This window comes from Mesoplodon mirus, assembly GCF_964341445.2.
Source record: "Mesoplodon mirus genome assembly, chromosome: 16".
NCBI classification, from domain to species: Eukaryota; Metazoa; Chordata; class Mammalia; order Artiodactyla; family Ziphiidae; genus Mesoplodon; species Mesoplodon mirus.
Genome location: NC_138992.1, coordinates 48,709,134 through 48,853,312, shown reverse-complemented (window position 1 = coordinate 48,853,312; position 144,179 = coordinate 48,709,134).

Below are 144,179 nucleotides of genomic sequence, written 5' to 3'. Positions count from 1 at the left end.
ATAAGTGGTGCAGGGAACACTGGACAGCTACATGAAAAGGATGAAATTAGACCACTCCCTAACACCATACCAAAAATAAACTCAAAATAGAATAAAGACCTACAGTAAGGCCAGACACTATAAAACTCTTAGAGGAAAACATAGGCAGAGCACTCAATGACATAAATCACAGCAAGATCCTTTTTGACCCACCTCCTAGAGAAATGGAAATAAAAACATAAATAAACAAATGAGACCGAATGAAACTTAAAAGCTTTTGCACAGCAAAGAAAAATGTAAACAAGACGAAAAGACAACCCTCAGAATGGGAGAAAATATTTGCAAATCAAGCAACTGACAAAGGATTAATCTCAAACATTTACAAGCAGCTCATGCATCTCAATATTAAAAAATCAAGCAACCTAATACAAAAATGGGCTGAAGAACTAAGTAGACATTTCTCCATAGAAGATATACAGAGTGCCAACAAATACATGAAAGAATGCCCAACATCACTAATCATTAGAGAAATGCAAATCAAAACTACAATGACGTATCACTTCACACCAGTCATAATGGCCACCATCAAATCTACAAACAATAAATGCTGGAGAGGGTGTGGAGAAAAGGGAACACTCTTGCACTGTTGATGGGTATGTAAATTGGTACAGCCACTATGGAGAACAGTATGGAGGTTCCTTAAAAATACTAAAAAGAGAACTACCATATGACCCAGAATTCCCACTACTGGGAATATACCCTGAGAAAACCGTCATTCAAAAAGTATCATGTACCACAATGTTCATTGCAGCTCTATTTGCAATAGCCAGGACATGGAAACAACCTAAGTGTCCATTGACAGATAAATGGATAAAGAAGATGTGGCACATATATACAATCGAATATTACTCAGCCATATAAAGAAACGAAGTTGAGTTATTTGTAGTGAGGTGGATGGACCTAGAGTCTGTCATACAGAGTGAAGTAAGTCAGAAAGAGAAAAACAAATACCATATGCTAATACGTATTTATGGAATCTGAAAAAAAATTGCTTCTGAAGAACATAGCGGCAGGATAGGAATAAAGACGCAGACATAGGGAATGGACTTGAGGACACGGGGAGGGGGAAGGGAAAGCTGAAACGAAGTGAGAGAGTGGCATGGACATATATACACTACCAAATGTAAAATACATAGCTAGGGGGAAGCAGCCACATAGCACAGGGAGATCAGCTCGGTGCTTTTTCATGACCTAGAGGGGTGGGATAGGGAGGGTGGGAGGGAGAGACGAGAGGGAGGAGATATGGGGATATATGTATATGTATATCTGATTCACTTTGTTATAAAGCAGAAACTAACACACCATTGTATAGCAATTATACTCCAATAATGATGTTAAAAAAAAAACACTACAATGAGATACCACCTCACATCAGTCAGAATGAACATCATCAAAAAATCTGCCAAGCATAAATGCTGGAGAGGGTGTCGAGGAAAGGGATCTATCCTACACTGTTGTTGGGAATGTAAATTGGTACAACCACTATGGAGAACAGTATGGACTTTCCTTAAAAAGCTGAAAATAGAGCTACCATACAACCCAGCAATCTCATTATTGGACATATATCATGAAAAAAGCATGTTTCAAAAGGATAAGTGCACTCCAATGGTCATTGCAATACTCTTTCTAATAGCCAAGACATGGAAGCAACTTAAATGTTCATCAACAGATGAAGGGATAAAGAAAATGTGGTACATATATAGAGACAATGGAATACTCCTCAGCCATTAAAAATATTGAAATAATTCCATCTGCAGCAACATATATGGACCTGGAGATTATCATACTTAGTGTAGTAAGTCAGGCAGAGAGAGAAAGACAAATATGATCTCACTTGTATGCAAAACAGACTCACAGACAGAGAACCAACTTATTGTTACCAGCAGGGACAGGTGGGGAGGAGGGATAGATTGGAAATTTGGGATTGACATATGTGTATATATATATATATATATATATATATATATATATATATATATATATATATATATATATATATATATATATATATATATATACTGCTATGTTTAAAATGGATAACCTAAAAGCACCTACTGTATAGTGGCAGGGAACTCTGCTCCATATTCTGTAATAACATAAATGGGAAAAGAATGTCAAAAAGAATAGATACATGTATATATATAACTGAATCACTCTGCTGTACACCTGAAACTAACACAACACTGTAAATCAACTCTTCTCCAATATAAAATAAAATTAAAAAAAAAAAACAAATCACTTGGGGACAGTACTTTCAATATTCTTATAGACCAGGTGCTCTGTAATGAGGCAGTTAGATATGGATAGTGACTGCCTCAGAGAAGGATTTTTTTTCTTGTCCTTTGAACATCACTTGGTTGCACTAGAGGAAAGTCTGGCTTTTTTACCTCAAGTAATCAGGTCTTGCCTGGGCAACATGGCAATACTTTCTGTTAGGAAAAATTGAGAAGGTCTTGGAAATGGGCAAAGATATTATTAGATGCCCTTTCAATGGCATACTGGACATTATCTCTGTACTGGTATCTTCTGTTGTCATATAGTTCTATGGAAATATGGGTCTTTGTCTTTGAACAGGCTACTACAATCCTATAGAGACAGAAGTTAATGTGTAAAAAGCTGATGATACTACACGTGTACTGCTCAAATAATGGAAATAAGTTCTGTTCATGACTATGCAAATACATTTTTGTCCAGTAGAGAAGAGGAGTCTAAGTCAAATCCCCGTTTGAGCTGGTTTTAACATCTTACTAGTTCCCTCATTAATTAATAACTTTGTATGGGCATCATGATTTTAGCTTTTTGAAAATTATCATTTAACCTTTCTATGCTTGCCAAATAGCCCTGTAGACACACGTGCAGACCTAAATAAGAGGAATAACCTAGACTTTGGCATCTTACCTACAGTAGAACAGCAAAGCTAGCCCAGTGTGCTGCTGCTTACCTAATCCATCTTCCTGGATACAGCCAACAAAATAAAATTAAAACACTGTTTTCCCAGTTAGGGACAGAGTCAGATCATGAACTTTCATCTTTAACATACTTTACTCCCTTTCTCCACTTTTCCTCCGAGCTACAAATCTTTGATTTTTTAGTCTTTTGCTAAATTGAATTTAATAAATGTTTCCATTAAAAATATCAGCTTGTTATACCCACAAAAGGAACTGCTGACATTTGAAATCCAATTTTATTGAAATTAAATTTTATTAAATTTGGGGGAAATTAACATTTTAACAATACTGAAACTCTTGATCAGATATATAACATATGCTTTTATTTATTAAGGTTTTTAACTGCTCTCAAAAGAGTTTTATAGGTTTCAGTGTTTAATTTACCCCTAGTATTACATAATTTTGAATGTTATTGTAAATGTTATTGCTTTATTAATATCAATATCCAGCTTGATTTTGGTATATAAAAATGTAAGTAAAGTTTTATTGGCTTTGTAACAAATGAATCTGGTGATTTACTTATTAGTTTTAATTGCTCTATTTGTAGATTGCTTATTTTTTATGTACCCAATCATGTCACCCATGAATAAAATTTTTCTTTTTCCTTTCAAATATACTTAGATTTTTCTTTAGGCTTATTTCAGTGGCTAGGCCTTCCTATATGATATTAAATAAAAATGGTAAGAATAAGTATCATTGTCTTGCTTGCAATCCTAGGTGACAAAGTCTCAGTCTTTCCGCATTAAGTATGACTTTACCTGTAAGCTTATTGTGATGATTGAAAGGATGAGAAAAGTGTCTTCTATTTCTACTTCACTGAATGATATTACCATGATTGGTATTGAAGTTTCCAAGTTAATTTTATTTTTAGTTGAACATAGTTTTTCTGTTTGTTTGTTTTTGTTTTTTCTCTTCTACTTTGACCAAATGGCAAATTATAATGATTTACTTCCCAATGTAAATCTAATCTTTCATTCCTGGGAAGTGGGAGAACTCATCTGTTCATGTTCTGTTGTATGTTGCTGCATTTGATTTGTGTATATTTTAAACTTTTTGCAGATCTGTTCATGAGGAATAATAATCTATAATTTTATTTTATTATACTGTTCTCATCTGATTAAGATAAACATTATACTTGTCTCATAAAATGGAAAGGGAAGTATTTTATTCTCTTCTATTTTCTAAAATATTTTATGTAATTTTGGTATTTTTTTGGTTAAATATTTTATAGTATTCACCAGTAGAATCATTTTGGTCTGGGGTTTTCTTTAGTGATAAGCCTTCAATATGAACTAATTCCTTAAACTGCTCTAGGACTATAAGATTGCTTTTCTTCTTGATTCAGTTTTAGTAAATTCTATCAACAAATTTCTCTCTTTCATCTAGGTATTACAATGTATTGATATAAAGTTATTCATATGATTCCCTTATTGTTTTTTTAATATCTATAGATTTTATAGCATCATCCTCCTTTCATTCCTGATACTGGTAATCTGTTTCCTCTGCTTTTTTTTTTTTTTTTTTTTTTTTTGATCAGTCAGACTGATGGATTCTCAAAGAACCAGTTTTTGGCTTCAAAGATTTTTTAAGAATTATTTGTATGTTTTCTCTTGCACTGAATTCTGCCCTTAGCATTATCGTTCCTTCTTTCTGCTTACTTTGAGTTTAATTTGGTCTTCTTTAACAAAGTTATTATTGTGTTTCTTTATTTATTTTAGGCCTTTATTGATTTTTAAAATAAGCATTACAACTATAAATTTCCTACTAAGAACTGCTTAAGTTGCATTCCACAATTTTCATGTATGGCTATTGCATTGCATTTTTTCACTATTTTCAAAATATTTTGTAATTCCCCTTATTATTGTTTTTATTTTTACCAAAGGTTTATTTTGAATTGTTCTGTTTAATTTCTAAAAAAAAACTGTGGATTTTTTCAGCTATTTTTTGTTATTGGTTTCAATGTGATCAAAGAATACACTCTATATTATTTAATTCTAATAAATTATTGACAATATGTACCAGTTTGCATCAGATGGCATTCCAGGGTACTTGAAAAAATGACATTTATTTTGCTGCTGTTAAGCAGATATCCTGATATTCTGCTCACATGTTTATTAGTAACTAAGAGATGAGTGTCTAAACCACCAACCATAATTGTGGATTATTTCTTCGCTCAGTTCTGTCAGTTTTACTTAATGTATTTTAAGCTCTATTTTTGGTGGCATTCTCATTTAAGATTTTTATAACTTCTTAATAAATTCAGCTCTTTATAATTACAAAGTATGCTGGTCTTTTTCTGATGTCTTTTTAATTTGACTTCTCCAGCTTTATTATTATTAGTGGTTGCATAGTATATATTTTTCTGATCCTTTTATTTTCGATCTATCTGTACATTTATATACTGTCGACCCTTGAACAGTGAGGAGGTTAGGGATTTCAATCCCTCACACAGTTGAAAATTCACATATAACTTTTCACTCTCCCCAAACTTAACTACTTATAGCTTACTGCTGAATGGAAATCTTAACAATAACAAGAGTTGATTAATACGTATTTTGTATGTTATATATACATACATATTATATACTGTATTCTTACAATAAAATAAGTTACAGAAAAGAAAATGTTATTAAGAAAATCATAAGGAAGAAAAATACATTTAAAATACTGTACTATATTTATCAATACCCTAAGTTTATGGTGTCTGTTTACAAGATGAATCATTTGTCTGTCAGTACCCTACATCAATATTGTCTTTTATGATAAAAAACAGTGTAGATGTTATACATATTACTAACACTAGACATACAAAATGGAAAGATAATGTGAAAAATAAATTTATGTTTATGTACAGGTATAACAATTCATGCACTGATGAAGAAGAAACAACAATATGGTTGCTTTATAGTAATCTAGTGTAATCAGTATGATTGTTTCACAGTAACCCAGTCTATACACCAATGAATAAATTATTATAAAAATTTTATGGCATACAGCATTATAGTCATATTTATAATACACTATTTGAAACACAGTTACATTAAAAATATAGTAGAAAAAAAATTTTAGATTTCTATCTGTGGCTGATACTGCATTTTTTGACGTTGGAGTATCTTTGGTCAGCGTAATGGATGTAGTGGTTCTGCTTCAATGTATCAATGAATGTATAGCCTTTGTCTCATAATACTGTATTACATGGGAATATTTATTTCTTAGTGCTGGTACAACATATCACCAGTCCACTAGAGATTGTTGCTACATGGAAATGGATAAGATATTTATTGAGGACTAACTATGTATAAACATACATAAGCCTGATTTTACCATTCCTCTGCTTCAGATGCTCATCATCTTGAGAATGATAAAAAAAAAAAGCTTTAAAATTCCGCATAATTTGACCCTTATCTCACTTTCCAACTTCAACTTTTATCACAGTACATTTGTTCTCTGTGTTATAGGACCTTCTGTCAGTTGTATGACCATATCATTCTTTCTGCTCCCATGGAGCTTTTGCACATGCTGTTCTTTCTTCTTCAAATCTGCCCTTGATGAACACACACAACTGGTGAACATTTTTCATCTTTCTAACATCAAGTTATTTCTTCAAGGAAACATTAGATGATTCTTTAATTATGTCAAATTTCTTTGCTCTACATTCTTTTTAGATATCATGTGTTGCTCTTTCTAGGATTAATCACAGTTGTAATATTTGTGTGATTATATGATTATTGTCTTTCTCTGCTACTAGCCTTTAAGCTCCATGACAGCATGGACCATGTATACTTTTACTCACCATTTCATTTCCAACATTTGGGATTATTATTCAATCAATATCTGTCAGTGAATGAATGAATGAATCAGTCCAAGAATAAACAATAAGTCTGCAAGGCAGAATAATTCTTATTTTACAATTGGAAAAAAAAAACTAATAGCTTAGAGAAGTGCATTATTATCCCTAATATCATATAATTAGTAATGACACAATTGACTCCAAATGTGATTATCTGACTCCAAATCTGCACCTTTACACACGAAAAGAGATAAGCAGTAACGACAGCCATAGAAATGTATGCAGGACAGAACAAACATCAACTCAGCCTTCTAGAATCCTTAGAAAAGACGTCTGGGCTCTTCTTTACATATAGGTAACATTTCTTAGAGGACTGACACAACTAATCTACAAGTCAACAAAGTGAAAATTACCATCAAGACATTGTCAACTTTGGAGTACAAATAATAGGACAAATACAATAATACATTTTTCAAAATAGACCTTTAAACAACAAGTTCAATTCTTCTGCATTACTCCTAATTAAACTTTTAGGAATTATGAATTGACTGATCAATGGAAATCAGTTGTTCTCACTTATCAATGTAAATTCTTTGACACATCACTTAATTTAATTCTTTACCAGAATAGTTTTGTTTCATGTCTGGCAGTATGGCTAAGCCAGCCATTTTTTCTCCTGGATATTCCTTTGGCTCTCCATTGTCATTATAATCTAATTTAAAATAGTTTTAATGTGTTTCAATGTCTTCTACATTTCTGACTTTATTTTAATATTCTAATGTTTAAAATTCTCAGAGCTTATGCTCATAGAACATGAAAACTTATTGTCATATATGTTACTTGTCACCCTTCAAGGAGAAAAAAATGGAAACATATAATATATTTTTTTCCTACTGAATTTAGTATATTTATGTTTGCATAACCTAAGGCTCATCCTCTTCTTCATTCATGGATTGCCTACTTTATGTTAAGCTCTTTCCTCAACTGAACTTACTCTTCTTGGTATCTATTCATCTAAGCCTAAACACAATGTTCCGCATATCTAACAAATCCCTTTTCCCACTGACACTGTGACTTACATTGTTCACACACAATGCTGTTACTAAAAATACCACTTCCTTTACCTTATTTCAGTCAATTATTAGTTGAAATAGTTTCCACTACAGCTATACCACCAAAGATAGGATAAAATAAGAATAGTGTAGTACTTTAAAACATATCAATGCACCTAATATACTGTAACTGTTGATTATTTCCAGGGAGTTATTTTCTCAGTAAAACTTGATAAATTAAGTGCAGACTTACACTCTGTGTCTCTGCTCTAAGACTACAAGTATCTTTGAATTACTGAACTAAGCAGAATATAATTAGAAAGTCAGACTTCTCTTCAGATGTCCAAAAGATATTTCAGCTTCAATTATAGGCATCTCTGACTGGTTTATTTTTTTACAATTTTTGTTGAAATATAGTTGATTTACAATGTTTCAGGTGTACAGCAAAGTGATTCAATACTATATATATATATATATATATATATATATATATATACACTTTTTCAGATTATTTTCCATTTTTTTTTCCATTATAGGGTATTACAAGATATTGAACGTAGTTCTCTGAGCTGTAAATTAGGTCCTTGTTGTTTATCTATTTTATATATAGTAGTGTGTACCTGCTAATCCTAAACTCCTAATTTATCCCTCCCCACTTTTCCCCTTTGGTAACCTTAAGATTTTTTTTCTATGTTGTGAGCTTATTTATATTTTATAAATAAGCTCATTTGTATATATTTTTTTTTAGATTCCACCTATAAGTGATAGCATATGATACTTGTCTTTGTCTGACTTACTTAACTTAGTATAATAATCTCTAGGTCCATCCATGTTACTGCAAATGGCATTATTTCATTATTTTTTATGGCCAGTTTCTTAATGTCTACATCTGTCAATCTTCATATTCCAAAAAGAGTGATCTTTTTGAAACACAAATCTGAATTCTCCTGACCCCTGCATTCTTCCCATATTCAGAACATTTGAATAATTTATCATTACTCTGAGGTGAAGCCCCAAATACTTAATATCTCACACAATGCAGTCCACTCTGGGGTCTGTCACATGATCCTTCTTCAGTTACTGAATATCTTACTTTCTGCCACAGGACCTTTACATATGATGTGTCCTCTTCTTGAAAAGTTTTTCCTTCATTGCCACCACTTGTGCAAGATCACCTTCTTTCTTCAGATCTAGATCAAACTTTACAATTATATATGAAGATGTATATAAATAGCTTTATTATCCCATTACATGTTCTTACTTGCTCTCAGAACACCATGCAGTGCCACAGTTAATATCTAGTCCTTCCACAGGAACCATTGTCCACCATTAATTCTCCAACACCAAGAATAATGTGTGACTAATGAATAAATTAATTAGAAAATGAATGACTAAATTTCATTGAGATGTCATTTCTATCTAGAGAGGAAACAATCTGTAACACTCACAAATCACAAATAGATAATTGATAACTAGTATAATAAAAAGAAAAAGCTAGGACAATGGAACCTTTCATAATCTAATTTTATTCAACTCTAACACTTGGCTAGCTTTTCTTGGTAAATAAGCTATGTTCTCAACAGCCAGAGCATGACAAATGGAATTCAATCTATACCAGGTTTTATGGTCATGATTGAGAGTATTAATTGCATGTTTTTAAATTTGCTTTTGAGGACTTCCTTGGTGGTCCAGTTGTTAAGACTCCACACTCCCAATGCAGGCAGCACAGGTTCAATCCCTTGTCAGGGAACTAAGATCTCACATGCCACAAGGTGTGGCCAAAAAAAAAAAATTGCTTTTGTTCCTGTAATGTACAGTGAGAACTTAGCTTTTAGCAAGTATCTGATAAGACGCAGGAAGAAAAATTACGTAGGCTTCACAGTGTAGTATAAAGAATAAATAAAGTGCAATCCAAATTTATCTTTGACTTCTGGGTTGAAAATATATGAAGTTTCAGATGGGGGACTAGGAACGAACAGTGTTACCTGAGTCCATTTCTATAAAATGAATATATCATCTATCTGACAAAGTTATTATAACAAAATATAAAAATATTGAGGTGACAGTAAACTTTCCATTAATGGCATTTGCTACTGTTTCCGTTGTTGACTACTGATGTTATAATGATGATGATATGCTCCTGCTGCTGTTGATATTAGAACTGGGTGAAACCATATTATCTTATCTATAGAATAAGAATATTTCAAATGTACCTGTTACCAAAAATAAACTATTTAAGATATTATCATTTTTGTATACAATTGATTGTTTTTTAATATATTTTCTACATGGATTTATTTCTTTATGGCTGACACAATTAATCATTCTTTTAAATGAAGATTTCCTTTCCTTTTTTTCCACCAAAGACATTTTCTCTGGATTATGCAACTACTGAAACCTCACCAGTTTTCTGACTATTCAGGAAAAACAAGTGATCAACACTGAGTAGCTTAAAGAAAACCAATGATGGTCATTTAAATCAATGTTTTTAATTTGCAATCATTTACACTGCATGTTTGCAGAAACACAAAGCTTAGTTCACTGAAGGTTCATTTGGAGTCAGCAAAAATTATGTACAGGAATTCTATAGTTGTATTTCATTTTAAATGTGGAAATAGAAAAAAAATAATATTTTCAATGAATAATTTGTTCTACCCTAAATTTTAAATGTGTTAAAATACTTCTCTTAACTTGTGAGTATTAGAATAGATGTTTCCTTGAAGGTAATATGCCAATTGTGTATTCTTCATTTTTATTTCATAATTTGGAAGTAGGTAAATAACATCATACATATAAGTGTTAAGAGTTTTTATTTTTTTTTAAGATCAGAGAAAACCCTGTTTGATGGGGAAAAAAGTGGTAGTTAAACTGTCAAAACCAAAGTAATAATATAAAATATAATGGATAAAAACAATATTTATGAAATTTGATTCAAGAATGTATCCTGAAGTCAAGGGAAGATTAGGTAAGTTTTTGAAAAATTTACCCAAATTAGCTATGATATGAGGCAAAAATAATGTCTGGTGACCCTTTTATTAGTAATAATACTCCCTTACATTTAAAAAATACTTCAGATACTCAAGATGCTTTTACATACATTATCAAGCATGATCTCTATATCAATCCTATGAGGTAAGCAAAAGAAGCCAATATTACCTCAAAGAGGTTAAGTAGGACTTTGTAATTGGATGATAAGTGGCAGAAAACCCTCTGTTTTCACTGCCAATCTAGACCTCATTCCATGCTACTCCAAAGCCTCTAATATTTATTACTAATATTATACAAATTTATATATATATATTATATAAATATATTTTAATTATATATTTTATAAGTAAATAATATATAATGTCTATATAAATTTAATTAATTTTTAATAAATATGTAAAAATATATATTTAAGCTGGTGGAGAAAAAAGATAAGCACAGTATTTTTGGTATATTATTTTGAGGGAGGGAATGTGAAAAGTGATTTCAAATTTATCGTTAAGCAAATATAGTAACATTCACTGAAAAATGCAAATGTAATTTAAGGACCTGGATCCAAAACAGCTTTAAACTTGTAATTTAATATATTTAACTTGAACTGCTCTCCACTAGCATGGAGGCTGCCATTGCCAAGGAGAGTTCACACAGTTAGAGGGAGTGGAACCAGCTGAGACCCAAACCTCAGGGCTTCTGCTCCAGCCCCTTGAGCCCAACCCCACACATGATAAGTCAATAACTGTCACTGAGCACAGGAGAAACCCCAGTTCACACATGGCTCTAGCTCTAACCCTTCCATCTCTAGCCTTACCTCCTATCAGCATGGTACCTTCCAGCACACCTCAGAGAAATATGTGATCTGTGCTCACTTCAGAGCCAGCTCTCCCACAAGAGCCACTGGATATGTGCAGACTGCATAGGGATGCATCTACACATGGACACCACTTCAAGACTGTGATAGGTAATGCTTTCACTTAATTACTAAACTGATCTTTCAAGAAGTATTAGAGTCTTCTTTAAGTGAAAGAGAAAAGAAGTGAGAATTTATAGGAAAGGAAAAAGCCTACTAGTAAAGGCAAATGTATAGTAAAGGCTGTGGATCAACTATTTAAGCTAGTACAAAGATTAAAAGATAAAAACTGTAGGGACTTCCCTGGTGGTCCAGTGGTTAAGACTTCACCTTACAGTGCAGGGGGTGCAGGTTCGATTCCTGGTCAAGGAGCTAAGATCCCACATGTCTTGTGGCCAAAAAACAAAAACAGAAGCAATATTTTAACAGATTCAATAAAGACTTAAAACAAAGGAGGGTAAAAATGTGTAAAATCAACTATAACTACTATAAACTGTTAAGGGATAGACAGAAGATGTAAAATATGACATCAGACACACAAAGTATGGGGAAAGAGAATTTTAAAATGTAGATCTATTAGAATGTGTTTGAATTTAAATGCCTATCTGTTTAAAACATGTGGATACAGTTATAGGTCAAAAATGCAAACTCTATGGTAATCACAAATAAAAGCCTATAATAAATACACAAAAAATAGAGAGAAAGGAAATATAAGCATAGCACTCAGAAAATCATCAGACCACAAGGGAAGAGACTAAAGGAAAAAATGAAAACAGAAAAACTGCAAAAACAACCAGAAAACAAATAACAAAATGGCAACAAGTAATACCTATCAATAATCACTTTAAAAGTCAGTGGACTAAATGGTATAATCAAAAGACATTGGGTGACTGAATGAATTAAAAATAAGCCAATCTATATGCTGAGTACAAGAGACACACACAGACTTAAAGTTACAGAATGGAAAAAGATATTCCACACAAAAGGAAACCAAAGGAAAGCTGGGGTAGCAATACTCATATCAGTTAAAGTACAACTTAAAACTAAGTCTATAACAAAAGACAGTTAAAAAAATGATAACAGGATCCATATAAGAGGATATAACATTTCTTAACATATATGCAACTAACATAAGAGCACCTAAATATCAAAGCAAATATTAACAGAAAAAATGAAGAAATAGTTAATAATAAAATAATGGTTGGGGACTTTAGCACCCCACTACATCAATGGACAGACCATCCACAAAAATAATCAATAAGGAAACAGTGGCCTTAAAAGACACATTAGAGCAGTTGGACTTAATAGATATCTACAGTACATTGCATCCCAAAAGAGCAAACATTCTTTCCAAGTGCATTTGGAATGTTCTCCAGGATAGATCACATTGTAGGCCAACAAACAAGTCTCAACAAATTTAAGAGGATAGAAATTATATTAAATATTTTTTCCAACCACAACAGTATAGAACTAGAAATCAAGTACAGGAAGAAAAATGGGAAAAGCACCAACACATGGAGACTACACAACATGCTATCTAGAAACAAGTGTATCGATAAAGAAATCAAAGAGATATCAGAAAATACCTCTAGACAAATAAAAATACAACTCCCAAAAATCTATGAGCTACAACAAAAGTAGTTATAAGAGGAAACTGTATTCAGGCCTACCTCAAGCAAAAGAAATTCCCTAAACAACGTAACTTACTATCTAAATGAATTTAAAAAAAAAAGAACAGACAAAACCCAAAGTCAGCAAAGGAAAGGAATAATAAAAATCAGAGCAGAAATAAATTAGAGACAAAAATGCAATAGAAAATTTCAATGAAATCAAGAACTGGTTCTTTAAAAAAATAACAAAATTGGTAAGGCTTTAGCCATCCTCATTAAGAAAGAAAGAGGACCCAAATTAAAAAAAAATAGGAAATGAAAGAGGAGAAATTACAACCAATATCACAGAGATAAAAAAAAAAATCATAAGAGAATACCCCAGAGAGTTATATGGCAACAAATTGGACAACATAGAAGAAATGGATAAATTCCTAGAAACATACAGTCTTACAAAACTCAATCAGAAAGAAATAGGCAATCTGAACAGACTAGGAGTGAAATTAAATCAGTAATCAAAAAGCTCCCAGCAAACAAAAGTCCAGGAGCAGATGGCTTCACAGGGGAATTCTAACAAAAATATAAAGAACAGATTATATCTATCCTTCTCAAACTATTTCAGAAATCGAAGATGATGGAACACTCCCAAATTCATTCTACAATGCCACAATTACCCTAATACCAAAACCAAAGAAACCAGAAAAAAAAAAAAATAATAATACAGACCAATATTTCTAAAAAAAATATGGATAGAAAAATCCTCAACAAAATATTAACACACCTAATTCAACAATATATAAAAATGATGATATACTATGATCAAGTGGGATTCATTGCAGTGATAGAAAGATGGTTCAGTATCCTCAAATCAGTCAGTGTGATACAACACATTAACAGAACAAAGAAATCATATGATCATCTCAACAGATGCAGAAAAAGCAATTGACATAATTCAACATCTATTCATGATGAAAACACTCATCAAAGTTGATAAAGTTGTAGCATATCTCAACGTAGTAAAGACCATTTAAGACAAACCACAGCTAACATCATGCTCAATGGTTGAAAGCTTTTCCTAAAATTAGGAATAAGATAAGGATGCCCACTCCTGTCACCTTTATTTAACATAGTATTGGAAGTCTTAGCCACAGCAGTCAGACAAGAAAAATAAATAAATAAAGGCATCCAAATAAGAAGGGAAGAAGTAAACTGTCACTGTTTGCAGATGACATGATACTATATATAGAAAACCCTAAAGTCTCCACGCAGAAACTATTAGAAATAATAAAGAATTCAGTAAAGTCGTGGAATACAAGATTAATATGCAGAAATATGTTGTTTCTCTATACATTAATAATGAATTATCAGAAAGAGAAAACAATCCTTTTAAAAATTGCATAAAAGGAATAAAATACCTAGGAATAAACTTAACTCAGAAGGAGAAATACTTATAATTTGAAATTGAAGATGATATATAGAAATGGAAAGATATCCCATGTTCATGGATTGGAAGAATTAATATTGTTAAAATGCCCAGAATACCTAAAGCAATCTACAGATTTAAGGCAATCCCTATCAAAATATCCATAACATTTTTCACAGAACTAGAACAATTAATCCTAAAATTTATATGCAACAACAAAAGACCATGAATAGCCAAAGCAATCTTGAGAAAGAAGAGCAAAGCTGAAGGAATCACATGTACTGGTTTCAAACTGTATTACAAAGTGATCAGAACAGTATGTTATTGGCTTAAAAACAGACACATAGATAAATGGAACAGAATATAGGGCCCAGAAATAAATCCACACACATATGGTCAATTAATCTATGATAAAAGAGGCAAAAATATACAATGGGGAAAAGACAATGTCTTCAGTAAGTGGTGCTGGGAAAACTGGATAGTTATATGTAGAAGAATAAAATTATAATAATTTTGTGCACTGTAAACAAAAATAAACTCAAAAATATTAAAAATCTAAATGTAAGATGAGAAACTTAAAATTCCTAGGAGATAACATAAGAAGAACACCTTTAGACATGAGTTGTAGCAACATTTTTTTGATATGCCTCTTCAGGTAATGGAAGCAAAAGCAAAAATAAACAAATGGGACCTAATCCATAGGTGAAATAAGTGAAATAAGTCAGACTGAGAAAGACAAAAATTTTGTAATCACTTATATGTGCAATCTAAAAAATAAAACTAATGAATATAACAAAACAGAAACAGACTCACAGATATAGAGAACAAACTCGTGGTTACCAATGGGGGGAGGGACAAAATGGGGGTATGGGATCAAGAGGTAACAAGTATTATGTGTAAAATAAATAAGGGCGTAAATAATGGAGTATAATCTATAAAAATATTGAATCACTATGTTGTACTTCTGAAACTAATATAATATTGCAAATCAACATACTTTAATATATATGTTATATTTATGTGTGTATATATATGCATGTATAGAGAGAGAGAGAGAAAGAGAGCTTGAATATCACAGTTAACAATGGGTCCCTTAAGTAGCCCATGTTTCTAATTCTCCCTATCAAACAGAAAAAATAAAGTACAGTAGACACAGCCTGTCTCAGAGCCATTGTACTTGATTTTCCTGCTACTCAGAATATGCTTCCTCTTCACATGGTCACCTCACCCCAAATGCCACCTCCTTAAATAGGTCTTTCCTGACCAGGCTAACCACAGCATAGAAGACTCAGTATTGGTGAAGGTATAGCATTCACTTAGTTTTTATATTCCGCATATTTGGGTTGGTTGACATCAAGCAGTCATTTGAGTCGATCAATGAGTCAGTGTGAGACACTGTTTTATTTATCTGGTAGTGCCTACTCCTGCCATGAGATACCTGTGTATAGCAATAACTGGAGAGGTGCTTTCATTCCTGACTTTATGAAGATAACAAACCAGTTTGCTGAAAATGACTGATTCTATGGAATTATTGCTGTCAAAATTTGAGGTTAGGACTTCTCTTTTCCTGAGTTGCTGTAGACCAGCTCTTAATCTTCATTGTGCCCCCCAATCTCTTATTCCCTGACATTCTGTAATGACATATCATTTCTTTGTTTTAGTGCCCTTATTTTAGTTTGCAGATAATAACCTTCAAATGCTCATTTTTTTTTTCTGAAAAATGACTTCATTAAAAGTTTACTTCCCTGAAATTCACTCCTCAAAATGCTGGCAATTTGCTTAACCAATTAACGTGGTGATGATTTGTGTTAGTCTAATTAGGCATACATATCCATTTTTCTATCCCTTAGCACATTGCCCTGCTATTTGCTCTCTCTCCTAACTGCATCTTTTTTCTTACTTGGTACTCATAATGGGAAGCTGGTAGAGTATATCCCCTTTGTCAGCAAGATTCATTTTCTGATTGGAATCCAAGTAAAAATGGGTACTAAGTATCCACCTACCCAATAATTTACCCCTGTAGCAGTTGTATATCAGGGGAATTACTGTTTCCCTCTTAACGCCCATTTTCACATGGGCTAAAGAGGACTAGCATTTTAGTGTTACTTGTGCTGCTATCATAAGTCAAGAACTGTATAGTCAAGAACAATAAAATGTTTATTATTTCACTCTGTTTTAAGGCAAATAAGTTATCCTGCCACCAGGTTATGGGTACTTACGGATACACAAGAGTCTTGGTCCAGAGACAAAGAACTTTAAGTACACATACCATTAGAAATAGCAAGATAATCAGTATCTCCTTATGCCAGGTCCTCAAGCCCCAATTCCCACAGGGTCACATGAAGAGGGCAATGTGACACATATTACAAGAGAGGAACCCTGAGCTCAGGGAAACTAAGTATTTTATAACAGGCAACAAACAAGTTGTTCTTTTGTGCAGAACTAGACTATCTATGTCTTTTAGGGCTGTCAGCACACCAGCACTTTGCTCTAGAGGGAATCTTTATCTCTATCTTCTAAAGTTGTTCACTATACAAACATCTTTGAAAAAACAGTCAGGAATAATAGCTGTCAGTACCTCTGCTCACAAACATGAGTGGAAATGTAAAAGGCCTGTGTGCAAGACCTACATCTCCTAACAATATGCACCCTTCATTTTTATACCTTATTTTATACTATCTTGGTTTCTGTTGAATTTTCCTACTCCATCAGCCACTTTGACAAATATAAGTGATAAAATAATATGATTAATATAAAACCAAATTGTGTAATTTTTATTACATAATTATAAATTCTATCTATAGGACACCAAGCAACAGAGTGAGAGCAACCTACAACACTGACGTCAAGCATGATCCTAGGATCCTGAACACTTCCAGCTGAACAAATCCAATAAACCATCACAAGCTATCTTCAATATCCAGGTGGCTTTCTCCTTACATTCCTATATCAACCTTTTCATTTTCTCTGAGGGAAATAATCCAACAACAGAAGTATATATTAGTAATTACACTGACTCTGCCTTGGCATGCAAGAATGCCTAGGGCAATTTTATCATCTATAAAGAATCCTAGGGCAGTGAGTTGTTACTGATGTAAATGTCTTTCAAGGACAAGGTCTTGTCACTTCAGCTAAACTCAAACAAAAATTTCATATCGTTATTTCAAATTGTATGACTCTCAACATAGGGATGATTATCTGTATATAGATATCAAGTCAGTTATACATCTGGAAGTTCTCCTGAGTCATCAAGAGTAGTCTTACTTCAAGAGACCTTTCAGATGTAACTCTCATCTGAGAGTTACATAATCTACTGGTATTTCCTTAATAGTTGAAGTTTCTTATAATCTCTACTAAACTATAAATTACCATGATTTGGGGACAAAGGCAAGTTAATGACAAGAAGTATAGTATTGGGGGTGTACATGGTGTGGGGTCATTGGGAGAAGAGGGGCTTTTCCACTTATTGAGACTCCAAGTGGGACCTACATCAACAGGAGACCAGGTTGACAGAGCTTTCATTGTGGCCTCCCAGTAACCTGGTAGATTTTAGAGTTCCTATTTCAGTTTGAATAATTATGACTAAACCTTATTTTCAAGTAAACTTCCTGAAGGGAGCCTATTCTTTTCTGTTTGTTCATACCACCAGGCAGGAGACATTTGTCTACTCAGAAAATGAATGAACAACAACTGTGGAAATGGAGGTTGGGAAGGTATTTCAAGGTACTGACAGTTGTTTTTACATGGAAAGTACAAGATTTAAGGCCATGTTCTGCAGTTTTGATAGGCTTCTTGTAAGATTAAACAGAGTAGTAATCAAATCATGATCAGAGTTGCCTGACAAATTATAGCAGTCAACTAATTTTAGGTGCTTGATGCTGCAGTTTGTGGGAACCACATCAGAATGTTTTTCTTAATGAGTGATGTTCAGAAGAGGTCCTTCAATAAAAAGATCATTAATGTCATCCACATCCTCATGTTTTCTAGAGTCTGAGGTTTTCCCTCCCATGTACCACCATGATTGCTTTCTCCCTATATGGACCACCACCCAAATTTCATATGTACCATTCTGGCAACTACAAGCTCAATTTTTCTTCAGTTATCTCTTGCTTGAATGCAGACCTTTTGTCCAAAATGGTCAGGTGCAAGAAGGACAGGGTTTATATACAACTTAAAGAGACATATTTTGTCCACCACTTCATGGCCACCCATGAATGCCACTATTGGGAGACTTATGATCCAATGTAGTCAACCGAGTTCTGTTGTAGTTATGATCTAGAACTATGTCAATTCAAAAAGAGAATCCATGTGCTTGTACCAGAATTATTTTGAATATCCTAGGCCTTCTTTGGCTGTACTCGGTGTACCAACCCACCAGATTGGTCTGGAGTTGTTGTTAGGGACAAGAAAGAACTATTATGCTCAGGAATGGATTAAATCTCAAATTTTAAAAAACAGGTCTATATAACTCTCCACCCATTTTGTCATGAGAATTAGCCAGGAATTAGACTAGAGGAGATGACCCATTTCTGGAGACAACTGTATTCAACAAACAAAAATTGCCTTATTGAAGTGTGCGGACCAGGAAGATGTGAGAAAAGTAACTTTAGAAGTCTTTTGTTACTTTATTTTTAAGTAAGCTTTTTTAACACAAGACAAAATCAGCTACCTGTGTATGACAGGGGGTATGAAAGGTTGATCAAATATCCTGAGTCAAATATCAATTCCCTGTGAGTGGCTTTTGCAAAAACAGAAGGAGGGGGGTGAGTGGAAAAGAAGAAGAAGAAGAGAAAGAAGAAGAAGAAGGAGAAGGAGAAGGAAGGGAAGAAGAAGGAGGAGGGGGAAGAGGAGGAGAAAAAGGTGGGAGGAGGGGGCAGGGGGAAGAAGGAGAGAAAGAAAAAGAAGAAGAAGAAGAAGAAGAAGGGTGTTTGTCTTTAATCTGCCAGTGTTTTGTTTTCCAAGTGGCAGACCAAAGAGCTACACCATTGGCAAGACTTAAAAGCTCATTAAAAATGTAATAAGGTTCATCAAAGAAAGTATTGCCCAGAGCTATAAGAATAGTAGATTTCTACCCATGAGTGGAATAACCAGATCCAACATTATTTCTGTATAGCTGACAGTAAGTTGAAATTGTATGTCAACCTAGTTTACACCTTCTAGTTTTAGCTTAGTCAAACAATCAGCAAACCAAGCTTAAGCATTAGGTAAATCTTTATGAATCAAGGACTCCATTGAGCCAGAGGCTATGCATCAGGTGACAGAGTGGAACACAAATTTTTTCTGAAGGGATAGCTGTTATTTTTTTTCAGATAAAGTCAAGATACAACTAAGACCAGGTTTACTGTATTGCAAAATATTGAGTTTCCATCTCACCAGTGCAACTTGTGGAGCCCTTTTAACTTGTTAGTCATTGAGTTTAAATTGACTCACCTCAAAATGAGAATATTATACCAGAGAGTCACAAAGCCTCCAGGGAGCAGGTATTTTGTTTTGATAACAGCCCAGTAGCAAGTTTCATAACAACACACCTTTTCAGATGGTATGTATCTAATAGCTGTGTCAGGGAGGCAATGAGTACAACATCCTAAGAGGTTTCTCTAGGTGGAGGCTACCTTCCTTTACCAAAGGCTCTGATCTGCAAAACCATTAGTCAAAGAGTTATAGGTCAAAATGTTGATTATGGCTAAAGAGTTCCAAAGTTAAAGATCATGTCAGGGCTTGCTGAACCTCTTCCAATGCAACCTACTTATGTGAACCTTAGACAACAGATGTCAAATTATGAGATAGCCAGTATAAAGAACCAAGTAGAATTCCCAAGTCAAGCACATTGTATCTTCAATATGCAACATGGCCAATAATGTGCTGACTTTCCTTTTTTGTGGTGATGGTGATGCAGGAAGGAAGAGATATCAGTCTTTCCTTGACTGCCAGAGATACTGGGTGTTGTGAATCTGCACCTGGTCTCAGTAAGTGTGTCTGCCTCCTGATCTAGAAAGAGGCAAAATCTTTATATACTCAGGCTGTGAGCAAATCTGCAATTTGCTCTCGAAAGAGATACCATGTCTATCTTCCAAGATTGTTTGTTATACAAACAAGAGGTCTAGGGAGAAATATTTCCCAACAGAAGAGTATTAGAGAAGTCAAATAACTGGCATAGTTTTAATAAAATTGACTGAAGTAGCTGTCAACAACCACTGCCACCAATTATTGTAATGTATTATGGTTCAGGAGATTTCTTTATTGTTCCATTATTAAATTGTTGATTTATAGTAAAAAAGTTATATATTGGTTTGTTCACTCAAATGTATATATTATTCATTAACTACCAGTAAATTAAAAACATAGGTTTAAAAATAATAATATAAAATTATGATATCGCTTATGTGTGGAATCTAAAAAAGGGGTACAAATGAACTTATCTACAAAACAGAAATAGAGTTACAGATGTAGAATATAAACTTATGGTTACCAGGGGATGGCAGGGAGGAATAAATTGTAAGATTGGAAATGTTATATAGACAATGCTATATGTAGAATAGATAACTAATAAAGACCTACTGTATAGCACAAGTATTGAATTCTACTCAATACTCCGTAATGGCCTATATGGGTAAAGAATCTAAAAGAGAGTGGATATATGTATATGTATAACTGATTCACTTTGCTTTATACCTGAAACTAACACAACATTGTAAATCAACTGTACTTCAATAAAAAATTTTTAAAATTAAATTAAATTAAAAAATAAGAAATAAAAGTACTAATATAAAAAATGCTCTCTCTTCAGATTTTTATTTTGACAACTTTAAAATCCTATCAAGCTTCTTTTTTTAACTCTGAAAATAAATCTAGATAAACATACAATTAAAAACAACTAGTTTTAAACATAAAATGTTATTGATGGAAGTCACATTATTGATGGAGGCAGTTTAATGAAGTAGAAAGGACACCAATTTTACAAATTCACGTCAAGTCTCTACAATTTAGAAAATAGGAAGTTTTGGGAATATTATACACCTCATTTCCTAACCTTAAAATTTGGTCTACCGCTTATTTAGTTTATTGCAATTGATAAGGATACTGAAATAATATATGTAATAGATCTAACAGAGGCCTAGAAGACTGTGAGAACATGTTAATTTCTTCTCCATACTCTGTTGATGTCATGGTAACCAAAATATCTTATCCATCTTTATAATTAGAGTAACATTCTTCTTCTTCCAAGTAATTTCCCTAGAAGCCTGTGTGTGTTCCCAGAGGCTCAATATCTCCTCAGCAGCTATGGGCCTCAAAATATTTCTTAGAACAACAGTGAAATCACTCAGTAAAGGTACTTATAAAGTCTGCTATCAAAGGAACAAAAGAGTATTTCTTAGAGCTGAACCTGAGTTTGACTCCAAGAACAAATAATTACAATGCATTGTGACACCTTGCTTTTTTTTTTTTTTTTTTTTTTTTTTTTGCCGTACACAGGCCTCTCACTTTTGTGGCCTCTCCCTTTGCAGAGCACAAGCTCCGGACGTGCAGGCCCCGCAGCCATGGCTCATGGGCCCAGCCGCTCCACGGCATGTGGGATCCTCCTGGACCGGGGCACGAACCCGTGTCCCCTCCATCGGCAGGCACACTCTCAACCACTGCGCCACCAGGGAAGCCCCATCTTGTATTTTTATAAATCTTCATAAATCACTTCTCATGCTCTATATCCACAGAAATCCTTTGAGAGTATAATATAGGAGAGACAGTAGATTTGAAGTAGAAAATTTGTTTAGTTTTCTGACAGGGACCATTATTAAGTTTCACTATGTTTAGTTTTCAGTGAAAGTATATTCAACTTTCAAACTTGTGAATAGGCAAATAACTAAACTCTGTAAGTCTCTGATAGTTTCTGAGTTGATTCATGTCTATTAGCTGTGAAGAAATAAACTTTACTCAAAAAATATGAATGAAACTACTAATTCTTAAATCTAATTTTTGAACTGAAGTAAATTGATTTATTTTCTGGATCTATGAAAGTATATTCAGTATCTAGATATCTAACCAAAGAAGAAATAAGGCATCTCCTTCTCTCAAGACACAAGCCTGATTGAAAATGCAGTCAGTATTCTTAAATATTTCAAATGACATATGTCTCTTTGAGAGAGACTTCTGCATAGGGGTCAAGGAGAGACTCACTTTGTCAGCTAATAGGTTACACTGAAAAAACTGTTCTACAGGTACATGGTGTACTTGAGAACCAAATTAAGGAGTTGGTTCACATGTAATAGCTGAAGTAGCATTTTATATCTGTTTTAGATATGAGTTTGTGTAGATTTATTTCCACAATAGTTTCATAGATTCTAGAACTGCTTTCTTGGTTAGATGGTCCAATGAATTGATTCAATTTACCCCAACAATGGGTTTAAAGGTATTTTATTTTCCCCTGAATGACTGGTTGATTTGTTTTCATAGAAATCTCAGTCCAAAAATATTTCTGCTGAATCAGTATCACCACTTCCCTCAGCTATTCATGAAGCTAATTTCAGCAGAGGTCTGAGATTAGGCAAGATAGTGAAGTGTACTGACAATCTGGTCCAGACCTTAATTTATAGTCTTGTTTAAAATTAAGGTTGGCTTTGCCTTTGGCCCCGAGACCAGAGAAATACTTCATGCTAGACCTATCATTAGGTCAACCAAAAGAATGTAGTTAAATTGCAACTATATTTGTCTTTGGAATCATTCTTTTTCTTTACTTCTCCTTATTGTTCCTGCCTTGATACATAGGTAGTTTAGGGTTTCCTTGTTCATGTGTCAAATCCACAATGGAGGGTACCTCTCCAGGCTTCTCTGCTCTAACAAACACTGCCTCTAAACTAGAACATTCCTTCTTCTACTTTTCACTAAAATATATTTGCCCAAAGAAAAGTATCTCAAATAATTTTAAAAAATATGTTGCATTTCAACCTATAGACGTTTTCAAGAAGCAAATGCTGAGATAGAATTTGGAATGCAAGATATGGGATTAACACTTGAAAGAAGAAGGGGAGGAGGTAGGATTAGGCAGAAAAAGAAGTTGAATTGAAATGAAGGCTGGATAACTTCCGCCAACCCAGCAGGGAGTTCTGAAACAAACACTGTCCATCAGAGCAGTGTTACATTGGGCATAAATGACCAAAACTGTGTACCCCTACTTTGTTCAGTCACCACATGCCTACTCCCCTAGGAGCTGTAAACATGTGCATAGCACTGTCTAGAGCTGTCAACTAGAGGCAGTGTGCTGACTGCACTATCTACAACTGTGTAGAAGTGTTTCTTTCAAAGGGGATCCAGAGAGAGAATTTCTGTGTCATTCTGACTCACATGATTAAGTAATTCATATTAACGTCTTGAGTACTAATGGCGTACTTAACACTTTCTCAAATGTATTACTTGGAATAGATGTTAAAAGGTGTTCTAGAGTAAAAATATTCTCCGTTTATGTAGTTCTATGAAACTTTTCATCACACAAAATTAAAGAGGTTCTTTTGCTGCAGAATTTATTGTCCTTATTAATATTAATGTATTATCTAGTATACAATGAGACATCAAGAGGAAATGAATATTTCTCAGATATATGTATAGAGACTTTAATTTTCTTCCAATAATGTATTTAATATCTTTCAGAACACTAATAATTTGGAATATCATATTAAATAACTGGTTAGTAAGTATTTGGTGAACACTTAGTGAAATTTTTCCACAAATTAATCAAGACAAAATAACTTAATTTTATTTTTTAAATTGTCACTTAATTGGGAAATTCATTTTATAAAGTAAATATTGCTAAATGTTTGCCAAATATAAACTAAATTAAGTAATTTTCTGGTGGGTTATATGATAAAATATTGGTCAATATTAATATTATTCTGTAGGTTCCTCTGAGTGAAGAGTTTCCTAAAAAAATTGATTAATTTGTTGAAGCTTCGTTGGAGAAAATATTATATTTACATGCCACTGAACTCTGTATTTGATCATACTTTTATAAAATTTATCCTAACCTACTTGGCATTTCTATCAGCAACTCTAATGAAAACATTGACAGCATGCCTATCAAATTCTCAAGCAATGAAAAATTAGAAGATTAATCTTATGTACTGAAACTCAAAATTCAAATTAGAAATAAGCACTATAACTAAATGTATAGCCTCAAACTGAGATTGATTTAACAGGAACATACAATAATCTGTATATTGTTTCCCAAATCTTGCTCAAGTGTATGCTGGATATGACCAGAATTTATAAAGTTCATAAGAAAAAGATTTATAAAACTTAGCAGATTACACACTTAATATGTTTCAACACTGTAATGACTGTATAAAGGACTCACATTATTATTACATGGGAATAATTGAACTGTTCTCTTCAGGGATTAAATTCAGACATATTTTACTTTCCCTTGGATATCCCACATCTGGAATATGTTTAGTCTTGGTTGTGAAATTTTAAAAAGGGGTTGACAAACTGTGAGTCTTTGAGGAACAGAAACCAACATGTACTTAAAATACATCAAAAATGTTGAAAGGAACTTGTTGATTTTAGCGTAGAGAAGGCGAAACTAAAAGTTGAAGGTAGTCATTGGATGCACTGCCATATTAAGAGGGAATAAGCTCATCATGTGATATTCTGCAGAAAAAAATTTAAATAAATAGGTTTTTGTATGCCTGCATATTAATTTTCTTGGACTATTGTAATGCATTTTCACAAACTCGGTACCCTGAAAACAATAGAGACCATAGGGCAGACAGCAGAAGCAAGAAGAACTACAATCCTGCAACCTGTGGAACAAGAACCACATTCACAGAAAGATAGACAAGACGAAAAGGCAGAAGGCTATGTACCAGATGAAGGAACAAGATAAAACCCCAGAAAAACAGCTAAATCAAGTGGAGATAGGTAACCTTCCATAAAAAGAATTCAGAATAATGATAGTGAAGATGATCCAGGACCTTAGAAAAAGAATGGAGGCAAAGATTGAGTAGATGCAAGAAATGTTTAACAAAGACCTAGAAGAATTAAAGAACAAACAAACAGAGATGAACAATACAATAACTGAAATGAAAACTACACTAGAAGGAATCAATAGCAGAATAACTGAGGCAGAAGAACGGATAAGTGACCTGGAAGACGGAATGGTGGAATTCACTGCTGTGGAATAGAATAAAGAATAAAGAATGAAAAGAAGTGAAGACAGCTTAAGAGACCTCTGGGACAACATTAAACACAACAAAATTTGCATTATAGGGGCCCCAGAAGGAGAAGAGAGAGACAAACGATGAGAGAAAATATTTGAAAAGATTATAGTTGAAAACGTCCTTAACATGGGAAAGGAAATAGCCACCCAAGTCCAGGAAGAGCAGAGAGTCCCATACAGGATAAACCCAAGGAGACACATAGTAATCAGATCAGCAAAAATTAAAGACAAAGAACAATTATTGAAAGCAAGAAGGGAAAAAAATGACAAATAACATTCAAGGGAATTCCCATAAAGTTAACAGTTGATTTATCAGCAGAAATTATACAAATCAGAAGCGAGTGACCTGATATACTTAAAGTGATGAAAGGGAAGAACCTACAACCAAGTTTACTTGACCTGGCAAAGATCTCCTTCAGTTTTGATGGAGAAATCAAAAGCTTTACAGACAAGCAACAGCTAAGAGAATTCAGCACCACCAAACTAGCTCTATAAAAAATGCTAAGGGAACTTCTCAAAGTGGGAAACACAAGAGAAGAAAAAGACCTACACAAACAAAAACAAACCCAAAACAATTAAGAAAAAGGTAATAGGAACATACATATTGATAATTACCTTAAAAGTGAATAGATTAAATGGTCCAACCAAAAGACACAGGCTTGCTGAATGGATACAAATACAAGACCCATATATATGCTGTCTACAAGAGATCCACTTCAGACCTAGGGAGACATACAGACTGAAAGTGAGGGGATGGAAAATGATATTCCATTCAAATGGAAATCAAAAGAAAACTTGAGTAGCAATACTCATTTAAAATAAAATAGACTTTAAAATAAAGAATGCTGTAAGAGACAAGGAAGGACATTACAACACTACATAATGGTCAAGGGATCAATCCAAGAAGAAGATATAACAATTATAAATATATATGCACCCAACATAGGAGCACCTCAGTACATAAGGCAACTGCTAACAGCTCTAAAACAGAAAATTGACCGTAACACAATAATAGTGGGGAATTTTAACAATGCACTTACACCAATGGATAGATGATCCAAAATGAAAAAATAATAATAATAATAATAAAGAAATAAATAAATAGAAGCTTTAAATGACAACATAGACCAGGTAGATTTAAATGATATTTATAGGACATTCCATCCAAAAACAGCAGATTACACTTTCTTCTCAAGTGCTCAGGGAACATACTACAGGATAGATCACATCTTTGGTCACAAATCAAGCCTCAGTAAATTTCAGAAAATTGAAATCACATCAAGCATCTTTTCTGACCACAACACTATGAGATTAGAAATGAATTACAGGGAAAAAATGTAAAAAAACTCAAACACATGGAGGCTAAACAATACGTTACTAAATAACCAAGAGATCACTGAAGAAATCAAAGAGGAAATCAAAATATACCTACAGAGAAATGACAATGAAAACACGATGATCCAAAATCTATGGGATGCAGCAAAAGCAGTTCTAAGAGGGAGGTTTACAGCTATACAAGCCTACATCAAGAAACAAGAAAAATCTCAAATAAACAATCTAACCTTACACCAAAAGGAACTAGAGAAAGAAAAACAAACAAAACCCAAAATTAGCAGAAGGAAACAAATCATAAAGATCAGAGGAGAAATAAATGAAATAGAAAGAAAGAAAACAATAACAGGGATCGATAAAACTAAAAGCTGGTTCTTTGAGAAGATAAACAAAATTGATAAACCATTAGCCAGACTCATCAAGAAAAACAGGGAGAGGACTCAAACTAATAAAATTAGAAAAGAAAAAAGAAGTTACAACAGACACCACAGAAATACAATACATCCTAAGAGACTATTAAAAGCAACTCTATGCCAATAAAATGGACAACCTGGAAGAAATGGACAAATTCTTAAGAAAGGTATAATGTTCCAAGACTGAACCAGGAAGAGATAGAAAATATGAAGAGAAAAATCACAAATAATGAAATTGAAACTGGATTAAAAATCTTCCATCAAACAAAAGTCCAGGAGCAGATGGCTTCTATCAAACATTTAGAGAAGAGCTAACACTCATCCTTCTCAAACTCTTCCAAAAATTTGTGGAGGAAGGAACACTGCCAAACTCATTCTATGAGGCCACCATCACCCTGATACCAAAACCAGACAAAGATACTACAAAAAGAAAATTACAGACCAATATCACTGAGGAATATAGATGCAAAATCCTGAATAAAATACAAGCAAACAGAATCCAACAACACATTAAAGGATCATACAAGATGATCAAGTGGGATTTATCCCAGGGGTGCAAGGATTTTTCTATATAAGCAAATCAAACAATGTGATACACCATATTAACAAATTGACAAATAAAAACCATATGATCATCTCAATAGATGCAGACAAAGATTTTGACAAAATTCAACAACCATTTATTATAAAAAGTCTCCAAAAAGTAGGCATAGAGGGAACCTACCTCAATATAATAAAGGTCATATAAAACAAACCCAAAGCAAACATCATTCTCAATGGTGAAACACTGAAAGCATTTCCTCTAAGATCAGGAACAAGACAAGGATGTCCACTCTCACCACTGTTATTCAACATAGTTTTTGAAGTCTTAGCCACAGCAATCAGAGAAGAAAAGGAAATAAAAGGAATACATATTGGAAAAGAAGAAGTAAAACTGTCACTGTTTGCAGATGACATGATAATATACATACAGAATCCTAAAGATACCACCAGAAAACAGCTAGATGTAATCAATGAATTTGGTAACATTGCAGGATACAAAATTAATGCACAGACATCTGTTGCATTCCTATACACTACTGATGAAAAATCTGAAAGAGAAATTAATGAAACACCCCCATTTACCTTTGCAACAAAACAAATAAAATACCTAGGAATAAGCCTGCCTGGGGAGACAAAAGACCTGTATGCAGAAAATTATAAGACACTGATGAAAGAAATTAAAGATGATACCAACAGATAGACAGATATACCATGTTCTTGGATTGGAAGAATCAATATTGTGAAAATGACTCTACTACCCAAAGCCATCTACAGATTCACTGAAATACCTATCAAATTACCAAAGGCATTTTTTATGGAACTAGAAAAAAAAATCTTAAAATTTGTATCGAGACACAAAGGACCCCTATTAGCCAAAGCAGTCTTGAGGGAAAAAAAAAAATGGAGCTGGAGGAATCAGACTCCCTGACTTCAGACTGTACTATAAAGCTACAGTAATCAAGACAATATGGTACTGGCAGAAAATCATTAACATAGATCAACGGAACAAGATAGAAAGGCCAGAGATAAACATATGCACCTGTGGTCAACTCATCTATGACAAAGGAGGCAAGGATATACAATGGAGAGAAGATAACCTCTTCAATAATTGGTGCTGGGAAAACTGGACAGCTACATGTAAAAGAATGAAATTAGAACACTCCCTAACACCATACTCAAGAATAAACTCAAAATGTCTTAGAGACCTAAATGTAAGACCAGACACTATGAAACTCTTACAGGAAAACATAGGAAGAACACTCTTTGACATCAATCACAGCAAGATCTTTTTTGATTCACCTCCTAGAGTAATGGAAATAAAAACAAAAATAAACAAATGGGACCTAATGAAACTTAAAAGCTTTCTCACAGCAAAGGAAACCATAAACAAGATTAAAAGACAACCTTCAGAGTGGGAGAAAATATTTGCTAATGAATCAATGGACAAAGGATCAATCTCTAAAATATATAAACAACTCATGCAGCTCAATATTAAAAAAACAAACTAATCCAAAATGGACAGAAGACCTAAATAGACACTTCTCCAAAGAATACATACAGATGGCCAAGAAGCACATGAAAAGCTGCTCAACATCACTAATTATTAGAGAAATGCAAGTCAAAACTACAATGAGGTATCACCTCACACCAGTTAGAATGGGCATCATTAGAAAATCTACAGACAATAAATTCTGGAGAGGGTGTGGGGAAAAGGGGACCCTCTTGCACTGTTTGTGGGAATGTAAATTGATGCAGCCACTATGGAGAACAGTATAGAAGTCCTTAAAAAACTAAAAATGGAATTACCATATGATCCAGCAATCCTGCTACTGGGCATATACCTAGAGAAAACCATAATTCAAAAAGACACATGCACCCCAATGTTCATTGCAACACTATTTACAATAGCCAGGTCATGGAAACAACCTAAATGCCCAGTGACAGGGAATGGATAAGGAAGTTTTGGTACATATATACAATGGAATATTACTCATCCATAGAAAGGAACAAAATTGGGTCATTTTTTGAGACATGGATGGATCTAGAGACTGTCATACAGAGTGAAGTAAGTCAGAAAGAGAAAAACAAATATCATATATTAATGCATATATGTGGAACCTAGAAAAATGGTACAGATGAACCAGTTGGCAGGGCAGAAATAGAGACACAGATGTAGAGAAGAAACGTATGGACACCAAACAAGGAAACGGGTGGTGTGGTGTGGGTGTTTGTGTGATGAATTGGGTGATTGGGATTGACATGTATACACTGATGTGTATAAAATTGATGACTAATAAGAACCTACTGTGTAACAAAAATAAATAAAATTAAATTTAAAAAAAATATATATATATATATATATATGTATATATATTTTCTCTCACAGTTCTGGAGGCTAGAAATCCAAAATCAAGGTGTCAACAATGACATGCTCATTCTGAAGACTCTAGGGAAAAATGTTTCCTTTCTTCTTCTTAGCTTTTGGTTGTTAACAGCAATACTTTGGATTCCTTGGCTTGTGGCTGTATATTTACTGTCTCTGTCTTCATTACATGGCATCATCCTCTCCTGTGTCTTCACACAGGCTTTCTAAAAGGCCATCAATCAATATCTTAACTAATTACATCTGCAAACACCCGATTTCCAAATAATGTCACATTCTGAGTTTTCAGGTAGACATACATTTGAGAGAACACTATTCAACCCAGTATAGTCTGACCCCCCAATTCACATCTGTCCCTTGTGCCCAATATGTTCACTCTATTCCAGTAGCTCTGAAAGTCTTCAACCATTTCATCACCTCAAAAATTTCTTATCTCACCATCAAAATCACCTAAATCAGATGTAGGTGAGACTCTGGAAATGATCCATCCTGGAGCAAAACTCCTCTTCATCTTCGGACCTGTGAAACTAGAAAGCAAGTTATCTGTTCCAAAATGTAGTGGTTAGACAGGGAAGAATAGATATTCCCCGTGGGATAGGGAAATAATGGAGCTATATCATTCTAGTCTCTGTCTTCGGTAGCCACATGGCCATCTTCACTCTGTGTTTTCACATGTCCTTCACATAAAGATACCAGTCATTGGATTCAGAATTCTCCTTGGTAGCAGAATTGGCAGTTTCAAAAATAAAGGGATGAAAAAATTTGATACATATAAATGTATTTATATGTATTTAATACATATGTCCTTTTATACATATATTTTTTAATGTGTTGATCTCAGATCTTTTAGAGAAACTTTGGTCAACATGTTTCTGTATTTTCTGGCCTCAAACACACCTGTAGTTCTCATTCCAAGGTGACTTTCACTTTGTGTGTGAGGAGAACATGCATTTCTGACACTTGAATCATGCCCTTCTGAAGGGCATGGGTTAAGCTAAAGATGAGTGATGATTTCCAAATAAATTGATGTCACTGACAGAAAAGTGTTCCTGACACAATGGATGTTAAGGATTTATTCCTCAAAGGTCCTGTCTCCCTTTCATCAACTATCAAGACTATTCAGTGTGGAAAAATGATAGAACAAACCTGGACAGAGTATATAGTTCTTGTTCATTCATTGTTCCCTTGTAGATGTGTTTGTGCATGCAAATCTATTGCAAGGAATCAACTGATACTTAGAAAATAATTATTTTACCTAGAATAGTTGGATAGTTTTCTGGGGAAAAGCTCATGGGTAAAAGGAAAAGATGAATATGAACTAATTATGAATAACCTCCACTCAGGATTTATTTTTATAAAAAAACTCAAGTTTTATAAAAATAAGAGAGACATGTGCTAGCTAAGAAATGTTACCTAATCCTATAACTCACCAAATTCATCAGTCCTTAAATCTAGTACATTTATATAAGTAAACGTCCAAAACTCAAACAGCTCATTTTGTTTATGGATTATCTGGATTAAGCATATCAATATTCTATTTTACTTTGACATTACGATATTCTCCTTTTGTGCCACTCTGAGGAATACTTAGCTTCCAGATGAGTGTAAATGATAAGGCTTTAAAATATGTTCCACTTATATCCCTTTAACAGAGAGTATTTTATTTAGGGAAAAGAAGATTAAAGATGTACAAAAGACCTACCATTTAACGCCTGAAAGATGAACATGACAAAAATAATGTAAATATTCTTATTATGGCCTAACTGAGAAGAAAGTAGAAGCTCTGCAAATTCTGGGATCATTGTTGTTTTTTTCTTTTTTTTTCCCCCTGATGTATCCTTAGGACCTAAACTGTGATTAACATATGATAATCACTCAATATTTGTTTGACAAATGAATGAAGCCATAAGGTCACATTTCACTTTAATATGAAGATTTGTTTTAATAGCCATGCTCAAAGTTAGAAGTAAGCTACCTATTACTGGAAGATTTAACTATCAAAATGGTTGAGCACTTGGATAACAAATATTTAAATATTAGATAAGTAGTTCCACAAAATACACCAGAAGTTAATTTCAAGCAAATGTGAAAGTCTGTAAGTTTCAAATGTTATTCCCCATAGTTGACTTAGATTATATGACAGGTATTATTGTACAGTATAGGACAGATTGTGAGTAGTTGCTAATTTCTCTGGGTGGAGAACAGGTAAGAGGAAAGAAACAGATAGTCAATGTTCTCTAAGATGGCATTGAGTCTAAAATTTCAGATAGAAAGAGTCACAGAAGGAGAAAGAAAGAGAGAGAGAATAAAGGAGGGAAGGAAGAAGGGAAGAAGAGAGAAAATGAAAAGAAAGGAAGAAAGGGAGAAGAAGGAAAGAGGGAAGGAGGAAAGATGATATAAGAGAAAGCCTGCAGTGTTGATCCATGTAGGTCTGAGTTGATTCAGATAGTTCCCCTGTTTTCTGGAGCCTACAGAAAGTTTTATTTCTCCCAGTTTCCTTAACCATATAATAAGGATAATAATACTAAATACTTCAGAAGGTGGTTTCATGCATTAAATGAGATAATCTATGAAAAGAATTTAGTAGAGTTTCAGGTACAGAATAAATGTTCTGTAAATATTAGTGCTCAGCATCAGAGTTATAATGTACCTATTTTTAGGAAAGTAACTGAATATGTACATTGTTTTCTGCTTTCATACCATAACAACAGAAGGCTAAGAGGTTTTTGTGATCATCTTTGAGGAATTCCTGCACTCCTGGTTTTGGGAAAGCCTTGTCTTTATGGATTGATGGAACAAATATTTCTTAAATTTTACATGTTATTGATTGTAGTACATCGATCATAATTCCAGTTCAATGTTTCAATAACTTGTTTTGTTGAGTTGAAATAATAATAATGGCATTGTAGAAACTACAAACTATAAAGATTGGAGCTTTGGTCAGAGTCAGACTTTAAATGAATAATTTGACTTTCTTCTTTCTCATAATACCCTTCCAGTGGCTTAATTTTCTTTTGTGCTACAGTGTACATTGAGAGATAAGCAAGACTTTCTGTGTTTTGCACCATCCAGGCAAATAAAAAAAATTTCCCCCAAACATTTGAGGTTGCACAAAATACACACTGGCATTTTACAAGTACCTTTCTTTTCATTAAAAACCCAAGTGTATGCTATGGGAAATGTATTTCACATCTAATGACTGGTTTGTACTCAAATTGTCATTTGGTAAAGCTGTTCGTTTTTTTTTTTTTGTATAATTTTATGGAGACTTAAAAAAAATGAATTGCATTTTGCTACTCAGAAATTAATCTGAACCCTCAAGGCTCAATTTCAGATTTGAATTTCACGTCTCCAGGTTTGATGTCAGCCTTGCAAATTTCTTCCTTCAATGTCTATCTACATAAAACATTTATACTACACTATATCAGAGCAAGTCCAGTATAAAGCAAGATTATGGTTCTTAAGTGGTCAAAAAATTGTACTCTCAACAGAGGCTGCTTAAGATTCTAGACTATTACCCCATAATAGAAGTCATGGTATTTATTTTTTCTTTTTTACTATGATCCTCAGGCATAAACACATTTCATATTGTCATCCTCTCTCTCTCTCTCTCTCTCTCTCTCACACACACACACACACACACACACACACACACACTTACAAGTAACGAAAACAAAACTATAATGAAACAATACCTAAACTTACATAGGTAAATGTGCCTTGATTTTTTTTCTATTTTTATTTTGTTCTATATATTCTATTGTATTCCATTCTATTCTATTTTATTTAAAATAAAATACTTATTAATGCTCACCAAATTGGATTTATGACCTACTTATGGTTAAAATAGGAAATGAAATGTGAGACCAACACCAAACAATTGTTCAGAAACTACTGCTAAGCAACAGCCAGTCAGTCCATCCCATGCAGATAGACAGATTGTGTCCAGAAAGAGGAAAGTCTCAATATGAATAATACTGAGTGACAAATGTCAGAATGTCTGTTGTTAAAGCCACTGGTGGCAGATTTCTATCTTGGAGACCAGACTCCTTTAGAGGTCTGCACTCTTCCAGTTATAAGGAGGAGACAGTTCTGGCTTATTCCTGTTGACACAGAGTCCCAACCAGTTTGTTCCATATTCTTCACTTTAAGGAAGCATTATAATTAATGCACATAGTTGCAATAAAATCATCTGAAATGGTATGATAACAAAGGATTGCATTTTCCAAGAAGACTGACATAAATCTAAGATTTTACTTAGCATAAAATTTACTAATAATTTTAAGGACATAAGCAATTGCAAGGCACTGGCACAACAGGAATGGTTTAGGTTCTCTAATGTAGTTCCTCAGGTTCTTTCTTGTTGCAACAGAATGCACTGTGGTGCAAAATATACAATATCTTACACAGAAGGAGACATTTTGGCTGGGAAACATCTCCATTCATCTTCATGTGATTACATACATTCTATGACATTTCTCAGGGAACCATACCCTATAAAACTGTAGATTTCAGATTTGTTTACCATAAGCAATCCTAGATAAATGAGACACATCCAGTTAAAAGCATTCCAAAAATAAAGACTCTCCAACAAACCATTATTGTGTTTGCCAGTAGGACTACATTGCATGTTTACAAGGAGATTTGACAGGGTCATCCTCACTTGAGGATGCTCCCCCCAACTACAAAGAAAATATAGATCACAGACCAGCATGCTAATCATTTACTTCTCAAATGTTTTTGATGAGCCTCCATTTTGTGTCTCCAGATTCTGCCATGGATGTGAGATATATGTGCAGTAACAGTCCTCAATTTCACACAGGGAAAACCTGCAGGAGGAAACTGGACTCACTTTCTTGATCTGATCTAGATTTAGCATCATAACTAACAAATATCCCCTTTTCAAGAATAGCTGATAAAGTGCTCTTCAAACTAAAAAGCTAGGAAAAGCTAGTACCTTCTGGTCTTTGGTGAGAGTTGAAGTTGTTTGATGCTGCTACTCCTTCTGGCTACTTTTTGTGCCAACCAGTTATACCGTGGATCATGTCAACCCTGTCAGATGAACAGACTGCCATCTCCCTTGTCTGTGGGGTCAGTAGAAAATGTGGCAAGTATATAGGAAATAAATGCTGGGCAGCCCTGTCTTAGATTGTATCTACATATCTTGCTATGGATACTTTGTCAGACATTCCATGGTTAAATTCTAAAATGTCTACTATTTTCATTAACATTTTTACTTTATAAACTTTTTATACAAGAATGAGCCTTAAAAAGGTCATTTTAATTTTCTAAAGAAAATTGGTAATGAATATGTGATTTGCCTAAACTGTTTGTTATCATTAACACATTTAACATAAACTAAAATGGGAGGGAGGAGTATTATGTATCACCTGAAGGACAAAATTTACAGAAGAAGCATTAGTGTCTATTTGGAAAGTTAGTAAATATTTTAAGAAGATTATTAAATGAGAGAAAGTACAGCCATAGAATTCATGTTTCATAATATTCTGTGAAGTAAGTATTTTATTTAGCTCAAATGATGGTTTTAAAATTAACTTTGTTCATTTATTTACACATGTACAAAATTACCAAGCAATTGATACTAATATGATTCTTCATTAACAGAAAAATTTAGATGATACAAATTTTATGTTTGTGTCATTATCTAATGATTCAAATAGAAAATCAATTTATTTAACTCTAAAATTGTTCATTTTTCATCAAATTTTAAATCAAATAAATCTTCTGGAATTTCATTCTATTTAAGTTAAATATCTAATATTACTGCAAATATGCTTCTATAGTAGAAAGTTCAACATAGAAGATAAGATTGTTTTGTAATAATAAATAAAATTTTTGGTGAATCCCGCCTAATAGGATAAATAATGTTATTAATAAATTAAATGTATATAAGCTACCAATTATATGTCAAAAATCTGCAAATGTTCATTAATTGAAAGAAGAGCCACTCTGTCAAAAATTACATATGTTTTATATATATTCACTACAGTAAATATATACTATAAGAAGAAGCTGATGCTGAAAACAAAACAAAACAAAATTCAGGAAGAGCATACTGCTATGATTTTTCTCTCTTTGCTACTATTCATCAGTTAAAACATAGACATGTTTGAGCCTTTGAGAAGTTACTTTGTAAGTCAAAATGTCTTATGTGTCTTCCAAATTTTTATGTCTTGTTTACGTCTTCTAAATTTTATATATCTTCTAAATTTTAGTCACATTTTTAGATGAATTGGAAATTTACAATTAAAGTAATCCAGAAAAATAGTGGAAAAGAATAAACCAACCTGCAGTTTTTGAAGCTTTCAGCAAATTCAATATCAAAAAACTATTTGAAAATTGCAAAACGTTCAAATTTATCAAGGAAAAGGCAGGGAACTGAACAAATTATGAATTCTGAAATGGAATACACATTTAATTTTGAAATTCTATAGTTGTACTCCAGAATATCTTGATTTTTTAGGAAAAAATATGATGGAACACTTATTTTTAAGTGTATAAATTGATCATTGATACTGGAAATGAATAAAATTGAGAAAGTCTATGATTTTTCAGCATCTACAACATTCAAAATAGTTACAAATAAAGAAAATATTTAATAAGATTGATTTTTTTAAAAATTGTCAAGAACAGTTACTCAAAATGGTGACAAAAGGGTACCTGGGAAAACATTTGACCTAAGGTATTTACACATTAACTACAAAATAAAATTACAAGAATAAATTACTTTTGGAAGAATTTGCTCTGAGATTACAAGGCACCTAAAAAATATAATTTTTGCTGTTAGAAATATAGTTTTCAGAAAATAATCAAAGATTTCAACAATTTCAAATATATTACTCATAAAATGTAATTATGAAAATTTTGCAATTTCATAAAAGATTTAAAAATAATGAGACCATATTAAAATACATTCATGAAAAAATGACATTAGAAAAAATACAGCCAATAAACTAATCAAAATAATATGAATATGTATGAAGAATAATTATTCTATTGCATTATTTTTTAAAGTTCAAATAATGAGTAAAATGAGAATTTTTTTCCTATAATGTGTGAATATGCATTCTTTTTATATTATTAATAATTTTATTTTAAAAATCATTATTGATAGAATAATATTATAGGTCCACAAATAAAAACAAATTTGTTGCTTAACCAATTAATATTTCAAAATAATATTTTAAAATTATTTTAATGTCTTCATTCATTCTTAAGATATTCCATTTGGAACATATATACAAGAACGTTTCATATAGTGTGCTCCTGTAGGATATTCTGTGGAAAATGTACTTCAAAGGCAAAAAGGGAAAACAACACCTTCCCTTGAAGATTCACAATCAGAATAATACAGTAATTATTCTGAGAAACTCCTCAACAATTTGTTAAATTTGATTTAGCCAAGACATCCCAGAATACATTTTTTTGAACACATATAATTGTGTCTATCTAATATCTATGTAAAATTTCTGGAATCCATGTTTTGCAGAACACATTTTGGAAGCTAGAAGGGCATGATCTTTACCCACTCTGGCTAGTTAACTCACTGATATAATTCATTTGCATCTTTGAACTTTGGCTGAGAATTTACCCAATAATTACATTCGTGAACTAAAAACTATTCTCCATATTGAAAAGTTCCCAGAGAATGAAGAGCCATGAAAGATGAATTATGTGGAATATGTGGAAGGATATATCTATTCACAAATAGTACCATAGATTCAAAAATGTTGAATAAGATTCTGGAGTCTAAAGAAATCCTAATAGTCTTTAAAGTAAGACAAATAGATATGAATTCCTCAAATTGTCAGCAAGAGGTATCATATCTGGCTATTTTGTTGTAGTTTAAGTATTTTTTAAATGAACACTAACAATTCCACACTAGGATTTCCAGAAGAAAGAAAACCTATTTCACTACAATTAAAAATTACTTATTGTACATATTTTTCTCTACTCTCATTTCTTTCATCCGTTTTAGCTATGGTCTCTCAGGGTAATAACTGAATCATTACAAAAAAAGGCTAAATGTCTGAGAAAGAACCAAACTGTCTAGCAAATTCATAAATGGTAGTTAAATATTCAGTCAATCAGTATTATAGTGAGAATTCCTATGAAGGCATTATGAGAAAGAATGTGTGCTCTTATGCACTATTCAGACAGAGTACTTTGTTTTTCTTTTTTTAGCCCACTTAATTGAGTTTTGACTGACATACAAAAAGCTGTACATGTTTAATGTATAAAATGATGAATTTGGAGTTTAGTATATGCTGGTGAAATCATCACCATTCTCTATGCCGTAAATATATCCATCACTTCCAAAATTTCCCTCCCACCTCTTTAGTAATTATTATTTTTTTATTTAATGCTAACAAACTATAAGCTTTCTCCTAAGAAGAGAAAAAAGTATAAGTATAAATTCAATTTATGAATTTTTCTAACTTGTAACTATCATGTAATATTTCCTAATACTCTACAGCCAGTTCAACTTTACAAAATATAAGTTCACTATTAAGTTCCATTACGTTCTATGCAGAACAGATTATCCTCATTTTGGTTTTATTTTTAGAATGTAAATGCTCCAAAATCATAAAATATTAATTTATACTTGTTATTCATTAATTTAGCAGATAAGGCAAAGTAGATACAAAGGGAACAATGAAGTCCTGGATTACTATTTGATGAGGCAGATAAACATTTTCACACACAAATTCAATATTATCTGTTGTATTTGAGATATGTAACAAGTGCCTTGGGACCACAGTAAAAGGTACATTTTCTTTCTTTATAACTGAGAACTAATTAAATTTGTCAGATTTAATGAAGGATCACAGTCCAAAGGAGAAAAAAAAAATCATGAAAATGGTTGGCTCTTGTACCTGAGAAAACTTTACCTACACCAATTCTACCAGTGAATCATTTAGGACAAATGATAGATCAGAGATTCTCAAACTTTTTTTTTTTTTTAATCTTTGGGCCTCTTTACACTTTTAAAAAATGATTGACTCTGGAGCATTTTTGCTTATCTGGGTTATATCCAGTGATGCAATGGAGCCAGCTCACACTGACTCACAAGAACTGACTGTGTGTGATTATTCCTTACTCTGTGTTCAATGACATCACCTTGCTAGCTTGAAGTCAACCATCATGGGAGTATTACATCATAGAAAATCAGCAAATACTATAAATCAGGGTTTGGTGTTTTGGGGTCCAAATATTCTGCTTTTAAACAGTTAACAGAATAGCACTATTTTTATCTATCAATATGTAATGTGTTGGAAAACAAAATTGAGACATCTAAGCACAAGAATACAAAACCATTCATCTGTTAATGGACGTTTTGAACCTGCTGTATAGCACAGGGAGCTCAGCTTTGTGCTGTGTGGTGACCTAGATGGGTGAGATGGGGGGTAAGAGGGAGGTCTAAGAGGGAGGGGATATATTTATACATATAGCTCATTCACTGTGTTGTATAGCAGAAATTAATACAACAGGGTAAAGCAATTATACTCCAATAAAAAAAAAGCATCAGTATGAAAAAATAAAAATAAAAGAATACAAAGCCATCAGAGAAGTGGTATCATTATATTTTATGTAGCTTCTGAAAAATTTCACTATACACTCAGATAAAGAGGTAGTGTAAAAGGTCTATAACATCTTAACATTTTAATGAAATTAGTTTTGACATGGCAGACCGCTGAAATGGTCTTAGAAACCCCCAAGCATCATCAGAGTATGCCTTGAGAACCACTGCTCTACAATAATGAAGGAACAAATCTTAACTTTATTGAGACATTTTATCATATCCCATTTTTGTCCTTCACTCTATACTTTTATCATTTAGTACTCCATGGGAAGCAAGAATCATGAATGATGAATGCTATAGTGTATTACTTTGAAAATGATATATTTCAAGTTTACTCACATGATTGCAAACTCTCATTATAAATAGTCAATACTTTCTGGGATATTTGTGACATGATAGTTGAGGCAAGGTGTCATTTTCTAATCCTACAACCACAGAATTATTAATGTTGGACAAATACAAGTAAGACCATGAAAGATAAAATCTAGCTAGAAAGAATGATCTGAAATAAAACTTGAAATAAGTAATGATGTTAAGTGTGTGTGTGTGTGTGTGTGTGTGTGTGTGTATGTATGGTGAGGGGATCCTCAACATAATTTTAGCAGTATGGATTGGATATGATCAAAAGATAGCACATGAAAGCACTGAATCTTCAAAGATAAAGTAATTTAAAATAAACACTTAGCATATTCTGTGAATTAGTCATCTTACTCTGCAAGACTAAAATTTTGTCTTGTAAACCGTTAAACTAGTAAGTGATCTATAACTCAAGTTTTATTTTTCCATAGAGAAAAAGTTTAATGGTAATCGTGGTAAGAGAACCCTAAAGTGACCCCCAATAATCCCCACCTCCCAGTATTCATGTCCTTGGGTATTCCTTCCCACTGAATGTGAGTGACTATAAATATATACTTTAATGGAAGTATAGGCCATATCACAGCTCTTTAATATTTCAAAGCCTGACCTACTTCATTCTCCTTCCAAATTGCCTTCCAAAAAGTAAACGGGGTTGTAATTTTATTAAACACTACCTACAAAGTGTTACTTAATTTTCCTAGGACCCATCGGTCTGGGAGCATTTAATAAAGAAATTTACCTGAACAGATATAAATAAAGTCCAACCACATTACTGCTGAACATTACCCTAGTATTTAGAAAGAATACTTAAGGGAGTCTCACATATAGTCACAAAAGAGATTCTCTTCCTTCCTCCTATCCCTTTGTTAGTGTCCACTTTTTGTGAATCCATGTTTCCTAGTGGTGCTGATGCCTTTTTGAGAACTCTGGGTTTGAACAGGAAATTCTATATGTTCTCACTTTCAAAAACTGTTTTACGGAGAGCCTGGGGGAAAATGGCGGAAAAGTAAGATGCGGACATCACCTTCCTCCCCACAGATACATCAGAAATTAATCTACATGTGGAACAACTCCTACAGAACACCGACTGAACGCTGACAGAAGACCTCAGACACCCCAAAAGACAAGACACTCCCCACATACCTGGGTAGGGCAAAAGAAAAAAAGAATAAACAGAGACAAAAGGATAGGGACGTGACCTGCCCCAGTGGGAGGGAGCCATGAAGGAGGAATGGTTTCCACAAACTAGGAAGCCCCTTCGCGGGCAGAGACTGCAGCTGGCCGAGGGGGTGAGATTCGGAGTAGCAGAGGAGAGCACAGCAACAGGGGTGCAGAGGGCAAAGTGGAGAGATTCCCGCACAGAGGATCGGTGCCCTCAGGCACTCACCAGCCCGAGAGGCTTGTCTGCTAGGCCACGGGGGTGGGCGGGGCTGGGAACTGAGGCTCGGGTATCGGGTTTCAGTCGGAGCCCAGGGAGAGGACTGCGGCTGGCGGCAGGAAGAGAGCCTGAAGGGGTTAGTGCACCACGGCTAGCCCAGAGGGTGTCCGGGAAAAAGTCTGGAGCTGCCAAAGAGGCAAGCGACTTATTCTTCCCTCTTTGTTTCCTGGTGCGTGAGGAGAGGGGATTAAGAGCGCTGCTTAAAGGAGCTGCAGAGATGGGCGCAAACCACGGCTAAAGGCATGGACCCCAGAGATGGGCGTGGGACACTGTGGCTGCTGCGGCCACCACCAAGAGGCCGGTGTGCGAGTGCAGGTCACTGTCCATGCCCCCTTTCCAGGGAGCCTGTGCAGCCCGCCACTGCCGGGGTCCCGGGATCCAGGGACGGCTTCCCCAGGAAAGCGCACGGAACGCCTTGGTCTGGTGCAACGTCACGCTGGCCTCTGCCGCCGCAGGCTCGCCACACACTCTGTGCCCCTCCCTCCCCTCGGCCTGAGCGAGCCAGAGCCCCCTAATCAGCAGCTCCCTTAAACCCATCCTGTCTGAGAGAAGAACAGATGCCCTCTGGCGACCTACACGGAGAGGTGGAGCCAAATCCAAAGCTGAGACCCAGGAGCTGTGAGAAGAAAGAAGAGACAGGGAAATCTCTCCCAGCAGCCTCAGAAGCAGCGGATTAAAGCTCCACAATCAACTTGATGTACCCTGCATCTGAGGAATACATGAATAGACAACAAATCATCCCAAATTGAGGAGGTGGACTTTGAGAACAAGATTTAAGATTTTTTGCCCTTTTCCTCTTTTTACAACTAATTATCCCAAATTGAGGAGGTGGACTTAGAGAGCAAGATTTAAGACTTTTTCCCCCTTTCCTCTTTTTACAACGAATTATCCCAAATTGAGGAGGCGGACTTTGAGAGCAAGATTTAGGATTTTTTTTCCCCTTGTTCTCTATTTGTGAATGTGTATGAGTATGTGTATGCTTCTGTGTGAGATTTTCTCTGTATAGCTTTGCTTCCACCATTTGTCCCAGGGTTCTATTCTTCCGTTTTTTGTTTTTGTTTTTTTTTGAATTTTTTGTAATAATTACTTTTTTATTTTAATAACACTACTATATTTTATCATACTTTATTCTATTTAACTTTATCTTCTCTCTTTTTCTTTTTCCTACCTCCCCTTCCTCCCTCCCTCCCTTCTCCCTCCTTTCTTTCTTTCATTCTTTCCTTCCTCCCTCCCTCCCTCCTGTCTTTCTTTCTTTCTTTCTTTCCTTCCTCCCTCCCTCCCTCCTGTCGTTCTTTCTTTCTTTCTTTCTTTCCTTCCTCCCTACCTCCCTCCCTTTTTTCTTCCTTTCACTCTTTCTTTCCTTCCTCGCTCCCTCATTTCTTTCTTTCTTTCTTTCTTTCTTTCTTTCTTTCTTTCCTCCCTCCCTCCCTCCCTCCCTTCTTTCTTTCTTTCTTTCTTTCTTTCTTTCTTTCTCTCTTTACTTCTTCTACTAATTCTTTCTTTCTACTTTTCCTCCCTTTTATTCTGAGCCGGGTAGTTGAAAGGCTCTTGGTGCTGCAGCCAGGAGTCAGTGCTGTGCCTCTGAAGTGGGAGAGCCAACTTCAGGACACGGGTCTACAAGAGACCTCCCAGCTCCAAATAATATCAACCGGGGAAAATCTCCCAGAGATCTCCATCTCAACACTAGCACCAAGCTTCACTCAACAACCAGCAAGCTACAGTGTTGGTCACCCTATGCCAAGCAACTAGCAAGACAAGAACACAATCCCACCCATTAGCAGAGAGGCTGCCTAAAAACATAAAAGGCCACAGGCACACCAAAACACACCATCAGACGTGGACCTGTCCACCAGAAAGACAAGATCGAGCCTCAACCACCAGAACACAGGCACAAGTCCCCTCCAAAGGAAGCCTACAAAACCCACTGAAACAACCTTAGACACTGGGAACAGACACCAAAAACAACAGGAACTATGAATCTGCAGCCTGCAAAAAGGAGACCCCAAACATAGTAAGATAAGCAAAATGAGAAGACAGAAAAACACACAGCAGGTGAAAGAGCAAGATAAAAACCCACCAGACCTAACAAATGAAGAGGTAATAGGCAGTCTACCTGAAAAAGAACTCAGAATAATGATAGTAAAGATGATCCAAAATCTTGGAAACAGAATAGACAAAATGCAAGAAACAGTTAACAAGGACCTAGAAGAGCTAAAGATGAATCAAGCATCAATTAAAAACACAATAAATGAAATGAAAAATACTCTAGATGGGATCAAAAGCAGAATAACTGAGGCAAAAGAACGGATAAGTGACGTGGAAGATAAAATACAGGAAATAACTGCTGCAGAGCAGAATAAAGAAAAAAGAATGAAGAGAACAGAGGACAGTCTCAGAGACCTCTGGGACAACATTAAATGCACCAACATTCGAACTATAGGGGTTCCAGAAGAAGAGAAAAAGAAAGGAACTGAGAAAATATTTGAAGAGATTATAGTTGAACACTTCCCTAATATGGGAAAGGAAATAGTTAATCATGTCAAGGAGACACAGCGAGTCCCATACAGAATAAATCCAAGGAGAAATATGCCAAGACACATATTAATCAAACTGTCAAAAATTAAACACAAAGAAATCATATTAAAAGCAACAAGGGAAAAACAACAAATAACATACAAGGGAATCCCCATCAGGTTAACAGTTGATCTCTCAGCAGAAACTCTACAAGCCAGAAGGGAGTGGCAAGACATATTTAAAGTGATGAAGGAGAAAAACCTGCAACCAAGATTTCTCTACCCAGCAAGGAACTCATTGAGATTTGATGGAGAAATTAAAAAGTTTACAGACAAGCAAAAGCTAAGAGAGTTCAGCACCACAAAACCAACTTTAAAACAAATTCTAAAGGAACTTCTCTAGGCAAGAAACACAACAGAAGGAAAATACCTACAATAACAAAGCCAAAACAATTAAGGAAATGGGAATAGGAACATACATATCAATAATTACCTTAAATGTAAATGGACTAAATGCTCCCACCAAAAGACACAGATTGGCTGAATGGATACAAAAACAAGACCCATATATATGCTGTCTACAAGAGACCCACTTCAGACCTAGAGACACATACAGATTGAAAGTAAGGGGATGGAAAAAGATATTCCATGCAAATGGAAATTGAAAGAAAGCTTGAGTAGCAATTCTTTTATCAGACAAAATAGACTTTAAAATAAAGACTATTAGAAGAGACAAAGAAGGACACTACATAATGATAAAGGGATCGATTCAAGAAGAAGATATAACAATTGTAAATATTTATGCACCCAACATAGGAGCACCTCAATACATAAGGCAAATACTAACAGCCATAAAAGGGGAAATTGACAGTAACAAACTCATAGTAGGGGACTTCAACACCCCACTTTCACCAATGGACAGGTCATCCAAAATGAAAATAAATAAGGAAACACAAACTTTAAATGATACATTAAACAACATGGACTTAATTGATATTTATAGGACATTCCATCCAAAAACAACAGAATACACATTTTTCTCAAGTGCTCATGGAACATTCTCGAGGATAGATCATATATTGGGTCAGAAATAAAGCCTTGGTAAATTTAAGAAAATTGAAATCATATCAAGTATCTCTTCTGACCACAATACTAGGACACTAGACATCAATTACAGGAAAAGATCTGTAAACAATACAAACAAATGGAGGCTAAACAATACACTACTTAATAACGAAGTGATCACTGAAGAAATCAAAGAGGAAATCAAAAAAATACCTAGAAACAAATGACAATGGAGACATGACGACCCAAACCCTATGGGATGCAGCAAAAGCAGTTCTAAGGGAGAAGTTTATAGCAATACAATCCCAACTTAAGAAACAGGAAACATCTCGAGTAAACAACCTGACCCTGCACCTAAAGCAATTAGAGAAAGAAGAACAAAAACATCCCAAAGTTAGCAGAAGGAAAGAAATCATAAAGATCAGATCAGAAATAAATGAAAAAGAAATGAAGGAGATGATAGCAAAGATCAATAAAACTAAAAGCAGCTTCTTTGAGAAGATAAACAAAATTGATAAACCATTAGCCAGACTCATCAAGAAAAAAAGGGAGAAGACTCAAATCAATAGAATGAGAAATGAAAAAGGAGAAGTAACAACTGACACTGCTGAAATAAAAAAGATCATGAGAGATTACTACAAGCACCTCTATGCCAATAAAATGGACAACCTGGAAGAAATGGACAAATTCTTAGAAATGCACAACCTGCCAAGACTGAATCAGGAAGAAATAGAAAATATGAATAGACCAATCACAAGCACTGAAATTGAAACTGTGATTATGAATCTTCCAACAAACAAAAGCCCAGGACAAGATGGCTTCACAGGTGAATTCTATAAAACATTTAGAGAAAAGTTAACACCTATCCTTCTCAAACTCTTCCAAAATATAGGAGAGGGAGGAACACTCCCAAACTCATTCTACGAGGCCACCATCACCTTGATACCAAAACCAGACAAGGATGTCACAAAGAAAGAAAACTACAGGCCAATATCACTGATGAACATAGATGCAAAAATTCTCAACAAGTACTAGCAAACAGAATCCAACAACACATTAAAAGGATCATACACCATGATCAAGTGGGGTTTATTCCAGGAATGCAAGGATTCTTCAATATATGCAAATCAATCAATGTGATACACCATATGAACTAATTGAAGGAGAAAAACCATATGATCATCTCAATAGATGCAGGTAAAGCTTTTGACAAAATTCAACACCCATTTATGATAAAAAAAACCTGCAGAAAGTAGGCATAAAGGGAATTTTCCTCAACATAATAAAGGCCATATATGACAAACCCACAGCCAACATTGTCCTCAATGGTGAAAAACTGAAACCATTTCCACTAAGATCAGGAACAAGACAAGGTTGCCCACTCTCACCACTCTTATTCAACATAGTTTTGGAAGTTTTAGCCACAGCAATCAGAGAAGAAAAGGAAATAAAAGGAATCCAAATTGGAAAAGAAGAAGTAAAGCTGTCACTGTTTGTAGATGACATACTATACATAGAGAATCCTAAAGATGCTACCAGAAAACTACTAGAGCTAATTAATGAATTCGGTAAAATAGCAGGATACAAAATGAATGCACAGAAATCTCTGGCATTCCTGTACACTAATGATGAAAAATCTGAAAGTGAAATCAAGAAAACACTCCCATTTACCACTGCAACAAAAAGAATAAAATATCTAGGAATAAACCTACCTAAGGAGACAAAAGATCTGTATGCAGAAAAGTATAAGACACTGATGAAATAAATTAAAGATGATACAAATAGATGGAGAGATATACCATGCTCCTGGATTGGAAGAATCAAGATTGTGAAAATGACTCTACTACACAAAGCAATCTACAGATTCAATGCAATCCCTATCAAACTACCACTGGCATTTTTCACAGAACTAGAACAAAACATTTCAAAATTTGTTTGGAAAAACAAAAGACCCCGAATAGCCAAAGCAATCTTGAGAACGAAAAATGGAGCTGGAGGAATCAGGCTCCCTGACTTCAGACTCTACTACAAAGCTACAGTAATTAAGACAGTGTGGTACTGGCACAAAAACAGAAAGATAGATCAATGGAACAGGATAGAAAGCCCAGAGATGAAACCACGCACATATGGTCAACTTATCTTTGATAAAGGAGGCAGGAATGTACAGTGGAGAAAGGACAGCCTCTTCAATAAGTGGTGCTGGGAAAACTGGACAGGGACATGTAAAAGTATGAGATTAGATCATTCCCTAACACCATACAGAAAAATAAGCTCAAAATGGATTAAAGACCTCAATGTAAGGCCAGAAACTCTCAAACTCTTAGAGGAAAACATAGGCAGAACACTCTATGACATAAATCACAGCAAGGTCCTTTTGGACCCACCTCCTAGAGAAATGGAAATAAAAACAAAGATAAACAAATGGGACCTAATGAAACTTCAAAGCTTTTGCACAATAAAGGAAACCATGAACAAGACCAAAAGACAACCCTCAGAATGGGAGGAAATATTTACAAATGAAGCAACTGACAAAGGATTAATCTCCAAAATTTATAAGCAGCTCATGCAGCTCAATAGCAAAAAAACAAACAACCCAATCCAAAAATGGGCAGAAGACTTAAATAGGCATTTCTCCAAAGAAGATATACAGACTGCCAACAAACCCATGAAAGAATGCTCAACATCATTAATCATTAGAGAAATGCAAATCAAAACTACAATGAGATATCATCTCACACCAGTCAGAATGGCCATGATCAAAAAATCTAGACACAATAAATGCTGGAGAGGGTGTGGAGAAAAGGGAACACTTTTGCACTGCTGGTGGGAATGTGAATTGGTACAGCCACTATGGAGATCAGTAGGGAGGTTCCTTAAAAAACTACAAATAGAACTACCATATGACCCATCAATCCCACTACTAGGCATATACCCTGAGAATACCATAATTCAAAAAGAGACATGTACCAAAATGTTCATTGCAGCTCTATTCACAATAGCCTGGAGCTGGAAACAACCTAAGTGTCCATCATCGGATGAATGGATTAAGAAGATGTGGCACATATATACAATGGAATATTACTCAGCCATAAAAAGAAATGAAACTGAGCTATTTGTAATGAGGTGGATAGACCTAGAGTCTGTCATACAGAGTGAAGTAAGTCAGAAAGAGAAAGACAAATACTGTATGCTAACACATATATATGGAATTTAAGAAAAAAAATGTCATGAAGAACCTAGGGGTAAAACAGGAATAAAGACACAGACCTACTTGAGAATAGACTTGAGAATATGGGCAGGGGGAAGGGTAAGCTGTGACATGGACATGGACATATATACACTACCAAACGTAAGGTAGATAGATAGTGGGAAGCAGCCGTATAGCACAAGGAGATCAGCTCGGTGCTTTGTGACCACCTGGAGGGGTGGGATAGGGAGGGTGGGAGGGAGGGAGACGCAAGAGGGAAGGGATGTGGGAACAGATGTATATGTATGACTGATTCACTTTGTTATAAAGCAGAAACTAATAAAAAAAACTGTTTTACTATGCTAGAGTCATGCTGTGTATTTCACAGAACAGGGAAAATGTCATTCTTTTAGAAGTCTAGGTCTTTGTTACTAAGACCCTCAAATTTCACTTTATGTGACCCGAGTTTCTGTATAGTCTCTTGTGTAAACAGCTCCTTCTGTTTCTATGACAGTGTTCCCTGCAGTGCCCAGGGCTTGTTCCAATTTTATAGGTCTCAACTGGGTGTCATTTATTCTCACCCTTATCAATAGTCCTGGGTCTCTACACTTCCTTCTCTTCCCTGTGAAGACATCTTCTCCATGCATGTCAATTAACAAAAATAAAATTTGTAAGTACTGTTCTGCCATTTCATCATCTGGACATGGACATTTATGAATTCATTTCATGATAATCTAGGATCCATGTAAAATTACTTATAGCTCCTTCACAATCAATTAATTATAAACATTAAATGAAATAATATGTGTGAAAAAGCCTCCCACCAATGCCTTAAACAGAATAGGAACCCAGAAAATTAACTTTTTCAATCATCAAACAATTTTTGACCAAATACAATTTCCCAAGCTCAAATTGGGGTGACATAAGTATGACTTGGGATGACATAAATTAGATAGAGTTATTGCTTTCAAGAAAGTAGAAAGTAGAGACAGATATCTAACTAAATAATATAGCGACTTGTTGCAAGTTCTTTCTGATGAGTTTTTCTGATTACTTGCATTCCAAAGCATCAAATTCAATCTTCTTTAAGAATAACATAATATTGGTTCACATAACTAAAAGTCTAGAGGCACAGTGACATTTGTACTTCTGTCCTGTTTCTTTGTTTTCCTTTTAGTTCTGCCCTCTCTCTTGTGTGGCTTTGTCCTCAGCTTGTTACCAGCAGCATACTTCCTCTTTCACATTCATTAAAATAGGGAACCCAGATTTCCATGTCTCTATCTTAAAAGTAAGAAAATTTACTTCCCAGAAGTCCCCATGGAAACATCTTCTTAATTTCAAAATCTCAAAATATCTTAGGCCAGTCTTTCTCTGGCAAAAAGAAAAAATACATTTCATTGGAAGCCTAGACCAATCAAGAGCCTCCCATTAATCTAGTAAATACCCCTAATCACCTTGCTGCTACACAAAGAGGAGACAACGGTCCACTCATTGGTACCTAGATGGAAGACTCAACTACGTACAGGAGGAACACAAAAAGGAAATGCTAATGACAAAGTGTTCCTTGCCAATGAAAAGAATTAATAATGACATTCTTCAAGGAAGACAAGTCCAAGGTAGATTTGGAGGGAGTAGGGGTGATTGGTAAGTGTTTGTCAAACAGGCACCGCAGGAAAAAGGAGTTAAAGAATTATGACAAGGAATGGAAGCATAAAGCAGTGTTTGTGGACTTGCAAGCTGTCTGGCATACAGTATATGGTGGCACATTAACAGCCACCATAGCAAATGAGGAGCCAGGAGAAATTGACATAAATCATAAGGAGCCAGAGTTTAACTTTATACTCTGTAGAACCACTGCAAATTTTCAGGAGAGTGATTAGCACATTCATATTTTTAACTCATCTGTGACAGCTGTATGGAGAATGCTCTTGAGCGTGTCTTTATAAGATCAGGGATACAGATAGGTATCAAGTGCAATAGCACAGGTAAGAGATGATAAAGTCCTGATTCAAAGCAACAGCAGTGGGGGTAAAAATGTTTATGTTATGGAACTTCAAGCCTTTGTAGCCTATATGATGTATCAAATAAGAGAAGAAAATATCAAATGAAATTTCCAAATGAAGAATGACATCATTCAATGGTGTATTGGAATGTAGAGACAAAAGAAGTTTTAGAGAATCTTAATTAATATTAAAACAGGTTATGTTTGGAGTTGCTGCTGTACATCTGGTGGACCTAACTAGAAAGCAACTGGATCTAAGCATCTAAAAGTGAGAGGAAAGGTCTGAGTTTACAGTACATACCTAAGCCACTGATCTGTAGATGTTAGTTGAAAGTATTAAGAACACATGTTTGAAAATGCTAACACATAAGGTTAGAGAAGGGAAGAGGAAACCACAATGAAATCTGGGAAGAATTTCCAGAGATATAAATACATAAATCAACTAATAAAAATAACAATGGCCGACTGTCATTAGGTATCTAATTTAGCTGGGTACTCTACTAAACAATGACATTTATTATCTTACTTAATCCATAGGAAACACTTGAAATTTGTAACACTATTTTCTTCATTGTACAGATTAAAGAATGCAGGTTCAGAGGAAAATTAGAAAAGTTCTTCCACATTGTTAAGTAGTTAAGAGAGCTTGTTTTAAAAATAATTTAAATGTGTTAAATCTGCCTTAGCAAACTGTGTGAATCAAAGTGACTAGGAATTGTTATTGTATCCTATACAACAATGAAGGGCACAAAACTAGTTTTGAAATGAGTTTTTCTATGTCCACTTGCCTCCTATAAATATAGTCCAGAATGAAGAACAGTAACAAGGGAAATAGGAAGTAATTTTAAAAACCTAAGAAAATAGTTATAAGGGCATATTTTCAGAAAATTACCTCAGAGGGAAGGAGGGTTAGGTTTGTAGTTTACTTTCCATCATCCTTCCTCTTTGTCTAGCTTTCAAGAAATACTGTTTAGGGCAATTCCCTGGCAGACTTACATAGATTATGTGTGAGGCAGTTTGCTGAAGGTAGGTTTCCTTCGCTCCCACATCATATGAGATGGGTCAAATTTATTTGCTTTCTTGAATGGTACTAAAGAGTGAAAAGATATAGTTGACTAGTATGAAGATATTACTATGTCAAATAATGACACCTAGGTTGTACCCAGATTTACAAATTAACAGTATTCTGGACAAGTACTCATAAGTTATGGTGAGAAATCATTGTCCTAAGGGAGATTTAGTATGTGTTCCATATAGCTCTCCAATAGGCATAAGTGTAGCAAGTAGTCCCCACCATCCTCTTCTATCACAGCCACCAGTCTACTTGCCATTTAGGCCCCCACTCTTTTTTGCATTTGCAGGAGACATTATCCATTGGGAGTAAGAAAGACAGGGGCTAGGGAAAGTCTCAGGTTATTCAAGAGGCCAGCTGTTCATTTGTGACCAGATAAAATAATGACTGTGTACAACTCTATCTCTCTAAGGCCCCACTTATCTCTATGTTTTTCTCATCACCTTTTCTCTCCATCTCTCCTCCCCATTCTGCCTTGGGGACTTTTTCAAGTCTTTTTGAGGTATGGATGGGGTAGGAAGGTCTCTCATTTCTGCTCTTTCATATTATTCATCTTTATCAAGGAATACAAAATGGCTAGTTGCTTGAATAAGGAGTGACTATGGGAAAATGTAGAGGGAAGGCAGAGGAGAGTGAAGAAAAAGTGCAGTACCAGGTTAAAAACCACACATGATTTGATACATTTAAAATATTATCTTGGGCTTAAGAAAAGGAAGCAAGTATATTCCAGATAGACAAAAACATGTGTAAAAGTCACTTTGGAATGGAATACATGTTCTGTTCAGAGTTCCACAAATTTCAGATTATTTTGACTATTTTACTTCATGGCAAGACACTTAGATTTTATTCTAAAAATATTGGGATATTAGTGAAGTGTTTCAAGCAGAAAAATCATTTTTGTTCTAGAAAGATCACTCTGGCTGCTGAGTTGAGAATGGACCATAGGGGGGTAAGAATTGAGATATAATATCAATTATAGGCTACTGCAGCATCCTATGTGACAGATAATGCTACTTAGCACTGTAGCTGTGAATATGAATACATGTGGTCAGATTTGGGATATATATTGATGGCTAAAAGGACTTGCCTGGTGAATTGGATGTGAGATGTGAGAAAGAGGTAGGAATGAATAATAATTTCTACTTTGATACCTTTCCTGAGGAACTAGATAGAAATGGAAATGGAGATACTTTGGAGACAGCAGATTTGGATGTTGGAAATTAAGTATTTCATTTAGAAACGTAGTATTTGCCATGTAACTGAACATCAAAATGAAGATATTGAGAAAAAATGTTTGATATTCATTCAGAAGATACAAATATAAGCGACTTCATCATACAGATACTATTTGAAGTAACACAACAGAGTTAGCTCACTTAAGCAGAGAACATAAAAAGAAAATAGATGAAACAAGGACAAAGCTCTAATAGTTAGTGAAAAAGCCAGCAAAATAGAAAGAAAACCAGGGGAGTCTGGAAATGAAATTATGTATTTCAAGAAGTAAGGAATAGTTAAACTATCAAAGTTGCAATGATACGTAAGAAAAGAGCAAGAAATTGGTCATTCATTTTGGCAAGATGTAGGTCATTGTTGAAAATTTTCAGAGGGAAGGGAGGGAAGAATAGCCAGATTTAAATAGGTTGAGGAGTAAATAGGGTATGAAGAAGTGTGTAAAAGAAATACCACTAAGGAGTTTCTTTGAAGGGGAACTGAGAAATTCAGAGTAACTGCAAAGAAATGTAAGAAAAACATAAGGTGGATAATATTAATGCAGAATATTATGGCAATAAGAATGTTTTGGTATGTGGAGAAATCACTGAGGCAAATAGCAAAGAGGTTTGCTGCTCTGTGAAAATGAATTTAATTCAGATATTAGCAAAGGAAAAAAAAAGGACTGATGAATGAAGCTTTTTGATGTCCCTTAATGAACTTTTGTGGTGTTTAATAATGGTCTTCATTACATCCTAAATCTTAAATCATGGGATATTTTGTAACATTTTACAACTAAAGAGATAAAGATGGAAAAACATGAGAAGACTTAACAGACACTTGTCACTCTAAATATTGCTCAAATTATTTTTAATCAAATCTTTTAAAAAGCCTCAAAGCTAAAAATAAATTACAACCACTTCTGAAATGTGAGGTGAATTTAATTCCTCTTGCCTCAAAAGAAAAGTGGCCAATGAAAGTATTTGAAAATCCCAGAAGATGATTATCATAAAATTGGATGGCAAAGTATAAAAATCTTGCTATAAACTAACAAAAAATCAAGCCTCGGGAAGTTAGAAAAACTTTCTTTAGTTGTGGATTATTAGCGTGTGGAATTGGCTACTGAAGAAAGCAATAAAATCTTTAACTATGAACACACTGAAAATGATTTAAACATTCGAGTGTACAGTTTATGGCCCTTAAACATTAATTGTGTAAGTGGAGAGATCATTAAGCACCATATGGGCTCTTTCTTTGAAAAAGCATTATTTCAGAAGAGTGAAGGATGGAAAGGAAACAGATTTCTATTTTTAAGCACAAATTATTTTCTTTGTTTTAAGAAAAGGAAAATATTTAATGAGTAGAATTTATTTTTATAATAATCAAGATAATAGTAGAAACAAGTCAGCCAAGTCATAATATTCTGGATTAGTGAAATGTAACTTGCCTGAGGTAATCCAAGGCCAAGGAAGAAAAGAATAGTCAGAATTATTCAGGGGCCTGAAGCATTATGGAGCAGTAGCATTTTACAATGAAGATGATAATATAGATAAGCTGAGTTTAACTTAGTATTCAGCAATTTTATTATCATGCAATTCTGGTTCCTTTGGACACATAAGCATGACAACACAGAATGCTGACAATACCTTCTCATACACTTGCAGGTTGAAGAAGACCATGATGGAAAAAATTTTAATACTTAAGACCACCAAAAATCTATTATCTCCCAAAATATCCAGGTCATTGAGTTAAACTGTGCTTTATTTAACTCTCGTGATCTTTGGGCTAATAGTTACTATGTTGCTTAATACTCCTCAATATTAACCATCCATGAACTACCACCAGCTTCCAGTTCCAGTTCCTTTTTTTTTTTTTTAATAAAAAGTTAGGCACAGGGCAATCAGTACACCAGAACAATAACATATTATATTCAACTAGTGGCAAATATCTATTCCAATATCAGGAGGTTTTCTAACAAATTAAATGCTAAAGGCACAATGTATAGTTTTGATGCCTCTGAGAACTTGTAAATACTCTGATTTTTATGCTATAGAAATATTTTAAAATCTGACTTCTTTGCAGGGGAGAAAAGGAAAGAAACCTCCCCTTGCTTTCCTTTAAATTAAATAGAATTATCAAAATTAAGAAAGGACTTAAAACCATATTTCTAAAGAATTCATCTGATTTATACACATACAACTTCACTTACAAAAGTTGAACCATCCATAAGGGCGTTGTCAAGAACCAGGCGGGATCAGATTGCTAAGAAGTACTCAAGATCTAATCAAACCTGTAAAAAAGCAAAGTGAAAAAGGTCAGTGTAACTTAAGTGTCCAGGCAAGAGGACTAGTGAAAAATAGACCTTCTGGTAAAATAGGTTTTGATTTACAAATCAACCCATACACCATAATAAATTTAGGTGTGATGTCAAAGTAAAGTGGAAATTGCCTAGTTCCACATGCATTTGTTTTTCTAGTTAGGATTTTGTCCCATTAAATAACTGCAGTTGAACAGGAAGAATTCACGCTGAGCTAAACCTAATAGGCCATGAAGGAGAAATATGTCCACAGATGCCCATTCACCTCCAGTTTTCTTGGCTTGATTCAGGCATGTGCTCTGTCCAGAAATGCTTCATTCTGTGCTGCTCTCCAATCTTTGGGCATTTTTCCTTTGTTTCCATAACTCAACTACCTCAACCCTTCCTTATACTCCTTTCCAATGAGCTACTATCATCTTTTTATAAAAAAAGATAAATTCCTAAACTTGTTATATTTATTTATTAGAAATTTGTCTTTTTAACTGTGCTAGTATTTTCATCAAAGTATTATGTCAGGTGGGGCTCTGGTTAGAACATCACACAGGTTCTGAATGGTCTTTCCTTAACTTTATTTCTCCCATAAGTTCTATTAATTTCAGTGTATGATTTTACAGAATACATGTTTATTCAAAAATATCTATTTATTACAATATAACAAAGTGTCTGTAATAATATTCAGGTTCATAAGCTGGAACACTGGAAAGAGAGAAAAAAAATCACTTGCTACCCTTAGAAACTCCCTTCTATCTGAGTCTTATTTACAAGGCATGGGCAAGAATATCAGGGTTTCCACATTCCTCTGATAAGTCTTTGATATTTTTAATGTGTGTGTGTGTGTGTGCAAGTGTGTGTGTGTGTATGAAACAGAGATAAAGACAGAGATAGAGAGAGATGGAAAACCAGAGAGACAGAGACAGAGATAGAAATATAGTTAGAGAGAAAGAGAGACAATGAGTAAAAACTGTTCCAGAGACCCAGGGTCTAAAATACATGGTGGGGCTAAAATAGAGCTTGCTATGTTAACTAAATAGGTCACACTCAGTTTAATAAATATTCAAAGGTTATAAACATTGAAAAAGCAGCCAAGGTTTTGAAGATTGGGAAGTAAGGCCACATTTAGGCATTAAAATGTGGTCTAATATTCAATCAAGTTTTTAAAGAAACAGGTGAGAAATGTCAATTTACTTTTTTTAAAAACATCTTTATTGGAGTATAATTGTTTTACAATGGTGTGTTAGTTTCTGCTTTATAGTAAAGTGAATCAGCTATACATATACATATATCCCCATATCTCCTCCCTCTTGGTGTCTCCTGCCCACCCTCCATATCCCACCCCTCTAGGTGCACAGAAAGCACTGAGCTGATCTCCCTCTGCTTTGTGGCTTCTTTCCACTAGCTATCTATTTATCATTTGGTAGTATATATAAGTTCATGTCACTCTCTCACTTTGTCCCAGCTTGCCCTTCCCCCTCCACGTGTCCTCAGGTCCATTCTCTACTTCTGCATCTTTATTCCTGTCCTACCCCTAGGTACTTCAGAACCATATTTTTTGTTTTGTTTTTGATTCCATATATATGTGTTAGCATACATTATTCACTTTTCTCTTTCTGATTTACTTCGCTCTGTATAACGGATTCTAGGTCCATCCATATCACTACAAATAACTCCATTTCATTTCTTTTTATGGCTGAGTAATATTCCACTGTATATATGTGCCACATCTTCTTTATCCATTCACCTGTCGATGGAAACTTAAGTTGCTTCCATGTCCTAGCTAATGTAAATAGAGCTGCAATTAACATTGTGGTACATGACTCTTTTTGAATTATAGTTTTCTCAGAGTATAGTCCCAGTAGTGGGATTGCTGGGTCATATGGTAATTCTATTTTTAGTTTTTTAAGGAACCTCCATACTGTTCTCCACAGTGGTTGTATCAATTTACATTCCCACGAAGAGTGCAAGAGGATTCCCTTTTCTTCACAGCCTCTCTAGAATTTATTGTTTGTCAAATTTTTGATGATGCCCATACTGACTGGTGGGAGGTGATACCACATTGAAGTTTTGATTTGCATTTCTCTAATGATTAATGATGTTGAGCATCCTTTCATATGTGTGTTGACTATCTGTGTAACTTCTTGGAGAAATGTTTATTTAGATCTTCTGCCCATGTTTTGATTGGGTGGTTTGTTTCTTTGATATTGAGCTGCATGAGCTGCTTATAAATTTTGGAGATTAATCCTTTGTCAGTTGCTTCATTTGCAAATATTTCCTCCCACCTTGAGGGCTGTCTTTTCATCTTGTTTATGGTTTCCTTTGCTGTGCAAAAGCTTTTAAGTTTCATTAGGTCCCATTTGCTTATTTTTGTTTTTATTTTCATTTCTCTAGGAGGTGGGTCAAAAAGGATCTTGCTGTGATTTATGTCATAGAGTGTTCTGCCTATGTTTTCCCCTAAGAGTTTTATAGTGTCTGACCTTACATTTAGAGCTTTAGTCCATTTTGAGTTTATTTTTGTGTATGGTATTAGGGCATGTTCTAATTTCATTCATTTACATGTAGCTGTCGAGTATTCCCACCACAAATTATTGAAGAGGCTGCCATTTCTCCATTGTATATGCTTGCCTCCTTAATCAAAACTAAGGTGGCCATATGTGTGTAGGTTTATCTCTGGGTTTTCTATCCTGTTACATTGATCTATATTTCTGATTTTGTGCCAGCACCATACTGTCTTGATTACTGTAGCTTTGTAGTAGAGTCTGAGGTCAGGGATCCTGATTCCTCCAGCTCTGTTTTTCTTTCTCAAGATTGCTTTCACTATTTGGGGTCTTTTGTGTTTCCATACAAATTGTGAAATTTTTTGTTCTAGTTGTCTGAAAAATGCCATTGGTAGTTTGATGGGGATTGCATTGACTCTGTAGATTGCTTTGGGTAGTTCAGCCATTTTCACAATGTTGAGTCTTCCAATCCAAGAACATGGTATATTTCTCCATCTGTTTGTATCATCTTTAATTTCTTTCAGCAGTGTCTTACAGTTTTCTGCATACAGGTCTTTTGTCTCCTTAGGTAGGTTTATTCCTAGATATTTTATTATTTTCCTTGCAATGGTAAATGGGAGTGTTTCCTTAATTATTCTTTCAGATTTTTCATTATTAGTGTATAGGAATGCCAGAGTTTTCTGTGCATTCATTTTATATCCTGCTACTTTACCAAATTCATTGATTAGCTCTTGTAGTTTTCTGGTATCACCTTTAGGAGTCTCTATGTAGAGCATCATCACATCATCTGCAAAGAGTGACAGCTTTACTTCTTCATTTCTGATTTGGATTCCTTTTATTTCTTTTCCTTCTCTGATTGCTGTGGCTACAACTTTCATAACTATGTTGAATAATATTGTTAACAGTGGACAAACTTGTCTTGTTCCTGACCTTAGAGGAAATGGTTTCTGTTTTTCACCATTGATAACAATGTTGGCTGTGGATTTGTCATATATTACCTTTATTGTGTTGAGATAAGGTCCCTCTATGTGTATTTTCTGGAGGGTTTTTATCATACATGGGTGTTGACTTTTGTGGAAAACTTTTTCTGCATCTACTGAGATGATCATATGGTTTTTATTCTTCAATTTATTAATACAGTGTATCACATTGACTGATTTGTGTATATTGAAGAATCCTTGCATTCCTTGGATAAACCCCACTTGATCATGGTGTATGATCCTTTAAATGTGCTGTTGGATTCTGTTTGCTACTATTTTGTTGAGGATTTTTGCATCTCTGTTCATCAGTGATATTGGCCTACAGTTTTCTTTCTTTTTGACCTCTTTGTGTGCTTTTGCTATCAGGATGATCATGGCTTCCTAGAATGAGTTTGGGAGTGTTCCTCCCTCTGCAATATTTTAGAAGAGTTTGAGAAGGATAGGTGTTAATTTTTCTCTAAATGTTTGATAGAATTTTGCTTTGAAGCCATCTGGTCCTGGGCTTCTGTTTGTTGGAAGATTTTTAATCAGTGTTTCAATTTCAGTGCTTGTGATTGGTCTGTTTATATTTTCTATTTCTTCCTGGTTCAGTCTCATAAGGTTGTGCTTTACTAAGAATTTGTCCATTTCTTCCAGGTTGTCCATTTTATTGGCATATAGTTACTTGTAACAATCTCTCATGATCTTTTGTATTTCTGCACTGTCAGTTGTTATTTCTCCTTTTTCATTTCTAATTTTATTGATTTGTGTCTTCTCCCTTTTTTCTTGATGAGTCTGGCTAATGGTTTATCAATTTTGTTTATCTTCTCAAAGAATCAGCTTTTAGTTTTATTGATCTTTTCTATTGCTTTCTTCATTTCTTTTTCATTTATTTCTGATCTGATATTTCTGATTTCTTTCTTTCTGCTACCTTTGGTTTTTTTTCTTCTTCTTTCTCTAATTGCTTTAAGTGTAAGTTTAGGTTGTTTATTTGAGATGTTTCTTTTTTCTTGATGTAGGATTGTACTGCTATAAACTTCCCTCTTAGAACTGCTTTTGCAGCATCCCATAGGTTTTGGGTTGTGGTGTTTTCATTGTCACTTTTTTCTAGGTATTTTTTAATTTCCTCTTTGATTTCTTCATTAATCTCTTGGTTAATTAGTAGTGTATAGTTTAGTCTCTATGTGTTTGTATTTTTTACAGATTTTTCCTGTAATTGATATCTAGTCTCATAGCATTGTGGTTGGAAAAGATACTTGATACAATTTCAATTTTCTTAAATTTACCAAGCCTTGCTTTGTGACCCATGATATGATCTATCCTGGAGAATGTTGCATGAGCACTTGAGAAGAAAGTGTATTCTGTTGTTTTTAGACGGAATGTCCTATAAATATTAATAAAGTCCATCTTGTTTAATGTATCATTTAAAGCTTGTGTTTCTTTATTTATTTTCATTTTGGATGATCTGTCTATCGGTAAATGGGGTGTTAAAGTCCCCTACTCTAATTGTGTTACTGTCGATTTCCCCTCTAATGGCTGTTAGCATTTATCTTATGTATTGAGGTGCTCTTATATTGGGTGCATAAATGTTTACAATTGCTATATCTTCTTCTTGGATTGATCCCTTGATCTTATGTAGTGTCTTTGTTTGTCTCTTCTAATAGTCTTTATTTTAAAGTCTATTTTGTCTGATATGAGAATCCAACTCCAGCTTTCTTTAAATTTCCATTTGCATGGAATATCTTTTTCTCTCCATTCACTTTCAGTCTGTATGTGTCCTTAGGTCTGAAGTGGGTCTCTTGTAGACAGCATATATATGGTTCCTGTTTTTGTATCCATTCAGCCAGTCTACGTCTTTTGGTTCGAGCATTTAATCCATTTACATTTAATGTAATTTTTGATATGCATGTTCCTATTACCATTTCCTTTATTGTTTTGGGTTTCTTTTTGTATGTCTTTTCCTTCTCTGGTGTTTCCTGCTTAGAGAAGTTCCTTTAGTATTTGTTTTAAAGCTGGTTTGGTGGTGCTGAATTCTTTTAGCTTTTGCTTATCTATAAAGGTTTTCATTTATCCATTGAATCTGAATCAGATCCTTGCTGGATAGAATAATCTTGGTTGCAGAATTTTCCCTTTCATCACTTTAAATATGTCCTGCCACTCCCTTCTGGCTTGCAAAATTTCTGCTGAAAGATCATGTTAACTTTAAGGGGATTCCTTTGGATGTCATTTGTTGTTTTTCCCTTTCTGCTTTTAAGATTTTTTCTTTGTATTTAACTTTTGATAGTTTGATTAATATGTGTCATGTCATGTTTCTCCTTGGATTTATCCTGTATGGGACTCACTGTGTTTCCTGGACTTGATTGACTATTTCTTTTCCCATATTAGTGAAGTTTTCAGCTATAATCTCTTCAAATATTTTCTCAGTCCCTTTCTTTTTCTCTTTTTCTTCTGGGACCCCTATAATTTGAATGTTGTTGCATTTAATGTTGTCCCAGAGGTCTCTAATACTGTCCTCAATTCTTTTCATTGTTTTTTTCTTTATTCTGCTCTGCAGTAGTTATTTCCACTATTTTATCTTCCAGGTTATTTATCCATTCTTCTGCCTCAGTTATTCTGCTATTGATTCCTTCCAGAGAATATTTAATTTCATTTATTTTGTTGCTCATCATTGTTTGTTTTCTCTTTAGTTCTTCTAAGTCCTTGTTAAATGTTTCTTGTATTTTCTCCATTCTATTTCCAAGATTTGGAGTCTTCTTTACTATCATTACTCTGAACTCATTTTTAGGTAGACTGCCTATTTCCTCTTCATTTGCTTGTTCAGGTCGCTTTTTACCTTGCTCCTTCATCTGCTTTATGTTTCTCTGTCTTCTCATTTTGCTTAATTTACTGTGTTTGGGGTCTCCTTTTCACAGACTGCTGGTTTGTAGTTCCCATTATTTTTGGTGTCTGCCCCCAGTGGCTAAGATTGGATCAGTGAGTTGTGTACGCTTCCTGGTGAAGGGGACTAGTGCCTGTGTTCTGGTGGATAAGGCTGGACCTTTTCTTTCTGGTGCACAGGACCACATCTGTGGTGTGTTTTGATGTGTCTGTAACCTTATGATTTTAGGCAGCCTCTCTGCTAATGGGTGGGGTGGTGTTCCTGTCTTGCTAGTTATTTGGCATAGGGTGTCCAGCACTGTAGCTTGCTGTCATTGAGTGGAGCTGGGTCTTAGCACTGAGTGATCTCTGGCAGAGTTTTCATCAGTTGATATTATGTGGAGCTGAGAGGTCTCTGGTGGACCAGTGTCCTGAACTTGGTTCGCCCACCTCAGAGGTACAGGCTGACACCCAGCCCGAGCACCAAGACCTTGTCAGCCACATGGCTCAGATGAAAAGTGAGAAAAAATGAATGAAGAAAGAAAAATAAAATAAAATAAACATTAAAATTTAAAAAAATTAAAAATAGAAAAGTAAAAAGTAATAAAAATAAAGAAAGAAGGGCTTCCCTGGTGTCTTGGTGGTTGAGAATCTGCCTGCTAATGCAGGGGACACGGGTTCAAGCCCTGGTCTGGGAGGATCCCACATGCCACAGAGCAACTGGGCCCATGAGCCACAACTACTAAGCCTGCGTGTCTGGAGCCTGTGCTCCACAATAAGAGAGGACATGATAGTGAGAGGCCCACACACCACAATGAAGGGTGGCCCCCACTTGACACAACTAGGGAAAGCCATCACACAGAAATGAAAACTCAACACAGACAAAAATAAATAAATTAATAAATGCAACAGTGCTTACTAGATCATAAATTAAAAAAAATAAAAATAAAGAAAGAAAGAAGAGAGAAACCAAACCAAAACATAAATCCACCAACTTTAAGAAGCAGTAAAACTATACTAGAAGAAATAAAGAAAAGAAAAATTCACAGATAGAACCTTAGGAAAAATGGTAAAATAAAGCTATACAGGCAAAATCACACAAAGAAACGTATACATAGTCACTCAGGAAAAGAGAAAAAGAAAAAAAATATATATATATATATATAAAGGAAGAGAGGAACCAAATTAATAAAGAAATTTACCAATGATAATAAACTTTAAATACTAAACTAAGTTAAACATAAAACCAGAAAAAAATTAGATTCAGAATGAAAACCCCAAGTCTACAGTTGCTGCCAAAATCTTCCCCCTCAATATTGGGATGATTCTTTGTCTATTCAGGTATTCCACAGATGAAGGGTACAACAAATTGATTATGGAAATTTAATGTGCTGCTCCTGAGGCTGCTGGGAGAAATTTCCCTTTGTTGTACTTGTTTACACAGCTCCTGGGGTTCAGCTTTGAATTGGCCCTGCCTCTGCATGTAAGTCCCCTGAGGGTGTCTGTTCTTTTTTCAGACTGGACGGGGGTTAAAGGAGCAGCTGATTAGGGTGCTCTGGCTCACTAAGGCTGAGGGGAGGGAGGGGTACAGAATTTGGGGTGAGCCTGTGGCAGCAGAGGCTGGCGTGAAGTTGCAACAGCATGAGGTGCACCATGAGGAAGTTGTCCCTGGAACACGGGACCCTGGCAGTAGAGGGCTGCACAGGCTCCCAGGAGGGGAGGTGTTGATAGTGACCTGTGCTTGCACACAGGTTTCTTGGTGATGCAGCAGCAGCCTTAGTGTCTCATGCCCATCTCTGGTGTCTCCGCTGATTGCCGTGGTTCACGCCTGTCTCTGGAGCTCTTTTAGGCGGTGTTCTGAGTCTCCTCTCCTCGTGCACCCCAAAACAGTTGTCTCTTCCCTCTTAGGCAGTTCCAGACTTTTTCCAGGACTCCCTCCTGGCTAGTTCTGGTGCACTAGCACCCTTCAGGCTGTGTTCACGCAGCCAACCCCAGTCCTCTCCCTGTGATCTGATCTCTGAAGCCTGAGCCTCAGCTCCCAGCCCACACCCATCCCTGCAGTTGAGCAGACAAACTTGTCAGGCTGGTGAATGATGGTTGGCACTGATCCTCTGTGCAGGAATCTCTCCTCTTTACACGCTGAACCCCTGTTGCTGTGTTCTCCTCCGTGTCTCTGAAGCTTTCACCCTGACCACCCCCCCATCTCTGCCATTAAAGGGGTTTCCTAGTGTGTGGAAACTTCTCCTACCTCACAGCTCCCTCCCAGAGGAGCAGGTCACATCCCTATTCTTTTGCCTCTGTTTTTTCTTTTGCCCTACCCAGGTATGTGGGGAGTTTCTTGCCTTTTGGGAAGTCTGTGGTCTTCTGCCAGCATTCAGTAGGTGTTCTGTAGGAGTTTTTCCACATGTAGATGTATTTCTGATGTATTTGTGGAGAGGAAGGTGATCTCCACATCTTACTCTTCCACCATCTTAAAGGTGTCACAATTTACTTTTATAAATATGTTTATATATAGTTTATAAAAATGTAAACATGCAATTCAGTTTAAAAAGAACCAAGAAGTTTGCTTTGTCTCATAAAGTTGCAACAATTAAATATTCTCTTTATTCTTTATGTCTAAATCTGTTGCTGCCATTAACATATCATGTTAATGATATTAAGATATTAAGACACTAAGATATTCTCTTAGTGTCTGCCTCTCCCAGAAGGACTTTGGGCCATTTCAGATTAGGTAACATGTCTTACACATATTTGCATCCCTAACACATTGCTTAGAACTCAAATGTTTTTTGAGTGAACAAATAAACAAGAACATATTTTTGATGCAAATATTGATCTCTGTCTCACAATTTGTCAATGGTAATTTGAGGTATCAGAATCTAATATACTGCCCTCAAAGGACATCCCCACTCCACAGTGTTTATTACTACTTCTAATAATAGTACTTATTATGGTTGGCATTGTATTACACGTCCTTCTATATATGCCCACTATTATCACTAGATGGAGAATTTTGGAAGGTACTTTCACCTTCTAGAGGGTATAATTTTTGACTCCTAATAGATGGTCAATAAATATTTCCTTAATATAACATATTATTTAAAGATATGAGACATATATATATATATATATATATATATATATATATATATATATATATCAGAAGTAAAAAAAATTCACTAATTTTGAAATCCAGAAATCATATTCTAATATTTGAAATAATTTCTAGATAAATAACTATTCTACTGAGGAATTTCAGGATGCAAAAAACTTTAAAGATTTTTTTAAAGCCTTTAAATCATAAATTGTTCATTCATTTATATTATTTACAAAACTACTAGTTACAAAACTAATACTTTATTTCAACTTTTTGAGGATTAAAAAGTAAATAGAGAAATTTTCTTAAGAGAGTTTGCAACCTAAAATACCAAGAAGTAAGATTTCAAAATGCTACTTCTTAGAGTGCCTAAATTCTCAGAAGTTGGAATTATTAAACCTTGCTTAAGGATGAAGAATATGTAGTTGAAATATAGAGGTGAGGAGCCATTTCTTTATAGCAAAATAAGCTTTTTGTGTGTGTTATGATATGCTGTGATTGAGCATGATGCAATGTTGTTGTTGGTTTTTCCTATGTGTTGCCCTCTGCTCCTTTTGTTTGTTCTCATAATTACATACTTCAGTGATTTATGATGGTGGTATCAAATCATAGGTTCTGAAACAATAAATGTCCTGCACTAGAAAGTTCTAATCATCTGCCACATCTTCTGGTGACAGAGAAGTGCCATTGTTAAAACAAACAAACAAACCAAAACCTTTTCAATACCACTCTCAAAGCAAATGCCTAAGCAATCAGTGTGTCCTATACTCTGGAATCAAACAGACCCTAATATTAAAATGACTTTTTGCTGCATACTGACAAGTTTGAAACCAGTCATCCTGTTTCCTGAAAGATTCTCCTGCTGAAATGCTTCTACCTTCCCTTAATGCTAACCAATCAGAGTACTCCACAAACAAGTATGTGATGCTCCTGAGCATCTATGGTATGCAAAGAAATGCCCTCATCAACTTCCTTACCACTGAAGCTTCAGTTTCGTTTAAGATTTTTGGTGGTGGCATTGATCAACTTATTCATATGTCCCAGCTTTATTGAGATATACTGAGATGTTATGTAAGTTTAAGGTGTAAATGTGATGATTTGGTACATGTATGTATTGCAAAATAATTTTCACAGTAAGTTCAGTTAACACTTCCATCACCTCATTTTTTTGTGTGGTGAGAACATTTAATATTCTGCTTTTTTCTACCCTTCAAGTATATAATGCAGTATTTTTAACTATAGTCACCATGCTGTATTTTAGATACCTAGAACTTATACCTTGAAGTTTGTACCCTTTGATCAACATGTCCCCTTGGCAACTGCCATTCTATTCTCTGCTTCTATGATTTGGGTGCTTTTTTGTTTTTGGTTTGGGTTTTTTTTGGATTTGACATGTGTATAAGTGAGATCATACAGTATTTGTCTTTCTCTGCTTACTTATTTCACTTAGCATAATGTCCTCAAGGTCCATACATATTGTAACTAAAGATGGGATTTCCTTCTTTTTATGCCTGAATAATATTCCATTGTAAATATACACTACATTTTCATTATGCATTCATTTAGTGGATAGTCAATCTACCTAAAGATTCAAATGTATCAAATAGAATCATCATTCAGATGAGACTTTGGTCTTATATTGAATGGAAAATGTGGTGTGAAAAGTTTATAATATATAGGTCTCAATCACCACTGTGCATTAAAATCAATTGGGAGATTTTTTGAAAACATATATCCCAAGCCACAGTCCTATTACTCCGTTTCTATTGATTGAGCCTGGGCACAGGCATAACTTCTTTCTGAAAGTTGCTCCAGCAATTTTAAAGTGCAGTCTGAACTGAGAATCAGTTCAATAGTGTTACCAAAGGAAATGTGAACAGCGACCTGATTCAGCAGACCTGAGGTCACTAGCCATTACTCTTATTAGCTGTGACTTTGAAAAAAATCCTACAGTTCATATCTCTTAAGAAAACTGTTTTACTTGGGACTTCTAAGGTCTCTAACAACTATAAAGACCCTATTGCTCTACTATAACATTAAACAAGCTACCTCAACCCTACAAAAATGCTTATGATTCAATAAAATTTGCTGTTGTTACTAACACACCTGTTGTTAATAACATCAATTTGTTGTTGATAATAAATAAATTTGCAACTTCAAAATGAAATACTATTCATAACTCTAACAGTGGCAACTGCCCTTAAAAGTATTTATGAAAACACCAGAAAGACCTATGACAGTATCTATATATCAACTCAGAAGGAGAAAGATGTTAAGACAATAGTTGCTGGCTGGCCTCAACAAGACTTTTAAGGATTGCTTAGTATTACCTAGATGTGTATTCTGCAAAACTCTATGACACTTTTCTGCAAACACTAATTAGTAATAAATTATTCTTTAATACTGCACATAACTGAGTGTTTATAAAAAGTAAATAAATTTCTGTACCCAATTACTACATTAATGATTTAAAATGAAAACGTGACTTTTGCTTAAAATATAATAATATTAAAGAACAGCTTAAGAATGTAATAAAATACTTCTTCTTGAATGCATTACAGATATTCAATTAGTTATAATAATTTTACTCCTTCATAAACTTGGAATCTGGTAATTCAGAGATTGTGGAAAAAATAAGAGAGGACCCATCTAAGAGCAGCCATTATCCACAACCAAAATCAGCCAAGAACTGAGAGAGGACAGTCATGTTAAAGCTTATTTTTTGCTAAGGATGCCAATATACGGCCAAAATTCATGCTCTTTGATCAATCTGTTGCCAATGGGGGGCACCCAGAATTCAACCCTGTTAGTTCATAATGTCTTTTACAACTGGAATTTTCCATTGGATTGATATACTATATTAAGATTCTATTTTCAAATAAAAATGAATACTCAAAAAGCCTTCAGGAAAACTCTCTATAGTTTCCATATATCAAGAATATGAGCTTTTTTAAGGAAATGGAATAAATAAAACTTTTAGCTTTGGTGTTTTTCATTAATTATATAGGGATCAATTCTATAGGTATGTTAAGGAGTACACCAACTCTATAAACTGAAGCTGAGCTTCCAGCTCCCCTAAGGCTGCCGAATTTGTACCAGTTTATTTTTCAAGAGAAAAAAAAAGCCATCATTGCAAAGTGATTTTGTCACCTACTAGATAAAAGTGTTCCATAAATTTGGATTTACCAGTGTGAGGCTGTAGTGGGGAAAGCCACACAGTTATTTATGTACTTCCAACTTTGTACAATGCATTACAATGAACATAATCCACTCTTTCTTACTTCAAATACTTCACTTTAAGTTATGGAGCTGTTTAAAACCAGAATGCTGAAAGACATTGAAAAAACAGGGTTTTTTTCCAACTACAGAAAGAAGAAAACTATCCACAAATGGGCTAAAAACAGAATAGAATGGAACAAAATAAAGTGTTTTTAAAGAAGAATCCCAAAAGTTCTGGAAATGCCACACATTGCCAGTAGTTTCATGGATTATACTCATTTCTAGTCTTTTATCTCTTAAGGCCACAGTTTCCAGCTTTGATTACACATTAGAATCGCCTATTTTTTTGTTTTGTTTTGTTTTGTTTTGTTTTTTTAGTAGCAATTTAAAAGCCTCACCCTCAGCAGAGATTCAGACTTAATTGGTCTAGAGTGGGCATCAGTACATTCTTAAAGCACCCCAGGCCATTCTAATATATAGTTAAGGTAGAGACCATTGTCTCATAGTATATCACTGACAACATTTTCTACAAATCTGAAAGAACAGTGTTAACCCAATAACCTACATGATCTTCAATAATAATATTTAAAAAGTCACCAAATAAATTTGCTTCATAAAAAAACCTTCTTGATCCATATTTTTCAGTCATTAAAATGTACATTTATCCATATGACCATGTAGATTCCTGATTACTCCCAGGCATCTGCAGTCTCCACAAGGCCTCATATAATCAAGAAACTTTCATGGGACACATACGTGTGCATAGCTGGGGGTGGGGGTGGGGGTGGGGGAACGAACTTAACTGCAGTTAAAGGACACTTTACATCTTATACATGATTTGTAAGAACTGTTCTTTAGAAGAAGAGTCTGAGGAACTCAAATCTTATTTCATCTAGGAGGAAAAGACTAAAGGGTTTGTACAATTTTAAATTGAAATATAAAAATATCATAGATTTGTACTGTTCCCTCTTGCTATTTGTAAGATTAAGTTTCATCAGATAACAAGGGAAGACTTTGTGGTAAATTGGAAGTGTTATTGCTCAAAATCACTGTGAAGTTTTGAGTTCTATTTTTTATTTTTGCTTCTTATTGTTATCTTTCTTGTAGGCACAGCCTGCAGTGATGAAGGAGGAAGGAAAGATGAAAAAGATGGTGGGAAAGATATTGGAAAGGACCATACTGTCATTTGTTGACCTGAAACAAATAGCATGTTAGATATTTCTTTAGCAAAGACGGGTTTATTCAGGATGAGCAGAAAATTGCAATTGAGGTTTGCAAACATGGAAAGCCATCTGCAAGTCCCTGCACAGTACGGGAAGAACATGTTTATAGAGGGTAAAAGGCATTTGGGAGGGCTGTATTAAACAAAAGTCCGTGGCTTTTCTTAGCTGAGCCCTTGCCAGGAGAGAAGAGGAGTCTTTCTTCTTTCTGTTGGGTTCTGCTATCTTCATAGGGCTTGAGGGTTCCCAATTCTCTCCTGGTTTTTGAGGTTTATTTATTTAATATTTAATTGAGGTTTCTGTTTTTTTTTTTTTTTACATATTCCATAATAGTTTTAAAGTAATGGCAAAGTTGAAGGACTTACTTCTTGTGTGTTTTTGTTTACTTTTTTGTTATAGGTGAAGAGAAATAAGGACATCACATGGAAGTTAGTTTCCTACACTGTAAATTTAGTCAACATGGAATCCCCAGAGTATTTTGCAAATATAAATAAAGAAGGTTACGTTAGTGGTATTTGAGATGCATAAAGCCCATCTGTTAATCACTGACCAAATTCATCTTTTTTTGAGTCATGTTGAGGGTCACACTGATTTGATGCTTCCCCTCTCCTTTTTGCATCCCTCCCCAACCAGGGGTCTGTAATTATGCCAGAACATAATTGTGTAAAGCTATTTGTGTAAGTAACACTACCTCCTCTATACACACACACACACACACACACACACACACCCTTATAAATAGGGGATCACTCACAACATCAACACAGCATTTAACCTTGGTTATTCCTTGAGAGCCTGTGCTTGATGTAGACTACACCTTCTCCAAGGGTCCACAACTTACTTAAATCCTAAAAGGCAAAACTTGCATTTCTAATCTGTGAAACCACAAAAACTATTTTCAGACCTATAAATGTGTAACTGTCATTAAATGCAAGCATGATTAAAACATATTTTGACACAAATGTAGAAATAAATTTTGATTTTTTTAACCTAAGACCTGAGTAAATATCACTTTTATAGTAGCTTTAAATAATCTAGGTTATTTAAAGCTAAATTTGGTTTCCTAAATATCTCTTTATTACTCTTAAATATTGTTTACAATTTAAATACATATGGTTTCAGGAACTTGGAAATATTCCTGTCTATCAACCTCCCTACCAAAAAATAATTTCCAGGATCATTCCTTCTGGTTCTAGCTTTCCATAATAAATTTTATATAAAATTATATACTATATATATATATATATATACTGTACAATATATACAGTGTATGCATACAGTGTATATATATATATATATATATATATATATATATATATATATATATATATACATATATATATACACACACATTATACAAATTTGATGGGTTGGGTAGAGAAAAGTAAGAAAAAATTCCATTCATTTGAAGTTCAGTCATCTAGAATGACAACTTTGGATTCTAGTAAACTAAAATTTCATTTGAAAATGGGTAATTGAAGGGAAAGCATCAAGAGTTATACTTCCTTTCTATCTAATCTAAAGTGTACTACTGAGTAAGAAAAGGGAAAGTTTCTCTTTATAGAAGTATAGCAGTTAATTAATAATGAAGAAAGATTGATCAAATATCATTTTGCTAACCAAGGGAATTGATGGATATAAGCATTAGAATAGTTTTAAAAGAGAGACACCCAGACAACATGTGCCTCTGAATGGAAAAATATACCATCTATAACATAGTCTTAACAAAATATCAAACAAACCTAAGCTGATGAAGATTATATATTCAACCACCAATTTACAGAAAATACAGCAAAATAAGAATATGTTAAATGACATTATGGGGCAAAACACAAGAAATTCCAGACTGTGAGAAAATTTACAGGCAAAATAATATGGTTTCTTTAACAAATACATTGTCAAAAAAGAGACAATGTAGTAAAAGAGACAAAATCTTAAAAGAGACAAAATGACAACTATTCATCACAATGTGTAGGTCAAGATAGTAAAGTAAGAGGATGTAGAGTTCAAATCTCCTCACAACTAGGGCACCTAGTAGACACTGGTGGGGGTCCTCAGACACCTAAAGGGATAGGAGGAATCCCCACATGACCACGTAGGACATGGGAGAAAAGGAGGGAGGGAAGAAAAGTAGAGGCAGGACAGGACAACCCTGAGGGGGAGATGGGGGAGTGGAGATGTTCCCGTGCTCAGAGGGACCCACTCATGGTGAAGGGATCTGCAGGGATGGAGAGGGACCTTTGGAGGATTGGGGGATAGGAGGGGAAAGTGGCCAGCATCTCCCCTGCCTGTTTGGGCCCTGGCAGATCTGCTGTGCACCCAGGCCTGAACTACCATCCCTAAGGCCCCCTCCTGCCTCACAAGTCCCAGGCCTGAACCCCACCCATGCCAAGGCTTCTTCTGGCCACATGAGTGTTGGGCCAGAGCACCCTTCCTCCCGGCCAAGGTCTATTCTGGCCATGTGGGTCCCAAGCCCAAGTCCCCCCAACCCACCAAGCCCTCTTCCAGCCACGTGGGTCCCAGGCCCGAACCCTGCCTCTAGCAAATTCTCCTCTGGCTGCCACACAGATCCTGGAAGCCAAAGTGCCCCCCTGAAAGGGCATCCTCTGGTCATGCAGGTCCAGGCAGGCTGAGTGTCCCCTGCTCTAAGACCTCCTGGCTGTGCCAGTCCCTGCAGGAACACCTGTGAAGACCTGTGCCCCAGCAGGCCTGTGGGGGTATGTGTGTTCTGGGCCAACTCCAGGAACAGACACTGCTGAGATGAACACATGCAGAATTTGGACTGAAACAGTGGGTCCAGAGACCTACCTAGAGGTCTAGGAAGCCTAATGGGGAGGCAGAGGTAGGCTGTAGCTCACTGGGAGGGCAAGGACACTGATAGAGGAGGCACCAAGGATTTTTATTTTTTTTTATTTATTTTCTTTTTTCTTATTTATTTATTTATTTATTTATTTGCTGCCATGGTTCTTTTTTGTTTTGTTGTTGTTTCATTTTTATTTTGTCTAATACAGTTTTTATTCTTCTAACTTTATTTTATTTTTTTATTCTTTGCTATTGTTCTGCTCTTTTCTGTTTGTTGCTTCTTTTTTTCTTTTTTTTTTTTTTTTGGCCATGAAGTGTGGCTTGCAGGGTCTTGGTTCCAAGGCCAGGGGTCAGGCCTGAGCTCCTGTGGTGGGAACACTGTGTTCATGCTGCTGGACTAACAGAGAATAACAGGTCCCAGGGAATATTAATTGGTGTGAGGTGTCCCAGAGGTCCTCATCTCTGCACGGAGGTCTGGCTCCACCCAACTGCCTGAAATCTCCAGTGCTGAATGCCTCAGGCCAAACAACCAGCAAGACAGGTGCACAGCCCCACCCATCAAAAAAATGAGATGACAAAAATTATGTTACAGACAATGAAGCAAGATAAAAACCTACAACAACAAATAAAGGAAGAGGAAATAGGTAACCTACCTGAAAAAGAATTCAGAGTTATGATAGTAAAGATGATCCATAATCTTGGAAATAGAATGGAGGCACGAATGGAGCAACTACAAGAAATGTTAATAAAGACCTAGAAGAAAAAAAGAACAAAAAAACAGTGATGAACAACACAATAAATGAAATTAAAAATACACTGGAAAGAAACAACAAAAGAAAAATGGAGAGACAAGAATGAATAAGTGAGCTGGAAGATAGAATGATGGAAATAACTGCAAAGGAGCAGAATAAAGAGCAAAGGATAGTAACAAAGACCTCTGGGACAACGTTAAACACACCAACATTTAAATTATAGGGGTTTCATAAGAAGAAGAGGAAGAGAAAGTGTATGAGAAAATACTTGAAGAGATTATAGTAAAAAAATTCCCTAACATGGGAAAGGAAATAATCACCCAAGTCTAGAAAGCTCAGAGAGTGCCAGAAAAGATGAATCTAAGGAGGAACACATATCAATAAAACTAACAAAAATTAAATACAAAGAAAGAATATTAAAAGCAACAAGAGAAAAGCAATAAATAACATACAAGGGATTCCCAATAAGTTAATGAGCTGATTTTTTTTCTGCAGAAACTCTGCAGGACAGAAGGGAGTGGCATGATATATTTAAAGTGATAAAGGGAAAAAAATGACAACCAATAATATTATACCCAGCAAGACTGTCATTTAGATTCAATGGAGAAATCAAAACCTTAACACAAGCAAAAGCTAAGAGAATGTAGCATCACCAGACCAGTGTTGCAAGAAATGTTAAAGAAAATTCTCTAACCAGGGTGAGAAAAAAGGCCACAACTAGAAACAAGAAAATCACAAATGGGAAAGCTAACTAGTAAAGGCAAACATATAGTAAAAGCAGGAAATCATTCACATGCAAATATGATATCAAAACAATCAACCATGTGAAGAGGAGAGTACAAATGCAGGAAATGGGAATTACATTTGAAATTAAGAGACCAGCAACTTTAAACAAACTCGGATACATATACACTGCTATATCAAACCCTCATGAGAAATGCAAATAAAAAACTACAATAGATACACACATACAAAAGAAAAAGCAACCCAAACACAACATCAAAGATGGTCATCAAACCACAAGAGAAGAGAAAAAAAGAGGAAGGAAAGAAAAAAGACCTACAAAACAAATGCAAAACAATTAAGAAAATGGCAATAAGAACACACATATCAGTAATTACCTTAAATGTAAAAGGATTAAATGCTCCAACCAAAAGACACAGACTGGCTGAATGGATATGAAAACAAGACCAATATAAATGTTGTCTACAAGAGACCCACTTCAGACCTATGGACACATACAGATGGAAAGTGAGGGAATGGAAAAAGATATTCAACGCAAATGGAAATCAAAAGAAAACTGGAGTGACAATGCTCATATCAGACAAAATAGACTTTAAAATGAAGACTGTTACAAGAGATAAGAAAGGACATTACATAATGATCAAGAGTTCAGTCCACAAAGAAGATACAACAATTGTAAATATATATGCACTCAACATAGGAGCACCTCAGTATATAATGCTAATGGTAACAGCCATAAAAGGGGAAATTGAAAGTAACACAATAATGGCGGGGGAATTACCACCATGGACAGATCATCCAGACAGAAAATTAATAAGGAAACACAAGCCTTAAATGACACATTAGATCAGATAGACTAAATTTATATTTATAGGACATTCCATCTGAAAGCAGCAGAATACACTTTCATCTCAACTGCACACAGAACATTCTCCAGGATACATCACATTCTGGGTCACAAATCAAGCCTTGGTAAATTTAAGAAAATTGAAATCATATCAATCATCTTTTCCAACCAAAACACTATGAGATTAGAAAACAATTACAGGAAAAAAGCTGTAAAATACACAAACACATGGATGTTAAACACTATGCTACCAAATAATGAAGACACCACAGAAGAAATCAAAGAGGAAATCAAAACATACATACAAACAAGTGACAATGAAAACACGATGACCCATAACCTATGGGATGCATAAAAAGCCGTCCTAAGGAGGAAGTTTGTAGCAATTCAATTCTACTTCCAGAAACAAGAAAAGTCTCAAATGAACAACATAACCTTACACCTAAAGGAACCAGAGAAAGAACAAACAATACACAAAGTCAGTAGAAGCAAAGAAATCATAAAAATCAGAGCAGAATTAAGTGAAATAGAAATGAAGAAAACAATAGCAAAAATCAATGAAACTAAAAGCTGTTTTTTTGAGAAGATAAAGAAAATTGATAAATCTTTAGTCAGACTCACCAAGAAAAAATGGGAGAGGATTCAAATAAATAAAAATAGGAATGAAAAAGGAGAAGTCACAACTGATACCATAGAAATACAAAGGATCATGAGAGACTACCACAAGCAACTATATGCCAATAAAAGGGACAACCTGGAAGAAATGGATAAATTCTTACAAAGGTACAACCTTCAAAGATTGTACCAGGAAGAAATAGAAAACATGAACAGACAAATCACAATTAGTAAAATTGAAACAGCAATTTAAAACCTTCCAACAAACAAAAGTCCAGGACCAGATTCCTTCACAGTTGAATTCTATCAAACATTTATAGAAGAACTAACACACATCCTTCTCAAATTCTTCCAAAAATTTGCAGAGGAAGGAAAACTCCCAAGCTCATTCTATGAGGCCATCATCACCCTGGTAGAAAAACCAGACAAAGATACCAAAAAAAAAAAAAAAAAAGAAAAAAAAAAAAAGAAAAGAAAAGAAAAGAAAATTGCAGGCAAATATCATTGATTAACATAGACATAGAGATCCTCAAGAAAATATTAGCAAACAGAATCCAATAACACATTAAAAGGATCATACACCATGACCAAATGAGATTTATCCCAGTGATGCAAGGATTGCAAATCAACCAACATGATACACCATGTTAACAAATTAAAGAATAAAAAACACATAATCATCTTAATAGATGCAGAAAAAGCTTTTGACAAAATTCAACACCTGTGTATGATAAAAACTCTCCAGAAAGTAGACATAGAGGGAACCTACCTCAACATAATAAATGCCATATATGACAAATCCACAGCCAACATCATTCTCAATGGTGAAAAACTGAAAGCATTTCCTCTAAGATCAGGAACAAGACAACGATGTCCACTCTCACTACTATTATTCAAAATAGTTTGTGAAGTCCAGATGGCAAACAGAGAAGAAAAAATAGATAAAAGGAATCCTTCTTTGACCCACCTCTTGGAGTAATGAAAATTTAAAAAAATAAATAAATAAATGGGGTCTAATTAAACTTAAAACTTTTGCAGAGAAAAGGAAACCATGAAAAAGACAAAAAGACAACCCTTAGAATGGGAGAAAATATTTGCCAATGAAGCAACTGACCAGGTATTAATCTCCAAATATACAATCAGCTGATGTATCTCAATATCAAAAAGCAAACAACCCAATCAAAAAATGGGAGGAAGACCTAAATAGACATTTCTCCAAAGAACATATACATATGGCCAAGAAGCTTATGAAAAGCTGCTCAATATCACTAATTATTAGAGAAATGCAGATCAGACCTACAATTATGTATCCCTTCACACCAGTCAGAAGGGCCATCATCAAAAAATTTATAAACAATAAATGCTGGAGAGGGTGTGGAGAAAAGGGAACATTCTTGCACTGTTGGTGGGAATTTAAATTGATACAGCCACTATGGAGAACAGTATAGAGGTTCCTTAAAAAACTGAAAACACAACTAACATATGACCCAGCAATCCCACAACTGGACAAATACCCTGAGAAAATCATAATTCAGAAAGACACATGTACCCCAAATTCATTGCAGCACTATTTACAATAGCCAAGACAAGGAACAACCTAAATGTCCATCAACAGCTGAATGGATAAAGAAGATGAGGTACATATATACAATGGAATATTATTCAGCCCTAAAAGGAACAAAATTGGGTCATTTGTACAGATGTGGATGGACCTAGAGTCTGACATACAGAGTGAAGTAAGTCAGAAAGAGAAAAACAAATATCATATATTAACACATATTTGTGGAGTCTAGAAAAATGGTACAGATAAACCTATTTGTAGGGCAAGAATAGAGATGCAGACGTAGAGAACAGTCATGTGTATATGGTGGGGAGAGGGTGGTGGGCTGAAATGGGAAATTGGGAATGACATATGTTCAATGCCATGTGTAACATACTGTATAGCACACAGAGCTCAGCTTGTTGCTCTCTGTTTACCTAGATGGGTAGGAAGGGGGAAGTGGGAGGGCGGCTCATGAGGGAGGGGATATATGTATACATATAGCTGATTAACTTTGTTGTACAGCAGAAAGTAACACAATATGGTAAAGCAATTATACCCCCAATAAAATAAAAACAATTTTTTTAAATCACAATGTGTAGACTGCATTTAGATAGTGATTCATATGGCAAAAAAAGATGAAATAAAAAAAAATGTGCTATATTTAGAAATTTCAACACTGACTTGATAGCTGAGAATATTAAGAAAATATTAATTTTTGAAAATGCAATTATATCAGTGTGGTTCATCTGACCTGGAATAATCCAATTAATACATGATATTAAATATAATTAATGCATTGTATAATACAATGCTGATTTTAAATCAAACTTGACAGACTGTTTTAAAATGTTTTCTCAGTGAATTGTAGGAGGAATTATTAGAGGATAGTGGCAAGTATTATGAAAGAAATTTGGATATATATGTCTCTAGGTTTGTCAAATTCCATTTTATACTTGATTGTTAATGTTTCACTTCACAAGAATTCCTAAAATCAAAATGAATGATATTGAAAAGTAGTTTGTTCTTTCTAGGTACAAGGCAGTATTTACAGTACAGAGATTTTAATTTAATTTAACTTAATTTATTTATTTACACAGCAGGTTCTTGTTAGTTATCCATTTTATAGATATTAGTGTATATATGTCAATACCAATCTCCCAATGAATTACACCACCACCCCACCACTTTCCCCCCTTGGTGTTCATATGTTTGTTCTCTACATCTGTATCTCAATTTCTGCCCTGCAAACCGGTTTCATATTTGGAAGGTAGAAAAACTGGTACCATTTTTCTAGGTTCCATGTATATGCGTTAATATATGATATTTGTTTTTCTCTTTCTACTTACTTCACTCTGCATGACACTCTCTAGATCCATCCACCTTTCTACAAATGACCCAGTTTCATTAATTTTATGGCTGAGTAATATTCCATTGTATATATGTGCCACATCTTCTTTATCCATTCATCTGTTGATGGGCGTTTAGGTTGGGTCCAAGAACTGGCTATTGTAAATACTGCTGCAATGAATACTGGGGTGCATGTTCCTTTTGAATTATGGTTTCCTCTGAGTATATGCCCAGGAGTGGGATTGCTGGGTCATAAGGTAATTCTATTTTTAGTTTATTAAGGAACCTCCATACTGTTCTCCATAGTGGCTGTATCAATTTAAATTCCCACAAACAGTGCAACAGGGTTCCCTTTTCTCCACACCCTCTCCAGCATTTATTGCTTGTTGATTTTTTGATGATGGTCATTCTGACCGGTGTAAGATGATACCTCATTGTTGTTTTGATTTGCATTTCTCTAATGACAAAGATGTTGAGCATTCTTTCATGTGTTTGTTGGCAATCTGTATATCTTCTTTGGAGAAATGTCTATTTAGGTCTTCTGCCCATTTTTGGATTGGGTTGTTTGTTTTTTTGTTATTGAGCCACATGAGCTGCTTGTAAATTTTGGAGATTAATCTTTGTCATTTGCTTCATTTGCAAATATTTTCTCCCATTCTGAGGGTTGTCTTTTTGTCCTGTTTATGCTTTCCTTTGATGTGAAAAAGCTTTTAAGTTTCATTGGGTCTCATTTGTTTATATTTGGTTTTATTTCCATTTCTCTAGGAGGTGGGTCAAAAAGGATCTTCCTGTGATTAATATCATAGAGGGTCCTGCCTAGGTTTTCCTCTAAGAGTTTGATAGTGTCTGGCCTTACATTTTGGTCTTTAATCCATTTTGAGTTTATTTTTGTGTATGGTGTTAGGGAATGCTCTAATTTCATACTTTAACAAGTACCTGTCCAGTTTTCCCACCACCACTTATTGAAGAGGCTGTCTTTTCTCCACTGTATATATTTGCCTCCTTTATCAAAGATAAGGTGACCATATGTCTGTGGGTTTCTCTCTGGGCTTTCGATCCTGTTCCATTGATCTATCTTTCTGTTTCTGTGCCAGCACCATACTGTCTTGAAAGCTACAGTAATGTAGCTTTGTATTATAGTCTGAAGTCAGGGATCCTGATTCCTTCAGCTCCATTTTTCGTTCTCAAGATTGCTTTGGCTATTCGGGGTCTTTTGTGTTTGCATACAAATTGTGAATTTTTTTATTCTAGTTCTGTGAAAAATGGCAGTGGTAGTTTGATAGGGATTGCATTGAATCTGTAGATTACTTTGGGTAGTACCACCATTTTCACAATGTTGAGTCTTCCAATCCAAGAACATGGTATATCTCTCCATCTCTTTTATTATCTTTAATTTGTTTCATCAGTTTCTTATAATTTTCTGCATACAGGTCTTTTGTCTCCTTAGGTAGGTTTATTCCTAGATATTTTATTCTTTTTGTTGCAGTGGTAAATGGGAGTGTTTTCTTAATTTCCCTTTCAGATATTTCATCATTAGTGTCTAAGAATGCCAGAGATTTCTCAGCATTTATTTTGTATCCTGCTACTTTACCAAATTCATTGATTAGCTCTAGTAATTTTCTGGTATCACCTTTAGGATTCTCTACGTATAGTATCAAGTCATCTGCAAACAGTGACAGTTTTACTTCTTATTTTCCAATTTGGATTCCTTTTATTTATTTTTCTTCCCTGATAGCTGTGGCTAAAATTTCCAAAACTATGTTGAATAAGCGTGGTAAGAGTGAGCAACCTTGTCTTGTTCCTGATCTTAGTGGAAATGATTTCAGTTTTTCACCATTGAGGATGATGTTTGCTGTGGGTTTGTCATATATGGCCTTTATTATGTTGAGGAAAATTCCCTCTATGCCTACTTTCTTCAGGGTTTTTATCATAAGTGGGTGTTGAATTTTGATGAAAGCTTTCTCTGCATTTATTGAGGTGATCATATGGTTTTTCTCCTTCAATTTGTTATCATGGTGTATCACGTTGATTGATTTACATATACTGAAGAATCCTTGCATTCCTGGAATAAACCCCACTAGTCATGGTGTATGATCCTTTAAATATGCTGTTGGATTCTGTTTGCTAGTATTGTGTTGAGCATTTTTGCATCTATGTTCATCAGTGATATTGGCCTGTAGTTTCCTATGTTTGTGACATCTTTGTCTCGTTTTGGTATCAGGGTGATGGTGGCCTTGTAGAATAAGTTTGGGAGTGTTCCTCCCTCTGCTATAGTTTGGAAGAGTTTGAGAAGGATAGGTGTTAGCTCTTCTCTAAATGTTTGATAGAATTCGCCTGTGAGCCATCTGGTCCTGGGCTTTTGTTTGTTGGAAGATTTTTAATCACAGTTTCAATTTCAGTGCTTGCAATTGGTCTGCTCATATTTTCTATTTCTTCCTGGTTCAGTCTCACCACGTTGTGCATTTGTAAGAATTTGTCCATTTCTTCCAGGTTGTCCATTTTATTGGCATAGAGTTGCTTGTAGTACTCTCTCATGATCCTTTGTATTTCTGAAGTGTCAGTTGTTACTTATCCTTTTTCATTTCTAATTCTTTTGATTTCAGTCTTCTCACTTTTTTTCTTGATGAGTCTGGTTAATGGATTATCAATTTTGTTTATCTTCTCAAAGAACTAGCTTTTAGTTTTAGTGATTTTTGCTATAATTTCCTTCATTTCTTTTTCATTTATTTCTGATCTGACCTTTATGATTTCATTCCTTCTGCTAACTTGGTGTTTTCCTTTGTTTGTTTGTTTTCTTCTTCTTCTTCTTCTTCTTCTTCTTCTTCTTCTTCTTCTTCTTCTTCTTCTTCTTCTTCTTCTTCTTCTTCTTCTTCTTCTTCTTCTTCTTCTTCTTCTTCTTCTTCTTCTTCTTCTTCTTCTTCTTCTTCTTCTTCTTCTTCTTCTTCTTCTTCTTCTTCTTCTTCTTCTTCTTTCTCTGATTGCTTTAGGTGCAAGGTTAGGTTTTTTTATTTGCAATGTTTCCTGTTTCTTAAAGTAGGATTCTATTGCTATAAACTTCCTTCTTAGAACTGCTTTTGCTGCATCCCATTGGTTTTGGGTCATCGTGTCTCCATTGTCATTTGTTTATAGGTATTTTTTGATTTCCTCTTTGATTTCTTCAGTGATCACTGCGTTATTAATTAGTGTATTGTTTAGCCTCCATGTGTTTGTATTTTTTACAGATCTTTTCCTGTAATTGATGTCTAGTCTCATAGCATTGTGGTCGGAAAAGATACTTGATACAATTTCAATTTTCTTAAATTTACCAAGGCTAGATTTGTGACCCAAGATATGATCTATCCTGGAGAATGTTCCATGAACACTTGAGAAAAATATTTATTATATTGTTTTTGGATGGAATGTCCTATAAATATCAGTTAAGTCCATGTTGTTTAATGTATCATTTAAAGCTTGTGTTTCTTTATTTATTTTCATTTTGGATGATCTGTCCATTGGTGAAAGTGGGGTGTTAAAGTCCCCTACTATGATTGTGTTGCCATAGATTTCCCCTTTTATGGCTGTTAGTATTTGTCTTATGTATTGAGGTGGTCCTATGTTGGGTGCATAAATGTTTACAATTGTTATATATTTTTCCTGGATTGATCCCTTGATCATTATGTAGTCTCCTTCTTTGTCTCTTGCAATAGTCTTTATTTTAACATCTATTTTGCCTGATATGGGAATTGCTACTCCAGCTTTCTTCTGATTTCCACTTGCATGGAATATATTTTCCATCCCCTCATTTTCAGTCTGTATGTTTCCCTAGATCTAAAATGGGTCTCTTGTAGACAGCATATATACAGGTCGTGTTTTTTGTGACCATTCAGCCAGTCTGTGCCTTTTGGTGGGAGCATTTAATCCATTTATATTTAAAGTAATTATAGATATGTATGTTCTTATTACCATTTTCTTAATTGTTTGGGGTTTGTTATTGTAGGTCTTTTCCTTCTGTTGTGTTTCTTGCCTAGAGAAGTTCCTTTAGCATTTGTTGTAAAGCTGGTTTGGTGGTTCTGAACTCTCTCAGCTTTTCCTTGTCTGTAAAGTTTTTAATTTCTCCATCAAATCTGAATGAGTTCCTTTCTGGTTAGAGTAATCTTGGTTGTAGGTTTTTCTCCTTCATCACTTTAAATATGTCCTGTCACTTCGTTCTAGCTTGCAGAGTTTCTGCTGAAATGTCTGCTGTTACCCTTATGGGGATTCCCTTTTGTGTTATTTGTTGTTTTTCCCTTGCTGCTTTTATTATGTTTTCTATGTATTTAAATTTTGATAGTTTGATTAATATGTGTCTTGGCATGTTTCTCCTTGGATTTATCCTATATGGGACTCCCTGTGTTCCTGGACTTGATTAACTATTTCCTTTCCCATATTAGGTAAGTTTTCAACCATAAACTCTTCAAATATTTTCTCAGTCCCTTTTTCTCTTCCTCTTCTGGGACCCCAATAATTCGAATGTTGCTGCATTTAATGTTGTCACAGAGATCTCTGAGCCTGTCCTCAGTTCTTTTCATTCTTTTTTCTTTATTCTTCTCTGCAGTAGTTATTTCCACTATTTTATCTTCCAGGTTACTTATCCATTCTTCTGCCTCTGTTATTCTACTATTGGTCCCTTCTAGACTATTTTTTATTTCATTTATTGTGCTGCTCATCATTACTTGTTTCCTCTTTAGTTCTTATAGGTCCCTGTTAAATGTTTCTTGCATTTTCTCTATTCTATTTCCAAGATTTTGGGACATCTTTACTACCATTATTCTGAATTCTTATTCAGGTTGACTGCCTGTTTCATCTACATTTGTGATGTCTGGTGGGCTTTTACCTTGCTCCTTCATCTGCTTTGTGTTTTTCTGTCTTTTCTTTTTGCTTATCTTACTGTTTTTTTTTCTTTTTTTTAATTTATTTTATTTTTTTTTGCTTTATAACAAATTTAATCAGTTATACATATACATATGTTTCCATATCCCCTCCCTTTTGCATCTCCCTCCCACCCTCCCTATCCCACCCCTCCAGGTGGTAACAAAACACCGAGCTGATCTCCCTGTGCTATGCGGCTGCTTCCCACTAGCTATCTACCTTACGTTTGGTAGTGTATATATGTCCATGCCGCTCTTTCACTTTGTCACAGCTTACCCTTCCCCCTCCCCATATCCTCAAGTCCATCCTCTAGTAGGTCTGTGTCTTTATTCCTGTCTTACCCCTATGTTCTTCATGACATTTTTTTTTCTTAAATTCCATATATATGTGTTAGCATACAGTATTTGTCTTTCTCTTTCTGACTTACTTCACTCTGTAGGACAGACTCTAGGTCTATCCACCTCATTACAAATAGCTCAATTTCATTTCTTTTTATGGCTGAGTAATATTCCATTGTATATATGTGCCACATCTTCTTTACCCATTCATCCGATGATGGACACTTAGGTTGTTTCCATCTCCGGGCTATTGTAAATAGGGCTGCTATGAACATTTTGGTACATGTCTCTTTTTGAATTATGGTTTTCTCAGGGTATATGCCCAGTAGTGGGATTGCTGGGTCATATGGTAGTTCTATTTGTAGTTTTTTAAGGAACCTCCATACCGTTCTCCATAGCGGCTGTACCAATTCACATTCCCACCAGCAGTGCAAGAGTGTTCCCTTTTCTCCACACCCTCTCCAGCATTTATTGTTTGTAGATTTTTTGATAATGGCCATTCTGACTGGTGTGAGATGATATCTCATTGTAGTTTTGATTTGCATTTCTCTAATGAGTAAAGATGTTGAGCATCCTTTCATGTGTTTGTTGGCAGTCTGTATATCTTCTGTGGAGAAATGTCTATTTAGGTCTTCTGCCCATTTTTGGATTGGGTTGTTTGTTTTTTTGCTATTGAGCTGCATGAGCTGCTTATAAATTTTGGAGATTAATCCTTTGTCAGTTGCTTCATTTGCAAATATTTTCTCCCATTCTGAGGGTTGTCTTTTGGTCTTGTTTATGGTTTCCTTTGCTGTGCAAAAGCTTTTAAATTTCATTAGGTCCCATGTGTTTATTTTTGTCTTTATTTCCATTTCTCTAGGAGGTGGGTCAAAAAGGATCTTGCTGTGATTTATGTCATAGAGTGTTCTGCCTATGTGTTCCTCTAAGAGTTTGATAGTGTCTGGCCTTACATTTAGGTCTTTAATCCATTTTGAGCTTATTTTTGTGTATGGTGTTAGGGAGTGATCTAATCTCATACTTTTACATGTCCCTATCCAGTTTTCCCAGCACCACTTATTGAAGAGACTGTCCTTTCCCCACTGTACATTCCTGCCTCCTTTATCAAAGATAAGGTGGCCATATGTGCGTGGGTTTATCTCTGGGCTTTCTATCCTGTTCCATTGATCTATCTTTCTGTTTTTGTGCCAGTACCATACTGTCTTGATTACTGTAGCTTTGTAGTATAGTCTGAAGTCAGGGAGCCTGATTCCTCCAGCTCCATTTTTCGTTCTCAAGATTGCTTTGGCTATTCGGGGTCTTTTGTGTTTCCATACAAATTGTGAATTTTTTTGTTCTAGTTCTGTGAAAAATGGCAGTGGTAGTTTGATAGGGATTGCATTGAATCTGTAGATTGCTTTGGGTAGTAGAGTCATTTTCACAATGTTGATTCTTCCAATCCAAGAACATGGTACATCTCTCCATCTATTTGTATCATCTTTAATTTATTTCATCAGTGTCTTATAATTTTCTGCATACAGGTCTTTTGTCTCCTTAGGTAGGTTTATTCCTAGATATTTTATTCTTTTTGTTGCAATGGTAAATGGGAGTGTTTCCTTGATTTCACTTTCAGATTTTTCATCATTAGTATATAGGAATGCCAGAGATTTCTGTGCATTAATTCTGTATCCTGCAACTTTACCAAATTCATTGATTAGCTCTAGTAGTTTTCTGGTAGCATCTTTAGGATTCTCTATGTATAGTATCATGTCATCTGCAAACAGTGACAGCTTTACTTCTTCTTTTCTGATTTGGATTCCTTTTATTTCCTTTTCTTCTCTGATTGCTGTGGATAAAACTTCCAAAACTAGGTTGAATAAGAGTGGTGAGAGTGGGCAACCTTGTCTTGTTCCTGATCTTAGTGGAAATGGTTTCAGTTTTTCACCATTGAGGACGATGCTGGCTGTGGGTTTGTCATATATGGCCTTTATTATGTTGAGGAAAGTTCCCTCTATGCCTACTTTCTGCAGGGTTTTTATCATAAATGGGTGTTGAATTTTGTCGAAAGCTTTCTCTGCATCTATTGAGATGATCATATGGTTTTTCTCCTTCAATTTGTTAATATGGTGTATCACGTTGATTGATTTGCGTATATTGAAGAATCCTTGCATTCCTGGAATAAACCCCACTTGATCTTGGTGTATGATCCTTTTAATGTGCTGTTGGATTCTGTTTGCTAGTAGTTTGTAGAGGATTTTTTGCATCTATGTTCATCAGTGATATTGGCCTGTAGTTTTCTTTCTTTGTGACATCCTTGTTTGGTTTTGGTATCAAGGTGATGGTGGCCTCGTAGAATGAGTTTGGGAGTGTTCCTCCCTCTGCTATATTTTGGAAGAGTTTCAGAAGGATAGGTGTTAGCTCTTCTCTAAATGCTTGATAGAATTCGCCTGTGAAGCCATGAGGTCCTGGGCTTTTGTTTGTTGGAAGATTTTTTTATCACAGTTTCAATTTCAGTGCTTGTGTTTGGTCTGTTCATATTTTCTATTTCTTCCTGGTTCAGTCTCGGCAGGTTGTGCATTTCTAAGAATTTGTCCATTTCTTCCAGGTTGTCCATTTTATTGGCATAGAGTTGCTTATAGTAATCTCTCATGATCTTTTGTATTTCTGCAGTGTCAGTTGTTACTTCTCCTTTTTCATTTCTAATTCTATTGATTTGAGTCTTCTCCCTTTTTTTCTTGATGAGTCTGGCTAATGGTTTATCAATTTTGTTTATCTTCTCAAAGAAGCTGCTTTTAGTTTTATTGATCTTTGCTATTGTTTCCTTCATTTCTTTTTCATTTATTTCTGATCTGATTTTTATGATTTCTTTCCTTCTGCTAACTTTGGGATGTTTTTGTTCTTCTTTCTCTATTTGCTTTAGGTGCAGTGTCAGGTTGTTTACTCGAGATGTTTCCTGTTTCTTAAGGTGGGATTGTATTGCTATAAACTTCCCTCTTAGAACTGCTTTTGCTGCATCCCATAGGTTTTGGGTCATCGTGTCTCCATTGTCATTTGTTTCTAGGTATTTTTTAATTTCCTCTTTGATTTCTTCAGTGATCACTTCGTTATTAAGTAGTGTATTGTTTAGCCTCCATGTGTTTGTATTTTTTACAGCTCTTTTCCTGTAATTGATATCTAGTCTCATAGCATTGTGGTCGGAAAACATACTTTATACAATTTCAATTTTCTTAAATTTACCAAGGCTTTATTTGTGACCCAAGGTATGATCTATCCTGGAGAATGTTCCATGAGCACTTGAGAAAAATGTGTATTCTGTTGTTTTTGGATGGAATGTCCTATAAATATCAATTAAGTCCATCTTGTTTAATGTATCATTTAAAGCTTGTGTTTCCTTATTTATTTTCATTTTGGAAGATCTGTCCATTGGTGAAAGTGGGGTGTTAAAGTCCCCTACTATGATTGTGTTACTGTTGATTTCTCCTTTTATGGCTGTTAGTATTTGCCTTATGTATTGAGGTGCTCCTATGTTGGGTGCATAAATATTTACAATTGTTATATCTTCTTCTTGGATCGATTCCTTGATCATTAGGTAGTGTCCTTCTTTGTCTCTTCTAGTAGTCTTTATTTTAAAGTCTATTTTGTCTGATATGAGAATTGCTACTCCAGCTTTCTTTTGATTTCCATTTGCATGGAATATATTTTTCCATCCCCTTACTTTCAGTCTGTATGTGTCTCTAGGTCTGAAGTGGGTCTCTTGTAGACAGCATATATATGGGTCTTGTTTTTGTATCCATTCAGCCAATCTGTATGTTTTGGTGGGAGCATTTAGTCCATTTACATTTAAGGTAATTATCAATATGTATGTTCCTATTCCCATTTTCTTATTTGTTTTGGGTTCGTTATTGTAGGTCTTTTACTTCTGTTGTGTTTCTTGCCTAGAGAAGTTCCTTTAGCATTTGTTGTAAAGCTGGTTTGGTGGTGCTGAACTCTCTCAGCTTTTGCTTGTCTGTAAACGTTTTAATTTCTCCATCAAATCTGAATGAGATCCTTGCTGGGTAGAGTAATCTTGGTTGCAGGTTTTTCTCCTTCATCACTTTAATTATGTCCTGCCACTCCCTTCTGGCTTGTAGAGTTTCTGCTGAGAGATCAGCTGTTATCCTGATGGGGATTCCCTTGTGTGTTATTTGTTGTTTTTGCCTTGCTGCTTTTAATATGATTTCTTTGTGTTTAATTTTTGACAGTTTGATTAATATGTGTCTTGGCGTATTTCTCCTTGGATTTATTCTGTATGGGACTCTCTGTGCCTCCTGGACTTGATTAACTATTTCCTTTCCCATATTAGGGAAGTTTTCAACTATAATCTCTTCAAATATTTTCTCAGTCCCTTTCTTTTTCTCTTCTTCTTCTGGAACCCCTATAATTCGAATGTTGGTGTGTTTAATGTTGTCCCAGAGGTCTCTGAGACTGTCCTCTGTTCTTTTCATTCTTTTTTCTTTATTTTGCTCTGCAGCAGTTATTTCCACTATTTTATCTTCCACCTCACTTATCCGTTCTTCTGCCTCAGTTATTCTGCTATTGATCCCATCTAGAGTATTTTTTATTTCATGTATTGTGTTTTTAATCGATGCTTGATTCATCTTTAGTTCTTCTAAATCCTTGTTAACTGTTTCTTGCATTTTGTCTATTCTATTTCCAAGATTTTGGATCTGGGAAATAGAATCTTGGATCATCTTTACCATCATTATTCTGAATTCTTTTTCAGGTAGACTGCCTATTACCTCTTCATTTGTTAGATCTGGTGGGTTTTTATCTTGCTCCTTCTCCTGCTGTGTGTTTTTCTGTCTTCTCATTTTGCTTATGTTACTGTGTTTGGGGTCTCCTTTTTGCAGGCTGCCGGTTCGTAGTTCCCGTTGTTTTTGGTGTCTGTCCCCAGTGGCTAAGGTTGGTTTAGTGGGTTGTGTAGGCTTCCTGGTGGAGGGGACTAGTGCCTGTGTTCTGGTGGATGAGGCTGGATCTTGTCTTTCTGGTGGGCAGGTCCACGTCTGGTGGTGTGTTTTGGGGTGTCTGTGGACTTTTTATGATTTTAGGCCACCTCTCTGCTAATGGGTGGCGTTGTGTTCCTGTCTTGCTAGTTGTTTGGCATAGGATGTCCAGCACTGTAGCTTGCTGGTCGTTGAGTGAAGCTGGGTGCTGGTGTTGAGATGGAGATCTCTGGAAGATTTTTGCTGTTTGATATTATGTGGAGCTGGGAGGTCTCTTGTGGACCAGTGTCCTGAAGTTGGCTCTCCCACCTCAGAGGCACAGCACTGACTCCGGGCTCCTCAATTTGGGATGATGTGTTGTCTATTCATGTATTCCACAGATGCAGGGTACATCAAGTTGATTGTGGAGCTTTAATCCGCTGCTTCTGAGGCTGCTGGGAGAGGTTTCCCTTTCTCTTCTTTGTTCTCACAGCTCCTGGGTCTCAGCTTTGGATTTGGCCCCGCCTCTGCGTGTAGGTCGCCGGAGGGCATCTGTTCTTTGCTCAGACAGGACAGGGTTAAAGGAGCAGCCGCTTCGGGGACTCTGGCTCACTGAGGCCGGGCGGGAGGGAGGGGCACGGAGTGCGGGGCGAGCCTGCAGCGGCAGAGGTCGGCGTGACGTTGCACCAGCCTGAGGCGCGCCATGCGTTCTCCCAGGGAAGCCACCCCTGGATCCCGGGACCCCGGCCGTGGCGGGCTGCACAGGCTCCCGGAAGGGCGGTGTGGGCAGTGACCTGTGCTCGCACACAGGCTTCTTGGCCGCCGCAGCAGCAGCCCTAGCGTCCCATGCCCGTCACTGGGCTCTGCGCTTTCAGTCGCGACTCGCGCCCGTCCGTGGAGCCCCTTTAAGCAGCGCTCTTAATCCCCTCTCCTCGCGCGCCAGGAAACCAAGAGGGAAGAAAAAGTCTCTTGCCTCTTTGGCAGCTCCAGAGTTTTCCTGGACTCCCTCCCGGCTAGCTGTGGCACATTAGCCCCCTTCACGCTGAGTTCTCGCCGCCAGCCCCAGTCCTCTCTCTGCGCTCTGACCGAAGCCCGAGCCTCAGCTTCCAGCGCTGCGCGCCCCGGCGGGCGAGCAGACAAGCCTCTCGGGCTGGTGAGTGCCACTCGGCACCGATCCTCTGTGTGGGGATCTCTCCGCTTTGCCCTACCCAGGTATGTGGGGAGTTTCTTGTCTTTTGGGAGGTCTGGGGTCTTCTGCCAGTGTTCAGTAGGTGTTCTGTAGGAGTTGTTCCACGTGTAGCTGTATTTCTGGTGTATCTGTGGGGAGGAAGGTGATCTCCGCGTCTTACTCTTCCGCCATCTTACCCAGAAGTCCTATCTTACTGTTTTTGAGGTCTCCTTTTCGCAGGCTGCAGGTTCATAGTTACCGTTGTTTTTGGTGTCTGTCTCCAGTCGCTAAGGTTGGTTCAGTGGGTTCTGTACGTTTCCTGGTGGAGGGGACTAGTGCCTGTGTTCTGGTGGATGAGGCTGGATCTTGTCTTTCTGGTGGGCAGGTCAACGTCTGATGGTGTGTTTTGGGGTGTCTTTGGCCTTATTATGATTTTAGGCACCCTCTCTGCTAATGGATGGGGCTGTGTTCCTGTCTTGCTAGTTGTTTGGCATAGGGTGTCCTGCACTGTAGTTTGCTGGTTATTGAGTGAAGCTGTGTCTTTGTGTTGTGATGGCGATCTCTGGGAGATTTTCACCATTTGATATTATGTGGAGCTGGGAGTTCTGTTGTGGACCTGTGTCCTGAAGTTGGTTCTCTCAGCTCAGTGGCATAGCTTTGACCCCTTGCTGGAGCTCCACCAGCCTGTCCTCCACACGGCTCAGAATGAAAGAGAGAAAAGAAAGAAAGAATGAAAGAAACAAAGAAAGAAAGAAAGAAAGAAACAGGATAAAATAAAATAAAGTAAGATAAAATAAAATAAAGTTCTTAAAATAAAACAAATATTATTCAGAAAAAAATTAAAAATTAAAAGAAAAAAAAAAGACGGATGGACAGAACCCTATGACAATTGGTGAAAGCAAAGCTATACAGACAAAATCTCACACAGAATCATACACATACACACCTACAAAAAGAGGAAAGGGGAAAAAATAAGCTATTGTGTTCCCAAAGTCCACCTCCTCAATTTGGGTTGATTTGTTGTCTATTCAGGTATTCCACAGATGCAGGGTACATCAGGTTGATTGTGGAGTTTTAATCTGCTGCTATTGAGGCTGCTGGGAGAAATTCTTCTTTCTCTTTGTTCGCAGAGCTTCCAGGATTCAGCTTTGGATTTGGCCCTGCCTCTGCATGTAGGTGCCTGAGGGTGTCTGTTCTTTGCTCAGACAGGACAGGGTTAAAGAAGCAGCTGATTTGGGGCCTGTGTCTCACTCAGACTGGGCGGAGGGAGGGCTATGGATGTGGGGTCAGCCTGTGGAGGCAGAGGCTCTCATTACATTGCACCAGCCTGAGGCATGCTGAGGGGAAGTTGTCCCTGGATCATGGGACCCTGGCAGTGACGGGCTGCACAGGCTCCCGAGAGGAGCAGTGGATAGTGGATAGTGACCTATGCTTGTACACAGGCTTCTTGGTGGTGGCAGCAGCAGCCTTAGCATCTCATGCCTGTCTCTGTTAGCCATGGCTCGTGCCTGTCTCTGTAGCTCCTTTAAGCAGTGCTCCTAATCCCCTCTCCTTGCACACCAGAAGTCAAAGAGGCAAGAAAAAGTCTCTTGTCTCTTTGGCAGCTCCAGATTTTTCCCTGACTCCCTCCTGGCTAACTGTGGGGCATGAACCCCTTCAGGCTGTTTTCACGCCGTCAACCCCAGTCCTCTCCCTGCATCCGACCGATGCCAGAGTTTCAGCTCCCAGCGACCGCCCATCCCGGAGGGTGAGCAGACAAGCCTCTCGGGTTGGTGAGTGGGGGTTGGCACTGATCTTCTGTGCGGGAATCTCTCCGCGTTGTCCTCCACACCCCCATTGCAGTGCTCTCCTCCATGGCTCCGAAGCATCCCACCTCCACCACCCACAGTCTCCACTTGCACAGGGCCTTCCTAGTGTGTGGAAACCTTTCCTCCTTCACAGCTCCCTCCCACTGGTGTAGGTCCTGTCCCTATTCTTTTGTCTCTGTTTTGTCTTTTTTCTTTTGCCCTACCCAGGTACGTGGGAAGTTTCTTGCCTTTTTGGAGGTCTGCAGTCTTCTGCCTGCATTCAGTGGGTGCTCTATAGGAGCAGTTCCATGTGTAGATGTGTTTCTGATATATCTGTGGGGAGGAAGGTGATCTTCGTATCTTACTCTTCCACCATCTCAGCTAATTATCTTATGGGGATTCCCTTATATCCTATTTTTTTTTTTTGCTTTTCCCTTATTGCTTTTAATATTTTTTCTTTGTCTTTAATTTTTGTCACTTTGAATATTATGAGTCTCACTGTGTTACTCCTTGGGTTCTTCCTGTATAGGACTCTCTGTGCTTCCTGGATTTGAGTGAGTGTTTTCTTTCTCATATTAAGGAAGTTTTCAGCTATAATATCTTGAAATATTTTCTCAGGCCCTTTCTCTTTCTCTACTCCTTTTGGGACCCCTATAATGCAAATGTTGGCACATTAAAATTTTCCCAGAGTTCTTTGAGACTGTCCTCATATCTTTTCATTCTTTTTTCCTTATTCTGTTCCATGGAAGTTATTTCCACCACTTTGTCTTCCAGTTCACTTATCCGTTCTTCTGCCTCATTTATTCTGCTATTGATTCCTTCTAGTGTATTTTTCATTTCACTTTTTATATTGCTCATCTCTGTTTGTTCTTCAACCTTCTACCTCCTTGTTAAACATTTCTTGTATCTTCTTGAGCTGGGCCTCCATTCTTTTTCCAAGATTTTGCATCATCCTTACTATCATTACTCTAAATTCTTTTTCAGGTAGATTGACTATCTCCTCTTCATCTAGTTGTTCTTGTGGATTTTTATCTTGTTCCTTTGTTTGCAGCATATTTCTCTTGTCTTCTCATTTTGTCTAACTTTCTGTGTTTGTGGTCTTGTTTCTGTAGGCTGCAGTATTGTAGTTCCTCTTGTTTTGGCATCTGCCCCCTGGTGGATGAGTTTGGACCTGCGGCTTGTGTAGGCTTCCTGGTGGGAGGAACTAGTGCCTATCCTCTGGTGGGTGGAGTGAATCTTTTCATTTTGGTGGACAGGGCCATGTCAAGGGCTGGGCTTTGAGGTAGCTGTGAGCTCAATATGACTTCAGGAAACCTGTCTGCCGATAGGTGGAGCTGTGTTCCTGTCTCGCTGGTTGTTGGGTCTGAGTCATTCCAGCTCTTAAGCCTATAGGCTGTTGGGTAGGGATGGGTCTTTGTGAGCTCACACCACTCAGTATTCCCTGACACCTCTGCCACAGTGTCCTTGCTCCCACAGTGAGCTACAACTGACCCCCACCTCCCCAGGAGACCCTCATAGACACCTAGTTAGGTCTAAACCCAGTTCTTATGGAGGTATTGCTTTGTGCTTGGTCCCAGTGCATGTGAGGTCTTCTGTGCACCCTTCAAGAGTGGAATCCCTGTTTCACCTAACCCTGTGGAGCTCCTGCACTCAGGCCCCACTGGTCTTGAAAGCTAAATGCTCTGGGGGTTCTTCCCCTGATGCCTGACTGTATTGGAGGGCTATTTCTTTTATGTAGGAACGTCTCTGTTTAACTTGCATGGGTTTAATATTTTTTGGTGCAAGGGCTGTTTTTAGTATAGGTGTCTGCCACATCTGTCTTTGGTGTATGTTGTCCATTATCCCCTTTATAGGAGGTGTGACTGATGTTGTGGTGGCGAGAGCCTTCACTGGATACTGAGCAGGGCTTCTGCTTTGCTCTGTGGTTGTCACTGCCCTGTCAGGTGCAGGGTCTGCTTCATAGTTGTTGGAGTAGAAGGCCGCAGGTCTGTTTCTGAGCCGTGTTTCTTATCTTCAGTGTGAGGTAGGTGGGATTGGAACAATCTCACTGGGAGAGAGGTCACTGAGTTTTCCTCCTCTGGAACTGTTCACCTGTGAGTGTACTCTGTTGTGTCATTTTTCACCTGTTGTGTGGGCCCAGATTACACTATTGGTGGAACAGCTCTCAGCCCCACCTTAACTGTGGGTATTCTGGCAATTGACCCTGATGTTTCTCAGGTGTTTTTTCACCTGGCTACCAGTACAGATCTACTGAAGTTAGGTCCCAGGATTGCATTAATCATGAACCTGGACCTGCTGTGGCAGCTATGGAGGCAACTCAAATTCTGGTTGGGTCCAATCCTTGTGTGTACATGCCCACAAAGCCCACAGCTGCTAAAGCTAGACCCGTCTCAGCTGTGGGAGCACTGGTCCATTTGGATGTTCTGCAGGTGCTGAATTTACAAAGCTGGCAGCAGAGGTTTAAAACTGCTGCTCCTACAGCTGTGAGGAGAGATTTCAGCTCTTCTTTCTTAGTTGCATGGCCCTTGGGGCTCACCTGTGGTTTCAGTCCCACCTCTGTTTGTTGGCCTCCCACTGGTGTCTGCTCCTGAGGCTGCCCTGGAACACAAGTGCCTGCCCAGGTGGTCAGAAGGCAGAGATGTTGTCAGGAGGGGTGCAAGAGTCAGCTTGGACCAGTGGAAATAGAGGAGGCATCAGTGAGCAGGGTACATAATCCTGCTCAGGCACCAGCCTCTCCTAGTGACTGAGGAGGCAGGGGTTAGTGCATGGGGAAGGGGGCTCAACAATGGTGCCCTATTTCTATGGTGGCCCAGGCTTCTTCCACCACCATTCCTGGTTGTGGAGCTCCTTACTCCCATCCCTTCAGGCTGTCTCTTCCAAGCCAATAGCAGTCCCCTCCCTGGGTCTGCTCTCCAAACTCCACGTTCCAGCACCCAGTCCCTGTCCACACAAACAGACACACGTCTCAGGCTGGGGCATACAAGGATGTGGCACAGACCATCCGTGTAGGTCTTGCTATCCTGTCTGCAACTGACCAGTTGCTGTGTTCTCTACAAATAACCAGCAAATCACCTCTTTATTCCAGTTGACATCCATTCCTGCCCTTTGTGTTTGTGTATGTGTGTGTGTTTGTGTGTGTTTGTGTGTGTGTGTGTGTGTGTGTGTGTGTGTGTGAGAGAGAGAGAGAGAGAGAGAGAGAGAGAGAGAGAGAGAGAACTCCTGTCCCAATTTAGGGAAAACACAGGTGCCATGAGGTAATAAATTGTTGCATGGTGATTTCTGTCCAATACTTAGGGAAAACATAAAGTGTCACCAAATAATATATTGTGGCAACATGATTTCAATTCAGCCATACTCCTGCCTGGAATAGAAACGTAATGTCATCTACCACCAGTACATTCCAATTATATAACACAGTTAAATAAAATAAACCATAGCTGCTACAGATCCCAATCTGTAGATGATCATGAGGCCTAAACTGATATCCCAATACCTTTCTTCCACCATATACTCATGTTCTCCTTAGTCTCTTCCAGCACCTCTGTTGGTTGGTTTTGATTCATTTCTTTCATTTGGTGAAATGAGTAAAATCTTCATTCTCATTGTTCTTTTTACCTAAAATCAGGTTTATATACTTCTGTAAAAACTTATAAAATAAATAATGATTAATGTTTACTGAGCTCTTCACATGTACAATCACAGTGACAGAGTTTAATGTCTTTTTAGATCTTTTAAGCAATCCCAATATTTCCCATTTTTCATATGAGGAAACAGGTTCTGAATGCTTTAATAATATGTAAAATTCTCTTGTCTAATTAAGTGGCAAATATATCTAACTACAAAACTTATATTTCTCATGACCCACGTGGGTTTGGACTCTCACATACAAAAAAAAAAAAAACACAATATTTCTTCCATTTTTTAACAATAAAAAGAAAGCACAAATAATACACAAACTATAAGATGATACAAATATTAGATAAATGATTAAACTTTGAAAGTAAAAATTGAATATTCATTTCCATCTATATATTCTCTTAGGGGTCATGTGAGCATTTGCTCACTAAAAAAATCATTTGCTTACCCATCTATCTGCCTACAAATATTCTAGTTAAAACCAAATCCTGACTATTGATATTTGTTTATAATTAATAGCATAGGTAGACAGGAACTCATGAATGAATATTGGTTTAAAATACTTCACTTTAAAAAGATCCTCTTATGAATCATCATTGAATTTGTAAAAACAATTGGCTTTAAGATAAGATGATAATGCTGTAAGAATGATGGAAAAGCTATTTGTGACTCATACTATATTCCAACACTTTAGATAAAAACACAGCAAATCCTTCTTAGATGCAGTCCCCTTACACTTGGAAAATCGTATATTTGGATAAGCATATAAAATTGAGTGCATGAATGTTGCAGGTGCAGTGTCCCAGAAATCAGACTCTGAGCTGAAAATTAGCATACACAAAGTGTACTAGTTCTCTCAGGATTAAAATCTATGGTAGAAAGGGAAATATGAAATTGGGCCTCAGTCGAACTCATGGGGAGTTCTGAAGCTAAGATGGCTCTTCAGAGTTGTCTTATTTTGGTGTGAGGGGTCTGAAATTTTATACCAGTGGGATAACCAGTAGATGAGACTAGTCCAGAAGGTAGCATATCCTTAAACAAAGCAGCTGTCTTTAGTTCTAAAGAGGACTGTCCAGTCCCAAAAAGGACTGGACACTAAGAGATGAGAACATAAATTTTTCAGTCCTGAAGGAGGGAGCCGAGCATATTGGTATAGCAGTCACAAGAGCCCATCTGATTTGCCATTTAGGTCTACGTACTTCACGTTATATCTGGGAATAGCACCATATAATGGTCATAGGCTTGGGGTGTATACTGCATTCTAAAGGATAATGCCCCATACTTCAACATATCATTTCTAAACCTCCATTTGTCCTTTAGCAGTCCATCCCACTATTCTATTCTATTAGGCTATTCTATTAGGTTATCACTATTCTATCAGGCTATTCTATCAGTTTATCATTACTCTATAAGGCTGTCAGATTCTATTAAGTACAGTATGGGATAGTGGTCCCACTGTACTCCTTTGCTGTAAAGTAGGTCTTTTGGATCAAGGTCATCTTATATAAGATGTTAGTCAAAAACTCCATGAGATCTTGGATAGTTATTTGATACCCTGTAACCAAAGAAGGCAAACTTGTGCTGAGAAATATCAATTCCCAACATATGAATCACTGCCCCTCTAGGATGAAAGGGGTTCAAGTCAGTCAACTTACCACCAAGTGGTCTGTTAGTCTCCTTGAGGGATAATATTATACTAGAGATTCTGTATTGGTCTCTGATGTTGACAAGTGGGATATTAAGCAGCAGTAGAAGCTAGATCAGTCTTGATAAATGAGAGTCAGTGTTGCAGGTCCCATGCATAGTGTCCATCCCTACCACCATTGTTACTCATTTAATTAGTACATTGTGTCAATATTGGGGTGACTTGTAAGAAAGACAGGATGATTTCAATTGTTTGATTCACTCCAACCTTGATACTCAATAAAAATAATTATGATTGCCTGGCTTATAATGTTTGAGTCTCACCACTTGGCCTCCTGTTTTGGGCTCCCTATTGCTATTAGTAAGCATCACCTAGAACAAGTATTGGCCAAAATGTAGCCAACACTGAGCTTCTCAGTAATGTTGGTGCCCCTCTCATCATGAAAAGGTGGAGGATTAGCGTAGTTGCTATAGAGAATTTCAGAAAAACTATGCCAGCCATCTATATATTTAAAAAAAAAACACTAAATAACAAGTTAAGCCTCCAATATAAGATTATGCAGTTTACTTGTGGTCTCTCAAGAGCAGTAAACTTCTAGGAGGCAGAATTTTCATGTATTAGAAGAAGCAGAAGTTTTGAAATGAAACAATCCTGGATTTAGATTTCTGACTCATTTGCAGTTTTGTGGTAAAAGAAAATTATTTACCCTTTTACAGGTTTAATTTTGTCATCTGTAAAATTAAATGCATAAAATCTACTTCTAGAGTAATAGTGCAGTTTAGAAAAAAATCCTTACTATAGTGCACAAATGAATTTTCAATAAATACATTGATAAAGAGGAAATTGGGTAATTTAATGGCATTTTGGACTGTCAAGTATTAGGAGTGTTCTTACCAATTAGGGTGCAAATCTTAAGGAGCAAAGGAATGGTAGGTGTGAAAAAAACAGAACAGCTAAAGTTATGCACTGTGGGCTTCTGTGGCTAGAGAAAGGAATGAAGCCACACAGAACTGAAGGAGTAGAAGAAAGCAAACAATAGGCTAAACTCTAATTGAGATTGAGAAGTAATGTGGTATGGATATAAGACCGAGAGAGTCAGAGACATAGGAAGCCATAGTTGGGGATTAGGGTCTTGGAATCTGAGGTTATATAGGTGTTTCAGTTCTGAAATATTAAGACCCAGTGTATTATTTGGTGAAGGTTGCAAAAATCCAATGATGGTTACTTTGAAGTGTTACTGAAAAGGAATTTTGGAGCCAGTGGAGTAGACAGCTAGCATCTGTGTAGATAGAGGAATCTTCCATCATGGTGACTAGAGTTAGGAGTAGAGTAGATGTAAAACATGTATACAAAAAGGGGAAGACTTATGGTCCCATTGAATCCTCTTTATGATTTAACTTGAGGTACTTTCTATAATTATCAGAGATGGTATAATTTTGTGACCACAAAAATAACTGGGGAACATCTTAATCAGATTATTTGCCCCATTCAAGATATTTTAGATTTTTAATGTAGATTACAATATCCTCACAATTCTGACCAGGTTTTATATGTGCCAGACTTTGAGGAATAATTTCAGTGGCTGTGACCCAAATAAAGATATAGCTACTGATTCTCATCTCTGTAATGAAGTAAAATGCAATTCATATACCTTAGATTGTTCTGGATATGATTAATCTCTGGGGCTCAACTAATGTGTGGCTGAAATGAATGTTGAACTTCTGGAGATAACAGATATAGTAGTATTTATAAATTTGGATTGTATAATCTACTCTTTCTGCAACTACAGGGACTGAATATGAATATTTTCCTTTTTCATCCCCAAGACATTCTAGTTTTAATTCTACAATAAATTTTACATGACATGACCTATGGAGAAAAATGAGATATTAACACACTTAAAGAACAAATATTTCTCAATTAGGAAAGAAAAGTGGGTATGTTACATTTTATACAATGTATGCTTTATTATAATCCTCTTATTTCCTTTTAGAAATGAGGATTTTTAAATGATTAAGTGACTTGCTTTTGACAATTGAGGATATGTATATATACAGAGCCCTGGATCCAAATGTTGATATATCTGACTCTTAATAAGACCTTGCCTTTTTAACAACCTGTTCCATCTAAACACATACTTCCCTGAATTATTTAGATTTGGAAGCCAAACTTCTTTTATTGTGCTTTGGGTTATATGACCAGAATTAGCATAACTATAATGACTTCAATTCTCTACTTTAACACTTGTGTACATTTTGCAGAGCTCATATATAAAAGCTGTCTACATTGGAGAAGGATTCAATATCATTGGACTGTGTGTTGTTTGTTGTTTAGGTGTTAATATAAATCCCATAGTTTTGAGTTAAATACTTTGCCTTTAATAGCTTGAATTGTTTTAATGTGAACCTGAAATGTTACTGGAACATTTTTAACACACATTCAATTCTTTAGTCAGCATAACTGAGTATTATAGGAACCCTCAGTAATATACTATCTGCTAATGAATTACCTTTGCTGCACAGACAGAAATCTATATGCTATATCAAATGTTCAGGAGCAAATTATTGGATCAGCATAAGTCTATATTAGTAACCAGAGACTTGTTTTCAGGTAAATTGCTTGCTATTTATTAGCATGGCATATTCTGAAAAGAAAAATAGCCAGAGGTATTTCAGAAGATTAAGTAATAGTAATTCTCTGACAACTTGGAAATCCAATAAAAAAGTTTCTGATGGGTTTCCAGATAAGGTGCAACAGCTTTAGGTTCAGAAACAAAATAATCAATCCTTTAGAATGTTCTATAAAAAAAAAAGTGATCAGTATTCTTTTCCACTTGGAAAGGATAAAGTAAGTTTTCAGAGAGCTGAACATTGTGTTTTGTGAGCTTAATTTTGTGAAGAAGAAATATTTATGTGATAGAAGAATAAAGAGAAGGGGAAATTAATTTCTATCCCATTCCAGTTGGTGGTTTTGAAATGCTGTTTGTAGTTTCTCTCTGAAATCTGCCTACATTTTGTGTTCATTTCCTGATTCTACAAAAATAACATCAAATATGAAGCAAACATCCAGCTAAAAGGTGAAAAGTTCTGACAAAGATGTATATTTAGCTTTATGTACACAATATATCTAGTATTTAACTAGAATTATATTTTTTTGTGTAACTCACCTTGGGAATATATAATTTGCAAATACTATCACAGATAACTGTATTTGGAGAGGTATGTGAGCACAAAGGAATTTTTTGGTTTTGTTTTGTTTTAAGATAGGAGATATTAATATGATGGCAAAATAGGAAGATCCTGTGGTGACCGCCTATCCCCAAACACAACAAAACTATAATTACATATAGAAAAACTCTGAGAATGACCTAAAGACTAGCAGAATAGCTCTTCTACAATTAAGAAGTAAAAAACACACACACACACACACACACACACACACATAGAAACAGATAGAAGGGGCAAAGATGCAATTTAGTCAGGACCTAACTTCCTAGCAGGTAACCTAAAACTGAAAGGGGATATCACAACCTGAGTGGTCCTCTCTAAAAAGCAAAGAGTTTGAGCCTCATACTGGGCACCCCAGGCATGGGGTCTGGCACCAGGAAGATGAGGCACATAACTCGTTTTGAAAACCAGAGACCTTATATTTGTCAGAGCCTGAAGGCTGTAGGAAACTGGAACTGTACTCTTCAAGGGGTCATGCACAAACTTACCCACTCTGAGTCCCAGTTCAAAGGCAGAAGTTCGAAAAGCACCTGGTGCTCTAGCTGAAATTCCAAGATCACACCAGCTGCCCCTGGCCCATGCCCAGATTCAACTCCAGCTCTCCCGCCAAGATGGTAACCCCCCATGTTCCCTGGGGAGAGGCCTAGTCCACACCAACACTGGCCCGAGCCCTCCCCCAAAAAAACTGCTAGGAATACACTGGCTGCAGTTGTACATTCCTACACAAAGCAATGCCTTCAAGACCGGGAGAGGTTGTTTTGACTAATTAGTTTTGACTAATTCATAGAAACAAACACAGAAAGTGAAACAAAATGGAAAGAGAAAGGAATTTGTTCCAAATGAAACAATAATATGAAATCCACAAAAAAAACCTTAAAAAATGGAGATAAATGATTTACCTGATGGTGAGTTCAAAACAATAGTCATAAAAATCTTTATCAAACTCAGCAGAAGAATGGAGGAACAGAGTGAGAAATTCAATAGAGTTAGAAAATATATTTTAAAAGATCCAATTCAATTTGAAGAATACAATAACTTTAAAAAATACACTAGAGAAGACAACAGCAGGTTAGATGATACAGAAGAATATGTAAGTGACCTGGAACAAGGAATAGTGGAACTCACCCAATCAAAACAGCAAAAAGAAAAAAAAAAGTTTTAAAAATGAAGATAGGGCTTCCCTGGTGGCGCAGTGGTTGAGAGTCCGCCTGCCGATGCAGGGGACATGGGTTCCTGCCCCGGTCCGGGAGGATCCCACATACCTTGGAGCGGCTGGGCCTGTAAGCCACAACTGCTGAACTTGTGCGTCCGGAGCCTGTGCTCCGCAATGGGAGAGGCCACAACAGTGAGAGGCCTGCATACCGCAGAAAAAAAACAAACAAACAAAAAAAAACTTAAAAATGAGGATAGTTTAAGGGACCTCTGAGACAACATGAAGCGTACTAACATTCACATTATATGGGTCCCAGAAGGAGAAAGAGAAAGAAAGGGGCAAAAAACTTATTTGAAGAAATAATTGCTGAACAACTCCCTAGCCTGGAGAAGGAAAGATATCCAGGACCAGGAAGCATGGAGAGTTCCAAACAAGATGCAACCAAAGAGATCCACACCAAAACATATTATACTTAAAATGACAAAATTTAAAGATTAAGAGAGAATTTAAAAGGCAACAAGAAAAAAACAATAAGCCATACACAAGGAAATTCCCATAAGGCTATCAGCTGATTTTTCAGTGGAAACTTTGCAGTCCAGAAGGGAGTGGTATGATACATTTAGAGTGCTGGAAAAAGAAAAAAGAAAAGATACTCTACCTGACAGTATTATCATTTAGAATTGAAGGAGAAATGAAGAGTTATTCAGACAAGCAAAAGCTAAGAGTTCATCAGCACTAAACTGGCATTACAAGAAATGTTAAAAGGTCTTCTTTAGGTGAAGATATAAAAGCCATAACCAGAAATAAGAAAATATATGAAAGAAAAAATAAATGTACTACTTTATGTCACTAGTAAAGACAAATGAATAGTAGAGTCAGTGGTTGAACTATGTAAAAAGCTAGTATGAAGATTAAAAGAAGAATGTAAAATCAAAAATAACTACAATAAATAGTTAAAGGAGGTAAAGTATAAGAACATAAAAACATAAAATGTGGAGAGAGGTTAAGCGATAAAATGTGTTTGAACTTAAAGAACATTGGCTCAAAAAGAAAACATATATATATATATATATATATATGTTTATATATATATGTGTGTGTGTGTGTGTGTGTGTGTATGGATAATGAATGTATATACATTTGTATCTATAGTGAGTATATATAATGAATATATATGTGCGTGTGTGTGTGTGTGTGTTTAATGGCAATGACAGACCAAAAATCTATAGTGGATAGACAAAAATAAAGAGAAAGGAACCTAAACATAACTTTAAAGAAAATCATTAAACCACAGGGAAGAGACTAAAAGAGGAAGAAAGAAACAGAGAAGAAATACAATGTCAACCAGAAAAATTTTTTTAAATGACAATAAGTACATGCCTATCAGTAATCACTTTAAATGTAAATGGATGAAACAGTCCATTCCAAAGACAAAAGGTGACTGAATGGATTTTAAAAAAATATCCAACTATACTATGCTGCCTACCAGAAACTCACTTCAGAGATAAAGGCACTTACAGACTAAAACTTGAACGATGTTGAGATAGTCCATATAAATGGATCCCAGAGGAAAGCTGAAATAGCAATACTCAAATAAGACAATGAGTTGAAGACAAACATAGGAGCACCTAAATATATAAAGCAAATATTAACAGACATAAAGAAAAAAAATGACAATAATATAATAATAAAAGGGTACTTTAATACCCTATTTACATCAGTGGACAGATCATCCTGACAGACAATCACTAAGGAAATGTTGGCATTGGGCACACATTAGACCAGATGAATCTAATAAATCTTTACAGAAAATTCTATCCCAGAACAGCAGAATACAGATTATTTTCAAGTGCTTATTTAACAATCTCCAGAATAGATCACAAGCTAGGTCAGAAAACAAGTGTCACTAAATTTAAGAAGATTGAAATCATATCAAGCATCTTTTCTGATCACAGTGGTATGAAACTGGAAATCAATTATGGAAAGAAAATTGGAAAAAAACTTATACACATGGAGACTGAACAACATGCTAGTAAAAAAAACAACTGGTCAATTAAGAAATCAAAGAAGAAATAAAACAATACCTTGAACAAATGAAAATAAAAACACAACCTTCCAAAATCTACTGGGCATAGCAGCAGCAGTTCTAAGAAGGAAGTTCATAGCACTAAAACCCTACCTCAAGAAACAAGAAAAACATCAAATAAACAAACTTACTTAACACTCAGAGGAATTATAAAAAAATAAATAAAAATGAACAAAAAATAGTAGAAGGAAGGATAAAGATCAGAGTGAAATAGACAAAATAAAAACTAAAAATAAAAAAGATAAATAAAGCTAAGAGCTGTTTTCTTTTTGAAAACATAAACTAAATTGACAAACATTCAGCCTGATTCATTAAAAAAGGGGGGGGGAATAAATAAAATTTGAAATAAAAGCAAAGTAATCACAACAATATCACAGTAATACAAAATATCATAAGAGATAGCTACAAAAATTATATGACAACAATTGGACACCATAGAAGAAATGGATAAATTCCTAGACATATATAATCTTCCAAAACTGAATGAGGAAGAAACGGAAAATCTGAAAAAAATTACTGTAATTAAATTGACTCAGTATTCCAAAAACACACAGCAAACAAAATTCTAACACTGGACAGCTTCATGGGGGGATTTTACCAAACATTTTAAATAGAGTTAATACCTCTCTTTCTCAAACTATTCCAAAAAATTTAAGACAAGAGAACACTACCAACTTCATCCTATGAGGCCAGCATTACCCTGATACCAAAACTAGACGAAGACAATACAAAAAAAAAAAAAAAAAAAGAAAGAAAGAAAGAGAAGAAAATTACAGGCCAACATCCTTAATGAATTTAGATGGAAAATCCTCAACAAAATATTAGCAAAATAAGATTAGCAATACACGAAAATGATAATACATTATTATCAAATGGGATTTATTCCAGAGATGCAAGGGTGGTTTAATATCTGCAAAGCAGTCAACATGATACCACATTAACAAAAGAAATGATTAAAAAAATCACATGAATCTCTCAACAGATGAAGAAAGAATATTTTTAAAAATCAACATATATTCATGATAAAAATTCTCAACAAAGTTGGTATAGAGGGAACATGCCACAACATATGAACATCATGTATGACAAACCCACAGCTTACATCATATTCAATGGTAAAAAGATGAAAACTTTTCTTCAAAGATCTGGAACAAGACGAGGATATCCACTCATGCCAATTTTATTCAACAGATTATTAGAAGTCTTAGCCACAGCAATCAAACAAAAAAATAAAATAAAATAATCCAAATTGAAAGGGAAGAAGTTAAACTTTCAGTGTTTGCAGGTGACATACTATATATAGAAAACCCTAAGAACTCTACTAAAAATCTATGAAAACTAATAAAAGAATTTAGTAAAATTTCCAGGTACAAAATAAATATACATAAATTGGTTGCATTTCTATACACTCATAATGATCTATCAGAAATGAAAATCAAGAAAAATTGACACACTTAAAGCAGCAGCAAAAATAATAAAATACATAGGAATAATATGAACCATGAAGGTGAAAGAACTGTTCTCTGAAAGACTTTGATGAAATTGAGAACCATACAAATAAATGGAAAGCTATCCCCTGTTCATGGAGGGGAATAATTAATATTATTAAAATGTCCATACCCCTCAAAGCAATCTACAGATTTAGTGTAATCCTTATCAAAGTAATCATGACATTTTTCAGAGAAGTAGAACAAATGATGCTAAAATTTGTATGGAATCACAAAAGGCCCCTAATGGCCAAAGCAATATTGAGAAGGAAAAACCATGATGGAGGTATCATGCTCCCTTATTTCACAGTACACCATAAAGCTATAGTAATCAAAACAGCATGATACTGGCACAAAAACAGACACATGGATCAATCAGACAGAATAGGAAACCCCAATATAAACCTATATTCATATAATAAATTATCTACAACAAAGAAGGCAGAATATTCAATGAGGAAAGGACAGTCTCTTCAACAAATAGTGTTGGGAAAACTGCACTGCTACATATAAAAGAATAAAGCAGATTATTTTTTTACACCTTATACAAAACTAAACTTAAAATTGATCAAACATTTAAACATAAGACCTGAAATCATAAAACTCCTGGAAAGAAAAAAATAGGTGGTATGCTCTTTGACATCAGCCTTAGCAGTATATTTCTGAACCTCTCTCTTCAGGCAAGGGCAACAACATAAAAAATAAACCAATGGGAACACATCAAGCTAAAAGTTTTCTGCATAGTGAAGGAAACCAGCAGCAAATGGAAAAGTAAAACTACTAAATGTGAAAAGATACATGCAAATGATATGTACAATAAAGAGTTATATTCAAAGCATATAAATAGTTTATAAAACTCAATCTCAAACAGACAATCTAATATAAAAAAAGGGCAGAAGATCTGAATAGACATTTTCCCAAATAAGACATAGAGATGGCCAAAGGACACATAAAAAGATGCTCAGCATCACTAATCATTAGGGATTTACAAGTTGAAACCACAGTGAGTATCACCTCATACAAGTCAGATTGGTTATTATCAAAAAGACAACAAATAAGTGCGGCTGAGCATGTGGAAGCCTCATGCACAGTGGATGGGAATATAAATTGGTACAGCCACTATGGAAAACAGTATGGAAATTTCTCAAAAAAACTAAAAAATTAGAACTACCTTACAATCCAGCAATTTCACTTTGGGATATTTATCTGAAGAAAACAAAAATACTTATTCGAAAGTATATATGCACAACAGTGTTCATTGCAACATTATTTACAATTGCAAAGATATGGAAGCAAATGTAGTGTCCATCCATAGATGAATGAATTAAAAAGACATGATATATATACATATATCAGTCATGACAATGAATTAAATCTTTCCATTTGCAACAACATGGGAGGACCTAGATGGTATTATGCTGAGTAAAATAAGTGAGACTGAGAAGGACAAATACTGTATGTTTTTACTTATATGTGGAATAAAATAACAAAAATGAACAATATAGATACAGAGAATAAACCAGAGGTTGCCAGAGGGCAGGGGGCTGGGGAGTTGGGTGAAATACGTGAAGAGTATTAAGAGATACAATCTTCAAGTTATAAAATAAATAACAGGGATCGAATGTACAGCAAAGGGAAAATTGTGTTGCAATAACTTTGGATGATCTGTAATGTATAAAACTATCGAATCACTATGTCATATAGCTGAAACTAATATAATGTTGTAAATCAAATATACTTCAATAAAAATAGGATAAATTACAACATGGGATGATGAAAAGGATTTTGTAGAGAAGTTCACTGAAATTTCAACTTCCAATTTTAAAATAACAATAAAAAATGAGTTCCTTTAAAACAACAATGAGGGCTTCCCTGGTGGCACAGTGGTTGAGAGTCCACCTGCCGATGCAGGGGACATGGGTTCTTGCCCTGGTCCAGGAAGATCCCACATGCTGCGGAATGGCTAGGCCCGTGAGCCATGACTGCTGAGCCTGCGTGTCCAGAGCCTGTGCTCTGCAATGGGAGAGGCCACAACAGTGAGAGGCCTGTGTACCAGAAAAAAAAAAAAAAAAAAAAACATAAACAAAAGACATAGGGGAACATTAAATGCATATTACTAAGTGAAAGAAGTGAATATGAAAAGTCTACATGCTGTGTAATTCCAAATATCTGACATTCTAGTGATGACAAAACTATGGAAACAAAGAAAAGATGAGTGGTTGCTAGGAATGGGGGTGGAGGATATAAACATGTAGAGCACAGAAGATTTTTAAGTCAGTGAAAATACTTTGCATGATATTGTAATGATGGATATATGTAATTATACATTTGTCTAAACCCATAAATGTACCACACCAAGAGTGAACCCTAAGGAAAACTGTAAACTTAAGGTGATTATGATGTGTTAATATTGGTTCATCTTCAGTAAAAGATATACCACTCTGCTGAGTGATATTGATAATAGGGGAGACTATGCACATGTGGGGCAGGTGGTGCCTGGAAAATATCTTTACTCCCTCTCAATTTTGTTGTTAAGCTAAAACTGTTCTAAAAATCTAAAGCTTAAATAAATCAATACATACATAAACATAATTAAATACATAAATTATTTTAATACTTATGGAAGAGTGTATCATTGGAACTTATCAGAATATATTATTGAATCTACTGAAAGATGAAATAAATTTCAACACTATTAATCTATGATTCAGGAAATTATGATGATAATTATTATTTCAATCTTCCCTCATTTTTCCAATACTTTATTAAAATGGATGCTTTTTGTTATACAGTTTGTGCAAGTCATTAATTTTTCCATATTCAAGTCATATTATAATATAGGTGCTATGTATATGTGCTAAGAATGTAAGGTTCAGTGAGGCATTTGTGGCAGATATTCAGTCAAGCATAAACAGAGTCAATATACTGAGAGTTTCTCCAAGTATATCTTTAGACATATGGTAAAAATGTATTAAGCCTATTGCATCAAGTAGTCCATAAAACCAATTTCTATTGAGAATGACTAAGATTTCTCATGAAGTAGATGCCAGGGAAATAATTTCATAAAAGTTTTTTAGTACATCTTTATTTTAAAACACCTGCAAGGCATTTCATTAATGAAAACTAGAGACAATGAGGTATTACTCAAATAAGTCACAACATTCCCAGCTGGCCTTTGGTTTATGTCATTAATTTGGGAAAAATTGTTTAAATCATCCCTAAATTACATGATATTTTACAGTCAGGAAATTTATCTGCTGATTATTTGAATGAAGAAATCATGCTTATTATTCTCATGTATATTATACTGTACAACATTTGTCCCTTGCAAGATAATATATTTTGTGTGAATATCACAAAATTAATTTAAATAATTGGCTTATTAGTAAAACATCTTGCAGAGGGGGATGGGTAAATTTTCAATCTCTTTTTAACATACAAAGAAATTTTATTCTCTAATTTCTTTTATGTTACATCTAAGTAAATAAATTCAGAACAAGAATCTCTGAAATACTAATGAAGCTAGACAGAATGTGGAAGATGTGCATTGGCCAATTTAATAACCCAAAATAAGTCAAATCATTGAATTTTCACTCTCTTATTCTGGGTTCAATAATCAAATAAGTACCACTGCATAAAGTTTATACTATTCCATAACAAATATTATATATGTCTTTTCTTAGGGAAACACTATGTTTATTTACAAAAAAAAAAAGGTAACACAAAAAATCTTGGATTAAATAAAATAAATACACATTATATGTATATCAATGAAACATCAAATAATTTTATTAAAGTAACAAGAAAGAGGAAAAAAAGTTTATATTTCTCAATGATGATAGGAATAAAATGACCAGTTATATAAGCCTAATTTCTCATGGAAAGTTGTGCATTATATCACGTAATGACATTTAAGATGTGAACCATTCACATAAGAATGCTAATTAGGAGAAATTCAATTATTTTTCATTAAAATTTGAATTTTTGAATTAAACCCATTTGTCCCTATCTGTAAATTTTTATGTTCACAACTGAATCAGAGAATGTTTCAGCTGAACTGTGACCAAACTAAGGCTTTTAAGCAATACATTTTATACTGGGGAAAGTCTTTGATTTTTATAGGATATATGCACTATTTTAGTGTTCATATTTATAACTGTTATTTCTCCTTTTTATTCACAAACATTCTTGATCCAGCCTACTCCTAGGTCAAGTCGGCATATTTGATGGAGTGTATAGATTAAGGATCTCTGAGTATGTAGTGAAAAGGAACTTCGCAGGCTTATGTGTCCTCCCCCTCCTCCCAAGCTGGCTGATGGTTTTTGCTTCCTGTAAAAGAAGAGTCTAGGATGTGGGCAAGTTTTTATGCATGTGCACCACCAAAGGGCACTATCACTAGTGTACTCCTCTTTCCTCAATCGCTCTGGTGAGTACTCCATAGAAACAGAAAATCATGCCTGTAGATCCCAGGGATTCTGAACTGCTACACTAGTCCATACTTCACCTTTAAGAATTTATTAAAATTTCATTTGTTCTTATCTACTTTTACAGATGCTCTTCAGAGGTGATTGTTACTCTGGAATTCAGTTCATGTGAGATCTAATCTTTCTATTGGACTAAAAAAATATGATTTTGTAGATTACATAGATTTTTTTACTGTTAGGGTGTATTGCTGTTCTCTTGAAACTTTAGATAACCTGAGTGGAAACCAAACAGGCATATATCCAGTAATTTTTGTTTGTAAACTGTACATTGTAATGATAAGTAGTAGGGATTCTAGTTTCTGTGTTGATTTTTGTTCTGGTAGACAATTATATTACTACATAATCATCCTGAGCTTATGGGACACCGTTTTATGTGTTCTTAAATATTTGGTGAAGCCTAAGGTATTTCCAAGCCCTCCTAACTTGGCAGGGCTAAAAATTCAAAATACTGATTATCCAGTGAGGGCAACACACTGAAAACTTCTTTCAGTTCTTTTGTCCTTCAAGATATTGGCTTCTGCTGAGATTCTTGGAATCTGTTTATGTGTTTTTCAGGAGTCAGGCAAGAATGCAAAATGGGTTTGAAAGAGGATTATGGAGCTCTTCCCCATGGCTCCCTTTTTATAGTATTTCTCCCCTCCATTTTCATCTTCTCTGGTAGCCCTAAACTCTATCCTCTGACTCTTGAAGCCAATAAGAATGCAACTTGCTACTGGAGTTCATGACACATCACACTGTATGCACTACACAGTGCCCTCAGGGCAAAATCTTTATAAACATGAATCTCACCAAGTGAGATTAAAATATCTTCTTTTAATAATAAATGAGTTCTAGTTCTTGCCTGGTTAGAAATTAGTTAGGAACTATTCAGTAGTTGTTTTTATATGTTTTCCAGAATTTATAATTGAACAATTATAAAAAGTAATGAAATTGCTTATTTCATTACTACACTCTACAGGTGGAATAATGAAATAAGCAATTCTCTTGTTCCTTTATTGAAACTTCATCTTAGTTCCTTCATTTTTAAAAATAAAAAAAATATTTTTAGAAATAATTCCTAATTTCTAAAGATTTATATAGATTTAATCAGACCATACATGCAAATAATAGGTACTTAAAACATTGTCTAGCATATTGTAATATCTCAATACATATTAGTTGTTTTCATTATAACAATTTTTCACGTAAGCACCTTTACTAACACATCTTTGCAAATGTTTCAACTTTGAGTGGCTGCTTTGTTTCTTGCTTAAATTTAGCTCCTCCCATGACATGGAAATGTGGTCTTAAACAAATTTTTAGGTTATTTAAAACAGGAAAATATTTTTAACTTTAGTTATCTGAACAGTGATTGATTTAGCAAAAAATAATTGAAATCCTACTGTGGTATATGTGTTATAACTATGTTTGATTCTGAAAATAATGGTAGACAAGATACAGATAATCCAGAAAATCTATATGTTGTTCAATCCATTTTTTTCCCCACAGAAACAGAAACTTAACAAATTGTTCATAAGTAAATTATCAAAAAATGTATCTGGACTATCCATTGAATAATATTATTACTGGAATTGATACACAGAGTTATCAGACACTATAAAATAAAAGCTTTAACTACGCACATCACATCTAAGGAAACCACCTTATTTTGTATAACTTAACAAGGAACTGTAGTCATCTTCTACAATGTAAGTCAGGGGACCTAAATAATGCAATGCAATATAGTAAGATTTAATTTTCTGTACATATATATTTACTTTAAAAAATATTTATAATGTAGTATAAGAAATGAAGATCATAAAGCAATAAAAAATATACCCCACATAGATGAAATCATTCACACAAAATATTACTACTTGCCTTTTGACCTTTGAAAGTTATTTTTTACATGTACGGGAATATGACAATAGAAAGATGTTCATTCTCCATATTAAGATTATCTAATACCTATCCTAGGACTTCCTGAGTGAAATTGGCCTTCCATGAGAGAAATGATTTAGAGTCGGCTAGTACACTATCAAATATACAATACCAATATTTACTCATTGTTCACATCTTGTTCAGGGAGAAGATGAGCTATAAACTTATTGTGATTGATAAGTAGCCCCAAATATATATTCACAGCTGATTTGGAAATATAGGAATCGATGCTCCTCTACTGACCTACATAGTCTCAAAAACTTTTAATTTGGTGAGTAACAAAAAGATCAGTGAGGGTTATGAATATACTGAGAATGTTAATAAGAAGTCTTTATCCTAGTGGACAACATGGGGAAAAACAGCTATTGTCAATTTCTTTCAAATACCAATAAAATAATGTCACATTCATGACTTAGAACCTAGAACACTACTATTTTTCAACTCCTTCCATCTCCATTGTCATAACATTTATTAATTCATAGAGTCAGCCTTGATTTCAGTTTCTAATGGGCAGTTCAATAAACTTTGATTACTTGATCCATTTGTTTTTAAAGATGTATGACATGTAAGATCTTTTTTATTGTTGTTGGATTTGGTTTGCTAATATTTTGTTGAGAATATTTGCTTCTATATTCATAAAAGATATTGGCATGTAATTTTCTTTTTTGGTGGTGTCTTTGGTTTTGGTATCAGGGTGATGGTGGCTTCATAGAATGTTTTTGGAAGTATTCTCTTCTCTTCAATCTTTTGGAAGAATTTGAAAAGAATAGGTATAAGTTCTTCTTTGTATGTTTGGTAGAATTTGCCTGTGAAGCCATCTGGTCCTGGACTTTTGTTTCTAGGAAGTTTCTTTTTATTACAGATTCTATTTAATTTCTAGTGATTAGTCTGTTCAAATCATCTATTTCTTCTAAATTCAATTTTGGTGATCTGTATGTTTCTAGAAAGTTGTCCATTTCTTTTAGGTTGTCACATTTGTTGGCATATAATGGTTTATAGTATCCTCATGTTTTGTTTTGTTTTGTTTTGTTTATGAGGTATCAGTTGAGATTTCTCCTATTTCAATTCCTATTTTGTTTATTTGGGTTCACAAATCATTCAATGTAATACACCACATCAACAAAAGTCAAAAAAGCACATGGTCATCTCAATAGATGCAGAAAAGGCATTTGAAAAATTCAACATCATTAATGATAAAAACTCTTACCAAAGTGGGAAAAGAGGGGACATATCTCAACATAATAAAAGCCATTTATAACAAACTCACAGTCAATATAATACTCAATGGTGAAAAGCTAAAAGCCTTCCTGTTAAACTCTGGAAAAAGACAAGGATGCCCACTCTCACCACTTCTATTCAACATAGTACTGGAAGTCCTAGCCAAGTGATCAGAAAGAAAACAACAAACACAAAAAAAGTATCCAAATTGGAAGGAAAGAAATAAAATTATCACTATATGCAGATGACACAATGCTATATATAGAAAATCCTAACGACTCCACACAAAAACTACTAGATCTAATAAAAGGATTCAGCAAAGTAGCAGGATACAAGATTAATATTCAGAAATCAGTTGCATTTCTTTCACTAACAATGAAATATCAGAAAGGGGTTGTAAAAAAAAAAAAAAGAAAAGAAAAAAACCTTTTAATGTAGCACCAAAAAAAAAAAAACCTAGTTATAAACCTGACCAAGGAGGTGAAAGACTTATATGCTGAGAACTATAAAATATTAATAAAGGAAATTAAAGAGGATTCAAAAAATGAAAAGATATCCCCTGCTCCTGTGTTTGAAGGATTAATATTGTTAAAATGGTAATACTACCCAAAGTAATCTACAGATTTAATGTGATCCTTACCAAACACCCATGACAGGACTAGAACTAGAACACAGAACTAGAACAAATAATCCAAAAATTTATATGGAACCATAAAAGACCCAGAATTGCCAAAGCAATACTGAGGGAAAAAAATACAAAGAAGGAGGCATCACTCCCCAAGACCTCAGACAATACTACAAAGCTACAATAACCAAAACAGTGTGGTATTTGTACACAAACAGACATATGGATTAATGGAACAGAATAGAGAGTCCAGAGATAAACCCACACACTTATGGTCAATTAATCTTCGACAAAGGAGGCAAGAATATAAAATGGGAAAAAGAGAGTCTCTTCAGCAAGTGGTGCTGGAAACGTTGGACAGCTGCATGAAATCAATGAAGTTAGAACACACCCTCACACCATTCACAAAAATAAACTCAAAATGGCTTAAAGACTTAAACATAAGACATTACACCATAAAACTCCTAGGAAAGAGCATAGGCAAAACATTCTCTGACATAAATTGTAACAATATTTCCTTAGGTCAGTCACCCAAGGCAATAGAAATAAAAAACAAACAAACAAAAATAAATGGGACCTAATCAAACTTACAAGTGTTTTCACAGCAAAGGAAACCATTAAAAAATAATAAGAAAGAAAGAAAGAAAGAAAGAAAGAAAGAAAGAAAGAAAGAAAGAAAGAAAGAAAAAGAAAAGACAACTTATGGGATGGGAGAAAATATTTGAAACTGATGTGACAGACATAGGCTTAATCCCTAATATATACAGGCAGCTCATACAGCTCAATATCAAAAAAACAAACAACCCAGTGAAAAAATGGGTGGAAGACTTTAATAGACATTTATTCAAAGAAGACATATAGATGGTCAGTAGGCACATGAAAATATGCTCAACATCATTAATTATTAGAGAAATGCAACCAAAACTACAATGAGGTACCACCTCACACCAGTCATAATGGTCATCATTAAAATGTCTATAAATAACAAATGCTGGAGAGGGTGTGGAGAAAAAAGAACACTCCTACACAGTTTGTCGAATTTAAGTTGGTGCAGCTACTATGGAAAACAGTGTGGAGATTCCTCAGAAAACTAAAAATAGAATTACCATATGATCCAGTAATCCCACTCCTAGGCATATACCCAGACAAAACTATAATTCAAAAAGATATATTCACACTGATGTTCATAGCAACACTATTCACAATAGCCAAACATGGAAACAATCTAAATGTCCATTGACAGAGGGATGGATAAAGAGAGGTGGCACACATATACAATGGAATATTACTCAGCCATAAAAAGAAATGAAATGAGATTTTTGTAGTGAGGTGGATGGACCTAGAGTCTATCATACAGAATGAAGTAAGTCAAAAAGAGAAAGACAAATACCATATGCTATCACTTATATGTGGAATCTAAAATATGGCACCTATGAACCTATCTACAAAATAGACTCACAGACACAGAGAACAGACTTGTGGTTGCCAAGGGGGAGTGGGGTGGGGGATAGAAGGACTGGGATTTTGGGATTAGCAGATGTAAACTAGTATATATAGGATGGATAAACAACAAGGTCTTACTGTATAGCACAGGGAACTATATTCAATATCCTGTGATAAACCATAATGGAAAAGAATATAATGAAAGCATGTCTATATGTGTATAACTGTCACTTTGCTGTACGCCAGACATTGGCACAACATTGTAAATCAACTATACTTCAATAAAGAAAAATATAATTAAAAAATGATGTATGACATGGTTGTAAATTGTAAGCTTATCATTGTATTAGGAGTCATAATACAATAATATTCTAATGTAATCACAACTGTAAGCAACATGGCACATAGAACAAGAATAAACTTATAGGTTTTGTTTTCATTGGAGGGGAAGATAGGACATGAAAACTAGACGTAACATTTCATATGATGATCACTTCTAATTATGTAATCTGAGATTTGAATTTTAGATATGTTTTCTTCCTCTGAAAACACACTTATCTCAACTTTTCCACAGAAGGTCAAAGTAATTATTAATCGAAGTTAACAGTACTTTTTGATTTAACTAAAAGAAACACTATACTTTAGAATCAAGCTGTGGACACTCTTCCCAGAATATAAATAAAATATATGTTGTGACCCAGGCAAGATCGATATTCTAGACTTAGACTTTGGAACAAGCAACTTTTCCACCATTTTTTGCAACATTGAAGAATCTGAAATTAAAATCATAAACCATAAATTGTAGCTTAGGGTTAACACATGATTTGATGTCTCAATGTTTTCTTGAAATCAGAGCCAAGCAATACTAATTCAGTGTAGTTGCACAAAAGTTCAGAGAGCATTCTGTCTAAACACTAAAAATCTGGAGGGACAGTGGCAATGATGGTGGATTAGAAAGACCCTGAGCTCCCCTCCTCCAACAGGCACACCAAAATTAAAACTATTTAAAGAGAAACTATTGGTGAGAATGTCCTGAAGACTAGTAGAAAAGATATTCTACAACTAAAGATATACAGAAGAAAGCAAAACAAGATGGTAGGAGGGGCAGAGACATAGGAGAGTCAAGATTCCCACTACCAGGTGGACATAAAGAAAAGAATAATTACAACTCCAGAGGTTCTCCCCAAAAATTTAGGAGTCCAATCTTTACATTGGGCTCCCCAGCCAATGTCCTGCACCAGGAAAATGAGCCCCCAGAACGTTTGTTTTGAGGCCAGCAGGGTTTACTTTCAGGAGAGCTGGAGGGTTATAGGAAATAGAGACTCTACTCATAAAGGGTGCATGCAAAATCTCACACACTCTGAGGCTCAGGGAAGCAGCAGTAATTTGAAAGGAGCTTGGGTCAAATCCACTTGCTGATTTTGGGGTCTCCCAGAGAGGCAGTAGGCAACCAGGACTCATCCTGGGACTTAGATGTTAGTGACAGGCATTTTGAGGAACTCGTTCTATCATGAGGACATGGACATGGCAGTTGCCATTTTGGAATCCTCCCTCTTGCTATTAGTGCTGAGACCCAGGCCCACTCACCAGTCAGTCAACACTAGACCTTGGAAACTCCAGGACCTGGAATCACCTACCAGTTGTCTGGCACTAGCCCCAGGACCTGCCACAATCACCAGCAGGCTGGTACCAGAATCACGACCCTATGGGCCTTTGTCCCAAGCACCACAGATAGATATTAGCTCTGGGACATCTTGGGCCCCACAGTCAGCCACCCTGGGACCAAGCCCCACCCTAGTGGGCCAGAACCAGGACTAGGACTCCCCTATATGTGCAGCTAGCCTTGCCAGGAAATGCCCTCACCCACCAGCTGCCAACAGTCTCCACAATAGGCAGAACCTTGCAGCCATCTGGACTGGGGGTCAGCTATGCATACCAACAGGCTTAAAGAAGTCATCAGCCATTACAGAAGGGCCTACAAAACCCGTATTTAGCTCTGATAACCAGCAGAGTGTGCTGCTGGGCCCCAAAAGACATTTCCTACATAAGGCCACATCTCCAAGATTATGAAATGTAATCAACCTACCAAATATGTAGAAATAAAAAAAGAACTAGGCAAAGTCAGATGACAGACAAACATGTTCCAAAAGAAGGAACAAGATAAAAATCCCAGAAGACAAACTAAGTGAAGTAGAGATAAACAATCTACCCAACAGAGAGTTCAAGGTAAGGATCATGAAGACACTCAAAGAACTCAGGAGGATAATGGGTGAACAGATTGATAACTTAGAAGTTTCTAACAAAGAGTTATAAAATATACAGAAGAACCAGAAGGAGCTGCAGAATGCAATAACTGAAATTTTAAAAATATTCTAGAATGAATCAACAGTATATTAGATGTTACAGAGGAACAGATCAGCTAACTGCAAGAGAGAGTGGTGGAAATCACTTGTGCTAAACAAAAAAAAAAAAAAAAGGAAAAGAAAAAGAAAAATGAATATAAAAATGAGAACAGTTTAAGAATCTCTGGGAAAACATCAAGCATACTAACATTTGCATTATAGGAGTCCTAGAAGAAAAAGAGAGAGAGAAAGGTGATGAGAGCATATTTGAAGACATATTAACTGAAAACTTCCTCAACCTGGGAATGGAAACAGATATTCATGTTCAGGAAGCACAAAGCATTGCAAACAAGATGAACAAAGCGGACCACACAGGCATTGTAATTAAAATGGTAAAAATTAAAGATAAAGAGAAAATACTAAAAGCAACAAGGGAAAAGCAACTAGTTCTGTACAAGGGAACTCCCATAAGGTTATCAGCTGAATTTTCAGGAGAAATTCTGCAGGCCAGAAAGGAGTGGCACAGTACATATAAAGTGATGAAAGAAAAAACCTACAAATAAGAACTCTCTACCTACCAATCCTATCATTTTGATTTTAAGAAGAGATCAAGAGTTTTAAAGACAAGCAAAAGCAAAAGAGTTCAGCACTGCAAAACCAGCTTTATAAGAAATATTAAAGGGGCTTTTCTAAGCAAAAAAGAAAATGATATAACTAGAAATATTAAAATTATTAAAGGTAAAATATAATTGGTAAAGGTAAATATACTGTAAAGATCAACCATATATAAACTTAGTAGCAAGGTTAAAAAAAGCAGCTTTTAATTTTTTTTGAATTTTATTTATTTTTTTTTATACAGCAGGTTCTTATTAGTTATCCATTTTATACATATTAGTGTATATATGTCAATCCTAATACCCCAGTTCATCACACCACCACCACCCTCACCACTTTCCCTCTTTGGTGTCCATACATTTGTCCTCTACATCTATGTCTCTATTTCTGCCCTACAAACCAGTTTATCTGAATTTCTGTTGTATTGATCAAATGCTGTAATGACAGGTTTTGGATGCATAGGATTAAATAAAATATATTACTCAAAAAAAAGCAGTAAAATTGTCTATATCCAGAATAAATAGTTAAGTGATACACAAAACAAAATGATGTAAAATATGATGTCAGAAACATTAAACTTGGGGATGGAGTTAAAAAATGAAGGTTGCTAAAATACATTGCAACTTAAGAGATCAGCAACTAAAATCATCACATACATATAGACTGCTATATGTAAATTGTATGGTAACCACTACCAAAAATTTATAATAGATGCACATGCAAAATAAGAGAAAATAGTACAAGCATAATACTAAAGATGGTCATCAAATCACAAACTGCTAAATAGCAATTAAAAAACAATGAACAAGATGGCAATAACTACACACCTATCAATAAATACTTTAAATGTAAATGGGCTAAGTGCTCCAATCAAAATGCATAGAGTGGCTGAATGGATACAAAAACAAGTCCCATATATATGCTTCCTAAAAGAGCCTCACTTCAGATCCAAAGGCAAACAAAGACTGAAAATGAGGGTATGGAAAAAATTATGCTATGAAAATGGAGACAAAAGAATGCCAGAGTATCAATATTTATATCAGACAAAATAGACTTTAAAACAAACACTGTAACAAGAGAAAAGAAAGATATTACATAAGGATTCAGGGATCAATTCAAGAAGAAGAAACAATTATAAACATACATACACCCAACACTGAGCACCTAATACATAAAGCAAATATTAGCAAGATGTAAATGAGAAATTGGCATTAACACAATAATAGTATGAGACTTTAACAACTCACTTATATTAATGAAGAAATAATCTAAACAGAAAATAAATAAGGAAACACTGGCCTTAAACAACACATTAGTCCAGATGACCTTTGCAGATATATATGGAACATTCTATCCAAAAGCAACAAAATACACATTCTTTTCAACGTTTATGGAATAGTCTCTAGGACAGAGACTACAAGGCCACAAAAGAAGTCTCAGTAAATTAAAGAAGACTGAAATCATATGAAGCATTTTTTTTCTGATCACTGAGAGTAGATTTTCTGATTTCTGAGACTAGAAATCAACTACAAGGTAAAACACTGAATAAACACAAGCATGTGGAGACTAAACAATATGTTACTAAACAACCAATTAGTCACTGAAGAAATCAAAGAAGAAATCAAAAAGTCCCTGTATAAAAATAAAAATGCAATGATCCAAAATCTACACAACACAGCAAAAAATGTTCTAAGAGGGAAGTTTACAACAATACAAGTTTACATAAAAAAATAAGAAAAATCTCATATAAACAGCCAAATCTTACACCTAAAGGAACTAGAAAAAGAACAAACCAAACCCAGAGTTAGTAGAAGGAAAGAAATAATAAAAATTGGAGCAGAAATACATGAAATACAGGCAAAAAGAAAAAAAGAAAAAAAAGGAAAAGATCAATGAAACTAAAAGATGGTTCTTTGCAAAGATAAAAAAAAATAATTGATTAACCTTTTGTCAGACACAGCAAGAAAAAAGGGTGAGGGTCCAAATAAATGAAATCAGGATTGAAAAAGGAAAATTTATAACAAATAACACAAAAATGCAAAAAATCATAAGAGATTACTATGAAATATTATATGCCAATAAAATTGACAACCTAGAAGAAATAAACAAAATCCTAGAAATGTAAAATCTCCCAAGACTGAATCAGGAAGAAATAGAAAATGTGAACAGATGTATTACTAGTAATGAAATTGTTTAATAATAAAAAAAAATTACCAATAAACAAAATTTCAGGACCATACAGCTTCACAGGTTAATTCTACCAAACATTTAGAGAAGGGTTATGTTTCTCAAACTATTCTAAAAAATTAAAGAAGAAGAAACATTTCTCAAATCATTCTACAAGGCCAGTATCACCCTGATATCAAAACAAGACAGATATCACAAAAAATAAAATTACAGGCCAATATCCCTGATGAACACAAATGTAGAAATCCTCAACAATATATTAGCAAACTAAATTCACCAATATGTTAAAAGGTTCATACACTGGAATCAAGAACTCATACAACTCACCATCAAAAAAAAAAAAAAAAACCTGATTAAAAAAATAAATGGGCAAAGACCTGAATAGACATTTTTCCAAAGAAGAAATACAGATGATGAAAAGATACATAAAAAGATGCTCAATATCACTAATCATTAGGGAAATCCAAATAAAACCACAATGAGATATCATCTCACACCTTTTAGAATAGCTATTACTAAAATACAGCAAATAGTGTTTTTATTTTGGGGAGATACATACCCAGGAGTGAAATTGCTGGGTCATATGGTAGTTCTATTTTTTTTGTTTTTTGAGAAATCTCCATACTGTTTTCCATAGTGGCTGCACCAATTTACATTCCCACCAACTGTGTACAAGGATTCCCTTTTCTCCACAACCTTGCCAACATCTGTTATTTTTGTTCTTTTGATGGTAGCCATTCTGACAGGTGTGAGGTGATATCTCATTGTAGTTTTGATTTGTATTTCCCTGATGACTAGAAATGTTGAGCAGCTTTTCATGTGCCTGTTGGCCATCTGCATTTCATCTTTGGATAAATGTCTATTTAGTTCTTCTCCCTATTTATCAATCAACTTACTTCATTTTTTTTTTATGTAGAGTTATATGAGCTGTTTATATATATTGTAAATTCATTCCTTATTGGTCATATAATTTGCAAATATTTTCTGCTATTTAGTAGGTTGTATTTTCATTTTGTCCATGGTTTTCTTTACCTCTTAAACATTTCAATTTTTTCTTTTTTCATTTGTCCTTCTTTTTTCTCTCTTTATCTCTTTTATTAACGTTTTCCTCCAATCTGGACAAATCTTAATTTATTCTGGTTTGGATTCATGGTGAAATGATTCTCAAAATCTATACCTTCTCCAAATATCTTCCCAAACCAGTACCTACTTGCATTTTGGATTGTGTGTTTGTGTGTGTGTTTTTCCTCCCAGTGCCTTCTGCTTTTCTCTAACATAGAATTCTTAATCATGTATTGTGATTTATTTCTGTGATCCTTAAAACTGTATATATTATATGATGCATCTCCAGAGCTCCTGTTTTATATTCTTTACAATTGCAATTATTTGCTTATTCATAATCATTTACCTAAAGTTTGCCTTTCACATTGTGCTTGGACTGTATGATAGCAGGGATCACCAATCAATTATTATTATTATTATTTTTTATTTTTATTTTATTTTATTTTTTATTAGCTTCTGCTTTATAACAAAGTGAATCAGTCATACATATACATCTGTTCCCACATCCCTTCCCTCATGCATCTCCCTCCCTCCCACCCTCCCCATCCCACCCCTCCAGGCGGTCACAAAGCACCGAGCTGATCTCCCTGTGCTCTGAGGCTGCTTCCCACTAGCTATCTACCTTACGTTTGGTAGTGTATATATGTCCATGCCTCTCTTTCGCTTTGTCACAGCTTACCCTTCCCCCTCCCAATATCCTCAAGTCCATTCTCAAGTAGGTCTGTGTCTTTATTCCCATTTCACCCCTAGGTTCTTCATGACATTTTTTTTTAATTCCATATATATGTGTTAGCATACGGTATTTGTCTTTCTCTTTCTGACTTACTTCACTCTGTATGACAGACTCTAGGTCTATCCACCTCATTACAAATAGCTCAGTTTCATTTCTTTTTATGGCTGAGTAATATTCCATTGTATATATGTGCCACATCTTCTTTATCCATTCATCCGATGATGGACACTTAGGTTGTTTCCAGCTCCGGGCTATTGTGAATAGAGCTGCAATGAACATTTTGGTATATGTCTCTTTTTGAATTATGGTTTTCTCAGGGTATATGCCTAGTAGTGGGATTGCTGGATCAAATGGTAGTTCTATTTTTAGTTTTTTAAGGAACCTCCATACTGTTCTCCATAGTGGCTGTACCAATTCACATTCCCACCAGCAGTGCAAGAGTGTTCCCTTTTCTCCACACCCTCTCCAGCATTTATTGTTTCTAGATTTCTTGATGACAGCCATTCTGACTGGTGTGAGATGATATCTCATTGTAGTTTTGATTTGCTTTTCTCTAATGATTAATGATGTTGAGCATTCTTTCATGTGTTTGTTGGCAGTCTGTATATCTTCTTTGGAGAAATGCCTATTTAAGTCTTCTGCCCATTTTTGGATTGGGTTGTTTGTTTTTTTGCTATTGAGCTGCATGAGCTGCTTATAAATTTTGGAGATTAATCCTTTGTCAGTTGCTTCATTTGCAAATATTTTCTCCCATTCTGAGGGTTGTCTTTTGGTCTTGTTTATGGTTTCCTTTGCTGTGCAAAAGCTTTGAAGTTTCATTAGGTCCCATTTGTTTATCTTTGTTTTTATTTCCATTTCTCTAGGAGGTGGGTCCAAAAGGATCTTGCTGTGATTTATGTCATAGAGTGTTCTGCCTATGTTTTCCTCTAAGAGTTTGAGAGTTTCTGGCCTTACATTGAGGTCTTTAATCCATTTTGAGCTTATTTTTCTGTATGGTGTTAGGGAATGATCTAATCTCATACTTTTACATGTCCCTGTCCAGTTTTCCCAGCACCACTTATTGAAGAGGCTGTCCTTTCTCCACTGTACATTCCTGCCTCCTTTATCAAAGATAAGTTGACCATATGTGCGTGGGTTTATCTCTGGGCTTTCTATCCTGTTCCATTGATCTATCTTTCTGTTTTTGTGCCTGTACCACACTGTCTTGATTACTGTGGCTCTGTAGTATAGTCTGAAGTCAGGGAGCCTGATTCCTCCAGCTCCGTTTTTCGTTCTCAAGATTGCTTTGGCTATTCGGGGTCTTTTGTTTCTCCAAACAAATTTTGAATTTTTTTGTTCTAGTTCTGTGAAAAATGCCAGTGGTAGTTTGATAGGGATTGCATTGAATCTGTAGATTGCTTTGTGTAGTAGAGTCATTTTCACAATCTTGATTCTTCCAATCCAGGAGCATGGTATATCTCTCCATCTATTTGTATCATCTTTAATTTCTTTCATCAGTGTCTTATACTTTTCTGCATACAGGTCTTTTGTCATCTTAGGTAGGTTTATTCCTAGATATTTTATTCTTTTTGTTGCACTGGTAAATGGGAGTGTTTTCTTGATTTCACTTTCTGATTTTTCATCATTAGTGTACAGGAATGCCAGAGATTTCTGTGCATTAATTTTGTATCCTAAAACATTACCAAATTCATTGAGTAGCTCTAGTAGTTTTCTGGTAGCATCTTTAGGATTCTCTATGTATAGTATCATGTCATCTGCAAACAGTGACAGCTTTACTTCTTCTTTTCCAATTTGGATTCCTTTTATTTCCTTTTCTTCTCTGATTGCTGTGGATAAAACTTCCAAAACTACGTTGAATAAGAGTGGTGAGAGTGGGCAGCCTTGTCTTGTTCCTGATCTTAGTGGAAATGGTTTCAGTTTTTCACCATTGAGGACAATGTTGGCTGTGGGTTTGTCATATATGGCCTTTATTATGTTGAGGAAAGTTCCCTCTATGCCTACTTTCTGCAGGGTTTTTATCATAAATGGGTGTTGAATTTTGTCGAAAGCTTTCTCTGCATGTATTGAGATGATCATATGGTTTTTCTCCTTCAATTAGTTCATATGGTGTATCACATGGAATGATTTGCGTATATTGAAGAATCCTTGCATTCCTGGAATAAGCCCCACTTGATCATGGTGTATGATCCTTTTAATGTGCTGTTGGATTCTGTTTGCTAGTATTTGTTGAGGATTTTTGCATCTATGTTCATCAGTGATATTGGCCTGTAGTTTTCTTTCTTTGTGACATCCTTGCCTGGTTTTGGTATCAAGGTGATGGTGGCCTCGAAGAATGAGTTTGGGACTGTTCCTCCCTCTGCTATATTTTGGAAAAGAGTTTGAGAAGGATAGGTGTTAGCTCTTCTCTAAATGTTTGATAGAATTCGCCTGTGAAGCCTGGGCTTTTGTTTGTTGGAAGATTTTTAATCACAGTTTCAATTTCAGTGCTTGCAATTGGTGTGTTCATATTTTCTATTTCTTCCTGATTCAGTCTTGGCAGGTTGTGCATTTCTAAGAATTGGTCCATTTCTTCCAGGTTGTCCATTTTATTGGCATAGAGTTGCTTGTAGTAATCTCTCATGATCTTTTGTATTTCTGCAGTGTCAGTTGTTACTTCTCCTTTTTCATTTCTAATTCTAGTGATTTGAGTCTTCTCCCTTTTTTCTTGATGAGTCTGGCTAATGGTTTGTCTATTTTGTTTATCTTCTCAAAGAACCAGCTTTTAGTTTTATTGATCTTTGCTATTGTTTCCTTCATTTCTTTTTCATTTATTTCTGATCTGATCTTTATGATTTCTTTCCTTCTGCTAGCTTTGGGAGTTTTTGTTCTTCTTTCTCTAATTGCTTTAGGTGCAGTGTCAGGTTGTTTACTCGAGATGTTTCCTGTTTCTTAAGGTGGGATTGTATTGCTATAAACTTCCCCCTTAGAACCGCTTTTGCTGTTTCCCATAGGGTTTGGGTCGTCGTGTCTCCATTGTCATTTGTTTCTAGGTATTTTTTAATTTCCTCTTTGATTTCTTCAGTGATCACTTCGTTATTGAGTAGTGTATTGTTTAGCCTCCATGTGTTTGTATTTTTTATAGATCTTTTCCTGTAATTGATGTCTAGTCTCAAAGCATTGTGGTCGGAAAAGATACTTTATACAATTTCAATTTTCTTAAATTTACCAAGGCTTGATTTGTGACCCAAGATATGATCTATCCTGGAGAATGTTCCATGAGCACTTGAGAAAAATGTGTATTCTGTTGTTTTTGGATGGAATGTCCTATAAATATCAATTAAGTCCATCTTGTTTAATGTATCATTTAAAGCTTGTGTTTCCTTATTCATTTTCATTTTGGATGATCTGTCCATTGGTGAAAGTGGGGTGTTAAAGTCCCCTACTATGATTGTGTTACTGTCGATTTCCCCTTTTATGGCTGTTAGTATTTGCCTTATGTATTGAGGTGCTCCTATGTTGGGTGCATAAATATTTACAATTGTTATATCTTCTTCTTGGATCGATCCCTTGATCATTATGTAGTGTCCTTCTTTGTCTCTTCTAATAGTCTTTATTTTAAAGTCTATTTTGTCTGATATAAGAATTGTTACTCCCACTTTCTTTTGATTTCCATTTGCATGGAATATCTTTTTCCATCCCCTTACTTTCAATCTGTATGTGTCTCTAGGTCTGACGTGGGTCTCTTGTAGACATCATATATATGGGTCTTGTTTTTGTATCCATTCAGCCAATCTGTGTCTTTTGGTGGGAGCATTTAGTTCATTTGCATTTAAGGTAAGGCTTAATTACCTTAATGGTTGAGGCTCGATCTTGTCTTTCTGGTGGACAGATCCACGTCTGGTGGTGTGTTTTGGGGTGCCTGTGGCCTTATTATGTTTTTAGGTAGCCTCTCTGCTAATGGGTGGGGTTGTGTTCCTGCCTTGCTAGTTGCTTGGCATAGGGTGACCAGCACTGTAGCTTGCTGGTCGTTGACTGAAGCTGGGTGCTGGTGTTGATATGGAGATCTCTGGGAGATTTTCGCTGCTTGATATTATATGGAACTGGGAGGTCTCTTGTGGACCCGTGTCCTGAAGTTGGCTCTCCCACTTCAGAGGCACAGCACTGACTCCTGGCTGCAGCACCAAGAGCCTTTCATCCACCCGACTCAGAATAACAGGGAGAACAAGTAGAAAGAAAGAATTAGTAGAAGAGAGAAGTAGAGAGGGAAAGAAAGGAAGAAGGGAAGAAAGGAAGGAAGAAAGAAAGAAAGGAGGGTGGGAGGTAGGAAGGATGGAAAGAAAGAAAGAGAGAAAGAAAGAAAGGAGGGAGGGAGGAATGAAAGCAAAAGGAAGAGTGAATGGAAGAAGGGAGGGAGGAAGGAAAGAAAGAACAACAGAATGACAGGAGAGAGGGAGGGAGGAAGGAAAGAAAAACAGGAGGGAGGCAGGGAGGGAGGGAGGAAAGAAAAAGAAAGAGTGAAAGGAAGAAAGGAGGGAGGGAGGGAAGAAGGAAAGAAAGAGAGAAAGAAGAAAAGGAGGGGCGGAGGGAGGGAGGGAGGAAGGGAAGGTAGGAAAAAAGAAAGAGCAGGTAAAGTAAAATAGAATAAAGTATGAAATATAGTAGCATTATTAAAATTAAAAAGTAATTATTGAAAAAAAAACGGACAGATAGAACCCTGGGAAATATGGTGGAAGCAAAGATATACAGAGAGAATCTTACACAGAAGAATACACATACACATTCACAAAAAGAGAGCAGGGGGAAAAATCAAAAATCTTGCTCTCCAAGTCCACCTCCTCAATTTGGGATACTTCTTTGTAAAAAGAGGAAAAGGGCGAGAAGTCTGAAATCTTGCTCTCTAAGTCCACCTCCTTAATTTGGGTAATTCGTTGTAAAAAGAGGAAAAGGGGGAAAAGTCTTAATTCTTGTCCTCAAAGTCCACTTCCTCAATTTGGGTTGATTCGCTGTCCACTCATGCACTCCACAGACACAGGGCACATCAAGTGGACCGTGGAGCTTTAATCCGCTGCCTCCGAGGCTGCACAGAGAGATTTCCCTGTCTCTTCTCTGCTCTCACAGCTCCCGGGTCTCAGCCTTGGACCTGGCCCCGCCTCTGCGCGTAGGTCGCTGGAGGGCGTCTGTTCTTCGCTCAGACAGGACGGGTTTAAAGGAGCCGCTGATTCGGAGGCTCTGGCTCACTCAGGCAGAGGGGAGGGAGGGGTGCGCAGTGTGGGGCGGGCCTGCGGCGGCAGAGGCTGGCGTGACGTTGCAGCAGCCCGAGGTGCTCCGTGTGCTTTCCCGGGAAAGCCATCCCCAGCTTCCTGGACCCCGGCAGTGGTGGGGTGCACAGGCCCCCCAGAAGGCAGGGTGGACAGTGACCCGCGCTCGTTCACAGGCCCCGCGGCGGCGGCAGCAGCAGCAACCCCAGCGTCCCACGCCCATCTCCGGGGTCTGCGCCTTTAGCCGCGGCTTGTGCCCATCTCCGGCGCTTCCCAAAGCAGCCCTCTTAATGCCCTCTCCTCACGCACCAGGAAACAAAAGGGAAGAAAAAGCCTCTTGCCTCTTCGGCAGCTCCAGACCCTTTCCCCGGACTCCCTCCGGGCTAGCCGTGGTGCACTAACCCCTTCAGGCTCTCTTCCTGCCGCCAGCCCCAGTCCTCTCCCTGCACTCCGACTGAAAGCCGATACCCGAGCCTCAGCTCCCAGCCCCGCCCGCCCCGGCGGCCGAGCAGACAAGCCTCTTGGGCTGGTGTGTGCCTGAGGGCACTGATCCTCTGTGCCGGAATCTCTCCGCTTTGCCCTCCACACCCCTGTTGCTGTGCTCTCCTCTGCTACTCCAAAGCTTTCCCCCTCCGCCACCTGCAGTCTCCGCCCACGAAGGGGCTTCTAGTGTGTTGAAACCTTTCCTCCTTCACGACTCCCTCCCACTGGTTCAGGTCCCGTCCCTATCCTTTTGTCTCTGTTTATTCTTTTTTTCTTTTGCCCTATCCAGGTATGTGGGGAGTTTCTTGCCTTTTGGGGAGTCTGAGGTCTTCTGTCAGCGTTCAGTAGGTGTTCTGTAGGAGTTGTTCCACATGTAGATGAATTTCTGATGTATCTGTGGGGAGGAAGGTGATCTCCGCGTCTTACTCTTCCGCCATCTTCCCAGGGTCCCTCCTCAATTATTATTGATTACTGATTGGCTAGCCTTTTAAATTTCTACTTTCCTGTTGAATTATCAAAGATGAAAAGAGTGAGTCTGTGTCTCCATGCCTGACAAACAGTAAATATTTAGTAAATTTGTTGAATGTTTACCAATCACCCCTCTTTCCAAGAGTGTCTAATTGGGAAATCATATCACAGAATAATTTATAAAATATAAAGTCCACTTCTGGCTTTGCACATGACCCATCATCTGCACTGCTGTTATGGGACCCCAGGTACCATAGGAGATAATATAAAAATTGAATGACTTAATTGTAAAATAAATGCTAAGTTATCTTTTATTTTAAAAAAGAGAAGGGATAATAATTTATTGAATACTTATTATATGCCAGGGCCACTCATTTTTCTACTCAATGCAATTTGGTTTCCACTTTGAATAGTCCTCTAAGGTTTCTAATAGCTTCTATTTTAGATCGAATGGAAAGGTTTCAACCTTACTTAAGTCTCAGCATTCAACATAGAATACCAGTTTTTCCTTTTTAAAGTACTCTCCTTTGAATTCCTTGCCCCATGATCTCCTGGTTTCCCTTCTATCTCTTGGATATTTTTTTGTACAACAGTATTTTCAGCAGGCTCTTCTTCTTCTACCAAGAAACCAATTGTTTCTGTTTCACTTACCTCAGTAATTAGCTTTTTTTTCACTTTATACATTTTTGCTTCTCTATACATGGTGAAGCATTAGTTACTATCTACATGTACACGATACAGAACATAATGTTTCAAGTGTAGACACTTCCCTGAGCTCCAAACACATATGAAAAATTGCCACTTTGATATACCTACCTTTCTCTCTCAAACTCAACATATCCATATCTAAAAACAACTATGGATAACTTTATACCTACTACCACACAAAGTAGTCAGTCTCTTTTTATTTCTAGTGAATAGATCAATTATACATCTCATATCTTATCAACCATCTCAATAGATGCAGAAAAAGTATTTGACAAAATTCATCATCCATTATTGATAAAAGCTCTTAAACTGTGCATAGAGGGAATATGCTTCCACACAATAAAGGTCATCCCTGACAAGCCCACAGCTAACACCATATGCAACAGTGAAAAGCTAAATGATTTTTCTTGAAGATCTGGAACGAGACAAGAATGCCCACTCTTACCACTTTTGTTCAACATAATATTGGAAGTCCTAGCCAGAGCAGTAAGGCAAGAGCAAATAAATAAAAAGAATCTAAATTGGAAAAGAATAAGTACAATTATTATATTTTGCCGATGACATGGTACTGTATATGGAAAATTCTAAAGACACCATTAAAAAAACATTAGAACTAATAAGTAATTTCAGTAAAGTTGCAGTGTACAAAGTCAATATGCAAAAATCAACTGTGTTTCTATAAACCAATGAAGAATTATTAGAAAAAAATATTTTTTTAAAACAATCCCATTTACAATAGCATCAGAAAGATTATATACTAAGGAATAAATTTAGACAAAGAGGTAAAATATTTATACACTGAAAATTATAAGATATTAGTGAAAGAAACTGAAGACACAAATAAATGTAAAGCTATTCCATGTTCATGGATTAGAAGAATTAAAATACTTAAAATGTCCATTCTATCCAAAGTCATCTATGAATTCAATGTAATTCCTATCAAACTTCCAATGTCATTTTCACAGAAATAGAAATAAAAAGTCCTAAAATTTGTATGGAGCCAAAAAAAGACCTGGAATAGCCAAAGCAAACCTGAGAAAGAACAAAGCTGGAGGCATCTCATAACCTGGTTTCAAACTATATTAAAAAGTAATCAGAACAGCTATAATATTGGCATAAAAACAATCACACAGATATATGGAAGAGAATAGAGAGCACAGAATTAAACCCATGCATATATGGTCAATCAATTCTTGACAAAAGGAGCCAAGAACATACAATGGGAAAGGGTAGTCTCTTTGATAATGGTGTTGAGAAAACTGGTCAGGCACATGGAAAGGAATGAAACTGAGTCCCCCTCATACACAGTACACAAAATCATCTCAAAATGGATTAAAGACTTGAGTATAAGACCTGGAAATGTAAAAATACCAGAGGAAAACATAAGGAGTACATTTTTTGACATCATTCTTGTCAATGATTTTTTAGATTTAACACCAAAGCAAAGGGAACAAAAGCAAAAATAAATATGTGGAACAACATCAAACTAAAATTTTTCTATACTTAAAGGAAACTATGTACAGAATGAAAAGGAACCCTGTAGAATGGGAGAAAATATTTGCAAACCAGGTATCCAAGAAAGTGTTAACATGCAAAATATATAAAGAATGCTCACAACTCAATAACAAAAAATCATACAACCCAGTTAAAAATTGGGCAAAAGAGCTGAATAGATATTTTTCCAAAGAGAGAATACAATTAACCAAGAGGTACATGAAAATGTGTTCAACCTCACTAATCATCATCAGGGAAGTGATGATGAAAACCACAGTGAGCTATCACCTCTCACTTGTTAGGATGTTTTTTTATGAAAAAGACAAAAAAGAAATAACACATGTTCCTGATAATGTAGAGATAAAGAAAACTTGTACCCTGTTGGTGGGAATGTAAACTGTTATAACCACTATGGAAAACAGTATGTAGTTTCCTCAACAAATTAAAAGTAGTACTGTCATATAATCTAGAAATCCCACTTCTAGGTACAGAGCCAAAGTAAAGGAAATCATTATCTCAAAGAGATATCTGTTTCCATGTTAATTGCAGCATTATTAACAATATTCAAGATAAGGAAACAACTTAAATGTCCAGGGATAGATCAATGAACAAAGAAAATGTGGTGTGTAGATACAATGGAATATTATTCAGCCTTAAAAAGAGGAAAATCCTGTCATTTGGGAAATGATGATCCTGGAAGGCACAATGCTAAGTGAAGTAAGCCAGACAGAGACAAACACTGCATGGTGCATGTTATCACTTATGTGTGGAGTCTAAATTTAAATTTAAAAAAAAAAGTCAAACTCATAGAAACAGAGAATAGAAAAGTGGTTGCCTTGGGCTATGAAGTCGGGGAAATATGGAGAGGTTAATAAAAGTATACAAACTTTAAGGTATAAAATGAATAAGGCCTGAGGGTTTAATGTTTAACCTGGTGATTATAGTTGATAACACTGTTGTATAATTGAAATTTGTGAAGAGAGTAGAAAAATGTTTTCACCAAAAAAAGGAATAAATAATGTTTTAGAAATATAACTCTCTCTCTCTTTCACACACACACACACACACACACACACACACACTCACTCAGTTTTGTCATTTTATAGGAAAAGAAGTGAGGTAATCAGATCATGAACATGGAGTTCATGCATCTTACCATATTCTATAACACAGAAGCAGCTGGTTTTTTCTGCTAATTAAATAGGGGAATGGCCTTTCGAATGTTCAACTAAGGTGCCAGGCCAGGAACAAAACCCTGGGAATCTAGAGCACTATCTATTGGTCTGTGGTACCTGTTTGAACCCAAAACTGTTGAGTGATCACATGTCTCCAGTAGCTAAATATATGGGCCCTGGAATCAAGGCTTGAAGTAGGATGGAAGCCTCTCACCATCTCCTAGTGACTTACTCATAGGATTTGTGCTTCGAATCCATTCATCCTTAGGATCTTCTGGAATAGAGTTCCTGAAACTTAGCGGGGGGAAACGTTTCCTCTATGGGATACAATAAGGGTCCCACTGAACTGGACCATTGACTACCATCTGGCCATGTTGGATCTTCATTCCAATATACCCACAAAAAGGAATAGAATGACTAGACTAGATGACAAGGATGACTAGAAAAATTAATTGACCATATTAGCATGACAAGCTGGTACACAGTGGGGACCAGAAGAAATATGTCTGAGTAAAAGGGGCTCTGTTGGCATCTCTTGCTGCTTCCATGCTTAGTAAAATCTTGAATGAATAATAGGAGCAACCATAACATAATAAGGGTAAGTTAAATAAGGGCCCAAACTCCTTATGTATAAAGATTTGGACCATCTTATCTGACATCTTAAAGTAAAGATCATGTATTAGTTAAAGGTTTTCCAAGACCAGCTGCAGCATGGAGGATTCCATTTCAATTCATTTGATTTGTTTGCTAACCAACCCTCTTCAAAGGATTTTTTCAGGTGATTTCAAATGGCCACTTTTTTTTAAAGAATTGTACTTACATTTCCCTTCTCAGAGAAGAAAGAACATTCTGTTTTGACTTTTGAGTTTCATAAGTGGGTGTGAGTTCACTGGAATGGTTCAAGGTGTGTACTACAGCAGGTCAAGTTTCTGTGGGTCCCCAAATCCACTTAGACCTTCCTGCTCCCAAGATCTTGGCTTCCTCTCCAGAGCTTCCCAACAAAGGAATGATGTAACATCAAGTTATAAACTGTGGCAAATAGAACTACCATAACATCCAGCAATTTCATTCCTGGGTATTTAACTGAAGGAAATGAAAACATTAATTAGAAAAGACATATACACCCTAATGTTCATAACATAGCAGTATTATTTACAATAGGCAAGATATAGAAGCAACCTAAGTGTCCATTGACAGATTAATGGATAAAGAAGATGTGAGATAGATAGATAGTTAGTTAGATAGATAGATACTTAAGGATGAAACCATGGAGTCTCTAAACTCCCTTTTAAAGGGTCTAATGGAATTTATTTTTCAGCAAAGGAAAAAATACATTTCCAAATATTATAAAATTATGCACAGACATATAAGTGTTTGGAACATATGTTTGTTAAGGATTAAAGCATTAGTATATGAAAAGAGGAAGAAAAGTAAATTGGTATTAACATAGTGCCACAGTAAACATTATGTCATTAAGCCTCATGGATATGAGAACAAGAGGACTTTCATTATGAAATATTTAAACAACATATAAGGAAAATGAAACTGCAAGAAAAGTAGCAACGTACATACTTCTGAAAAATTTTGACAGAACAGTGTCAGATACAGAAAGTGAGAAAGATAAAGAAGGAAAGATATTACCTAATGATACACATCAAAAAATTTAGAACAGATTTTTATAAATAATATATAAAACTTGTTTAACAATACATTAGCTGTTTTTATTCCTCACACCTAGTTTTCTAGATCCTCACTTTTCACCCATAGTGTTGATAAGTTTGGATATTTGAATGTAGAATCTGTCCTGCCAAACAAAGACTTGCTTTATAGTCACTATTGTCAGCACTAAAAATCCTTGCATTTTTCTTATTAATATTTAAAAATAAAATATTTATTCTTATTAAAATTAAAAATTATTTTAAAAATATTAATGCCAATCACTTTAATATACTTGTATAAAGCCCACAGTACTTTGACAAATATGCTCTTATATAAACCATCATTTAGTTTTAAGGAAAAACATGAAGTGAAGAGAGCTTGACTTATTGGCTCAAAAACACACAACCACACAGTAGATCTACTCATAAGTCCTGTTTGACAGGCTACAGTTTAGCCATCATTTTACATTTCTTATGCTTCTGAGGTTAGTTACTCAATCCTCAGGTTGTTACTTATTCTCAGTTCTGCATATAAAGACACTAAATTCTTCTTCACAAAATCAACATCTTGTATCACAATAGAAACTCCAACACCAATCTTGGTACCAGCTTCTCCTTGCCCTGCAGAGGCAATTAATCTTGTTAATTGCAGGTGATTGCATTAGGAGAAACAATGTTCTATAGCCCAAGGATTAAAGCATTAAGAAGTAGCATCTTCAGTGTAACTATTTTTTGTAGGAATAACCCAAACTAATATTTTTAAAAGAAAATGTGATTGTACTTTTAAAAACTATAACACTACTAGCAAAATAATTGGCAATATATTTTTTGGCTCTAAATCATCATTGACTATAGATGTTAAGATTGTAAATGTGACTTTTCTAATTGTTTATTCACCAATTTCTCAAATATTTAAGGACCTACTATGTGCTAGGAATTATGCTTTGTGCTAAGGATATAATAGCAAAGGAAGCAGCTTTGTTACTTCCACTCACAGATGCCCAGAGGATTATATCAGGAGTAAGCTGTTACAAAAGGACAAGCAGTAACAGCAGTTTTCATAACTGTTATGAACTTGGGACTGTGATATAACACATTCTGAGAAAAAGATAATAATTTTCTGATAGTGTTTCTAAACAGAGTTTGGACAACTTTACTTAGAAGTCACAAGTCAGTCAACTAGCAGAAGTTTTAAGAGGTAGACAGTCCCAAATGTACTATTAAAGCAATATAGGGTACAGGGTCTTAGTGGCCAAAACAAGGGGCTCATGTATACATTGTTTAGCATTTGTCCCGTGGCCTACTGACTGGTCTCAACTGCTTTTAAGACTTGTGTGTGCTTAGAAAATACTATTAAGTGAGAAATATTAAGGAAGGTAATTCACTATCTCTCAAAGAATTGGAGATTATGAAGGAAAAACATTATGGTCTATTAGGCTAAATATTTTTGTTCCTTAACACACTAAATACTTTTATCTGGTAGTGACCTAATAGAAAGAAAAGTAGAAGATTTGACTCTGATAGGATTTTCATCTATTAAAATTTATTTATTTACTTTGTCTTTTATTGAAGAGGATTGAGCTTGAAGCACTTGATAGTTTACTCTGACATAATTTGCTGGTCTTATCTAAGAATATCTGAAGAGCTCTTGTTCATGCCCTCAGGACAGGATTTCAACCCTCTTACCTGTCCAGCTCCTGGAAGACCCCATTAACTGCAAATTCAAGGACTTTGAACATTGACTCTAGAAATTCTCAAACTATTTTAACTCCCGTATATATGAGTCTCTATTATTCTTAAGTTTGAACGTCATTTGATTCTGTTCTTTAATCAAATTCACTTTCATTCTTACTTTTATATTGCTCTCATGTTTATAACTTTCAGTAGTTTATAATTTTATTGATTTATCAGATTTATTTTTCTTCTTTGGAATTAATATTTTATAATTCTACTTGTTTAAAGAATTATACTGACTTTTGCTTTTATTTCTTTGTGGTATTAGAAGCATACTGAATCATTATCAACTAGACGTCTCAGTTGTTTTATCTCATTTTTAGCATTTATGTTTGGCATCTTTATTATTCTAATTACTTTTAATGAATTTTGACTTTTTAATTTGGTTATGTTTTTGTTCTGAGTTTTTCCTATATTAAAAAATAACTACTTCTGATATTTAAAAGAAATAAAGCAGTAAACAAAAGGACAGAAAAAAGATCAAACAAGCAAACAGGCAAAACATAATCATAAACAATTTTAAATTCCATAATTGTTTAACTTTTTAATTATCAGTGAAAAAGGAAACACTACTAGAATGTATAGACACACACACACACAAATATATGGTTGCCTAAATATTGAAAATCAGAACTCTCAGGGAAGGACAGCCTAAGCTATGGCCAACCCACTTTCCATTTTCACTGATACCTCAATGGTTAAGTCTTGTATCACCTTGACTCCTGCCAAAATCTCGAAATTGCCTCCCAGCTGTCTCTCTGAATCTATCTCTTACCACTGGAATAATACGGCAAATGATATATTTGCCCAAATCATTTAATTATGTGGATTTTCAAAATTAAAAACTATTGCACTCTCTTTCAACATAAAGAGGAAGATAAGATAATAGAGGGAAAAAAAAAAAACAAAGGATAGAAAAAGAAAAATTCTCAAATTTCTCCCACAGTAGCCTGGCTATTAATCCTCAAGCAAAATCTGAACTTCTTAAATTAAGCCTGTTTATTGAAGGCATAATCAGACCTAAGGAAAATTGAGGTTCCCATCTGTCAAAAGTACACCGTCTAGTTGTAGAAATGCAACTGTTCTTAAAAATAGTATTGACAATTTTGTTCCACCTCAATTCCATCCATTCACAATCAGACACATCATTTCTCAAGTTTGTTACGTTGGTTATATTTTTGATTCCATAATTTTGCTGGCAAGCTGGATATTTTGATGTGGTTTTACGTAGCTTAAGGTAAATCAAATAAAACAAGTTAAGCAGTAAGTTATTCTACCTGTTACCGGGTTGACATACGTTGTAACAAAATAACTTCAACTGAGGAGGTCAATGGAAGATCTGGACCAGCAATCTCGGTTCCAGGATACTAAGCAAAAATTGCAAACTACCACGTTCAGCTTAAGCACAAATCAAAGTTTATTTAAGCATAGGTACACTCTCAGAGAGGGAGAGAGAGAAAGAGAGATAGTGGGCTGTTTCAACAAAGTGAAGCAAGCACAAAGCAAAGTTTATCGAAGCAAAGGTACACTGTCACAGAGAGAGAGAGTGGGCTGTTTCTTCGAATTGAAAACAGCATTCCTGTAAAGGCTTAAGGGCGCTTTTAAGGAGCATTTTGCAGGGAGGTGAGGGTGAGTGACAGTGGTTCATTATTTGATTGACAGCCCCCAGCTATGTAACAAACTTGTTACTGCTATGTATGCTCTCACCCTTGAATCACTAAGAAAAGCCCAGTCAGGGGGCAAAACCACATGTAGATTTTATTATAATTATGGTATAATGAGTTTGGGTTTATTATAAGTTATACGCCTCTCTGGTCTGGGCATGCACAGCTGGGGGAAGTCTCCTCATGTTACTGTGTGCCTCTTTATCAGAATAAGCTGCCCACCACACGACCATAGTTTCGCCCGTTCTGGGTGGCGTCAAGGGAAAGTCCCCAGATGGCTGGGTGTGACTCGATTTCTTCTTGTCTTTCTCGCCACTGTCACCTCCTTACTGCTAACATCTAACTACATAACATAACTACTCTGATATATTCTAAATTCAGTCAAGACTTTTTCTGAGAAATTTATGTCTAAAGATTATCCATGTAAAAGAGTTACAATTAACTGCCTTAATTAAATGGTGCAAGTTGATTCATGAGTTAAAATAACTTGTACAGTGTACATAAAACTATCATTGAAAGTTCTTGGGTGCAACTAGACTCAAGAACAAGAGAAGAAAAAGGATTAGTATGCATTGAACTAAGGGAATACATTATTTTCATTCATCCAATATTATTTAAATGGGTGGGAAAATATTTTTGTCAATGTCAATGAAGATGTCCAATAAAGAGTGATTAATTCTGAAGGTAGAATAATTCAAAATCAAGTATTTGGTTTAAAAAAATATTTTCTTGAATATATTTCTCAAATAGATGTCTTAAATTTTTCATAAGCAAATTATTAAATGTTACTCTCCTTAAGTAGATTCTTAAAGAAAGTAAATTTTCCTGTATTACTCCAATTGTTTTACCTTTTGATACAAGTTAATGATTAACATGGGACACACTCTGACTAGAGAGTAAAGAAGTGAGCAAAGATTATACTGCAAGACAATCAGCCAAAGTTTGCTTCTGAGTCCAGTCAACTCAATTTTTTGTTATTGTTGACATAGAACAAATAGACTACCAGATATTTCTCCAGCAAAGACAGATTTATTCAGGATCAGCAGCAAATTGGAACTCAGTATCTGCAACCATGGCAAGCCATGAGCAAGTCCCCCATGACAATGGAAGGAGGACAGCTTCTACAGAGGTGAAATGGAAGTTGGGAAGGCTATAGTTAAAAAAAAAGAATCCATGGCTCTTCACTGCCTGTGTCCTTGCCAGGAAAAAAGAGGAGTCCTTCTTTTTCCTGTTAGGCTCTGCTATCATTGAAGGGCATGACAGGTTCCGCCATCTGGTCTCTTGACTCTATTTAAGTGAAATTTCTGTTTATTAATTTTTCACATTTATAAAACAACAAGAGCAAACAACAGCAGTAACAATACTCTTTAGAAGTACATAAGAGGGTCACCATAATAAATAATTACTTGATATATGAAGAACCAGAAATACATGTCTTATTCTCAAAAGAAAAGACAATAAGTGAGTTTCACCCTTATGATAACTCACATCTTGGAATGAGCACCCAAGAATTTAGTATAAATACACTCAAAGAAATAAAGAAAATTATTCTTGAGCAAATGAAAATATAGGAAATCAAAGCAGAGAAATAGATATTTGAAAAACCTAATGGGAATCCCAAAAGCAACATATATAATATTTAAATAAAAAAATATCACTGGGAGGAATCAGTGAACTCAAAGATAGATCCATATAAATTATCCAATCTGAAGAAAAGGGAGAAGAAAACATAAAAAAAAAAGAAAAAATGCAGCATATTGAAATGTCTTCAATATTTGTAATTGGTCTCCCAGAAAGAGAGAAAATGAGAATGGGATAGAAAAATACTTTTTTAATGTGTGAAAACATCAAATTTGGTGAACGACATAAACTTATAAATTCAACAAGTGAAGTGAACCACTAGTTCAGTAAACTCCAAGAAGGATTGAATGGAGAAACCCATGCTCATCACATTACAGTCAAACTGCTATAAATAAAAGATAAAAATAACTTATTGAAAGCATCCGGAGAAAATAATACATTACATAAAGGGAGTAACAATTTTAAATCCCTAACATTGCATCAGAAAATCTGGAGCCTAGAATGCAATAGAACAACATCTGTAAACTAGTAAAGAGGAAAAAAATCCTGTCAACCAAGAATTCTGATTTATCTTATGGTCTATGATCTCAAATAGTATGAGGTTTTCCTGAGATATTTGCATTTATATTTATGCATGTTTATATGTATGTATGTAATAATATTCATGACATTAAATAATGGTTTATAAGGAAAACTCCCTACCCTTAAAAACCTTAAAGTTTAGGTGAAGGGGGGTTGGATCATATAGTAACTGAAATAATTGAATGCTCAGGACAGAGGTATCTTCACTGGTACCAATCCTTTCTGAGGAAGGAAGAACCAGAAGAAAATGTGTCCAGTGCAAAGGGAAGCCAAATATATCCATGGAGAGCACTTCTAATAAGCTGAAGCAGGCACAGAACATGCTGCATTGCTCAGAGACATAACACAAGTTGTGAGGTATCTGGAGAGAAGAGGACTCAGCTCCAACTCTGAGAGAGAGAGATAGAAAGGATTAAGCAGGCTATACCTGAAGAGAGGGGTTGTGGAAAGAGCAAGAAGTATCTGGGGGAAAGAGAGGGAGCTAGGTAGAGATGGGTTGCCTTTCTATTACATTTCATTATATTTTTAGTTAAAAAAAAGTTCATTTGATATGCTAGAGTGAACATGTTTTGAAAACTTTTCTTAGCCATTCTCTTTAACTGACTTGCTATCCCAGCATGTTAGCTCTAGTCTCTCCTTTACTGTCTTTTGGACTCTGCCACAACCCCTTTCTATACCAGCCAAGCCCACAGTCTGAGCCTGGACCTGGATACCAGCATATACTTCTCCACTTGATGAGAAAAATATTCTCATCCCATAACTTCACCTTCCTATCACACAGCCTCAAGGAGTGCAATATTCAACTTATTAAACAAGACCTAATGTATGTCAAATGAGTTATTAAATAAAATTCAAAGAAAGACTATTGATACCTAGTATTTTAGTTGTATTAGGTCTCTTCTAAGTTCTATTTAATTATCTCTGAGTTTTGAACCATCTAAGAGTGAAATTTTTTGAGCAGTGGCATAACCAGATGTTACAAAAAGTTTAATCCAAGCTCTGGTGGCTAGCTCAGGTGGTCTTGTGAGTGACAGGAACAGTGAGGTTTTTACTTTGCTAATGGGTGTACTTAAAGTTTTATATGTATTACCAGTAGAAGCAAATTACTTCCACTAAACATTTAATTAAATTGTACCTGTCACTTTGGATGGAATTAGCAGGGGCCTGTAATAATGAAAATGTATGTATATTTATATGTGTGCACATACACACAAAACTTTAAATAAAATATTTTTATGTAATATGCTTATATTAAACCCAGACTTTATATCAAAATTAGCATTTTGGATAAAACCTAATGCTCTTGTCCAAAGCTTTTACTACCATCTCATGTACCTTGCTCTGTCAACTTCTTTCTTTTCATTCACTGTCTCTATCTCCACCTGCTTTTTCCTATCAGCATTCAAAAATTTTCAAACCTCTGAAAAAAATAAACAAAATATCCCACAAATTCATCTCTCCATTCCAAAAACAAGGAAACAGCAATTTGTATCTACTGTATACCAAATACTGAACTAACTTCAGGACAAAACAGTAATAAACATGAGTAATGTGATCCCTTATGACTTTATTGGCTAATAAGGAAAACTGAAATCAAACAAATATTTGCAAAAATAAGACAATATGTTATGGAGATATATACCATGGTTACCCATGTTTCTTCCAGATGCAACTCTTATTTCCCCACACTTTGGTTACCAAATTTCTTGAAAGAAACACCTTTACCCACTGTTCCCGATTCTCTTCCTTCAAATCACCCCTCATCTGACTGCAGTCTGACTCCTGAGCAAACCATTCAGTTGGGACTGTTTCACCAAAGTCTTAAAAGACTTTTGTTGCTAAATCTCATAGACCCAAATAAAGTAAATGATTGAGTCTGGGGTGGGATGATCAGGGAAGGTGTCCCAGACAAAGTGCAAGTCCTTCTAAATATAGAAATTAAAATCACCCACCAAGTGTTAAACAAGATAGATTGGAAAAAAAGGCATTAACTTAATCAAAGTGATGTAAAGTTCAAAGCAAGAAAGGTAAATCCAAGATCTCTCAAGCTTTCAGAGAAAATAAAAACCACAATATATTCACAGAAGCATGTGAAACAAACCGTCACTGAACATCTTATCAGTGTGTCAATGCATTCATTTTTCTGAGGGATAATGATTTAATCTAGAATTTTATATTAGCTATTAATTAGATGTGAAGGTACAATAAAAATATTATCAGGATTCAGAAATCTTCCCCACTAAATAACTTTTCTTCAGAAGTTACTTGGTGATATAAGCCAATAAAATGAGAGAATAAAAACAAAACAAAACAAAAAACACACATGATTTAGGAAACGGTTAACAGAAACCAAAAAAGCATTGAGGGAAATCCCAAGACGTCTATGTTTTTCTACAAGGCAGGAAAAAAACAAGATTTTTAAAATGGGGATGGGGAGGTTTGGAGTGTGGCTTCCAAGCCAAAAAAAAAAAAAAAAAAGAAAAAAAGAAAAAAGAAAAAAACTTTATTTAAGCTATGGTAATGACAGAAAATAAGGTGGAAAGAGAGAAAAGAGGCAACTGAAAGCAACCAGAGATAAAAGACACTTTGTTAAAAACGGCAGAATCATAGATGGAAGAAGCCCGAGTCACTGAATCATCTGGTCAGATGTACCTGTTTGTTTCTTATATCACTACGTAGCAAACTCCTGTTATATAAGTTTCTGAGATTTGGATAGTATCTGTTACAGTAGCTAGTGTTTCTTTAACACTTTGCTCCGTGTAATGCTTTTTGGGCCTAAATTTCACCTTGTCTGATATTGTAACGCCTGTTTCATTTTTTTTTCCATTGTTGCTTTTTCTTCTCACTCTCTCTTTTTCTCTATTCTTCTCTTCTCTCCTCTGCTTCTTCCTCTTTTTCCTTTTCTTTCTCCTCCTACTTCTCCTCCTTCTTTCCTCGCTATTCAATTTGCCTGTTTTGACTTTTAAGTCCTACTTTTAAAACTCACTTTGTTTTGGATTTATGTGTGGTGCACAACAAAGAATTGGGGTTTGCATAGTAGAAATCTAAAACTATTTTATAGATGAATATAGACCATTTACTTTTTATTAATGTGGTAACTATTTTGTTCTTAATTATTTATTTCTAATTAGAACTCTTTATTATATGATGTGTTTTCTGCTTTTACCACTCTGATATTTTGGATGGTTTGTCTTTTCATTTTAGGATTACCTTTTAATGAAAACTTAATCATCCATATAGTTCCCTTAATCCTTCATATTTTTAAGTAGTATCTATTATTTCCCTAGTAAGAGCAATATTGAAATTAACACATCTCCTCTTCTTCCCCATTCTCTGCTTATTTTTTTCTACCATTGAATTTTAGACAATAATGTTTTCTTTTGTCTTTATCCTTGTATCACCAATAGTTTTATTAAAAATATGAGGCCAACATGACATTTCTCACCAATATGAGTGACTTGATCTTTTTGCCTAGCTGCCTAAAGTATTATTTCTTTCCTTCTTCTTCTTTTTTTTTTTTTTTTTTGTGGTACACGGTCCTCTCACTGTTGTGGCCTCTCTCATTGCGGAGCACAGGCTCCGGACACGCAAGCTCAGCGGCCATGGCTCATGGGCCCAGCCCCTCCGCGGCATGTGGGATCTTCCCAGACTGGGGCACGAACCCATGTCCCCTGCATCGGCAGGCGGACTCTCAACCACTGCGCCACCAGGGAAGCACCTAAAGTATTATTTCTATATATTTGGATACTTGTAATGTTAACAAGAATATATCTGTGTTGATTATTTTAAAGTCAGATCCCTCCCTGACATTTAAGGTGCCATTTAAATATTTACTTAAAAGATGTGTTTTATTTCCATATTAAATATATATATATATATTCAATATTAGTATGTACATTTACTTTCTTCTTTTTCAGAAACTACAATTATGCATCTGGTGGATCTCCTTGCCTTTCTTTTTACCTGTTATTTTCTTCCGAAAAGTTTTAATGCTTCCTATGTGCCATTTTATTTTGTTCAATTGTCTTTTTCCCTTTTCTGTATTTCTGAGGTTTCTGAAACCTCTGCTCTCACAAATGCTTTTTCTACTTTCTTCATTTCTTTGATTTTTTTCTAAGCTTTGCCAGTTCACTTAGCACTTGCTACTATTGTAATATCATCTCTTTTCTACTTTTTGTATTTCTGTTTCATGGATTTGTTTTAAGGTGTGACTGTTTTATTAAAATTTTCTATTTCCTCATCATGGCAGTATACATGGTCATAATTTTCATTTTCTCAAGGGCAACATGTCCAATATCCTATTAATAACTAATCATGCTCTTATTTATTTCTTACCTCATTTTTGTATCTATGTTGTTCTAGATCATTTTTACTTCCTTACCCATGAATGATTAGGGTTTTCCTGAAGTATGCCTTTGCAAGAGTTTTGGAGGAAGGGCCTAAGGGATCGGATTGAGGGGACATTTCAGACTAACAGTTTTCTTAATACAAAGGTTCTCTTTCTCTTAAGAGACTGAAGGTATGCTGAAGAAAAAGTTTGTCATGGTGATTTTATATGGTCTTACATCCTCAACAACTCAAAATCATATTGTATCCTGGGGAGCATCTTGTGCCAGCTCACTCTAGTTTTCACCTTGATGTTAGAAATCACAAGGAATAGATTTTTTTACCTCATGGTGAGTCCTTCATCTTCAATATACTCTTTTGTGCTAGTACTACTTTTCAAGATACACTTCTTCTGGCCTCTCTCAATGTTGTGATTTCTTTCCATGTCTTCTCAGCTTCAGTTCCTCCTGCACACTCTGCTTAATTTCAGCTCTTTTGGCAGCCTTTACCTTTAATATGAAACCTGGGGATTATATTGTCTCCTCATTTTTCTGAATATGAAACTGTGATAGTTTTGTTTTTGAATAACTTCCAGGAATAGAATGAACAGTGGTTGATTTATATAGTCATATTCCTACCAGAAATCTATCTTCATATATTAAGACAATTCATTTGATTCCTATTTACTTACTTTTCATTTGTAGAGATTGTTTTGTAATTTTCTAAAATGGAAGAGAAGTTCAAACATTCTAAGTCCAAACAAAAGCAAACAGAGTCCCTTCTTCCCATCCTCCCAACTGAGTTAAATTATAATTTTGAGTTAAATCAATAGTCAGTGTCCACATAGGTATTATTAAGTAAAAAATAAAACAAGTAATCCTTATCATCATATCGTTCCTTGTACTTTTAAATTTTTGCCTGGAATTAATTGTCTCACTAATTTTTATTTGCTTGCTTAGTTTATTATGTATCTATCACTAATTCACTCCCAAATACTTTGTGTGTCTCTCATCTCTGTACATAGATATATAGATTTCACCTTTTTCATGAAGGCATTTCTCCTAGATTCCTCTATTTTTCTGCTCTTTTGCCATTTGCATGAACTCTAGGCCTATTCTCTCTTTCTTATTAGGATTTTCCTTCATTCTCACTCTTTGAATTCTCTGAGTTTTCTTCTTGTTGGATTTCCATGTATCCCTTATTTCAAAATTATTTAATTCTACTTTGAGTAATACATTGACCAAGGTAGCAGGTAGAATTCTAAGATGGCCCCCATGATTCCTACCCCTGGTATACACCCCCTTTAAAATTCTCTCCCTTTGAATGTGAGAGAGGCCTGTGAACATTATGGGATATCACCCTATGTATAGGTTATGTTATACAGAAGAAACAGTTTTGCAGATGTTTTATGGTTCCTAGTTAGTTGGTTTTTAACTAATGTAAAAGGATATTATCTTCTATGGAGCTATTTATGTGACTCTGTTAAAAGAGATCTGAGAGATTTGAAATGAGAGATTCACCTGATGGCCTTGAAGGAGCAAACTGCCATGGTATAGCGAGACCTCAAGGCAGATAACAGTGGGTGGTCTCTAGGAGCAGAGAATAATCTTTCCCTAAAAATTAGAAAGTGAGGACCTCAATCCTACAGTCATAAGAACTGAACTGGCTAACAAACAGGGACCTTGAAAGAGGACCCTGAGCCTCAGATGAGATCACAGCCCTGGCTGACATTCTTACTTAAGTCCAGTGAAACCCTGAACTGAGAAGACCTGACAGAATTCCAACCTGTGAAAGGCAATGTTATTAAAGCTACTAAGTTGTGGTAATAAGTTATGAAAAAATAGAAAAGTACTGCTTAGAATCCTCGACTGAAAATTATTTGTCCTCAGATTTTATAAACTGTTGCCTCCATTTTGTTAAGATTATGTACTGCTATCAATAAGTATGAGGCAATTCTGATGCCTGGTGTTTTTCTATGTGACTAGTTCCCCCCATCCCCTGGCCACTGGAAGCTTTTAGAGCATTTTATTTAAATGCAGTGGTCTAAAATATCAAGCTTATGTATCTTAAAGAGAGTCTTTATTCAATCATAATGCTGGTCACTTGACAGATTATTTTATTCTTCAAATTCTTAACCTCAGTCCTCGGTCCTCAGAAATCTTCCTCTTCTTCTCCTTCTCCTCCTTCTCTCCTCCTCCTTCTTTCTTCTTCTTCTTCTCTCTCTCCTTCTTTTCCTTCTTGATCTCTTAGTCCCAATATAA